The sequence below is a fragment of the Protopterus annectens genome, chromosome 1.part0 (genome assembly GCF_019279795.1).
Source record: "Protopterus annectens isolate FY-2018-M chromosome 1.part0, PAN1.0, whole genome shotgun sequence".
Lineage (NCBI taxonomy): Eukaryota > Metazoa > Chordata > Ceratodontiformes > Protopteridae > Protopterus > Protopterus annectens.
In genome coordinates, this window is record NC_056725.1 from 1,103,806,611 (window position 1) to 1,103,950,789 (window position 144,179).

Below are 144,179 nucleotides of genomic sequence, written 5' to 3' on the forward strand. Positions count from 1 at the left end.
TATGCTTCTGCTGTGCACAGATGTGTGTTCAATGTGTAACACAGGAAACAAATGGTTGCACACACTGACCAGTTCACAGATGGCCCTACAGATGGGGGTCCCTCATGAACAGAGTACTGTCATGTCTGTATTATAACATGCAGAATAGCCATTACCACACACATGTTAAACAGGCAGTAGTCTCAATGCAGCATAGCTACACTTACATACTGTAGTCACGTGTGGCACATCACCCACCTGTCTTTAGATTATTTCCCACTGTGTAAAATGTTTGAGGTACAACCAGATATCATCTGTGATGCCGTGTCAAAGCACCCCATCCAGGTACCACTCACAGCGACTGTCATGGCCAAATAGCAACATGTTTTCCCTAGATAGTGTACTGTGTTATCATGCGGATGGCTATGGGAACACAATCACAGCTGTATCACATGCAATCAGCTAGAGGAGGACTGCAATAGGTGCAGAGGCCATCACCTGTCCATGTCCATCACTTACAATACACATGCTGCTACTGTGCAGGTTTACTCCTTCACATCCTCCAGAGAGTGTGTGGGTGGGACACGCAAAGTATACCAGGGAAGGGCTTGGAGACTTAACTTTAAGCATCATCTGCCACACGCCTAACAGTACAGGGGTCAAACCTCTGACTGACTACTCATTACTATTACATGTGCATGATGTTACTACATGTCCCACAAAGGCGACATGTTGTTGTGCTGTAAGAACATATATGTGTGTAGGTGAGTGACATCTGCAACAGAGATATAGTAGACATACATTAGGTGTGGCACACATGGCTGTCCATGTGAATGGATGCCATTATCACCACAACCACACTCTCTAATGGACACACATTGACACTCTTTGGCAGGGCCACAAATACACAACCTAACTACTTAGTTTGCCACACTGCAGTAATGCACAGGACTACATGTACCACAGGGGATATCTGGAGGTTCTATAGGCTAGGGCATATGAAAGTGCTTGACATCTGTTGGTATGCCAATGAGGGTTATACTGGGAGTGACCGTGGTTGGAAGCATCACAACCCACACACAGACACAAGGTGCCAGTACTGGCATGCATGTATGCATTGCTTCATGGGTGTGTAGTGGTTGGCTGTGCAAGATGGCTGTACAAGGCTGGGTGAGGGGTAATCCTTGGCATTGTGTCACCCAACAATGGTGTGCAGTGCAGGGGTGTAGTGTCTGCAATGTCCCACACAGATAGGTACTGCATGATCTGGCCTGACATCCTGGTTACCAATGTGTATGGCCATAGTTTTGCAATGCATGCCATGTCTGTGTTTGATAGTCCTTCACATGGGCATTGCCTGGGATGTGGATGTCCCACAATGCTGTACAGTGACATGTACAGGTGTACCTGGTTTGGCAGGCACATGTTGTGTACGCAGCCTCTTATCCCTCGATATGCCAATACTGGCCTGGCGTGGCAAAACCTGCTTATAGTGAGCAGGTCGACCCTGCACCTGCATTGATAGTATGATACAGGTATTCCGTGGTGTTAGTGGCATGGGTCTATACAGGGCACATGTGTACAGCATTGTATGGCCTCTGTGGATCACATTTTATGGCACCACATATGTTGCAGGCATCCAGTGTGGAACATAGTGAAGGCACAATGTCTGCATATATGTGCCTATTGTACCGCTGTACAGGGTGCCATGTCCTCTGCAGGCCACTGCATTCACACCATGCCTACTATCTGTCATCAATGTGCATGGTACTAGCAATATAGCGGCATATCCTAGGCAAGTTTGTTTGTGCATGGCACATGGGCGCGGGACATATACCGGGCACTAGTAGGGCTGCATACTTTGTTCACCAGGCCTTTTGCCAGATGTAGGGATATGACTTGCCAACACAGTCCCGTGGCTGACTGACAGCTGTACTCCTCGTGAGGTGGCCAATGTGTCATAAGACGGACACCATATAGGAAAACTACAAATTCCGCATCCAAACATGTCCAGTGGTAAGACACCCACGGCCACCTCTACACAGGCTCTGACAGACAAAAACCCACTTGCCGTGTCCTGTATACAAACCCCTACCTACCATATCACACTGCAGCAATATGCTTTTAGGGCACGTGCTACTGTGAATACTGGGTTGCAGCAAGCCTACAGGTGTATACTTTGGTGGGTGAAAACAGCAGGAATGGCAAAGGTGGTCATGTGATTTGTACAGAGAGTGCATACTCTACAAAGCACTGTACATGTCTCACGCAGGCAGACACACACACACACACACACACACACACACACACACACACACACACTTGGCATGTCTGAGATTAGAACACCGACCTAACTACTTTATTACACTACAGCATTACGCAGTTACAGAATGCGATACCCAGATTACTGGGACACAGCACTCCCAGAGGTGTATTTCTAGGTGGGTGACATCATCAGCCTTGCCAAAGTTGGGTATAAGAATTGTATGGAGTGTGAGCAGTTTAAAAGCATTATTCAGTCCTCAGGCAGATGGGGACAAACACAAACACACACACACACACACACACACACACACACACACACACACACACACACACACACACACACACACTTGGCAAGTCTGGGATTAGAACACTGACATAACTGCTTTATTACACTACAGCATTATTCAGTTACAGAACGTGCTACTGAGATTACTGAGACACAGCACTCCCAGAGGTGTAATTGTAGGTGGGTGACATCATCAGCCTTGCCAAAGGTGGATATAAGAATTGTATGGAGTGTGAGCAGTCTAAAAGCATTATTCAATCCTCAGGCAGATGGGGACAAAAACACACACACACATACTTACACGCCAGTGGTGGGAACGGAACACCTGCCTATCTCCAGATCACTATTACAATATTACATAGTTACAAGTTGTGCCACACAGACTACACATTTCAAGGCTGTCATTATGACCTTCTAGGAATGCGATTATCAACAGGGATGCTGGCAGTTAAGATGTACATACCTGTGAACCTGTGTGTTTAAAGTAGGAATCCATCCTGACCTGGAGTATGCCCATCTGTGGAATGGACGACTGCTATCACTATACAGGGTTACAATGGCCATGCCCATACACAGAGGCACATAACCGACACAAGGTGTCACTGGGCATGCTCACACACTTAGTAGCACAGGGCTGTATGGAATGCACTATGTGTCCATCTATACAAGCTTATACTGGGCATGCTCATACACTTAGTAGCACAGGGCTGTCTGGGATGCACTCTGATTCTAAACATGGAAGGCCACAGTGGCCATGCTATTACAGTTAGACATAAAGAACACATTGTAATGGGCTCTGGTGTTAGTAGTTGTCATTGTTAGCAGAAATGCTGCTCTACATATATCTAACACAGGTCTTTTACACAACGTCTGCTGCTGTCCATCACCTTAGATGTACCATCCTATACCAAGCACAATACCACCACTTGCAGTGATGTCTTGCTAGGAGTGGCAACTGCTTGACCAACACAATGAGCCATTGTCCTGCTGTAAGTGCGAGGTTGTCCAGTGTTTGTCATTCTGGGATTACATGACTGACAGCAGACAGGCCTTTGACACATACCACATGCATCCATGATTCAAGGGAGTGAGGATAATACCCAAGTCGCATCCGCCCATACAGTGCCATTCCAAGGCAAATGTCCTAAACACAGGATAACATCCTGACACCTAGAGGACAACTGCATTGTATGCTTATGCTAATCAGTGCTAGATGTGTAGCGTCCATAATCACAGCTGCTCACTGTAGATCCAACAATGGGGAGTACTAACATCTGTGCAGTGAGGAACACCTGGCTGAAGGCTCTGTAGTGCACAATAGCACTACCACCATATACCTCAGAACCAGACATGTGGGCTATAACACAGGTACGGACCGCTCCAGGTGGTGGTGCCCCCACATACATAGAGGCCACACACATGTACTGACCGGTACCCCCACGAAAGGCATCACAGATGAATCAGGTGCAGGACACAGTCTCAAATGCTGCATTCTAGGATGTAAACCTCAGACACCACTATGCCCTCGGACCACCAACACACATCCATACATGTTGTAGGACATATAAGAGTACACCACCATGTGACCCTTGACCAGTGGTCTGAACCAAGCTCTACATCAACTGTAGAGAGTACCCATGTACTGACACAGTTGCATCATGTGTTATGCAATGCAATGATACCACTGTCTGTAACCAGGTCAGCTGTACACAGACCAGGGGCCTTTGGTTATTTACAGCATTAGCAGATGACTGTTGCTGTACACCAGAACACACCCTCATGTTTGGATATGACATACATGTACCTGCCCTGGATATGTACATGCCACACACATACAACATGCATGTAAATAGCATAGCTGTTGTTGTCCTTTGTGCAGACAGGTGGCTACAGCCATTACACACATGCACATGGAATGTAGGTCCATGGCTGCTGAATGCTAACACTATATAAGGTGTGATATCATTGTTGACAGAGGTAACATTCCCTCTGTACTGGTCACCCATTATACCTATCATATCATACAACAGTCCATGTGTCATGTATGTCATTACACATGTCCACCAATTGCAATGCCTTCAAACATGCCCAAATGACAGGATTGTAAGACCTACACACATGTACGTGTAGTGGTGTGCATTCAGATACCATGTGTGTGTAGTTGCTGATGTATGCAGGTGACGTGTATCTTAGTACATCATGCAGTTGCAATTGAACTTAAACATTGCCAACTGTATATGATGATATGCTGAATGTATGGAAAGATGTACCTCAGGTATGGACAGATGTGTGGAAATAACTAAGTGGTGGGGCATCTTTGCAGATGGATGTTTTCTGAGGACAGCTCACAGGTGTGTCACAAGCGGTCCTACAATAACCCGTGTAACTGGTAAGCAATGGTTCCCTTAATTAAAGGACATAACACACAACATAGACAGCAGTCAGGGTGACAACGAAGGTAAATCACTTGACACCTGTTAAGAGTTAAGACATCCCATGTGCATATATCAGCACTATTGCCAAAGGAAGCATCAGTACACTTTGTAACGTGTGCAATACTGCAGTAAGTCTGTCATACATATCATGAGCTAGGCAGGTGTTTGATTCACAGTACTGGTATGTGTGGTTGCGTGTGTGTCCATACATGTCACGTATGGTTGAGAATACATCTCAACTGTTACTCACACTCCTGTACACTAGTGTAGACATCTGTACAGACTGCAATGTAGAAAGCAGGACATGGGCAGGAGAGTGTATCTCACACATGTGAGGTATCTGTATGTGCATGACATAGGCGTATTCAATAGGGAATGCCACAGTGTGTATGTGTGTGTGTGTGTGTGTGTGTGTGTGTGTGTGTGTGTGTGTGTGTGTGTGTGTGTGTGTAATTATGGCTGTCTGGTCCCTGGAGTGAGGATGTATGTTACCATACTGAGCTGATAAGACCCCTCCCCCCATCCAGGCGATGTAATCTACCATCTGTGTTGATGTCCCCGATCTTAGACCATACTGACTACCTGTACATGTGTATTCTCTGTGGCGCGTCATGTAGGTGCACAGTACTGTAATGATGATTTGCACATAGGCAAGCGTCATCACCTCAACAGTAGCAACTGTGAGTGAGTGTGTGTTACTGTGTCGGTGAATCCGTGAGTGTGTGGGTGTGTTACTGTGTCAGTGAATACATGTGTGTCAATACTTGAGTGCGTGGGTGCAGTTGTGTGTTGGCATCCTGTCATGGGAACGTGTATTACTGATTCCCAATGAGGCATCACACTTCCCAATGGCCTCTACCCTTGTAATCAGCTAGACCGCTCTCTTACCTCACCACTCCATGTAACTGTATATGTGATGTCACCCAGTATGGATGTCATGTCTATAGCCACAGTAGCTTAATACACAGCTATCATGCTCTTGGATCAGTAGACATGTTTGGAATGTGGGACATGCTCACTGTTATGTGGCAGCTACACGGTGCATGCTGGTATATTCATGCATACCTGTGAGTAGTCCACATTGACATATGGGACACTAACTGCAAACACTAACATCTACCAGCACGTGCAATTAGACCTGAAGGAGGAAAGCAGAACATTATGACCAACATGCAGTTACTGTTGTTACATAAGACACATACTGTTAACAGCACGAAATGCATTGTACAGCTGTAGTACATGGTATGTCTGCTGCCTGTCAAAAGTACTCAACAATTGTAAACTGCACTTATCTTCCTAGTCTGTTCACCCTGTGCATCAGACCATATGAGCATGTCCCTGCACCAATGGTGCGGATGTCAGGGATGCGGCACAGGCATCATCATATGCACAGGGTGATAATGTTTGCCAGAGGCCTAGGCTGCACCATTGGATGACATCATGTGTGTGGGTTAGGGCCTTTGATCTTATTGGGCGTGTGTGGATGTTATGCCTGTGTGTGTTGTGGTGCCCTACATATGTTTCCAGTGTTTGTGTGTGTATGTATGCACACTGTTCTGGCATGTGTCTGGCCTACACAGGGGTATTATTGACAGCTGCAGAGTGTACAGGCCAGGTTTTACAGTTCACAGTGTCCGGCCATGGCCATGTGACCTGTACTTGCCAGGGGTTGCATGGGCACTACCACGCAGAGGTGCAGATTGGGTACTGTCTGATGACACTTGTCCACTGGAACCATGTCCCTGTTGGGACTGTCCAGGGCGACGTGCACATGGCCTGCTGTGTTGTGGTGTGGACAGCACAGCACTAGCTGAACTACTGCTGCTACCGCCACTATGGGAGCGGACATGTGAGGTAGTTCATTCACGTAGACCTGAAACAGGTGATGTAACAGGCCTACATCCACGTGCCTGATGACTTACTCCTACCAGATGTTCCAACACAGACAGATCACACTCGCGGCTTGTCATGCCACGATCAAAGACTCCAACAATGTCACCCAACCGTCTATCCAAAGCTTCAGCAATCTGCTGTTGAGCATTTGCCATTGCCTGGATGTTGTTGTTTACAGAATGGACAGCAGCCTTCTGAAGCCTCTGATCTTCTCTGTTGTGCAATTCAGCACGTGCCTGTGCCTCCATTACAGCCTGAAGCATGCATCTGGTGACACCAGCTGCTGCACTCTGTCTTGCAGGGGCATGTTGGCCAGAGGTCCTCCTATGAGAAGCACTGGCCACATGCCTGTGTGGGGCACCACCAGTCAGTTGGCTGACACCATGGTGTGCAGGCACACCTTCCATAGCCCCCACATTTTCCTTTTCCAAGCTACCACATGACAACTGTCCTTCCTCTATGGCCACTGGTGATGGGGTATGTGTAGGCATGGGATCTGTGTGTGGGAATGAGGGGGATATAGGTGGAATGGCCACCAATGGCACAGATTCAGCCCCTGACAACCCTGCCTGTGCCTCAATCATACGTTCATCATCACTGCTAGAGTCTGTGGGGACACTAACATCAGATGGACCACAGGAGGGCAACGCACCTACATCACCTGTGAGGGGCAGACAAGAACTGTACATTACAAGCAATACAATAGACACAGACACACACACACACACACACACACAGACACACACATAGCACACACGCTATGACACCCAACATGCATGTGATATGACAGAAGGGATGCAACACGCATGTAATACAGCAGACGGCATGCAGCACAGACAATAATAGTGGTAGTTATCATACATCCCTGGGTTGCACACAACAGCATGCATGTGTCATAGCAGAAGGCATGCAACTTACACAATCATAGTAGTAAGCATGCATCCCTGTGTTACACCATGTAGATCAGCACAGGTTAACAGTACACCTGCCTGATGTGTGGCATATGACCTTGACAATCACATGTAGTATGACATGTGATCTGCTGACGTGTGCAATGACATGCATACATGTTTAACACAAGGTTGTCCTGTCAAATATACAGTGTGGTAATGGTGTCCCAATGCAGTGTTGTCTGTCTGCCCTACAGATATACTGCACATTTAGCTGATGTGCATGGCCATTGCAAGGAATCATAAGGCGTCTCTATTGCTATACAGTGTGAGTTACAGACACAGTTCATAGCCATGACTGTGTTCAGATACAATGCATATATACTGTGGAATGTGACCCATGTCACTGAGGTGTATACACACTAAACTATGATGTGGAATGTGTGACACAGGTCACTGAAGGGTATACAGGTGACACCCCTGCACATCCGCAAGCATATTGCTGCTGCCTGGCAACTATGGCCAGACTTGGCGAAGACATCAGTACACCATGTCCCACATGACATCTGTGTACCACACACACGAGGTGCAAGTATGACACTGATGCCCGACACCAGCAAGGGGAATGTACTGCATCTGTGGGCTGATGTGGATACTGTACAGGTGACTGCTGTCATGTCATGACACACTCAAGATGTTCAATGCATCCTATGTGGTGGATTGATGTCACGCCTACACAAGATGTGCACAGGCCTGCAGGATGTCTTAGTGTTCCACATCTGCAATATAACCATTACACAAAGGCCATAGATGGACCATGTGTAGCCATTGTATGACAGAGTGTATACACAAGCACATCACGTCTACTGTGTGTGTTGCTTCATGTCTCTGGCCATCCTCCATGGCCATGTGTGTACATGTGTTGGCCAAATTATTGTGACGGGTGTCTATTTCACATGTCTGTGTTGTCCCATATGACATACACCCATAGATGTCATATACTCCACTGACGACAGGGTTATGCAGACAAAAGGTGGTATGTTTGGTATGTGGGATATGTTATTCAGGATAGTTAGGCAGTATTGCAGCCAGGCCACTAGATATCATGGACATGTCAAGATAGCACATCACATTGTGTGACATTCAAAGCAGGGCTATGATCCACACCAGTGAATCCTGTGGGCTGGCCATACTCCAGTTCACTGTGTAGTACTGTTTGTATTCCCCACATGTGTAGTTCTGATCTGTAGTACATGTCCCTACAGTGAACAGCACCTCCACCATTGTATGCACAGCTGTCCACACATCTAGCAATGACAGTTTGTGAGGATTCATGTTGGTGATTCACATAGTTTGCAAGTGTTGCACGTGGGTAGCCATTGTGATGCATTGCAGGTCCGACCTGTATATTGTGACAGGACCATACATTATGTGTACATGTGGTAAATGGCCACATGGCAGACAGATCTGTGCATTATGATGCCTTATAAATAATAACCGTCTCACCTGCAATGGGCTGCTGTTGCAGAGGAGAGCCAGAGGTACCTAAATAGGAGTAACACAGCAGTATGAGCATTATCCATGCCTTTATGATAGCTACAGGGTGCAATGTGCATGTTAACACATACACCAGTACATTAGACTATACTATGGTGTATGCACATGTGTGCATACACATAGTAGCATACTATATTATGTGGCATGTGTGTATACATGCCTTGCATATGATGTTACATTACATATTGTACAATGACACATGCAACTATATGGAATATAGTTGTTATACGTGCAGTAGTGACTTACCAGGCAACTCCAGGCTTGGTGGTTGAGAGGCACCCACCTCCACAATATCGGCTAAAGCTTGTGGATGTTGTTCTGCAGGTGTCCCCAGGTTGGCTGGTAGCTCCTCAGTACATGTGATTGGGGGCTGGGTTGGTGGTCCACCACCTGTTGCACCTTGTTCCCTGGTGATTGCATTCACACGCTGTTTTGCCCATCTAATGAAGTCTGTACAGTATCTGTGCACCTGCTGGTATGTGCGGTTGTGGCCACCCACATTATTGACCCTCCTGTGAAGTTCCATCCACAGGGCATTCCACTGCTCTGCATTCTGTGGCACATGGCTGAACAGGATATCATGATTGTCATGTAGGTATGGGATGAGGGCCTCATCCACCAAGCGGGTACAAGGGGGTAGCCTTGCACATGGCATACCTTGAAGACATAATGATGGAGACAGGTCGCAGTAACTCACAGAGACATACAGAGCTACAGCTGAACATACATGTGTATCACATTTATTACGATTAAATAGTTGTCTTTGCAAATCTACATGACACTGACAGCACTGACATGTTTGTGTCACACACATGTGACACTCAATGGTGAGTGGTTATTATCACCATATATGCGTGTGTGTGTCACCTGATTACATTGCTCATACTCCATGTGGATGCTGTCTTGATGTGGGCATGTCTGTTTGCCTGTACTGGTGTTACTACCTATCAGCACATGGCTGGATGTGTCCACATTAATGCAGTTGACCTTGATGCTGTGTATATGTCATATATAAAGACTTACACTGCCTTAAAGGACATGACCTGTGACCCTGCAGACGTGCTCATGGAAGGTTTTACTTGTATGTGTTCTGCCATATACATCTACACGGCACTGTACAGCAATTCAACATCCTGCCATGTATCACCTGTGTTGCACATGTGATACACATGAGACACTGGCTAGCCAGATGGTATTTGCAGGGATGGATAACAACTATAGCATGTACAGTCAAAGTCAACTAGTAGGCTTTATGCCCTGGGCCATGTATGAATCTAGGATGAAAGGTTACCTGGCTGTAGCTGACAGGCAGGTCTCTGGGGCCAGGTGGAGCAGTGCCACATAACTGATCCACAGGGTTAATGATACATTTACCATGTGGTCATCACACCATGTCTGAGAGGGGGGGGCGAAATGCAGCTTTGCTGGACAGGAATGCATAGTATGGCAGGACTATGTAAAGTGTATGGGACAAGGATCTGTCCAGCATGTGGTGATCCTAGTACTAGGAAGGTGGATGTCCATGAAGTATGTGTTTGAGATCAGGATGTGTACGTGTAGCATGCTGAACATCACTGGGTTGGACATGGATTTATTCAGGGTATGCATCATGCTACATAGTGGAGATGGGGAATGGGAAGGCTGGTGTGGGCCATCTGAACATGGCCAATACCCCTTAAAGGAAATATGTGATCTGATATGGGTCACTTGAGTGTTGTGTATGGCTGGACAATGATCTCTATATTCATGGATGGCACCCTGTCATGATTAGGGTTGCCACATATGACTACCTGACAGGTGTGGTGATGTAGCTATCACGGGAAAGACAACTGCCCAGCTGCATCCCTTACACACAGTGTCCATTATGTTGACCACTGCCTAGGTGGTAGTTCATGGGTACAGGGCTATTAACATAGGGTTGACAATGCAGTATGTAGCTGTCAGATTGTGGCCATATGTCACACACACCTCACCCACAAAGCCTTTTCTGTATGTTGTCCACAACACTCTGAGTCAGCTATTGCTCCTAGGTCATAGTCATTCACATACTTCAATAGGCAGATGCCTCCTGTTAGTCTGTGTGGTATGGACTACAATGAGGGGGAATACAATTAATTAATTAACCCTGTCTTACTGTAGCTGGCACTGGTGTGATGTGCATGTATTATTCAGACACCTTCTGTAGTGTTGGTTCTGCCAGCAGTCCCGTTGCAAAACACTCCTGTGACATAGGAATGCACATCTAGTATACCGAGTGTAGGTGGAACACAGTATGGCTTATGATGTCCTATGACCTGGCAAGGTTATAATATGCAGTGTGAAATCAACCTTACTGTCATCTACATCTGTACTGCTGACATCAAATAATTTGATCAAGGTTCATGGCCTTGCAGACCAGACTCAGCAGGGTAGTAGTGCAGTACTTCACATTATCAGTTGTGTCTCCCCCTTTGTGGGTTGTGATATCTGTTGGTGTGCTCCATTCAGTGTGTACTTAGCCTGACAAGAAGTTATGTTTTACATGATGTGTATGTGGAGAGGAACTTGTTTTGCCATATGTGTATCATACAACCTGGGATGTGGACAGGTCCCATGCAGCCTTAGTGCAGCTTGTACCTGCATAGTTGTGGGTACAGGGGCTCTGTGGTGTACATGGCTATATGATTGTGTACCTGTTGGGGGGTGGACAGTGTGTTTATGTTATCAAAGACCCTATCTGTATTGCTTATTCATGCTCAGCACTTGTTCAGAACTTATAACTACCTACTACTTAAGCTACTAATTACTATAGCACCCAATCTTCCTCATTACCTAGAGGTACACAGGTTTTGTACATACTTTTCTCACTTGCTTAGAGTAAAATAGCTCTTGTACTCACTTTCTTCACTTATCTAGGGGAAATTAGTTTTATATTCAGGCATGTCCAAGGGTCAGCTACCAGTGTTCTCTCCTGTCTATCTGATGAATCTGGACATCTTGAGGTAATGTAGACATTGCCTCATGTACACAGACAACCCTCTCTGCCTACCACCCAACACTACAACCTGTGAGAGATGCAATTATCTAGCCAAACTGGAGGTAATGCTCTATCCAACCAAGCCTGACCCTGACAGTCATGTGGAGAAGGTAAACATTCGCAACGCACTACACTCATCACATAGTCTCACTGAATCTACCCCACCGTTATCTGAAAAAAACTACTTGTGTGCCAACTCATTAGCTCAATGCTTTCTGGAATTCATAAATACCAATGCCTTGGATCAAAATATCCACACACCCACCAGGGGCAACAATATCCTAGACCTAAGCATTACCAATATGAGTGACTGGTGTTCCACACCTGAAGTCAACTCCTCATTGGTCCAATCCGACCATAAGCTGAACACCCTTGATATCCACATACCGCCCCCATTAAGGGAACCACAGTATAATATGTCTACAAAGCCAACTTCATGCTTCTTAAGACAGATGTGGTGAACTTCATGACAGCCATGCAGATGGACAATACTGTTACAACTGCTGAATCCTACACAAATGCACTCTATAAGCACTTACACGAGTGCATGGATTGTGCTATCCCAAACAGAACCAAGACGGTATACTCCTAATTAAGGAAGCCAATCTGGTGGTCCCCTGCCATAAACAAACTGTACAACAGGAGGAAGACACTGTTGCAAAAGAGAGTACAATCCCATGTGTGGAGGAGCTCCCTGGTCAGCCTCAGTAAGAAGGTGAGATCCCTTATAAGATCCTCCAAAGCTAGCTACGGAAACAAAACCACCACTAATTCCAATGACAACCACAAGGCATTCTATAGCTATGTCAAATATCTCAAAGTCAATGCCCAGATCTGCTCTGAGTTACAGCACAAAGGCACGAACTTTACAGAACCAACTGATATTGGCAACCTCCTGGCAGATAGGGTCAGTGCTACCTTTCCCCCTCTCACCCCCTAAAAGGCTCATATCTATACAGGAAGAGTGCAGAGTCCCTGTAATCACAGCTACACAGGTAAAAGCTGCACACTCTAAAGCTAATATCACAGCATCCATGGGACCAGACAACATCCCAGGCTGCATTTTACTTGAACTTCAGAATGTACTGGCTCCCCACCTATGCACCATGTTCAATAATAACCTCGCATTGGGCTTTGTACCCCCTGAATGGCACACAGCAACAGTTATCCCACTCCACAAAGGTGGCGTCACAACGGACCATGGGCCGTATTGCCCTATAGGCCTCACTAGCCTGGTCTGCAAGGCTATGGAGCACATCATCATGGACCTCAGTCACAGAGACATTGGGTACCTCCAAACCTTTGACCCCTCCCAGTTTGACTTTGTTAAGGGCAGACCATGCCTCCTGAACCTGGTAGACTTCTTAGAAACAGTTACAGAGGCATTCGATGAGGGTAAGGAGGTCCACACAGCCTACCTAGATCTCTCAAAGGCTTTCAACACCATTCCCCATTCTGGTATTATCAACATACCCATCCCCCTGAATATTAACCCCTACGTCATGTGATGGTTGAAAAAGTGGCTCATGGACAGAACCCACACAGTGGGAGTTGTATACCCTAGGTCAGACTGTATGCCAGTTACAAGTGGCACCCCCAGGGCTCAGTCCTAGGACCCCTCATGTTCGGTATATGGCTTTGGCTGAAAAGGTATGCAGACGACTGCAAACTAGGGGCCATAATTGTTTCCCCAACTGATACAGACACCCTCAGGAAAGGTTGCACTATGACTGATAACTGGTGTCAATATCATGGCCTCAAGCTGAATGCCAAACAGTGCATAGTCATCCCCTTTGGATATAACTAATTACCCATGGACTATCACATAGGTGCTAGTCCCCTACATACAGAAAAGGTAATAAGGGATCTGGGAACCCCAGTAGATAGCAATCTCTCCTTCGATACCCATAATGACAAGGTGGTTAGAATATCCTTCTACGTGGTCCCCCTAATCTCTAATGGGTTTGCATCCAGAACAAAGGAGGCCATTGTGCCTCTCTACTCATGACTTATTAGACACATTAAAGGATACAACACCCAATTTGGGATGTACCTTACAAGACAACTGCAACAGCTTGGAAGACCACAACAGTACCACACCAAGAGGATTACTGACCTCAAACAGATGACCTATGCAGCCCAACCTAAGAAACTCCAGCTGTACTCGGTTGCATACTGCATACTCACAGGTGATCTCTACTTGACATACAAGGCCCATGTCCAACCCAGTATTGCTGGATATGTTCCACCAAAACAGAAGCCCCTGAGAGCCACATGCTCTAGGGATATACACCTAACCACAATGATGACTGGGACGTGCTGGACGGATAGATTCCTGACACAGAGACTCCCCATGCTTTGGAACATGATTCCTATGTACATCAGGCAAGGCCCTTCACTAGCACTCTTCAAGGGAAACCTTGACGGGTGGATGGGAGACAGACATATACCCCGGGGATCACTGCAGTGACTCTGCTGGACAGAGGCACAGGGAACTAATGGCTCTGCCATTCAGAGGCACAGGGAACTAACCTAAGGGGGTGGCAAAAGCCAACACACTCTAGCTGGGCTTATAAATACCCTTGGGCAGACAGTCTAGTACCTACCTTTGCACTTAGTACATGTCTTATGTGCATGGATAGTTAACTAGCTCTTCCATTTTACTTTGCTATCATGCTGATAAACTGTCGGGTGACTACAAGTCATATGTATCCTGTTATTGTGTATTGTAAATGCCAATAGACATAACTAATGTCTGCCTAACATAACAGTAATGATATGTAACTTGTAATACATATCTGCCTACAATACTGCACATTACACAGTTATTGGCACAATATCCCACAATGCAAATCATAATTGCACAGTGGGCCAACCTTCAACAGGTTATTCGCAGTAATACACCCATACATATGCCTACTGTTACAATATATCAACATATACTATCCCCTGTTATAGCACATACTTGTTGGACCAGCCTTGCCACTGACAGCGGCTGGTGAGGAATATTTGTGTTCAAAGCCCTTATATAGCATCCCTTGTGGTGTATGTGGTGTTTGCCTTGTGACCTACAGCAGTACACACATAAATACTACAAGCATTACTATGCTGAACAATACATCACTACAAGATAACTGTTTCCACTATATGGATTGCGTGCACTTTAAATATTACAGAACAGGTACTACATACACAGACATGCTGAGTGTTCTACATACCTTATTAGTAACCCGAGGTGTCGTTGACTGTTAATTCAATCCTTTTCAGTTTGTGTTCCAATCTTCTTTGTAATGTTCTGCTGGTATATACAGATGATTTGAATGTGTGATAAGCCATCCTTTTCTTGTTAAATATCGATAACATGTGCGATCCTGACCACCAATTGGTGTTCCAAAGTAGTTAATTAGATGCACATCAGCGGTGCAGCTACTCCATTAGCCAATACCATGGCAACAGTGGTGTATAATGGAGTATTCCACTTGGGCGTTGTCCATTTGCCTTACTTTCAAGGAAGACAGCATCATCCTCCACACCACCGTCAGTCTCCAACACATGCTGGTGAATCAAAGCTATGGCAGCCCCTAACATGTACATATTAAAAGTTCCCCGTCTGTATACACCAATGGTGCAGAGTGTCTGGGAATACACAAGTGTGTGTGTGGGGCTTTCACACCTTATACTATTGTGCAATGGATGATGCTGGTGTAATTGGGTGTGTATGTGCAATTCCAGCTGCAGGGTATCTTAATTATTGGTTTTACAGCAGGTACTGCTATTGTGGGGCCTTTGGTGTTGACTTATACTTGGCTGCCATGATTCATCTATTGCCCTTTACTTCACTTTTCAACCCGATTCCCCTCCCATTGTCAGGAATGCATCCAGCTGCCTGCTTTCTTGTTTTGTACTTTCACAACCTAGGATTGTGTTGCGAAATGTGTTATGTACCTGATCTAATGCAAGTTTGCTTTGTTCTGCTGTGACAGTTCTCTTTTCTTTGCAGTATGGCACATCCCCTTTCCTGTTCTGCAGGTAGCTGCTAGCACCCTTGTTAGCTGTTGTCAATGGCCCACTGTGAGTTCCTAGGTGTTAATTACTCATCTGTACTCCAATTACCATGCTGCGGCATTTCCTTATTGTCTTCCCGTATCCTTCCTGTTTCAGCTGTGGTGCGCACCGCGCATAGCCGTTTACTGGGTTTCGTGCACGTTTTCATCCACATTCACATGCACTTTCAGTTACCTTGTGTGCTTTCAGCTGAGCAAAGCTATGGCTACTTCCACACCCCTATCCTGCGGCTCTGCTTAGCAACAGGCAACCCGGATTAGCAATGCTCCAATGTGCTTACAGCTACAGTGGCGCACCCCTCTATTGATGTCATTTTTACCAACAGGCCACACTTCAGTGTTGTACCGCTATCCCGTGTGGTACATCCTTATGCCGGCGGGGAGTTTGCGATTCAGTATTACTTGACTCATTTGCATGGCATTGACTACTAATTCCTAGTTACCTCGCAGAACACTGTCACAGACCCTTAGCAACCCTTGCGCCATGGTTGTGGTGTAGCATGTGTGCCATTGACTATTATGGGGAATTCATGAATTGTGTTACACTGCAGTTTTATGACATCTAAATATATTTTCATTGTGATCCTGTTTGTGCACTGGTGCACTGTGGTTTTACTTTGCGTTAATGTGGCCATGACATTAAATGTTATTTTTTTATGTGTTGTGCATGTTTTTTTTATGCCATTGGCTATATATTTAGCCATTGGCATATATTAGCATTATAATACGTAAATCTGGTCCACTTTCATGTCTCCGGTTTTATGTTTGAAAAAATGTAAACTGTTTTTTTTGGTTAACATTTCTTCATGCTTACTCTACGCCTGCACCACTTCATGAATCGCTATATACCTTCATTTGCATGCTACACTGCTGCTCATGGGGTAATTAGCATACATGTGCTGGGAGCTGCGCAGATCTGGCGTATGCTGGTAGTGCACATTGAAACAGCTTGTACCTGTATCGCTCGGCAGCCATATTTGGCATTAGATCACCGACATTACTCCAGCACCTGCCACAAGCTTCATGAATCCCGGGGTGGATCATCATATTTGCCAGTCATATTACCGCAATGAATATACCCTTGGAACTGAGGGGTGAGAAGCAAACTAGGTGGCTAGTGCATGTAAGATATTACCTTCTATGGTTATCATTAACAAAATAAAAAAGTGCATTGAGGGACAGTTAACACATGCACATATGCCATTTGCATTTCAGCAACTACCATATTTGCGGAGTTGTGCTTCAAGGTGCAGCTGGAACACCAGCCTTATGACAAGCATACCAAACAGGGATAGTACTGTTCCACATATATGGGCATGTTTGGTTAATGGACATTCATACCTTCCACTACCAGTTCTATGGTTGCCATTCATGTAGAGCTCTGGGGCAGGATGCAGGACAACTGGCATATCAATGTACAGGATGACTTCCTCTGATCATCACTGCCCAGCACACAATGTGCATTGTAGGTAGTGGATGGCTATATCTGTCATTTCTATTACTACAAATATCATATAGTAGGATATGTGGGGGGGGGCAGATAGTGGCTTCTGAAGAGGAACACCAGCTACCACTAACCAGGGAGCATGCTGACTTATGAGATACCTGACAGTCATTGCTGCAACATGTATTACTGCAGGTACCATACATAAGAAGAATGCTGAAATGTAATTCTTAATAGTGGATATCACTGCTACATCTATTCCATGGTCTTTGGACATCCTTTTGTGTGACCTTAGATTAGTGGGACAATTCCAGTGTATTTATATGTTGACATATATGTACTGTTGTAGTACTGCTACTATTGGATTACTTATATGACCTGACAGTTGGTGAGGAGCTCTGTTCAGTAACACTTTTGTCATGTTGTGCTTAATTTCATTACTGGAATTAATACAACACGCACATGACTGACAACTGATACTTATATATTATGTCAACATCCTCAGATGTCTCAACTACTATTACAGTTTGCATAGGTCCTGGAATATCCTGTAGTGTGAGCTTAGTTTAATGTGATAATTTCAGTGGATTTATATGTAGTCACATATGTATAGGTGCTCCTATGCCTGGAACACTTATGTGTCTATGTTGGTTGCAGCTGATGAGTAAAAGTATTCAGACATATGTTTAGCACATTGAGATTAATTACACCAGAAGCATTAATACAACATGTACACAATTATGGATTAAAACTTATACATAATATCAACAACCACACATGCTGTTATATGTTGTCAAGCACTGTTTTATTCAGATTGCATAGAATTCTGCTTGAGTGAATTATTGTCATAGCTGGAAGCATTGTTTATACCTGCATTTCATACTCAGTTCTACTTTATTTTCTACAGTTTGTTATATGCTGCTTATTTTTATGTTTCCTATTATTTCCCCATCCAAATCTGATAATGAATGCTTTTACTTTTAGTTACAGTCTTTACTGACGAATAATACTGAGGAGCATATGTTAAGTAGGGTAATATTATCTCACGGAGTATAACGACACTGGCCTCTCATTTGTCTAGCTATATTAATTATTGATGACTCATTAATTCTCTGAGTTTTCTGCGTGTCTGCAGTCTTTTCTGAATCTCACTTAAAATATGTATACTGTGGGCTATATACTGTAAAGCTCGGGGAAGCTATTTTCTGACAGTGCAGCATGCCGAAGGAAAACTTCAGTGCACCTGCAGCGTACGCAGTTTCAGAAGACACATTGAAGGCAATCCGAGTACTTGCCTATTCAGCATAGGTTAATTACAGATTCCATGCACACCCATCTGATTTTGAAACACATCATGTGCACACAATGCAACTTAAGTGTGACAAACTGTTTCCAAACTCCTCAGCATACACTTTACGGACCTCAAGGAATAAAGGCTAATATGGATTTTGCCAAATACTGTAGCACTAAAAACAACAAAAAAATAAATAAAACATAAAAATACAACCTGCAGTTAATGAACAGCAACAGGCTGCAGTGATACAAGCCATAAATGAGGTTGTGGCTGTGCACCCTAGAAGAAAGTCAGCTATAGTCAGAGCAAGGCTGCAACTAAACCAATTGTCAGACCAGCAAATAAGCGACAGTTACAGGATAGACAGACAACATTTGCTGGCTATTTGCATCATGTGTGCCCCATACATGTCTGTACAGACCCTGCAAGGAAACCCCATCCCCCAAGAAATCAAAGGGTGTCTCAGCCTGGGTGTACTTTCATCTGGGACATTCCAGATACACATGGGGCATGCTTTGGGAGTGTCACAGACATGCACACCATTTGCACGCCTACGTCTACTGTAATACCCTGTTTCAGGATATTATGGGGAATTGGCAAGATTAGCAGCAGTCTCAGCTTGGGTCTGTGATTCAATGGCCTCAACCTGTTGAACATCAGATCTCCCATCATTCTCAGAATGACCAGACAATTTTCCCTCCACATCTGAAGCTGCAGCTGCATCAAAATCACTGTAGTCATCTTAGACAGACTCGATCAATATGTCAATGTCCTGTGTGCCAGAGACCATGCTACTATGCTGAGACACATCAGATCCCACACCATGATCACTGGATGGGCTCATGGAGGATGCAGATAGCTGATGTGCTAAAAGAAGAGACAGATAATACAGATCAGGACAATGTGCTTACATCACATGCTGGATAGCGCCAAAGATATGTGACGTATCTGTCTCACTGCAGTGTTACAGATAATAATGACTTTGCATGAGGTCTTCTGTATGTATGTATGTGTAATATAATCTACCTAATATGGAGTATACATTTAGGTTATGTAGCCAACATACATGACATATGTGAGGAATACAAAGAAAACACACACTTAACAATCTCTCATAGGAAGATGGTTCTGTTGAAGAGGAATCAACTTCAACTATTGTAAGTGGAAAAAAACTACATTATTGATCACATCATTGCCACCACTAACCATGTGAACACAGTTAAAACATTCAGAAGGTTTGACATAGGCATACCATTTGTTTGTGCAGTTGATGAGGGTGATGCAGTCTGGCCTAGGAATTGGAAGAAGGACACACTATTAATGGAGAACAATAACAGGAGAAATAGCAATGACATGTAAGAAAGACAGGTAATAGCATACACCTGACAGATGGGTCTATGTCATATTATCGAAGCATCACTTCTGTGAACTTCCATTCATCAACGCAACAATAGCAAACATTCACATCAGCAAATGTTTACACAGGGAATGGAAGTAGTTGGCCAACATCAGGAAATTTGCCCTTTTCCCCAATGTAGTGCAATCTTGGAGTTGTTATATATAGTTGGGGGGCTGTGTGGAGAAGCCCCCCCTTCTGAGTGAGTTTGACATACTGCAGTGTGTGTGAAGGTCAAAAGTTGGCCAACTACTTCCATTCCATGTATAAAAATTTGCTGATATGTGCATTCACTTAAGTGAACGTTCACTGTTTTTGGTTTGATCCTTCAACGATGTGACATAGACCCCAACAGTATACATTCCTGTGCAGTGCCAAAGTCTGCAAAACAGCATCTGTGACAAATGCTAATGTGACATATAAAAAGTAACAACAATACCTGCATACAAAACATTTGTAAAATAATGATAACTTGTCATATGTTTAGAGTTTGCGTATGAGATTAGAACCTCTCAGACTACAAATTTGTTGAATGGAGATCCGAGACAACAGAATCATGCCACAGGAGTCTGCATGCATTTCATATTAAAATATTACACAAACTAACAACTGAACAACATATGGAAAGAGTCGGCAAACCTCAGGATATGAAGGCAGACCATAGACAGTATGGATCTTTTGTATATAAGCCAGCAGTGATAAAACTTTTATTCATTAAGAGGCATGAATGAAGAAATATCCATAACAGCAAAAGAGCATACTATTAACACTTTGTTTAAAAACATCAGTGAAAAAATATCAGTAACACCAACAGAACATATTATTAACACTTAGGTTCACAGGTTCATAGGTAGGTACTAGGCTATTGGTCCTAGGGTCTATATAAGCCTAGCCAAATGGTACCCTGGATTTCGCCACCCAAGAAAATTATTTTCCTGTGCCCCAGTCAAGCAGAGCCACAGAAGTGATCCCCGGGGTGAATTTCCTATCTCCCATCCAATCATCAAGATTTTTCTTGAAGAGTGCTAATGACGAGCTTTGTTTGATATAGATAGGTAGTTTGTTCCAGAGTATAGGAAGTCTCTGGGACAGGAATCTAACCCTCCAGCATGTTCTGTTTATTGTGGTGAGAAGGTTTATATCCCTACAGCGTGTAGCTCGGAGGGATTGGGATTTCTTTAAGTGGAGCATGTCAAACAGCTCTGGGTTGACATAGCTTTGTATGTTAGGAAGAATTCGCCTCTGAGTAGGTGATATTTGACAGAGTAAAGCTGGAGTTTTTTGAGACGGTCTGCGTAGGGCATCTGTTTGAGACCGGTAATCCTCTTTGTGAGATATTTCTGCGGCCTTTCCAGTTGTTGTAGATGTCTTGTGAGGTACATACCAAAAGGGGCGTTGTACTCTATAATGGGTCTAATGTGTGATAAGTAGAGGGGAACAATGACCTCTTTTTTCCTGGATGAGAAACCTTTTGTGAGGACGTGTGCCACATAGAAGGATTTCCTGACTACTGTGGTGATGTGATTATCAAAGGAGAGACTACTGTCCACCTGTGTCCCAAGGTCTCTTATCAAACTTTTGGTGTTAAGTAGACTACCGCCTATGTGGTAGTTCATGGGTACAGAGTTTTTACCAAAAGGGATGACAGTGCACTTTTTGACATTGAGCTTGTGGCCATGGCTTTGACACCAGGCATCTGTCTCAGTGAGGCCCTTTTGTAGGATGTCCAAATCGTTAGGAATTTTGATTATGGCTCCTAGTTTATAGTCATCTGTGAACTTTGTTAGCCAAAGACCTTCTGTGTTAGCCTGTACTTCAGAGAAGTAGATACCAAACAGGAGAGGACCCAGGACTGAACCCTGTGGTACTCCACTTGTCACTGGTCTGAAGTTGGATTTAGAGTCTGCTACTTTCACAGTGTGGGTTCTGTAACTGAGCCAGTTTGCAACCCATCTTGTGACAGAGGGATTTATACCTAGTTTAGTGAGTTTATCTATAATTCCAGAGTGGGGGAATGGTGTTGAAAGCCTTGGCGAGATCTAGATAGGCTGTGTGAACCACCTTACCCTCATCTACGGCTTTGTTGACCACTTCAAAGAAGTCTATCAGGTTTAGAAGACATTATCTGCTTTTTACAAACTCGAGCTGGGTAGGGTCCAGAGTTTGGAGATTACCAATGTCATTGTTTATAAGTTCCATGATGATACGATACATAGCCTTGCAGACCATGCTCATCAGGCTAATGGGGCGGTAGTTCCCGGGGTCTGTGGTGGCTCCCCCTTTGTGGAGTGAGATAACCATTGCTGTGCACCATTCAGTGGGCACAAAGCCTGAGGTGAGGCTATGATTGAACATGGTACTTAGGTGGGGTGCCAGTTCATTATGTACTTCATGTAGAATGCAGCCTGGGATGTTGTCAGGTCCCATGGATGCTGTGTTCCTGGCTTTGGAGAGTGTGTTTTTTACCTGTGCAGCAGTGATTACAGGAACTTTGCATTTTTCCAGTATAGAGATGGGCCCTTTAGGGGGTGAAAGAAGGGTAAAGTTAGCACTGAACCTATCTGCCAGGATGATGGCAATATCAGTTGGTTCTGTATATTTAGTGCTGTAACTCAGAGCAGATCTGAATGTTGCCATTGAGATTCTTGACATAGCTATAGAATGCTTTGTGACTGTCTTTAGAATCAGTTGTGATTTACTTTTTGTAACTAGCTTTGGAGGATTTTATGAGGGATCTCAGCTTCTTACTGAGGCTGACCAGGAAGTTCCTCCAATCATGGGATTTTACTCTTTTTTGCAACAGTTTCTTTCTTCTGTTGTAGAGTTTATTTATGTCAGGGGACCACCAGATTGACTTCCTTTTTTTGGAGGATAGCATCATGGTTCTGTTAGGGATTGCACAATCCTTGCACTCGTGTAAGGGCTTATAAATTGCATTTGTATATGATTCAGCAGTCGTACCTCTATTGTCCATCAGCATGGGTGTCGTGAAGTTTGCCACTTCTGTCTTAAGAAGCGTGAAGTTGGCTGTGAAGAAATGTTTTGTGGTGGTTTCCCTAATGGGGGTTGGGGATGGGAAGTGGAGGTCTAGGGTGATTAGCTTGTGGTCGGATCTGACCAACGAGGAATTGACCTCTGGTGTGGAACACCAGTTGCCCATGTTGATAATGACCAGGTCTAGGATATTGCTGCCCCTGGCGGGGGTGTGAATAAGTTGATCCAACACTTTGGAATTTATGAATTCCAGAAAACGTTGAGCACAAGAGTTGATACATGAGTAGTTTTCCCAGTTAATGGTGGGGTAGTTGAAATCGCCCATTATTATGGTGTTAGGTTGTACCCCAATATTTTCCAGTGTATCAAGAAATAAGGAGTGGGAATCCTGGGGCATGGTCTGGGATCTGTAGCAAGCTACAATTTGGATTATGGTCTTGCCCAGAGTTACTTGCACTTGGATAAACTCGGATGCATTATGCTAAGCAACTAGCCTGGAGTTGTGGATATCCTCAATGAATATGGACACTCCTCCGCCTTTATTGTTTCGGTCCAGGTTAGGTGGCCAAAGGGTGTGGTATGAATTATAACCTGGTAATGCAGGAATGCTCTTTCTAGCCCTGAACCAGGTCTCTGTCACTGCACAGATGTCAATGTTCTCCATTTTAAGGAGTGCCTTGAGTGATTGCATTTTGAGGTTTAGACTTCTAGCATTGAGTAGCATTACCCTCAGATTATGCTTGCTTGTACCTGTTATGGTGGTGAATTTGTCATTTGAACCTTGCCTATAAAAGACAATATAGTGGTGGCAAGAGCCATAGCCAGTATCCGGAATCCCAAGGGCGACAGGTGCAGGCCATCTCTGGCAAAGCATCGTGGTTTGTCGATCATGTCATCCCAGGCAGACAGATACTGGATCCGCTTAGAATGACACCAGAAGCTTAGCCAATTGTTGAAGTCAATCATTTTGTCTTTGTACTGTGGTATCATTCTGGGTGATGACAGGATGCTACTCAGGGCTAGGTTCATACCTGCCTGGGCTACAAAATCAGACCGCTCCTCCGTGTCTCTTTTCATGTAATCCAGGGAGGTACATCTCAAGTCATTCACACCAACATGGACAATGACAGAGTCATATTTGTACTTGTTGTGGAGTGACCTGAGTGCATGCATTATGTGGTGGATCCTGGCGAGTGACAGGCAGCTGACAGTAACTTTCTCCTTGTTTAGCCTGGTGAGTGGAACATCAGTGTGCCTGACTATAGAGTCACCTATGACTAGAGGGTTGGGTACGTTGTTATGCTTTATGGGCTGTGGTTGAGTGGCACACTGAGTTTGTAGACTTTGTGTCATTTGGGTTGTGTTGGGGGCTGGAGGTTGCTTGCGTTTCTGCTTTGGAGGTCTTTGTTGCTTGGGGAGATTTTTATTGAGAGCCTCAGCGAATGTAGGAGTGTGTTTTGTGTTTCTATGTGTGTGTTTTGGTGGTGTAGGTTTTGAGGGACTATGTGATGAGTGTGGTGTGATGTGAGTGTTTACCTTCTCCTCTTGACTGTCTAGTCCAGTCTTGGGTGAAGAGAGCTTTGCTTCCAGTTTAGCTATATAAGTGCATCTCTCACAGGTTGTAGTGTTGGGTTATAAGAGGAGAGGATTGTCTGTGTACATGAGGCAATTGCTGCATTGCCCTAAGATGCCCAGATTCATCAGGTAGACAGGAAAAAACACCAGGAGCTGACCCTTAGACATGCTTAGATGGGTACTTATTTATTAAGTACTAAAAACTGTTTTCCTCTAGACAAGTGAAGAAAGTTGAGTGCTGTAGTAATTTGTAGCTTATTTAGTGCTTACAATAAGTTCTTAACAAGTGCTGAGCTCAAAGAAACAGATTTGAGTGCTGAAACTAAAAAATTGGCTTGTTCTAAGAAACAAAATTAAACTAGAAGGCTTCCCTCCAACACAGAAAGGCTTGGGGGCTCAGAAACTTACAAACAGTCCAGGATACAGCAAATCTGTATCTGGATTAGACGACTTTCAGGAAAGACAGGAAACAAGCTTAGAAACATTTTTTTTTGTAAAGTGGAAAGGGGAAAGGAGGAGCAGAAACTAAGTGGGTTGGCCTTCTCAAATGAAGAAATATCTGTAACATCAAAAGAACATAATGCATACAGATAGTGTCAGAATCCACAGGTTTCTGTAGTTATACCTGCACAGAGTAGAAAACACTACCTTCACAGAGTAAAAAATACTAGTATAAACAGATGATCCATAAATCTATCTTTATGCACTGTTCAAATTTGTATTGTAAATCTGTCTATACGACTGCATATGGCAATGAAATCGATTAATGAAAATAGCAACATCTGTATGCATAAAGGTCAATCAAACATCAGTCCAGTAACTTACAATTGGAGTGGCACAGAGGAGCATTGTCGGAGGTTTTTTGAGGTGCAGAGACAGCCGGTGGATCCTTACATGAAGCATGACTATCCTACGTATACCTGAGCATAGAAGTTAGAGATATACCCGTGTCCCATATATCCCATATATATAAAATAAATGGTTTTCATAACCACTTAGTAGTTATTGCAACAATTATCTCATCGGGATAATTAACTGGACATGGTTACTACTGTCCAAGTGTGAGTTTGATTCCCATGCCATTAATTTCTTTAATAATGTTTATAATACACATCATCAGAGGCACTCTATCAGCTTCTGGAAAGTGACTCAGTAAGGGGCACAAAGAAACTATACCAGGTTGCAAGGCAAAGACAGAAAGATAAAGAAGATAGTCAGACACCCTTCATAAGGGATTCCAGCAACAACATGCTTACCAGCCCACAGGACATCAAAGGCAGATGGAAGGAGTATTTCCAACAGCTTCTGAATGAAGAACACCCCACAGAAGCGGTACTGCCCCAGAAACAGCCTACAATGAGAGTAGAAGAGGAGCCCAGCTTAGAAGAAGTAAGAGCAGCACTAAGGAAAATGAAGTCAGGGGAAAGCAGCAGGCTCAGATGAGGTTACAGCAGATATGATAAAGATGCTGGGTGAGCTAGGGGAGAAATGGCTCCTGAGGGTACTAACTGCAGTGTGGAGAGAAAGGCATATTCCAGATGACTGGAGAATAAGCATACTCATGCCAGTGTACAAGAACAAAGGGGACATCCACAACTGTGGACAGTACAGAGGCATCAAACTCCTACCACACTGCATGAATGTTCTGGAGAGGGTGATTGATAAACGGATACGCAGAATAGTAGAATGTAAGATGGGAAATGAACAGTTCGGATTCAGATCAGGATGCAGCACAATTGACCCGATGTTTGCATTGAGACAGATACTTGAGAAGACACTAGAGAAGAGGAGAGAGTCAAACTGGGCTTTCCTAGACTTGGATAAAGCATATGACAAGGTCCCAAGAAAGCTGATCTGGGCAGTACTGCGGTGGTTTGAAGTCCCAGAAACATTGGGAGAATTAGTACAGGCTATGCACAACATATAGAAATGCACAGTGATTTGTAAATTTACATAGGGGGTGACACACGTTCATTATGAGGAGGTACCTTATAAATGCCTGCCCCTCATTGTTCTATTTTTAAACAGGACATCATTAGTCTTTTGTGAAAACTCGTATATTCTTAGAAACACCCACCCAGGTCATTAGCATTGTAAAAAAAATCTATGCATATAGAAACCTACAGATTGTATTGTCTGCATGTAATGATTCATTTGAGTAGCATCCAATTGTCACTAGGATATAACTGTGTTTTAACAAAAACACCAAATGTGCTGTAGGCAGATACAATACTAGTGTTGAAGTGGGAAAAGCATGCCACACCACACAGTCTGCAAATGACACAGCAATCACCCACCCATTCTGTGAAGAGATATGCTATGCACAAACGATCAATCAATAGAAAACAGAACCACAAATAAACCAAAACATACATTAAAACTACAGTAAGAGCACTAAAAAGTCTATGCAAAACAACCACCTCCACCTATCTGTGACAAATATACCAATTCAACTGTTATTTAGGTTGTGGAGTACTTTTCAAAAACTATGTGCTGAAAATATGGCTTAATGCTACTTGACATTTCAGTATTTCTGGATTTAAATCACAGTTTTAAGCATTACTATAGTGTAATAATTGTGCTTACCTTACAGATGCATGATGGGTAAATAATATACATGTTAATGTGAAAAATATAGGCCTGTAAGAATGATCAGATGCATTTTATTTCATAAAACAGAAAAAATAACATACCTCTCTCCTTCTGCTGCCAGTCAAGCCTGTGCATCCACTCGATGCACAGATCATGATTCCTGGTCCTGCTTCTATTGCATGAAAAATGAAAAAAGAAACAATGGATAATGTATTCCTAAAATAACACTGATATATATTTCTCAGAACAGCTTCTAGAAAATGTTTTTCTGAAGATCATTAGATAATCACCATACACATTTTTCAAAGTTACATACAGGTTTTAATATAATATTAGATTCAAAATACAGATTAGAGGATACTAATTTCAAAACTGTAACTGTGATGTACATCCAGACTCTAACCTTGACAGTGAATAGCTAATCCATCTTGACTACAGGTGTGTGTTATGAATGCAGTGAAAACACTTGGTTTTATGACATCACCTAGATGGAGGATGGTCTACTAATATGGAATTACTATTGGCTTAGGATTTCAGAGAATGAACATATACTGGTCATATAGGTAAAGAGTTTGCAAAAATTAATTCATGTTAGCACTGTGGTCAGAAACAGTAACAGCAATGGAAAACATTCATTCTTCAGACAGTGGAACAGTGTCCTGTATCACAGAGCTTCTGTTAACAGAACCATACAAGTTGCTGTACATGAAGGACACAGTAAGGTATGTGTGAGGACCATGATATTCCTTGGCAAAATGCACATCACCAAGGAAATACATTATCTTCCCTGTTCTGCATTTCAACTGTAAGTCTGCCCATTCCACCCCCCCCCACAAATGAAAAGGATGATGTTGTTCTTGAATTGAATGTAATAATTAAAGATAAAACAGAACTTGATAGCACTTTTAAAAATAAGAACCACAAAAAAATTCTCCTCTAACACACCAAGGCAAGGCTCCAGGGACATGATGTATCATTCTTTTTAATAGTATTTCAAGAACTTCATTAGAAAATTTAAAAGATTGAAAACACTCAAAATATATCATCTGTCCAGAGCCTTGCCTTGGGGCTTTGGAGTAGAATTTCTTTTTTGTGGTTCTTGGTTTTCTTCAGTTCTACACCACATTTTTGGATTGTTGGAGTCACTTAAAAATAATATCAAATTGCCAAAAGCATTTGTCAAACAAATAAGTCTGTAGGAAGCTTTACTATCCGTGCACTTAAGCTGATGCTATTAAATGACCATTATGGATTATTAATACATTCATAGGAATTTGACAAATAACTGAGTTATTCACAACTATCCACAAAATAAACATTAATATCAATAAATAAAATATGCTTCTCTAAAGAAATGCTATGGATGAAGTAAACAAAGAGAACAATTTCTGATATGTTTCACCTATGAGGATCGGAACCCACAGCATGCTAAAATGTATGCTGCTGGTTTCCTTGAAGGCCAAGTTAACAGGCAGCATGTTTTTTTTTTTTTTTTTTGTTAAACAAACAGATACTGGTTTACTAATCTTGCATTTAAAGAGCTGATATTAACAGAGCATTATGGATTATTGGCATAGTCATTAGAATTTAAAACTAACTCAGTTATTCAGAACCATGCACAAAATAACCATTAATATTAATAAGTCGAATATGCTTCTCTACATAACTGCTATGTAAGACGTAAACCATAAGAACAATTTCAAATATGTTTCCCCCATGTGAATTGGAACCCACAGCATGCCAAAATGTAAGCATTTTGGCTAGTTTCCTCACTGCATATTGCTGCAGCATGCCAAGTTAACAAACAACAGGTGTTTCTGTTTAACAGACAGGTACTGCTGGTGTTTATTTAAATTCCTGCAAATAATGGATTAATATGGAACTTCAGACACTTATTGGACATTTTATTTAAAAAAATAAAGGCTATCAACACATAACTGAAAACATTATGTATAAGCATTCAAACAAGCATTCCTTTTGGCTTAAATAAACATGACTTTTTACTTTATTACGAGGAATGCATGAAAAAAAAGTTATGTATGCATTTTTTCAGACATATAATGCTGCAGTAGGTGATATTGTGATACTATAATGGAAAACTATGAAATGTGCAGTCATCAGCAGCCTAGGTGCTATAGGTGCCAGTGGCACACGAAGACAGTGGATGCATGAAATTAGGTCGTTATATGTTATAAAATATATGAACATCTACAAAGTTCATAATTATGTGTATTATCATCATCATCATCATCCCCTTTTTCCCATTTACATGGGGTTGGGGTATCGTATTAACTGTCGCCAACTCTCTCGATTCAGTGCCACTCTCCTGCCTTCTTCAACACTTATGCCTGATTGTCGCAGATCTTCTTTCACACAATCCATCCACCTCTTTGCTGATACGATTGTAAATCAGCTACTCATTAATATCAAGCCTTTTCATATCAGATGATGTCTGTGGGATACATAGCTGTCTCTCCAGCATGTTTTGTTTAAGCCATAGACAACACTGTGGTCCTATGACTTTGCATTTCTGGTACTATTTGACCTACGAATATGTAGGAGATTCATAACTGGGATGTTTGTGGATGCCTTGTACTCCAATCATACTGTCACCCCTCAGAAATGTATGTATGATTGAGTAGAGGAAAATGTGTTTAAGATCCTCTATGTAAGGCAAGTTTCTTATGGCTTGTATTCTTTGCTTATGTATACCCTGAGGTAGTTATAGTTTCTGCATATGCCAGGGCAGGTACATACTAAAGGGAGCATTGTATTCTATGATTGTTTATTTAAGGACAAACTACAGTATATTAATGACCTCTTTGGACCTGGATGCCATGCCCTTATTTATAACTTCTACAATACCAAAAGATTTCCTCACCACTGTGGCCACATGGTGGTCGAAGGTACAGTTACTGTCTACAAGCATATATAGATTCATGACCACTGGCTTGACTGTTATGGTCATGTTATCGACATGTTAATTATTCATTCATCCATCCAAAGGGTACAATTATGCAATTCTTACAATTGATTTTAAGAGCATTGCTTTGACACCATTTGTTAGTAATAAATAGGCACTCTTGAAGAATGCTTGTGTCTGCATGGGATTCAATGTTAACCTCCAGCTTGCAAGTATCTGCAATGTTAGTCAGCCATACACCTTTACTGTTTGTTTGCATGTCAGAGAAATAGAGGCCAAAAAGTATTGGCCCCTGTAGTGTGCCATGGGAAACACTGTTAGTGACTGAGGTCTTGGTGAATGTGACCTCACTTGTTTTGACCTTTTGGGTTTTATTAGTGAGTCATTTGCCTAAAAAGCAGGTGATGAAAGGGTTCATATTTAACTTACTGAGCTTGGCTATAATGCCTGAGTTGGGCAATATATCAAAATGCTTGGTCAGATCGAGGTAAGCTGCTTGCACAGTCTTTGCCATATGCTTTCTTTTTTGACACTATCAGTGAAGCCCACCACATTTATTAAGCATGACCTTCCTTTAATAAAGCCTAACTGTGATAGGGCCAGCACTTGCATGTTATCTATATACTTACTTACCATATCCATGATGAATCTTTACAATGGGTTACATATGAGGCATGTGTTTTTCCTGATCAGTGTTTTGAAATCCTTTGTGCAGGATAGTAACTGTAGCCATCTTCCATTATTCGGGCACAAAACCTGACTGTAGGCTACAGCTGAAAATTGATTCATGCAGATGAGAGATGTCATGTTTCATGCTATGCAATAAGCCTCCCTGGATGTTATTGCGGCCCATTGATGCAGAGTATTTTGGCTTGCAAAGGGCATTGCAGAGATGTTCACTAGTGATGGTTGTGTGGAATGTGGTAAACAGTTTCTCTTTTTGGATATCAGGTGGTGACTGGTGGAATAAATTTCAACTTAATCTCACGTTTACATTCACATACAGACATAAGTGTTCAGGGAACACGTGCAAAGGGAAAAGAAAAGGAATGATGACCTACTTCCTTAAAATCACACAAACAGTTTACTGAGGTAGACTGCATTATTAAACAGTGCCGGTCACCATAATACTGTTATATTGGCATTTACAAGGTATTTTTTTTTCAAAGTTCATTTATGTTGGTGTAGCATGAGGCAGTGTCAGGCATGCTTCCATTTAAACATCAGGATATGCTGCATGTGCTTGATTTGCTTATGGTTGCTATGCTTCATGTTGGCCAGTATTCAAATGTTCAGATGATGTCCTGATTTACAGAAGTAAGCTGTGTTATGTGGTTTACTATCAAAATTTCAGACAACATTCAGTCAAACTGGGATAGCCAAAAGGCAATTTTCCAGTTGACGGAAGGCCAAACTGAAAATGGTCAACTACATAACAGCTAATGCTACTGTGCATTCGCTGTTGAGAGGTCAACATTCTGCTTGGAGATTGAAGTACAGTGGGGATCAAGAAATGTACTCATTTACTCACTCCAGTGCAATCTCAGAGTTTGTATATATAATGAGCAGGGAGTGTTGGGGGTGCAGCCCCCCACATGAGGGGTGCAGGGGGGCTTGCCCCACTGCAATACATTAGTAGGAAATGGCTTGTAGGCAGGGTATACAGGGTAAAGTTAAATACTTTGAATGACAATGTGTTGACATTACCAGTTTTGTTCCTTTGCCTGAATGATGTTTTTATTTTTGTTGTTAGTTTTCGCAGATGTGATATTCTACAGAATGCGTTTTGCACATATGATACTAAATTGTGATATACATACCATTGTACTTGTTTATACTGCTTACAATGGGAATGGATACATTCTCTCTGACATGTTCTGTTAGTGTTATTTTGATAAGTATAGATACAGTGACATAGGGAAGGTGTTATGTGCATTAGAAGCCATTCACTAACAGCAAATGTGCAAATATGGTGATTATAATTGTGCTACTTGCTAATGTTTGCACCATTTAAAACTGAGCTGTGTTTTAAATAAGAAGTTTAATGCATGCTACTACACCTTCACACTCATATTTGTATTTGCATAACTCACCAGTGGATGGTATGTTGATTAAGTATTTTATATTGCAGACATACACGTCATTTTCATGTTTTTTAAACACCTTTACTGAATTATCACTTGTGACACAGGCAAATTTACATGTATATAGAAGTAATCAAACTGTATTAGCATGTTCACATTTACAAACGTTATATTTCACATATATTGGTATATATCACATAGCCTAAGCAACATTACATACATTATTCAATTCATGTTCTTTTTTTTTTTAAACAAGAAACATCTTTATTAAACCATCACGTATCACTGGTGGACCCCTGCCATAAACAAGCTATACAATAGAAGGAGGAAACTAGTACATTAAAGAGTAAAATCCCAAGAAGGAAAGACATCCCTGATCAGTATCAGCAAGAAACTACATTCCCTCATAAAATCATCCAAGGCTGAAGTGATTCCAAGATGGCCGCCGACTAGTCTAGTCCTTACTCTCTGAGCTCCTCACAGCTATTTAACTTTTGTTTTTTTTTTACAACTTTACATCAACCTTTTTCCTCAAATCTTTATACTAAAAGATTTTATAAATCTTTTTCTACGCATTTGGATTATTTTTTCTTCTGGAATTATTATCCTGGGATTTATTTTACCTCAGAACATTCTTGGTCTCTCTGCTGCTGGGACTCCTACTGCTCCAGTCTGTTCCTGGTTCCTGGTATCCTGTTAACTGCATTCCATTTCTGGGCATGGCTACAAAATCTGACTCCATGGAGACTCAGCCTACAAAGGCCAAATATACTTCAATGCTCTCTCCTGAAAAAGATTCAGGTTCAAAAGACTGAAATCATCTAGACAACCTACAGAAACTTTTAATGTAAGTAATAAAGATTTAAATGGCTCAAATTTCCTTTTAGAAGAACTAAAAATAGCATTAAAACCAATCCAAAGTGCTATACAAAACTTTTCAGAACAGTTTGCAGACTTTAGTAAATCTTTAAAGCAAATAAACAATAGTATTGTTACTATTGAAAATAAAATCTTAGCTTTGGAGGTTAAAACAGACTTATTGGAAAGTGACTTTAAATCTAGAGATAAAACTGTTTCAGATTTACAAGCTAAAATATTGGATCTGGAAGCCAGGAGTCAAAGAAATAACATCATTATTCGTGGTTTACCTGAATCTTATGACAATAAAAACTTGTTATCTGTGACTAAAAATATCTTTGAAACACTGTTAAATTGTGAAGCGTCTTCAAAATCTATAATTGTAGAGAGAGCACACAGAGCACTGCATACAAAGCAAGATTCTTCCACACCAAGGTTAATTTATACTAAGTTACTAAACTTTCAAGACACTTTCCAGATCCTAGAAACTGCTAAAACAAAGAAACAATTCATATGGAAGTCTCACAAACTATCATTTTCCCAATATATTCCTGCACAGATCAAATTAAATAGACAAAAACTAGCCCCCTATTGTGCTGACTTGATAAAAAGAGGGATTAGATTTCGAATGGCATATCCTAATACCTTGTCTTTCACAGCTAATGACAAAAGATTTGTATGTTCAGATCCTAAAGATGCAAAAGACATTTTTCTTAAAACATTTAAAAAGCTTCCTGACACTGTATCTTAATATTCTACTGTTAAAGAACTACAATAAGGTTTGATCTTTTCTTTTCTTTTCTTTAATCTGACAGTATTTGTGTTACATGATTTGTAATTCTGGTGTGACATAATTATATTACCTTAAGAACTTGTCATGTAATTTACACATGATGGGTTTGGTGTGACAGTGTGCAGTGACAGGATATATGCTTGTTAGATTTGTGTGGATTAATAGAAGCATTTAAATTCCTGTATTTACTTTTTTCTCTTTCTCTCACATATACTTGCTGTGTAAATAGATAATATGTTAATTTTACTACAAGCTTTGGAGTTACAGCCTTCTGTGTAAGCTAAATGATTTTTGGAGGGAAAAACATTCCATCTCAACATTCTAGCAAGAAAATCTTCCCCTCAGAGTTCCAGCTGATGCTCTGCATGAACATGCGCACACTACAGTCTCTCTGAGATGGATGGTGATGTCATCATTTGTAAGGAAAGAAGGACAGTTTCAAATACACAAGTCTGCTTGTTTTCAACAAATATTCAATAGCACTAACTTTTTAATAGATCTGGCTATTATTTAAAGTGTTTTCTCTTCATAAATGAAGGTTGCTTTTTAAATTTAAACAGATTCATGTCACATAATTTATTCAATGACTTTTAGTGTGTCTGCATGACTTCAAAGCAAGCTGCTACTTTCATGAAGCAGAGTGAAAATGTTTCTGAAACAAATGAACATGTTAGTTTTATATATTAAAATTCTAAAGGATGTGTAAAGAAATGAACATATTTTCCTATTCTGAATATTTTTTCATACAATATTTTATATTATACTGAAGTGTTTAATTTGACAAATGTTACAAAGTATACATGTTCATATGAAAGTTTCATGTTCTTTCTATTCTCTGCTCTCTCTCTTCTCAGAGGCTGGATGTGATATTTATGATTAGTAGTTTATGTTTAAGAAAGCCTTTACTTATTTGAAAGGTTTGAAATAACTATCTTTAATATGATTAGCTGAATCTACATGTATATATTTAAGCCCTTAGATTTACTGCATTTAGCTTGCTTGTTTCTGTTTTAATTAGATGTTCAAAATGTTTACTTTAAAAGCCTTGTCTTTTCATGCTGTTTTGCTATGTTACATCTATAGCTTAGAAGAATATTATGGCTACATAACCTAACAGAGTCATTAGTAAAATATTCAAAAAGTAGATTTAAAATTATATGTATGCACATTGTTGTACATTCAGTCCAATATATATGATGCTGTTTAAGTTACTATTTAATAATATAATTATACTTTATTCATATATATTAACTAGTGTTAAAACCTTACAGCTTATAATATTTCATTTTGAATAGTTCCTGTACTATTATTATCTAGTTAATAGATGCATCTCCAGACTGAATTGTTTTTCATTTTGAGATATGGTTGCTTGGTAGTTGTTTCTTGCTTTATTTGAACTATAACTAAATACTCATTCTACAGGTATTAGTGCTTTTATCATACTAATGGTCATGTTGATTAATGAAATTATCACTAAAGTACTAAAGAAGGTTCAGTAGATAGTGCATGACTATTATCTTTAGTTCAGTAATGCTATGCTTATTTACTTATATTATAATGTTACCAGTTGGTTTTGTTATACTTATATATGTTATCTTACATATCTTTCAGTTTTAATTGTATTACTTCTTATGATAGAGTGTTCTAGTTAAGCAGAGTGTGATTTATTTATTATTTACTTGTTTCTCTTTCTCTTGAAATACTTGAGGAAATACATTTAATCACTATAAATTTCAATTTAAGGATAGGAGCTTTAGATTAGTATTAGAAGTAGGGATTAAGCATGTTGGACGTCTTGAAATTAGTTAATTTTGTATATATTTTTAGTAGTATTACTCGGACTTTATGTTATGTTAGGCTTCCTTTGAGTAATTTGTATTCTAACTTGAGGTTATTATTATCTATAATTACAATGTTTTTCATGTTCTTCTGCTCTTCCTTTATCACAGTGGGATTGGTGGGTAGGCACTAGGGTTAGGATAAAGATTATTATTATACATTTCATGGTTCTTAAAAACCTTTTTCTTTTTATTTCAACAAATGTTATTTGATGACTTGCTTGAATACTTAAAGACTGTTTTTCTTTTATTTTCTTCTTCTTCTTTTTAATGTTGTGTTGGATTTGCACCTTGAGTTCACTTTTATAGCATCAATAATGATTCTACTTGTAGAATATGCCTGTTGACATAATTTTAGATTCTTGGAATGTTAGAGGCATTCAAGATAAAGCGAAAAGTCACTATTATTTCATATGATCTTTAAATCACAGGCTAACATTTGTTTTATTCAAGAGACCCATATTTCACGTATTGATTGGAATAAAGAGTTAAAAAAATGGATCAAAAGATTATAGCTTCAGGTGACTCATCTAACTCCAGAGGTGTAGCTATAATCATTAAACAAAAATTCATTGGGAATATTATTGATGAGAAATTTGATGATGAGGGAGGTGGTGCTTATTTACCGCTTCTATTGCTGGTTTGGACAAACCCTTATTAATTTTAAATCTATATGGCCCATGTAATTCACAACATTTGTTCATTTTAAAATTTACAATATTCTTGCATCCTATAAGGATCATCATATTATAGTGGGTGGTGACTGGAATGCAGTTATAAACCCTGTAATTGATCGTTCCGCTCCACTGTCACCTATAATCTTCAATCTACTCTGGCTATAAATGATTTGATGACAGAATATAATTTAATAGATCCCTCCAAGACTGTTAAAATATAAACAAGAATGATATATATACTTATTATTCTAAGTGCTATCATTCGTGGTCCAGATTAGACTTCTTTCTAATTTCAGATTATATTTCAAAATATATTGTGGACTTTACTACAGAACCCAGATTCTTTTCGGATCACTCAAGAATTTCACTAAAATTGAACATAAAACCCAATATCAAAAATAAAACTATGTTTAATAAGTGGACCTTAAATAATAACTTATTGTCAAATGAAGATATTTGCAAACAAGCTTCAGAAATCCTAAATGAAATGGTGAATAGTCTTGAATCATCAGACATTCCTTATGACATACAATGGGTTGCATGTAAAGCAAGATTAAGAGGTTTATTTATTAGTAAAACTGCTTTTTTCAAAAAACAATACTTTAAGAAAGAGGAATTCTTAAAATCAAGAATTTCTTAGTTGGAAAATCATCTTAGTCTGAACTATGATGCTACTTTAGAAAAACAAATTTTTGATTGTCAGAAAGATTTAATTCTGCTTCACCAAAATAACCTCTCCTTAGCTGAACAAAAGCTACTTGCTTCATATTCAGAGTGGGCCCAGGTTCCATCTAAATTGTTAGCGAGAATTATTAAAGTTAACTTCAGAAATCCAAATATTACATCTTTATCTTATAATAACAGATTATATAATACTGATGAAGAGATTATTCAACTTTTCACCTCTCTTTACACTGAGTTATATTCAGGTTCTTCTAATTCTGTTAAAGATAATCACTCAAAACTCTTTTTAGACTCTTTGCAGTTCCCTAAACTTAATGATAATCAGCAAAACTACTTTCTACCCTATATCGGTACAAGAAATCTCGGATTCAATAGATAATCTTAAATTGGGTAAATCTCCGGGACCTGATGGTTTTACTCCAGAATTTTTCAAAACTTTCAAATTGGTAGTTCTTCCCTTTCTATTTAAAGTTTACAATCATATAAGAGTTAATGATATCTCAGATATTCATTGGAACACATCCAAAACCATTCTAATTCTAAAAATAATAAAGATAAATCTGACCCAGTAAATTATAGACCCATTTCTTTAATTAACGTGGATATTAAGATTCTGTCATCTATTCTGGCTAACAGATTGAAACGGATTTTACCCTCAATTATCTCGTCAGATCAATCAGGTTTTATGTCTCAGAGACATGCTTGGGATAATACTCTATCTTTAGAGACTATACTTCATCTCATTAAGAAAAATCCAAACCCTATATATGCTTTGATTATAGATGCATCAAATGCCTTTGACAGAGTATGTTGGAACTTTCTATTTCAAACTATGTTATGTTTTAATATTCCCTTATTCTTTATAAATTTTTTAAAAGTTTTATACAAGAATATGTTTACTAGACTATACATTAAGGGTCAATTTTCTGCTCCGATAAAGATCACTAAAGGAACAAGACAGGGTTGTCCATTGTCCCCTTTTCTTTTCAACATTTACTTAGAACCTTTGCTATTGTTTATTGCTCAAAATACTTTTCATAACATCCCTAGAATTCTTAATACTAATATTCATTTCTCTGCTTTTGCGGATGATTTAGTAATCTACTTTCAAACTCCATTATCTGATTACAGAAAATAATGAATTCTATTGATTATTTTTCTTTGGTTTCCAACTATCTTTTAAATTCTACAAAAACTCATATTTTTCCCTTAAATCATTTAGCACACAAATCTTTTTGTTTCCAGACGATCATTTTCAGTTTACTTATAATATAAAATATTTAGGAATCAATTTAGAACACAATAATAAATCTTCCTTTCAAAATAATATTAATAAATTATGGAACTCTATATTGTCTGATATGGACAGATGGAAGCATCTAAACCTTTCATTTCTTTCAAGGGTGGCCATTATTAAAATGAATATTCTGCCTAAATTTCTTTACCAATTCTCATCATCTGATCAGATAATTTCAAAAAATGTTTTTGAGTCTGTAAATAAAGCTTTGGCAAAATTCATATGGTTCTCTAAATCTGTTAGAATTTCCTGTTCTAGATTGGCATTTTCGAAGGACAAGGGAGGTTTGGGTTTACCTAATCTTTCTCTCTATTATTTGATTGTCTCATCCAATAAACTTCTTACTATCTCTAAATTCAATAACACTTCTTATCCAAATCACTCTTTATGGATAAAATTATGGTATAATTATGTCATTTCTAATAATTTAAATCCTGAAGCTATTCCCTTTATCTCTCTGGATAGTTTATTTATTAAAAATATATCTACAGTATTTAAACAAAAGATTAGAGATTTCCAAACCTTACTCAAAATGTGTAAACTAGAAAAGATCTCGCACCATGTTCAGCCAATTCATCTAAACCCAAATATATTATTGGACAATAAACTTTTGAACTTAACAAACTATCCTTTAATTAAAAATCTAAAAGTAGGAGATGTTTTGAAATATCTTGACTTGCCTTTATCTGACTGGCGTAAGTTATTGAAAGTAAACTGGAATTACTCACCAATTCTTACACAACTAAGAGCAATAATTAAAACAAATTTGTATCTCTGGTCCCCATAGACTCACAATTGAAAAACCTTAACACAATTATCAAAATACTTTCATCATCTGATAAAATGCTCTCAAACTCATATAAATTAATTAATTCTTTAATGATGGACCACAACTGTCTTTTATCTAATGTTTGGTTGAATTATAATTCCCAATTGTCAGAATCTCAGAAAGTCCTGGCTATTAGACACACTAAGGAATTTATCCCTTTTAAAAAATTAGCATACACACAATTAATGATTAATAATGATGCCTACTTTACCCCAATCAAATTAAACAAATTTAACCCAAATAAGTCCCCTTCGTGTTCATGCTGTTCTCATCCCCAAGCAGACCTCCTTCATATTATATGGTATTGTCATTTTTCTCACAGATTGTGGACATCTTTGAAAGTCAGACTGCAGAAAATGGGATATCAAAAATCCACGTTGACGTGGGAATTTGCTATTCTACATATTCCATTGATTCATCTTTCAAAAGTTGATATTCATGTTATCATTTTTATTTGCTCATTACTAAAACTTTATATAATACAAAATTGGATTGATCGTTCTAAATTAAAATGGGTTACTTTCCAGAAAATGGCTTTTAAATTTATTGATGCTCAAAGATACTTAGGTGGAAGTCCAAAAAAAAAGCTATTAGAAAGGTTGTGTTAGAAAAGGTTCTAAACATATTAAATAGTTAATGTTAAATATTTTTTTTTTTTTTTTTCTCTCAGGTTGCCTAACTTGTATATAGTGTACATATGGTGTATGTTTTATTTCTAAATAACTTATCAAAATCTCATGAAGGTTGTTATCACTAGATGAATTGTTATAGGTTCATTTATGCCTTCTTGTTATGTATAATCTTTTAATTGTCTTGCTATTCATATAATTAATAAAAAAATTTTTGAGAAAAGAAATAAAATCATCCAAGGCTAGCTTCGAAAGAAAAATTGCCATGGACTCCAAAGATAACCACAAGGCATTCTTTAGCTATGTCAAGAATCTAAGTGGCAATTCTCAGATCTGCTCGGAGTTAGTGCAGAATGGCACAAAATTCACTGAACCTACCGATATAGCCAACATCCTGGCAGACAGGTTCAGTGTAAACTTCACCCCCCTCTCACCCCCAGAAGGGCCCATAACTATACCAGAAGAATGTAGGTCCCCTGAAATCACAGACACTCAGGTCAAAACAGCCCTCTCCAAAGCCAAAAACACAGCATCAGTGGGACCAGATGGTGTCCCAGGCTGCGTCCTACACAAGCTCAATGATTAACTAACCCCTCACCTAAACACACTGTTTAAATTCAGCCTCTCCACAGGCTACATGCCCACAGAGTAGCACACAGCAATGGTTATTCCGCTCCACAAAGGTGGAGCCACAACAGACTCCGGGAACTATCACCCTATAAGCCTGACTAGCTTGGTCTGCAAAGCTATGGAGCATATCATCATGGATCTCATTAACAGAGACATTGGAAACCTCCAAACACTGGACCCAACCCAGTTCGGCTTTGTTAAGGGCAGATCATGCCTCCTAAACCTGGTGGACTTCTTTGAGACAGTTACCAAGGCTATAGACGAGGGAAAGGTGGCCCACATAGCCTACCTAGACCTCGCAAAGGCTTCAACACTATTCCCCACTCAGGTATTATAGACAAGCTCACCAGCCTGAACATAAACCCCTACATCATGAGATGGGTTGCCAACTGGCTCACAGACAGAACCCACATGGTAAGACTTGCAGGAGCTAGGTCTGACTCTAAACCGGTTACAAATGGCATTCCCCAGGGCTCAGTCCTAGGACCCCTCCTCTTCAGCATATACTTCTCAGAGGTACAGGCAAGCACAGGAGGACTATGGCTAACCAAGTTCACAGACGACTGCAAACTAGGGGCTATCATTGACTCTCTGGCTGACACAGACATCCTCCAAAAGGGTCTCACTAAGACAGATACCTGGTGTCAAAACCATGGTCTCAAGCTAAATGCCAAAAAGTGCATAGTCATCCCCTTTGGAAAAAACAAAGCACCCACAAACTACCACATAGGTGGTTGCCCCCTAAATATGGGAGACGTAATAAGGGATCTGGGGACCCAAGTAGATAGTAACGTCTCCTTTGATAATCACATTGCCAAAGTGGTTAGAGAATCCTTCTATGTGGCCCACCTAATCACAAAAAAATTTGCATCCAGATTGAAAGAGGTCATTGGGCCCCTCTATGCATCACTAAACAGACCCATCATAGAGTACAATGCCCCATTTGGGATGTACCTTACGAGACACCTGCAACAACTGGAAAGACCACAGAAGTTCCTCACCAAGAGGATCACTGGCCTCAAGCAGATGCCTTATGCAGCTCGACTGAAGAAACTCCAGCTGTACTTAGTTGCATACCGCCTACTCAGAGGTGATCTCTGCCTGACATAAAAGGCCATGTCCAACCCAGAATTGATGGACATGCTCAACCTAAAGAAAACCATATTCCCTTGAGCCACACATTCCAGGGATCTAAACCTCACCACAGCAATAAATAGACATGCTGGAGGGATAGATTCCTGTCCCAGGGACTTCCCATGCTCTGGAACAAGATTTCAATCTACATTAGGCAGAGCTCCTCGCTAACCCTCTTCAAGAGAAACCTTGATGAGTGGATGGGAAAGTTTACCCCAGGGATCACTTCAATGGCTCTGCTGGACAGAGGCACAGGGAACTAATCTAAAGGGGTGGCGAAAGCCAACACATTCCGGATAGGCTTATAAATGCCTCTGGGCAGATAGCCTAGTACCTACCTATGAACCTATGACATAGGCAATCATGCATTTATATAAATGAAAGCAAAACACACAGACACAATCCTAGTTGCAAGCATTTTACATCACAACCCATACTAACACAGTCCCAGTTGCAAACATTATACATTCCATATAATCTAACCAAGCATTTTCAGTCAGACATTACATAGCTCATTTAAGGCTTGCTTTCTTTTAAACCTCATTCCTCCCATGTATGTATTGTTCCCACAATTCCCACACTTTCCTATGTAGTTTGCTCCAACCCATTTCTAAAGATTTCAGTTTCAATTATTTTATCTCTGTTACTATATTCACTACAAGTATAGTTGGTTTAGATTTTCATTTCCATTTTTTAGTAATTGCTTTTTTTGGCAGCCACCATAGGTTCATAGGTAGCTACTAGGCTATTGGCCCAAGGGCCTAAGTAAGCCTAGCCAACAAGGTTCCCTGGCTTATGCCACCCAAAAAAGTTATTTTTCTGTGCCCCTGTCAAGCAGAGCCACAGAAGTGATCCACAGGATGTATTTCCTATTTCCCATCCACTCATCAAGATTTTTTTTGAAGAGTGCTAATGAGGAACTTTACTTGACAGATGGGAAGCTTGTTCCAGATTATGGGAAGTCCCTGGGACAGGAATCTATCCCCTCCAGCATGTCCTGTTTATTGTGGTAATAAGGTTTAGGTCCCTAGAGCATGTAGCTCGGAGGGATTGGGATTTCTTTAGGTGTAGCATGCCCAACATCTCTGGGTTTGACATAGCTTTATATGTTAGGCAGAGATCACCTCGGAGTAGATGATATGCTATGGAGTAAAGCTGGAGTTTTTTGAGACGGTCAGTGTAGGGCATCTGTTTGAGGCCAGTAATTCTCTTTGTGAGGTACTTCTGTGGCCTTTTCTGCTGCTGCAGATGTCTTGTGAGGTACATTGCAAAAGGGGCGTTTTACTCTATAATGGGTCTAATGAGCAGGAGCGACCTTAGGTCAGCTGGTGTCCTAGGCAAAAGGGCACCACGGCACCCCCCCCCAAATCACTCAGGTGCCCCTATCTTGGTCTACCTACACCAAATAAATACTGGAAAAGCTTCCCTAGTTGGCCTATGCCTAAGGTCGGCTATGCTTATGAGTGTCGAGTAGAGGGGAACAATTACCTCTTTTTTCCTGGATGAGAACCCTTTTGTGAAGGGGTGTGCCATGCAGAAGGATTTCCTGACTACTGTGGCAATGTGATTATCAAAGGAGAGATTACTGTCCACCTGGCTCCCAAGGTCTCTTATCACACATTCGGCGTTAAGTAGACTGCCGCCTATGTGGTAGTTCATGGGTACAGAGTTTTTACCAAAGGGGATGACAATGCACTTTTTGGCATTGAGCTTGAGGCCATGGCTCTGACACATGCATCTGTCACAGTGAGGCCCTTCTGTAGGATGTCCACTTCATTTGGGGATTCAACTATGGTTCCTAGTTTGCAGTCATCTGCGAACTTCAATAGCCAAAGGCCTTCTGTGTTAGCCTGTACTTCAGAGAAGTAGATACCAAACAGGGGAGATCCCTGGACTGAACCCTGTGGTACTCCACTTGTCACTGATTTGAAGTCAGATTTGGAGTCTGCAACTTTTACAGTGTAGGTTCTGTCAGTGAGCCAGTTGGCAACCCGTCTTGTGACGTAGGAATTTATACCTAGTTTAGTGAGTTTAGCTATAATTCCAGAATGCAGGATGGTGTTGAAACCCTTGGCTAGGTCAAGATAGGCTGTGCGAACCACCTTACCCTTGTCTACAGCTTTGGTGACTGCCTCAAAGAAGTTGATCAGGCTCAGGAGGTATGATCTGCTTTTTGCAAACCCAAACTGGGTGAGGTCCAGAGTTTTGAGGTTACCAATGTCTTTGTTTATGAGTTCTATGATGATACATTCCATAGTCTTACAAACCAGGCTCATCAGGCTAATAGGGCGATAGTTGCGAGATCAGTGGTGGCTCCCCCTTTATGGAGTGAGATAACTGTTGCTGTGTGCCATTCATTGGACACAAAGCCTGATGTGAGGCAATGATTGAACATGTTGCTTAGGTGGGGAGCCAGTTCGTTCTGAAGTCCATGTAAAACGCAGCCTGAGATGTTGTCCAGTCGCATGGATGCTGTGTTTTTGGCTTCGGATAGTGCAGCTTTTACCTGCATAGTTGTGATTACAGGGACTCTGCATTCTTTCTTTATAGATATGGGCCCTTTATGGGGTGAGAGGAGGGTAAAGTTAGCACTGAACCTATCTGACAGGATGTTGGCAATATCAGTTGGTTCTGTAATTTTCGTGCCATTGTGCTGTAACTCAGAGCAGATCTGGGTGTTGTTATTGAGATTCTTGACATAGCTATAGAATGCTTTGTGGTTGTCCCTAGAATCAATGATGATTTTGTTTTCATAGCTAGCTTTGGAGGATCTTATAAGGGATCTCAGCTTCTTACTGAGGCTGATCAGGGAGCTCCTCCACTCATGGGATTTTACTCTCTTTTGCAACAGTTTCTTCCTTCTGTTGTACAGTTTGATTATAGCAGGGGACCACCAGATTGGCTTCCTTTTTTTGGAGGATAGCGTCTTGGTTCTGTTTGGGATAGCACAATCTATGCACTCATGTTAGTGCTTATAGAGTGCATTTGTGTAGGATTCAACAGTCGTAACTGTATTGTCCATCTGCATGGGTGTCATGAAGTTCGCCACTTCTGTCTTAAGAAGCCTGAAGTTGGCTTTGGAGAAATTTTTTACCGTAGTTTCCTTAATGGGTGGTGGGGGCGGGATGTGGATATCTAGGGTGATTTGCTTATGGTCGGATCTGACCAATGAGGAGTTGACTTCAGGTGTGAAACACCGGTCACTCATGTTGGTAATGACAAGGTCTAGGATATTGTTGCCCCTGGTGGGGGTGTGGATAAGTCGATCCAGGGCATTGGAATGTATGAATTCCAGGAAGTGTTGAGCAAAGGAGTTGGTACATGAGTAGTTTTCTCAGTTAATGGTGGAGTGGTTGAAATCGCCCATTATTAGGGTGTTTGGTTGAACCATAATATTTTCCAGTATATCAAGAAAAGAGAAGTGTGAATCCTGGGGCATGGTAGGGGATCTGTAGCAAGCTACAATTTAGATTGCAGTTTTGCCCAGAGTTACTTGCACTTGGATAACCTCAGATGCATTATGCTAAGCAACTAACCTGGAGGTGTGGATATCCTTAATGAATATGGACACACCTCTGCCTTTGGTGTTCATAGGTTCATAGGTTCATACTAGGCTATCTGCCCTAGGGCATTTATAAGCCTAGCCAGAATGTGTTTGGCTTTCGCCACCCATTTTAAATTTATTTTGCTATGCCCTTTTTCGAGGTTAGTATACTGTGCCTCTGTCTAACAGTGACACAGAAGTGATACCCGGGGTAAACCTATGAGCTCCCATCCACTCATCAAGATTCCTCTTGAAGAGAGTCAATGAGGGACTCTGCCTAACCTGGACTGGGATTTTATTCCAGAGTGAAGGGAGCCTCTGGGTTATGAATCTGTCCCTCCAGCATGTCCTATTTATTTCAGTGCTGAGGTTCAAGTCTCTCGAGCGCGTAGCTCGATGGGATTTGGATTTTCTGAGGTGCAGCATGTCCATTAATTCCGGGTTGGACATGGCTTTACACGTCAGGCACAGATTGCCTCTGAACAGGCGGTATGCCACTGAGTAGAGCTGGAGTTTCTTTAACCCGGCAGCATATGGCATCTGTTTGAGCCCTTTGATCCTCTTGGTGAGGTACTTTTGGGGTCTTTCCAGTTGCTGCAGGTGTCTGGTAAGGTACATCCCAAAAGGGGCATTGTATTCAATTATGGGCCTGATGAGGGATGAGTAAAGAGGCACGATGACCTCCCCTGATCTAGATGTGAATCCCTTCATGATTAGGTGGGCTATATAAAATGTTTTTCTAACCACTTTGGCCACGTGGTTGTCAAATGAGTGATTGCTATCAACTTGGGTTCCCAGGTCCCTAATTACTTCTTCTGTACTTAATGGATTACCACCTATGTGGTAATTTGTGGGCACTTTGTTTTTGCCAAAGGGGATGACTATACACTTTTTGGCATTTAGCTTGAGGCCATGGCTCTGGCACCAGTTGTCTGTTTCTATGAGGCCCTTTTGGAGGATGCTTGTGTCGGCTGGAGAGTCGATTATGGCGCCCAGTTTGCAGTCATCTGTGAACTTGGTCAGCCACAGTCCTTGCGTGTTGGCCTGTACCTCCAAGAAATATATACCGAACAAGAGAGGTTCCAGGACTGAGCCTTGTGGGACACCACTTGTAACTGGTTTGGAGTCTGACATGGCTCCAGCAATTCTAACCATGTGGTTTCTGTCCTTGAGCCAGTTTGCAATCCATCTAGTGACATAGGGGTTTATATTTAAGCTGGTGAGCTTATCTATAATGCCCAAGTGGGGTATTGTATCGAAGGCTTTTGCGAGGTCCAGGTAGGCTGTGTGGACCACCTTCCCCTCGTCAATGGCCTTGGTGCCTGTTTCAAAGAAATCAACTAGGTTTAAGAGGCAGGATCTGCCCTTAACAAAGCTGAACTGGGTAGGATCCAGTGTTTGTAGGTCCCCAATATCTTTATTTATGAGGTCCATGATGATCCTTTCCATAGCTTTGCAGACCAAGCTAGTCAGGCTTATGGGGTGATAGTTTCCAGGATCTGTTGAGGCACCACCTTTATGGAGAGGGACCACTGTTGCTGTACGCCACTCTTTGGGCACATATCCTGTAGTAAGGCTGAGATTGAACAGTAGTTTTATGTTTGGGTTTAGCTCTTCTTGGAGTTCATGTAGGATGCAGCCCGGGACACCATCTGGTCCCATTGATGCTGTGTTTTTTGCTTTGGAGAGGGTGGCTCTTACCTGAGCATCTGAGATGTCAGGGGGGCAGCACTCTGCTGGGATAGATATTTGCCCTTTTGGTGGGGAGGGGGGGGGGTTTGCTCTGAACCTGTCAGCTAGGACGTTGGCAATGTCTGTGGGTTCGGTGTATTTTTTGTCATTTTGGACTAATTCTGAGCATGTCTGGGAATTACCACCCAGGTTCCTAACATAACTAAAGACAGCCTTGTGATTATCCTTAGTGTCCTGTGCAATTTTTCTCTCAAAGCTGGCCTTTGACAATTTTATGTGTGCCCATAGTTTTTTGCTAATACTGATCAGTGATGCCTTCCCTTTTTGGGATTTTGCTCTATCATTTAATAGCTTCCTCCTTCTATTGTATAGTTTGTTTATGGCTGGGGTCCACCAGACAGGACGTCTGCCTTTGGAGGATTGGGTCTTGGTTTTATTTGGGATCGCATGATCCATGCATTCCTGAAGGTGTTCATAGAATGTGTTTATAAAGGATTCTGTGGTCTGGGCCGTATTTTCCACAGGCCCGGGGGCTTTGAAGGATTCCACCTTGGTTTTGAGGAGTGTGAAATTTGCTTTAGAGAAGTTTTCACTGTGGTTTTCTGGGCAGGGGGTGGGGTCGGGATGTGAATATCCAGTGAGATTAGTTTATGGTCTGATCTTACCAGTGAGGGATACACTTCTGGTCTGGAGCATAGAGTCCCCATGTTGGTGATGATCAGGTCCAGTATGTTTTCCCCTCTTGTGGGAGTGGTAACAAGTTGTTCCATAGCATTTGAGTTTATAAATTCTAGGAACCTTTCCAGTCCAGTTCTGGTCCAGTTTAGGTGGCCAAAACGTGTGGTATGAGTTATAGCCTGGTAATGCAGGGGTGCTCTCTGGAGCCTTGAACCAGGTCTCAGTCACTGCACATATATCGATGTTCTCCATTTTAAGGAGTGCCTCGAGGGAGTACATTTTGAAATTTAGACTTCTAGCATTGAGGTTGCATTACCCTCAGTTTTTGCTTGCCTGTTCCTGTTATGGTGGTGAATTTGTCATTTGAACCTTGCCTAAAAAGGCACTATGGGGCGGCAAGAGCCTTAGCCAGTATCCGGAATCCCAGTGGAGACAAGTGCAGGCCATCTCTGGCAAAGCATTGTGGTCTGTTGACCATGTTGTCCCAGGCAGACAGATACTGGATCCCCTTAGAATGACACCAGAAACTTAGCTTAGCCAATTGTTGAAATCAATCATTTTGCCCTTGTACTGCGGTATCATTCTGGGTGATGGCAGGATGCTACTCAGGGCTAGGGTCATACCTGCCTGGGCAACAAGATCAGAGAGTTCTTCCATGTCTCCTTTCATGTAGTCCAGGGAGGTACATCTCAGATCATTCACACCAACATCGACAATGACAGAGTCATATTTGTACTTGTTGTGGAGTGACCTGAGTGCGTGGGTTATGTGGCGGATTTTGGCACCTGACAGGCAGCTGACAGTAACCTTCTCCTTGTTTAGCCTGGTGAGTGGGACATTAGTGTGCCTGACTATAGAGTCACCTATGGCTAGTGTGTTGGGTACGTTGTTTTGCCTTGTAGACTGTGGTTGAGTGGCACACTGATTCTGCAGGCTATGTGTCATTCGTGTTATGTTGGGAGGGTGGAAGTTGCTTGCATTTCTGCATTGGAGGTCTCTGTTGCTTGAGCAGATTATTACTGAGAGCCTCTGCGAATGTTTTTGTGTTTCTATGTGTGGATTTTGATGGTGCATGTTTAGTGGGACTACGTGATGAGTGTGGTGTGGTGCAAGTGTTTACCTTCTCCTCTTGACTGTCAAGTTCAGTCTTGGTTGGAGAGAGCTATACCTCCAGTTTGGCTAGATAAGTGCAGCTCTCACAGGTTGTAGTGTTGGATGGTAGGAGGAGAGGGTTGTCTGTGTACATGAGGCAATTGCTACATTGCCCCAGGATGCCCAGATTTATCAGATAGACAGGAGAGGACACTGGGAGCTGATCCTTGGACATGCCTGAATAAAAAACTATTTTCCTTTAGACAAGTGAGGAAAGTGAGTACAAGAGCTGTTTTTCTCTAAGAAAGTAAGGAAGGTAAGTACAAAAACTGTTTTCCTCTAGGTAATGAGGAAGGTTGAGTGCTATAGTAATTTGTAGGTTATTTAGTGCTTACAACAAGTTCTGAACAAGTGCTGAGCACGAATAAGCAAATTCAAGTGCTAAAACTAGGAATCTGTATCTGAACTAGAGTAGTTACAGGAAGAAAACAAGTGCAAATACAGGCTTTTAAATCAGAAGGTTGATTAAGAGGACACAGCAAGGCCTTAGCATCTCAGGCAATTCTGATTTTGTATCATAGCTCAGAAAAATCTTCTCCCTTGTCACACCAATCTACCCTTCAAGCATTTCTGACAGTGCATCCCACACGGAATCCTTAAAGTCTGCCAACTCACCACACTCCCAGAAAATATGTTTCTAATTACTTCTTTCTTCCCTGTCACATCTCCAACATTTGCAGTCTACCTGTGGAAAAATTCTCTGGACTCTTCTTGGCATATAAAAATATCTGTGCAGACATTTCGAAGAGTTATAGTTATCATGCAATATTTTATATGCTCTACTAATTATTCCTTTTTAATGGCAGCTTCTGTTCTAGATTCTACTAAAAACGGTACCAGTGCTGGTATTTTGTTTAGGAACCCCCATTTCTTTTTCTTTGCCTGTACTCTGATATCAGTCCTTGATAGGGAAGACAATCTCTAACTTGCAGTCCAAATACATTCTTGTCCTCTTCCCATTCTATTACCTTTCCCTCTGAAGTTATTTGCTCCCAATACCTTCATTCCTTTGCTGGTTTTCTTTAATATAATTCAGCCCCTCTTGTCTATTGTCTGTATCCCTAATTGCAGTCATCCCTATTGGCAGAATCTCCTTTCTCCAATGCCGTGTTGGTTTAGTCCTTAGGATACTTTCTGCTACTTTATAGATATAATATTCTGTATGATTATAGTTATTCTCTTTAAAAGCCTGTATCCAAAATCCCAGTCTCTCCTTGTTTCTTGAGTTTCCCTACTGTTTCAACATCATCCTTTTCCACTTTGAATTACAGTTTTCTGCTTGTGCTATGTATAGGAGCCTTAACTGTGTAACTTTGAAATTCCCCTTCAAATCTGGTAATCTCGATCCTCCCTTTTCTACTGGACGAATCAGATTATCTCAGCTGACTCTTGCTGTCTTCCCCTCCCAGATAAAGTCCTTCAGCTGTTTATTAATTGCTATCCACATTTATTTTCTCCTCTGGTTGATAAAAATATACCTGACTTGTATGTAAGACTAACAGGACTAAAAATTATTTTAACTGCTTGTATTTTACTGTCCATATCTATATAACAAAGCTTCCATTTACTCAGTTTTGTTTTTATTATATTTTGTTTAGTCTCTTCCCACATATCCTTAATTACCACACCAGAATAATTTTTAATCCATACTCCTAAATACTTCATTTTATCATGTCCCCATAAACATGAATATTGCTGAACAACTTCATATGTGAGTACATAATTTTCCACTGTTGCCTTTGTTTTAGCTTCATTCATTTTGTATTCCAAAAAGATCTGATGCTGTCTCAGAAAATTCCACAATACTGTAATGTCTCGTTCTGGTTTTGTCAGGTATAAAATAATATCATCTGTAAATACAACCAACTTTTCTTGACTACCATACCAATTATATCCTTGAATTTCTGAGTCCTTTATTTTCTTTGCCAATGGTTCTAAATATAATGCAAATAACAAAGGGGAAAGAGGACACCCCTGCCTGGTTCCTCTGCTCAAGCAGAAATTATCAGAGAGGAACCCACCCACTTTAATTTTTGCCTCTGATCCCCCAAATATCCTCTTAAGTAACCTTATAATTATTTTTTGGAAATGCAAATGCTTCCATTGCCCTGGTCATAAAGTCCCAGCTTACTTTGTCAAATGTTTTCTCTGCATCAAGACCCACCAACAACAATAGTATTTTCTTACATTGATCCATATCTATCAATTTTGGCATTACTTTTGCATTCTTTTAGCCATTATATAGACATGAATGCTATAATCATGGTTTAGCATTGAAATGGGCTGGTATGAAGCTGGATCTGATGGATCTTTACCCTCTTTAGGATTTACAGTTACCACTGTTTTCTTCTAGGATGTTGGTAAGACATAATTTTCATGTTAAGTTCTGCTGTGATCTTCATGGGACTGTTCTAAGTGATGCACATTTGCTTTTCATTTCTGTTATGTTTTGCAGTTCATCTTCACAGAGCAAGAAACCCGTGAATGTTCGCCTGCCAGATGGCAAAAATCACAAGCCAGGCTAGTGCCAGAGTCCTCAGATGATGGCAGTGATGATGATGATGATGATGATGATGATGATGATGATGATGATGATGATGATGAAAAGGAATTTGGACCTTCACCTGCCCAAGCCATCATGCCTGCTGCACCATTGAGATGATGCCAGGACCAGAACAGAAACAGTTATCAGGAGAAGATCCTGGAGGTTGTCACAGATGTGTTCCAAACACAGAGGAGGGGAAATGAAAGAGACATTTTTCCAGGATATGGCCTGGGATATGCACAGCTCATTCAAGGATATAGCCTGGGAGACCATTCATTAGGCTCATCCCCATCTGCCTGGTCCCTTTAGTCCATAAGTATTGTTTGTGTACTCCAATTGTTTTATGCTGCCAACATGCTGATTGCCATATAACTGACTGGCTGGCATGCTTATGTGTTATTCTAATTTGACATTTAATTATGTTTCAGTGTGTGCATGACACACATTAACACATTACCCTTTCCATCCACATTCAGCTGCCCATGTTTTATGACAGTTAACCTGCAGCTAGTGCTGCAAAAATTAGACTGTAACCATGTGTTTTACTGATCACAAATGGCAGACAACAAATGCTGTCCATAGTCTAGCCCTAGCATTGTTGTATGGTTTGGAATTGTGTGCTTGCCATATCATGTTTTCCTTATGAAACCATTCTTCTTGGTGATGTTAACATTGATTGGGCCAAACTTTCTACCTGTTCTCCTAGTCTTAGTCTCAACCTTCATGGCTTCCATGTACTTATATCCTCCCCTACCCGTACTACCAAAAACCCCACCTCTGGGCCTACCCTGGATTAGATTATCACCTCAGATCCCAACCTCTATCACAATCCTTGCACACTTCCTAACTCCCTTAGCGACCACTTCTCAACATCTATCCATAAATTCCTCAAACATACTCCTAAAGACCACCTCTATAGAGATTGTCATAAACTCAACCAGTTCAGCCCAGATACTTTTTATTCCATCATGTCTAATGTAAAATGATTCTTCCTTCAACACCTCTCTCTCAATGAGGCTGTAACATCTTTTAATAAAATATTCCTAGACATACTTAACTCCATGCCTCCTATCAGAAAAATCAGAATAAAATCAAACTTAGCCCACTGCCTCATAAAACATACCCCCTCCTTAATACATAAAAGAGACAGTATCTAGAAAGCTTGGGTCAAAAATAAGTCCACTATTCTATTTCAAAGATATAAGGAGCTCAGAAACCTGTCCACAAAAGTTAACGATGACAAGAAAAACTTCTTCTCCAAGTAAAATAACTCACAAATATCCTAAAAAAATTGGAGTTCTATTAATCATCTCCTTTATCCTGGCAATCCACCAGCTCCCAACCCCTTCCCACAGAATACTACTACTGAAACTGCCACTCTCCTTAACAACTATTTCATTGACATAATCCAAAAACTCACACAAAATAGTAATTCCTCCAGTTCCCCTCCTTTATTCCCCAACATAACTCCTCTCAATACACAAAATAGTAATACTTCTAGTACACCCCCAACCCCTAACATGACACGCTTCTGTACTTTCTCTTTCAAATCTGTCCCCACCTCCTTCATCAAATCCCTCCTTACCAAACTCAAACTTTGCTCCCCCTCTACCGACAAATGGCCTGCCTTCTTTCTTCTCATTGCTGCAGAATACATTGCCTACCCCATTTCCATACTCATAAATCACTCTATTGCCAAAGCCTGTGTTCCTGATATATGGAAATCCTTCTACACTATTCCTCTTCATAAGGGTGGAAACTCTACTGAGCCATCGAATTATAGACCCATCGCCATCCTGTCTCCCATTTACAAAATTCTGGAAAAGTGTATTCATACCCAGCTACTCAAACGCCTGCTAGACAATAACCTGCTTACATTTACTCAGTGTTGATTTAGACCCCAACACAGCGCTTCCACTACATCTTCTTTCCTTCACCCATACAGTAGCAGAGGCCTGAGACAAAAACATGTTAGCCTCCTGTTTATTCCTTGATTTCTCTAAAGCTTTCGACACTGTCTCTCACTCTAAACTTTTAGCTAAACTTTCCAACCTCCAGCTCTCTAATTCCTCCCTAAACTGGTTCTCAGGTTACCTTACCAACAGACAACAATCAGTTCACTGGCGAACTGTCTTTGCCTCCTTCCAACCTGTCAACACTGGTGTACCACAAGGATATATCTTAGGACCCTTTTGTTCAATATTTTCACTAATAATCTACATTCAGCCCATAACCTCTCAACTCTCCTTCAATATGCTGATGATTCTACTCTTACAACAACCACACAAAGCATCCATGATCTGTCATCTCTAACTCAGAACTCCTTTTCTTCAGTTGAAACATGGCTCTCTGACAATCAATTTGTACTTAATCCTAAAAAAACTAAACTCCTTCTCTTCCTTCCTAAAACAATGGCACATAACAAATCCTCCTTTTCATCTCCTTCTACAATGCCATCATTAAACCCGAACCCCATACCAAACTACTAGGCATCATTATCAATGAGGAATTAAAATTTGACATACACACCCAACATTGCATAAAGAAAACACACAAGAAACTTGCTCTACGCTACCATAATCAGAAATTCCTTAAACCTTCCTCCAAAATATCCCTAGCACAGACTCTTCCATTACCTTGTCTTATGTATGCAGCCCCTGTTCCAACAAATAGTCAAACTACTCTACTCTCCAAACTTGAGCAAACATACAATAAAATCGCCAGATTTGCCACTAGCCTCCCTTATAATTCCTATCCCTGTCTCACCCTCAAAACACTCCAATGGCCTGAATTCTCTAACCAACTATTACTTCAGAAACCACTTATTACCCATACCGTCCTAAACAACCCCTCTTCCTGCCCCTCCATCTCTAACCTTGTATCTTATTATAAACCCTGTCATCACCTTCGCACTACCAACAAACTCTTCCTTGATATCTACAAACCTAGCAAGAATATTGGTAAATCCCTCTGTAAGTACTCTGTAGCCCATGCCTGGAACACACTTCCCCTTAATATAAGACAGATCACCCAAAAATACCTGTTTAAACATGGCCCTGCCTATGTCTAACCCCCACATGACAACTCTATCTTTTTCTTCTTCTCTCACTCGTCTAATCTTTTATCTCCCCTTCTCTTTTCTTTTCTCCTGTTCTCTCTGTCTTGTAATTCTATATCATCTTATTTTTAGATTTTTATTCACAATATAGCCCAATATTTAAATCTTTATAATTTGTATCAGCACCATGTCTCTTTCTGTTCAAATACTTTAATTGTACCACATATTCTGCACCAATTATGTAATCCTATTTTTACTTCTATTTGTATCTCATCTACAATACCTAATGATGTTAACTGTTACTAATGTTACTCTTGTTATGTCTTATGTATAACTGTTCAATTTTTTTTCTTATGCTTATAAACTTAACAATGATTGTGAACTTTTGGAGCTTTTCTCCTCGGGTCTCCACTGAAAATAGGCCTTTGGCTCAGTTGGACTAACCTGGATAACAAATGTCAAATAAGTAAAGTAAATGAAAAAAATGTATGAGCCACAGAAGAACATGTAATTTCCCATGTAATTTGCATGACATGTGCCATGCTGTTGCACTAGCATGATGTGATGTTCTGTGCCATATATTGGCAATGCTGATGCCATATAGGTCATATACAGGTATGTAATAACTATGAGCAGTCCTACTTTCTGACTGGATCAAACACAAATGTAGCATTAATATATACACATTTTTTACAGATAATTTATTCTGTAGCAGTATATTATGCCATGTTTGCTGTATCTTACATTTCCAAGTCCATTACTTATTCACATAAGTTCACACTTTTCACAAATAGCTTTGCACATTAACTGATTGTAGATGCCAGTGCACAAAGTCGGATCTATAGCGACACAATTGTACCTTTGACATGTGAGCATTTACTGCCTTACTGCTGATGTGCTATAATGATGCTCACAGGAGTGTGCTCTGCTCAATAATGAACATGATGCATGACACACACCCGGGGTTGTTTATTCAACATTGGCATGACAGTATATGTGTATGTGTTGGAAATTCTTAGCTTGCTTACCTAACCATATTGATTTTACATGATTGCACATTACTGTGTATGTGTTATTTATACATGGCCATTTCTGTTGGCATCTGAAAGCATTCTGCTCATGCGACATACATTTGTCATTTGCTTAAATGTATTTTTGGTTGGATTCTATAGCACCCTGTGTGCTGTACACATGCATTTGCAATGCGTCAACTTACCTTGTACTACCTTTCTTTGATGTGAGCCCAGGTTGGTCATCTCCTTATCCATAATTGTCTCTAAGTTTATTGTTGAAGATATGCATTACAAAGGACATGGAGCTTTAAAGAAAATGTATTTTGTTAGTACATGAATTACAAAAATATCTGTAGTTGTCTGTAATGTTCCTGAACCGATTTCTTAAAATATATATTATGAATGTAATGCAGCTTAGATCAGGATAGCTGGCATTTTCTTCCTCTCTCCCTTTTTTTAATAATAACAAGACCCAGTTATATCCCATAGTTGTCCTTAACCTTACTGGACAGATTGTGTTATATATATGTATGCAAGACTACCAGGATGCTTGAATTGTGATAATCTTTCTGTAATTGGATCGGCCCGAAAATAAGAAAAAAAGTTGGAAATAGGTGGTTAAACCCAAATCAGCATTTTGCCATGATAGTCAATAGCATGCATAAGACAACAATACCAGGGAATAGTGGTTGCTAAGGGGGAAGGCTCAGTGTGAGTGTGGTAACTATGAATTAGCATTCTGTTTTATGCAAATGAGAGGAATGATACTGAATCACAGAATTCCTCTCAGTGTTAGCTTGCACACAACCGTGCAGGTGCAGCAACTCCATGGTATAAGTATAAAAGGCAAATGACCACATAAGGAAGGAGTGTCATGCATGCTGTAAGCTTATTGGAGCTGTGGCCCATGTTTGGTCTTAGCTAAGCACAGCTAAGGAAGGGGGTGTATCTGAGGCTACCTAGCAGTGTTTACATTACCTAAATGGGTGTGCATGCCACGCACCGGATTTTAAACAAAAACAAAAAAAAAACACAGGAAATAGCAGCTCTGTTCACATCTGAGCACTGGGTATGTGTGGTGCACCTCGGGCCTTAAATGGGAAGGCAATGGGAAGGGAAAATAGCAGTAGGAAGGCAATCAAGGAGAACTAGCATAGCTGGCAGGTGAAATGTATCAGAGTCAGCCAATTACACAGGCAGCAGCCCAGCCCAGCACACTACTATAAGCTATGCAAACACCTTTAACTCTGTTTTTTCCCACAAACTCTACACCACCTATATACACAGACAGGGAAATTTTACGGACAAAACTAACAAAATGTTAGCGGCTGCTGTTGCTCTCATACATCAATATGTGGAAGAGACTGAAGGTGGTGAGGATGTGAATGCTAATGACCAGCCCACAGTGAGGAGAAGGAGAAGAGTGTACAGACCCAGGGTAACCTACCAGGGGCTACATGAGCTGAAGATACTGGAAAGCTACAGGGTGGACAGGGACATCTACAGCAAATTGTTGAGCTGTGCTAGCCACGTCTCAAACACAGAACCAACAGAGGGGAAGCCATCCCAGTGGATACCAAGTTATATGTAGGCTTAAGAATACTAGCCACAGGTACTTTCCAAAGGACAACTAGGGATATCATGTCAGCACATGCCAGTGAGCACATTTATTGGGTCTATATTACAAAATCAAAAACCCGTATTATCGAACATCACAACACCAACAAATATAGCCCGAACCGCAAATACGCCGAACCCCCTAAACTGCAAATTTTCAAATCTCGAACCGTCATAGACAGCCAACACCACCGCGCCCTACATACTACATACCCAAACATAATAAATAAAATACATACATACACTAACCAAACCCCACTTCTAACCCTACACTAAACCTTACATACATTACTATCTATGCACTTACCTTAACCCGCACCCTAACCCTAAGGTCCGTAACTATCGCACACTTGCCCTACAGACATATACCCAAACAAAACAAATAATCCACACACATACAGTTAACAAAACCCTACTTCTCCCCCTACACTTAACCTTACATACATTACCTATCTATGCACTTACCTTAACCCGCATCCTAACCCTAAGGTCTGTAACTATCGCACACTTACCTTACAGAGCTATACCACAGACGGACCAACCATGACACTTCGACATTTCATGTTTCACGGTTTTGAATGTTCGCCGTTATGATAGTTCATGCTATGTGTGTTAGTCTTGTGGTGTTCACTGAAACGGGATTTCGATCTCGTAATATAGACCCCATATATTTCCTCAGCACCTGTGAGATGTTGACCAGCAATACGTGTCTCTTCCACCAAATAGCAGAATATCCTGAGGTAGTGGGTGCTATAAAGTGCATGCACATACACATCAAAGCACCACCCAGCAAGCGGTGTAGGGTCTACATAAACCACAAAGGCTTCCCCTCCATCAACTGCCAGGACATGTGCTATGCCCAGGGCATTATCTTGAATGCGTGTACTGGCAGCCCTAAAAGCTATCACAAATCCCATATCTGGCATATGACACAGCTGTACCAGACATTTGCCACTGGGGACATCCCATATGGCCACCTAGTGGGGGGTGCTGGTTATGCACTTGAGCATGGCTGATGACACCCATCAGAAATGCACACACACCCAAACAAAAACTCTATAATGAGGCAAACTCACAAATCAAAATCATAATAGGGCATGTGTTTGGGATGCTCAAGTCAAGGTTTTGCTGCCTGGACATATCCGGTGGAGCCTTGCAGTACTCTCCAGCTACATGTACACAAATGTTCATTGTATGTGCCATGTTACACAATATGATCCTGCGGATACAGCTGCAGCAGGAACAGCATAGGGCAAGGCCACACAGTCCACCACCATTGCCAAGGCCATCACAGGCACAGAGAGAGTCAGAGGAAGAACAACCTGAGCCTGTCCATGCAGGCAGAAGGAGGCATGCCCTGCATGCCCAGGCTTTGGCAAAGATGCAATGCACAGTACATCCACTGACATGGTAGGGACCCAGGGAATGACACCTCTCTCTGACTTGCACATACAGTAAAAGGGATGCCAAGCATGGCACTACCTGTGCTTTACTATGTATAGTGAGTGTACTATGTGCATCCGACATAGTCAGCCCTCCAGCACCATCCATAATTCTGGCACAGCCACAAGGTAAGTCACTCTTCCTATCAATTGTTGAATGGATTAGTATGTTCTGCTAGTTCTATCTATGGCATGGATGTGAACAGCCAAGGGAATTGGATGGCTGAATTTTGATGCCAGCAGATAGTGGACACCTATATGGGCAGCATGAACTCCATAACAAATGCTGGTGTCAACAAATTAGGCAGTACTAGACAAGGTGACAAATCTCACTGCAGTACATGTGGTGGCCCAAATGTGTGTCCATAGGACACACACATGCATGTCAGTGAAGCTCACATACCCAGCACCAGCCTCAGCCAGCAGGACAGGTGTAGATGACCATAAAGAAAGGTTGTGCTAAGGCCTGCAATTAGTGGCAATGGAGAACAGCCCCCCTCCAATCTTACACAGACAGACTACAACAAGTCAGGCAGTTGTATGTTAGTTCTGCAGGGTAAGAAGTCTGAAACTGAAATGTAGGTCAATAAAGCCTAAGATCAATACTCTACTGATATGCCTGTAGTCTGAATGATACATCAGAATACAAAATGAAGTGGAAGCCAACAGAGTAACTGAAATAGCAGTACAGTCACAGCAAATGTTTAAAATCACCAGGTGCCCCCCCCAATCCTATGTAGAAATGCAGTAACATGTGCATGTGGGTTTAATAACAGTGGAGCACAGATTACCTGAGCTGGCCCAATTTATAGGATAGATAGTGTACAATATACAGGAGTCCATGTGTTAGGCTGTTGTGTGTTCAATATTGTCTGGAAGTACTCAGCATGTAGGCATGGAGGGTTGTGTCTCAGTGGCCTATATCCAGTACTGTTGATGACAGGGCAATGTTTTAACAACTGCAGTGCTAACCACAATGCATCTCAGCAATACCCACGTCAGCGGTCATCCATACTCACTGTCTACCTGTCAATATATGTCACTGTCTGAAAAATGGACATGCCATGAATGTGGGCCCAGACATACACACAGTACACAGGTGGAAGTACCCTAGACAGAGTACATAAAATGTAACTGTCAACTGCAAACAACTCTGGAATTGTACATACAGGTTAGCAGCACATTAGTTGTCTGTGTAGTATGGAATACTGATGTAGTCTGGCCAATCAGTGGCAGACCACAAAAGGCACAGTTATAAAGTAATGAGAGACTGCCTATGTCCTCACATAAAGCAGTATAAGGGAAATATCCCAGGTATATCTGTGAGTCAGCTGCAAGAAGCTTCCATATCACACATGCACTCAGCTCACCCCACCATCAGCCACGGGTTTATTACAGGTCATATCCCTGAATGAGTACAGTATGACCCCCACTTCTGTATGGGAATACCCACAGAATGCAGCAGGCTAAAGAGGTGTTCCATGCAGGTGTGTCACTAACTGTAAGCAATACCCTGCCAGCATCCAGACCAATGGACTAATATGGACAGCAACTATTGCCATTAACACCTTGCACACTTACTCTGTCACCCCTGGGGAATCCAGTGGCTTGCAGCCTGGGAATATAGGAGTGACAAAATGCACTGGCCTGCTACAGATGGCCTGTATCACTTCCAAATGGCCTACAGTCCTCTGTCAAAGTCCTGTGCTTCACCCATACTGCCAATGTATGGTATCTCATGGGGTCCTAGCTAACATCATAACACAGTCAACAGAACACAAATGCAAGGCCATGTTAACAAATCCCAGTAGCATGCCCACCATGTCTTACTGCATGAATTGTGGAACAACCCCTAAATATCGCGGGGATGAAGGGAGAACTATAGGGATACTTCTCAGATATCGCTTGCATAATGTTAGGAAGAGGATAGAATAACAGAGTGGGGGTGTGTAGAAGCATGGACATCATGGAGTATGTGAAGTCTAAAACTGTGATGTGTGCCCATACTACCCTTGCCTGCAAACCCAGTAATGGGTGGCTAGAAACCTGCTTATAAACCACAATGTGAAGCAGAATTGACCAGATATATGAGCCCTGCCTCTGAGTAACCTGGCTGAATCTATACAGCTGAGAGGTATGGCCACAGCAGGATATGGCCATTCTGTTACATTGATATATGTATAAGCAGGGGATCCTCAGCCACCACAGTACCAAGGTTCTGGACCATTTAGACAGACCCATCAGCAAGTGTCTGCAGCTACCCCTCCAGAATGGTATGAGTGTGCAAGAATACGTAGGCTGCAGACCACAATACTGGACACAGCTTCATTCATCTTTTATTTCCCAGGAAATAACTGTGAGCAAATAAGTATGTCTGTCAGTAATTGATGAAATAATACATCACAGTGTAAAACAGTACATATGTCTGAATATCTCTGCTAACACCAACTGGGTAATACAAGCAGCACAGACACAATAGTTACAGTATCCCACTATCTGTCACCCATTGTGACTCCATATTGTCAACCTATCTACAGATATCCTGCAGCAACAAGTTGCTAGCTGTAGGTGTAGAACACCAAATCCTGGACTGGAGTACAACCTGCCTGGAATGGATCACACACTCAATACAGAAGGTCATGCTGGGCATGCTCCTACATTTAGAGAAATGAAGCCCATGTCTGACAACACAGTGGACTATACATATCTGTCAGTCACAGATGTCTGTGCACACACACCACATTGGACACCATTCATGCTTTGCACACACATTGTATAGGAATACTCACACATATCCAAGGCCAACACACTATAATATGTCAAACATACACACACAGAGATGTGGGGAAGAGAGAGACAGACAGTGAGATTTCCATCATGAGGCCTGTCCCACCCACCACACATCCAACTGGCCAATAACACATGATGTGCTGATGTCAATCACTGTAGACATTGCTTTTGGTAGCCCTCAGCCCTATAGTGCCTGTGATGGTTGTGATAACTGTGTAACACGCTAGTACAAATCAGTATTCATCTAGCATTTGTATTTCCAGTCCTGTCAAATGTAAAGTTGTGTGTGACTGAGTGTATATGTTTGTGTTTCCAGAGGAATGGTTTATGGCCCATTCACACACACTACACTTCCCATTGCCCATGTTAGCACTCTTCCTGATGTCAGTCACCTTGGAATAACCCTCTGGCCAAGTCTCAGCCCTATGAGCTGCATGGCACTTGTGATACATGTATAATACTGTAGTGTAGAAAATTAGTCAGGTAGGAGTTATAATCCCAGCCATAGCAACTATGATACTGTGTGTGTGTGTGTGTGTGTGTGTGTGTGTGTGTGTGTGTGTGTGTGTGTGTGTGTGTGTGTGTGTGTGTGTGTGTGTGTGTGTGTGTGTGTGTGTGTGTGTGTGTGTGGAGATGAATGATTTTGAGGCCATTCACTACTCCTTCCATTATCCTACTTTAGCATGCCTGCTGATGTCAGTCATCTTGAAATAACCCTTTGGACAATTGCCAGCCCCATAAGCTCCATTGCTCTTGTGATAACTGCGTAATATTAAAGTGTAATATGCTAGTTAGGTAGGTGCTCTAATCTCAGAGAGGGTAACTTGAAATAACCCTTTGGACAAATGCTAAGCCCATAAGCTCCGTGGCGCTTGTGATAACTGCTTAATGCTATAGTGCAGCATACTAGTCAGGAAGGAGTTCTAATCCCACACATGGTAACTGTAAAACTTGTGTGTGTGTGTGTGTGTGTGTGTGTGTGTGTGTGTGTGTGTGTGTGTGTGTGTGTGTGTGTGTGAGTGTGTGTGGAGATGAATGATTTTGAGGCCATTCACTACTCCTCCCATTATCCTACTTTAGCATGCCTGCTGATGTCAGTCATCTTGAAATAACCCTTTGGGCAATTGCCAGCCCCATAAGCTCCATTGCTCTTGTGATAACTGCGTAATAGTAAAGTGTAATATGCTAGTTAGGTAGGTGCTCTAATCCCAGAGAGGGTAACTTGAAATAACCCTTTGGACAAATGCTAAGCCCATAAGCTCCATGGCGCTTGTGATAACTGCTTAATGCTATAGTGCAGCATACTAGTCAGGAAGGAGTTCTAATCCCACACATGGTAACTGTAAAACTTGTGGTGTGTGTGTGTGTGTGTGTGTGTGTGTGTGTGTGTGTGTGTGTGTGTGTGTGTGTGTGTGTGTGTGTGGAGATGAATGATTTTGAGGCCATTCACTACTCCTCCCATTATCCTACTTTAGCATGCCTGCTGATGTCAGTCATCTTGAAATAACCCTTTGGACAATTGCCAGCCCCATAAGCTCCATTGCTCTTGTGATAACCGTGTAATATTAAAGTGTAATATGCTAGTTAGGTAGGTGCTCTAATCCCAGAGAGAGTAACTGTGAAACTGTTTGTGTTTGTGTGAGAGAGTGTGTGTGTGTCTTTGAGGATACCTGATTTTATGGACATTCACACTTACTACTCTCCCCTTACCCCTCCTTTAGCACTGCTGCTGATGTTAGTCACCTTCAGAGATACCTTGACAGAGGTCATTCACACTCACTACACCTCCCATTGCCCTACTTTAGCATGCCTGTTGATGTAATTCACCTTGAAATAACCCTCTGACCATGTTTCAATTCTATAAGCTCTGTGGTGCTTGACATAGCTGTGTAATACTGTAGTGTAGCAAACTAGTTAGGTAGGAGTTCTAATCCTGAACTTGCCAAGTGTGATAATGTGTGTGTTCATGCGAAAGAGAGTGTGTTTGTGACTTTCTTGACAGCTGATTTTGTGGACATTCACACTTTCTACACTTCCCTTACCCCTCCTTTAGCACTGCTGCTGATGTCACTCACCTTCAAAGATATCTTTGGAGAGTTCTTCACCATGTAAGCTCTGTGGCGTATGCAATAAGTGTGTAACACTGTAATAACAATACATAGTCAGATAGGGGTTTGAAACTCAGTACTGGTAAGCATGTTTGTGTGTCCGCAGTATCCTGTTGGGGTGATTGTATAATGACAGGATCCATTGCAGTGTGGGTTTTGTTACATCATTATATATGTCCCAATGTCCACATTACAAGGCCAACAGCTTTCAAACACTGTAGAGGTTGTTATAGACAATCCTCAGCCATAAATGTGTAAAGTCATGTGCAATTACTATGTGACAGTATGGATTAGTAAACAATATAGGCAACTGTTATAACACCCAGATACCACTCTCCACCCACAGATCATACACAAAACCCTTGGCTCTTACTCCCTTCCTTTCTTACTTTACCTCTGTCTCTCTCTCTCTCTCTCTCTCTCTCTCTCTCTCTCCCCCTCTCTGGTGGATGTGGAAAAGTACATTTGTTTTGAATAGGCAGCAGCTTAGGTAATGCTCATGATCAGCTGATGGCCTGTGCATGAATTGGAGTCCCCCAATTGCTAACTTTATGTGTAACAGCTGTGGTATCATTCCTATAGCCAATTGCATGGAAACATACTCCTATAACTAAGCACTTCATGTGGGTGTTGGCCCTTTTCCTTCACTGTGAGCAGGACCTCATGTGGGTGTCTGACAAAAAGCCTCACAGAGGGTAGTTGGAAATATCTCTTATAACGTACACTGTGGAGTCAAGCCAACAAACAGGAGGGGGATGTTCCAGACATGGGGACAGAATGTAAGTATTGCTGTTCTACATTTGAAGTAATTTTGGTTTAACAAGGTTTGTGTAGATATGGCTGTTCTACATGATTTAAAGTCTGGCATGACAGTGTTATGTGGTTGAGAAAACTCTCACCTGTAGGGCTATCTGCAGACTGGCCAGAGTTTGGAGTCTTAGATGTGGTGTGTTATGCACACATTTCCTATCTTTAGAAATGCAGTAGCATACTCTGATGACTGCAGTCAGTACATGGTGACATCCATGTGAGTTACTGATTTCATATCCCTCAAAAGTGATATGTCACAACAAACCCTGTTACACCAGGAATTTCCTTAGTTTATCACAGCAATATGTCAATATTGGCCCTGTGTTTTTGCCTCTGTCCCCCAAGTCTGTCACCCTTTGTCCATATTTCATGCAGTAAGAGGTGCATATGTGCAGTATATCATTATTTACTGACATCATACCTGATAACAAACCAATGATTTATCAGACTGCTAGACATGTTATTTATAGTAGGCCTTACATTTGAGGACAACACCTGGACATTCTGTTCTAGTCTATACAGTAGTGAGGTCTGTGTACTTATGGTGATTACTGACAGAGTGTCAGTATTGTGTAACAGTGTATTGGAATATGTTACTTGGCCTGTATACATACTGTGGTAGATGTCAGTGTACTTGGTCCTGTTCTATCTGATTTGCATGCTGATCCAGTTTCTGGTATCCTATCAGCATATATGGTTGTAGGAACAGATTGAGACATGTCCCATATCACAGTCAGTCATCAGACTACACTGTGAATTGGGGCAGTATATGTAGGGTTAGTGTGTGAGTGGCAAATATGAGGACAGTTTTGTTCACACAGTCCATATACTGTACTATTAATTAGGGTTACCATAATGTGACTGTGACTGTGTTGAGAATGGTTGTGGGTATGGTTGTGGGTATGCACTTTCACACTGGTGTCTCTTACTCCATGCTGTTACATGCCTGTAGTGCCTGCTATATTTGCAAGGACTTGTGTATTCCCCATAGGAAACTTGGGTCAGTGTTGTGGCAGTCTGCCTGTAGTTTACACATTGCTTTGTGACATGCCTAGCACCTTAGTGTATTTACCTTGTGTGATGTTATGTCCAGATATTTGTCAGATGTACTGTTGCCTGGCCACCATATGTGTTGTGTATTTCTGAAAAAGCAGTGGGATGCTGTGAAGATGTATGTCACTAACTAGTGGGGAGTATGTGGGCTTGGGACCTCTGCTCCTCCAGTTAATATGTATTAGGACAGACAGGAGGGTGTGAATGCATCAAATGTGTGAACTTATCTATTCCAGTATTTATGAGATATCCCCATTTTCATGGCTGTAAACTTCCCCTTTGTCAGGCTTGGTCCACACATCTTGCACTAAGGAGTTCTGTGTATACCTCTGGATTGACCAGATTGTGTCAGACTGTCCATGTTTATAGGTCATATTTCTGCTGTATTCCACAGGATCATTACTGTGATTTGTGTGGTATTTGATGATTTTTTGATGTCTGTCAGTAACTGATGGCATACATGTCAGTATCAGAAGTGACTTCCTACACATGTCTGTTGACACAACCCCTGTTACTGTAGCAACATTCTACATTTATACCTGCAATACTTACATTGCATTCCCTTGCACAAAGACATTGTGACTTACGGTGCTGAGGTATGACGCCACTACATCTTATGGGCATATGTTTTTTATATATATATATATATATATATATATATATATATATATATATATATATATATATATATGTGTGTGTGTGTGTGTGTATGTGTGTGTATGTACATGTATAGCCATATATATATATATATATATATATATATATATATATATATATGTATGTATATATATACTTATGTGTGCACAAGTGTTGTATATACCTTCCCAGATGTATCGCACCATAGTTATCTGATATGTGTATATTTAGATATAAAAACTTGACTAATTCTACACTATTTTCACATACAAGTACTAAACAATTGTAGTAGTCAAAGCAATTGTTCACTACTATTCAGTATGTGTACTGAATGATATATCTGAAAAAATAATAGATGTCTTCACAGCCCCAATAGCTTAGTGGCTATAGTGTATGGGGTCCTGGGTTCAAGACCTGTAAGGGCTATTTACTTTGTTGCTAGGCAGAACAAGGACTGTTGGATACAGAGTGGTTAAGGCAGTTTTGAACAGCTTTAAGTGGGTTTGCACAGGTTTGCACAACAGTAAGCAGTGCTAACATATGGTTAAATGAATAGGTGCTTACACAATGTCAGCTTCGCTAACCAATGTGAAAATCTGCCTAGCATTTACATTTAAGCAATGCTTACACCTGCTAAGCATAGCTGAGCCCTGTTAACCGGTGATCACATTCCAGTCTGATAAAATAGCAGGGTAATGACATATTTAATAAGTGTATTTAATCCCATGTACATAACATGCTTCTATGTGCTGTCATTACAGTAGCAAGAGGTGTGAGTATACTTTATGGGACACCTGAGTATACATGGCTAGTACTACAATCTTTTCTCTTTGTATGTGTTTTATACATGGGTAGTATCCCAGGTTATATGCAGTCACACTTGCATGTATTGTATCATTACGTTACTACTTTTAACAGTGTTTTTTCCAACTAAGAGTAAATTGCTGATTGTAGTACTGGAATCATACACCCCTGCATGCAAAGCTGGACTCTGAGTACTGACTATCGTGTTCTTAGTGTGTGAGCTGTATGTTAAGTATCCCCTATTGGATATTGATCTGATATGTGCCTATTAACTGTAGACTACTATGTGTTTAGGACATGTCATTGAAGGCTGCTGTCATGTAGTAATGGTATACCTATCAGTGTCAGACGTCTGTCTGTCAAACATTCACCCTAATGCATAACCTGTTGGCTAGCTGAGTTCTATTTGTCCTCTGTACAGATGTGCAGATGTCAGGTACCCATCTTGGCTGCTTACAGGCAATCTATAAGTGACTGACACTGACATGTCTGCCCAGCTGTGTTATGAATGCCACAGCTAAGAAACCCACCCTGTATGCCCCACATGCCATGGATACCTCAACCAGACAACCACAGTCAAGAGAATATGCTTGGGTACAGGTCTATAACCCAGACACTGGCCATGTTATATAATATATGTTGCATACATGTCAATTGGAGCACCTCACTGGCCCACTGCAAGAGAAAACAAGATGATTGGATGTTGAATTTAACTGTCACCCTGTGGATCACTCAAGTGGCATCAGTTGATAGATGACCTGCTGACAAATGTCAAGTGGCATGATACCAGTGTACCCACATGCCCTACACCTCTCATCTCTCCATGGACATTAGCCTGGTACACACCTAGAAACACCTGCACCCATGGACTCCAGTACTGACAAATGTGTCAGTGTGCATTACTGAGATTAACAATGTCTGTGTATTTGTAAACTTGCAGTTGACAATACCCTGATGGGCATCTCGCCCAGCACACCGTCCATTGCCATACTTAGAAATGGCTGTTGCTGTAATTGATGTTAAATGTACCTTGTTACACTCTTCACCCTATGGGCTATCTGGAGCTTGTAGTACCAGCATAAGACTGTTCTACAAATGGGTAAATAGACGTGGGTTACCCTCTGAGTCCTGGCATGTGTGTGTATGTGTGTCAGTCTACATATTTGTAGGACAGCATTCTGAGGCCACATTCTCCAAATACAATAAACCTTGCCATACATTATAAGGGATAGCGATGTTGCTGACATTAGGAGAGTCATGCCAAACCCTCACCCTACTATCTCGCTGGCATGTGCAATAAATGCATATCCCTGTAGTAGCACTGATTAGATAGAGAAGGGGGTTGTATTGCAGTCCTGGTCAATGTGTGATTGTGGGTATGTCAGAGCATTATCATGGGTTTCAATGAGTACAATATCCAATGTGGAGTGTGGGTGCTGGGTATACTGTCTTTACACCATGGTACCCCCAGTACATGTCCCAAGGTCCACTGTATGAGGACTGCTGTCTCCATCAACCATACAGGTAACTGATTATACTATCCAGCCCAATAATGCATGTGTTGTGTGCAAATTCTCTGTAACAGAATGGACTCACAGACAAGGTAGTTAGCACTTCTAATCCCAGGTCTGTCAGATGTGTCTATGACTGTATGTGTTTGTCAATGTATATATATGACAGTATGTCATACTATATATTGCTCATTAACACCCAGTACATCCCCATTACCTTACTGTACAAGGCCTGGCAATGTTCTTCACTTATCAGGAAACTCGGGACACACCTCACCCTAAAAGCTCTGTGTGTGTCAATGAAAGCCAAACACTATAGTAGCAATAAGTACCTAGGTAGGGGTTCTACTCTCAGTGTTGCCAAGTAAGTGTTTGTGTATGTGAAGGGATCTACTTTGGTTTGCAGAAAATATATGTCCCAGGAGATCATGATCATTTGTCTGAGAACTAACTGGCTAAAGGTAACATTTCAAAGCAATCATCTTGTGGAAATACATTCAAGCAAAACTAGTAGTGGATGTGAACATGCACTCTTCCCCACTTTACAGCTGTGCAGTGATACAGGAATTGGTATATATATATATATATATATATATATATATATATATATATATATATATATATACATATATATATACATGGGTGTGGTTGCTGTGGCCACAGCCACTCACATTCGGGTTATTGTTGTGGGTATCCCCCACTTAGTGTGCTGTTATACTTTACAGTTTATGTTGACAGGTTAAGTAGTTGTTAATCACACTATGTGTGGTTCTACGCCACCCCACACCCTCCAAAGTGGGAGGCTGTGCCACCCACACCAGCACACCTATGTTTATCAACTCCAGGATTGCACTACATTGGGGAAGAGGACATATACCCTGCCTGTACCATTGTCAATGACATTAAACTGGCAAACTGATTATTTCCTGATGTGATGTTTTGGCAATTTGGTCTGGGTGAATTACATAGGCCAAAATGAGTTCACTGCAAAATGAAGTACATCCATGTGAACAGTATTCTCTGATTATTGCATCAACTCCAATGCCTGTGTGTGTATGTGTGTGTGTGTGTGTGTGTGTGTGTGTGTGTGTGTGTGTGTGTGTGTGTGTGTGTGTTATTCATGGACATTTGGTGTGTGCCACACAGTACACTTACAGTTGTCCACTGTAGAAGAGCTGCTGACATCAGCCACCATGCTCTCACCTGTATACACCACTCAGACCCATCAGCCATGTGGCACATCCAGTAACTGTTATACAGACCTGTTACCTGTGTTCAGCTGTACCTTGGATATGACTCAGTCAATGTGTCACCGCAGTGCTACACCCCTTGTAGGACAGGACAGCAGACCAACATCCTGCTGATACATAGACACCTGCAGCACAAACACAATACATTATGGAGACCACAATCAGTCAGTGTTAATATCAGCTATAATGCATCATGGCCAGGCAGTTATACACCCTGTCATGTAAGCATTAATCATTCCAGCTGAAAACATGTTCAACCTCATTACATTGCTAAACCTTAGGACATTCACCCTGTGCATCAGAACCATATCAGCATGTCCATGCATCAATGGTATGGATAACAGGGATGTGGCACAGGTATCGTCATATGCACAGGGTGTTTTGGCAGGTTTACCAGAGGCCTAGGCTGAGCCATTTGCTTGACATCATGTGTGCTGGTTAGGGGTTTCTTTATTAAATAGGCTGTGCAGATGTGGAATGTGTATGTATGGAGGCACCCCAGCTGTGTTGGAGAAGTGTGTGTATGTATGCACACATGACTGCCATGTGGCTGCCCTTTCCAGGGGTGTGTTGGACAGCTGCAGACTGTGCATGGCAGGGTGTACAGTTCACTGTCTATGGCCATGGACACAGGAACTGTGCCTGTCTACTAGGAAGAAGCCCAGATATGTTACTCTCCCCTGATGATGACAATTGCCCACTGGATCCACATCCCTGTTGGGACTGGCCAGAACCACGTGCACATGGCCTGCTGCATTGTGGTTTGGGAAGCACCCCCCTGCAGTACTGTTGCTGGTACTGCCACTATGAGAGCAGACGTGAGTTGTTGCACGTCCATGTAGACCTCCACCTGTTGGTGTTGCTGACCTATGTCCAGGTGGTCACTGCCCTACTCCCACCACATGCTCTACCATAGACACCACATGGTCGAGGATTCCCATCATCTCACCAAACAGATTATCCAGGACTTCTGCAAAATAACGGTGGGCACCTGCAAGATCATGGATGTTGTCAAGTACAGCAGAATGAGTAGTCTTCTGGAGCTCCGACAAAGTATATCCTGCACGCAAGGAGTTGCACGGCTGCAAGTCAAATGAATAACAAAAGAGAACGCCAGCAACAAAAATCGGACTGTGAAAAGTAGTTTATTGATGCATTAATAAGCTACCAAAACACCAAGTAGGTCCCACATACCGGTTTCGGCCCAGGTTCAAACCCGGCCTTCTTCAGTGTATACCAACAGAACCCATGCAGAAAAAATTGGTGTTTATATACAACATACAATTCAATGATTGGTTGCATAAATCAATCAATCAAACTCATTAATATTAAACATAATGATATATCTGGTATTGCAATAATGAATGCAAAAAACATATACATGAAAACAAAAACTAAAAAATGTGTGATGACATATCATGTGTAGAGAATTTTATGTTAAATCCATGTTTGTTATATTTATTATTGTATACTATAAGTGTTCATTTAATCCTGGATTTAACAGAGCACCAAGTTTGGTGATCCACTTCTTTTCCTTTAGGTCAAGTTTAGTGTGCCAACCCCCTTTGTTACTTTTATCACCAATAATTTTATCAATTATGGTGAAACGAAATTGAGCTTTATTGTGTATCAGTGTGTGTTTGAATAATGCATTAGATGTTTTTTTACATCTAATGTCACTCATATGTTCTGATATCCGTAGCCTAACTGGTCGTGAAGTTTGCCCAACATCACCCAAAATGGTACCACCACATATGGCAGAAATACCAACACCTTTATCAACATCATTAAAGGAAACTGGAATATACTGGAATCAGATGTTAAAACCAAATCCATTGTTCCAAACACATGTTTGTTTTCATTTCGAAAAGGTAAAAACTTAGCGGGATACTTTAATCATTACAAACACCATTTTGAATCTTCTTTATCTAATTTATATCAAACGACCATTTTGGGTGATAAACTCATTGGCTGTTTTCCTTGTGGTCATTGTGTTAACTGTAAATTTATAACAAAAACAAAAGAGTTTACCAGTAGAAACAGTCATAATGTGTTCGACATAAAATTTTTTGCCAATTGTAACACGGATTGGGCCATTTATATGGCACATTGTAACTGTCATTCATTTTATGTTGGGCAAACTTCACGACCAGTTAGGCTACGGATATCAGAACATATGAGTGACATTAGATGTAAAAAAACATCTAATGCATTATTCAAACACACACTGATACACAATAAAGCTCAATTTCGTTTCACCATAATTGATAAAATTATTGGTGATAGAAGTAACAAAGGGGGTTGGCACACTAAACTTGACCTAAAGGAAAAGAAGTGGATCACCAAACTTGGTGCTCTGTTAAATCCAGGATTAAATGAACACTTATAGTATACAATAATAAATATAACAAACATGGATTTAACATAAAATTCTCTACACATGATATGTCATCACACATTTTTTAGTTTTTGTTTTCATGTATATGTTTTTTGCATTCATTATTGCAATACCAGATATATCATTATATTTAATATTAATGAGTTTGATTGATTGATTTATACAACCAATCATTGAATTGTATGTTGTATATAAACACCAAATTTTTCTGCATGGGTTCTGTTGGTATACACTGAAGAAGGCCGGGTTTGAACCTGGGCCGAAACCGGTATGTGGGACCTACTTGGTGTTTTGGTAGTTTATTAATGCATCAATAAACTACTTTTCACAGTCCGATTTTTGTTGCTGGCGTTCTCTTTTGTTAGTCTTCTGGAGCCTCAGACTCTGTCTGGTGTAACATTGATAAGTGCCTGTGCCTCCATGATGGTGCAAAACATGCATCTGGTGACACCTGCTGTGGCACTAATGCCAGGGGTATGATGGCCATCAGCCCTCCTATGAGCACCCCTGTATGTCTTCCTGTGTGGTACCTCGCCGGTCATCCGGTTATGGCTGCTGTGTACAGACACACTTGCCATAGTCCTCACACTGTCCTGTCCCATGCCACCACCTACCAACTGTCCCTCATCTATGGCCACTGGTGATGGGGTATGTATGGGCATTGAGACTGTGTGTGGGGATGGGGTGGATAAAAGTATAATGTCAGCCGATAGCACAGCTTCAGCCCCTGACAACACTGCTTGTGCCTCACCATGCATATCATCATTGATAGAGTCTGTATGGACATTAACATCAGTTTGTCTGCAGGAGCGACCCTGACCCACCTCGCCAACTGTGAGGGGCAAACAAAAAAATGTAAATTAAGACCTGTACATCATGGTTTACCTCTACATACACTAACACACACACACACACACACACACACACACACACACACACACACACACACACACACACACACACACACAAACTTACAGGTGAGGTAGCACAAAGATATTACACAGACCTCTCATTACCCAACGGTCAACATGCATGACATATGGCACTCAGCAGCATGCACTGCAGCCATACTCAATCCTTGTTACCAACATTATACATCTCTGTGATGCCTGAGTTGTGTTAGTAGGTGATGTCCCTTCCCCTGGAACACACTGCACCAATGTACACAGTATTGCTGTGCATCTCTACAGCACACTGGTATGTACTGTGCACCACACCTCACAAGTGTACACACCATTGCTGAATGTGTATATGTGTGCAGTTATGTTTGCTCTGTTGCTCACAGCCTGTATGTGTTTGTCTGGCACATACCTGGGATGATATGAAGACTGATGTCAATAGTTAATGCCTGGCATCTGATTTGCAGATCTCATCATCAGCAGTGCATGTATGAGCAATACAGTCTGATTACACTGACAACCTTCAAAGCTTAATGGGGATATGAGGAGTGTACACACCCTTGTTGATATGCCAGCCTCTTCCATGGTATGCAATGGGGCTGTAATACTGCATATGTTAACATTACACACACATGATATGTGACATATGCAATCCAATGCAGTATCAAACAAATGTGTTAGTCATGCAGATGCTGAATGAGATGCATACAACATGTGGGTTGCATAAGTGTACACACCCTTAACACAATGGTTTGTTTCAGCACCTTTTAAGTGAACTACAGCAGTCACTATTCCTGGAAGGGGTATACTAGCATGGCTCACTTTCACTTGCCATTATTTGGTCACTCTGCCCTACAAATGTCCCCCAACTCTGCCGGATTGCAAGGTCAGCTCATTTGCATAGAACTTGGAGGTCACACAGTGCCTTCACTATTGCTGTGGAGTCAGAGTTATGTCTGGCACAATTCATGACCTTGACTATGTTCAGATACAGCCATTCTTAGTGAGCTTTGGATGCATGTTTTAGTTCACTGTTATGTTTCAGGATGACACCCTTCCCCATCCTCAGCCTTATTGCAAATGCTTGACAACTATGGGCCACACATGAGTGTTATTTTGCAGTGCTCCAAATTCTGAATGCCATGTCTACCGGCCTAGTTCCTGCTAATGAACAGCAAACCTAAAGGTGTACACTGGCACCACCAAGGTAAGCATGGGGATGGTGGCTCTGAGGTGGAGTGAGGTATTGCTTGTGCACCACATGTATCTTTATGAATACTGTCTGTAGGTTTCAGCCTTGGTCTCATGACAATATTACACATTGCAACACATGCCTTTGGGAGACTTGATGTTATGCATATGCTACCTGTAGAGACCCCTGGATGATGTTGCCTGTGGAACAACTCTTTCATCTGATTACACTAACTGATAGGCCACACTTATGCAGATTCCAGGTGATTGTCAACACAGGTACTGCACAGGCAGTACTTGCTAGACATTCCTGTAAGTCCCTCAGTGTTGCTGCATGTTTCTGGGCAGCCTCCATGACTGGTTTGCAACATGTGTTTTCATCTGTTTTGGATGGGCATCTGTTCATTTTCTACATTAATGTTGTCCCATACTTCATATACATATACATGACTGTCTGGACTGTTTGACATGGTATATGGAATGGTGAGGTAAGGCTACCTTTTCCTCTACTGAGTACTACCTTTCCGACATGGAATCCATTCATGGTTTGTAGATGTGTGCAAGCCAAGGCTGTCTCTGTTGCAGGTGAGTGGGCAAATGTCATAGACATACTTCTTGGACAGCAGACCATTACTTGGTGTGACATTGAGGCCCTGTACTTGATGGAAGGTCTGTACTCAAGAGGAGTGAATGCTGTCAGTACCTCACAAGTTGCTTCCACAATATGTTATTTGGAGTGTGTGCACACATATGCTTCCAGTTGATGTTAAGGTATGTCTTCCCCATATTTGTTGCCCTAACATAGGTTTCCATATTACACATTCATTGCTCATGTTAGGATCACATTACATGTTGTAAAAGGTGTGGAATGTGGCATTGTGATTTGCCGCTGTTTAGATCACAAACAGTTGCCATTGTAATAGTGGTGTATACACTGTTGTAGAGATTGTATAAGGGTAATATTTCAGACTTGTCCCTACTGTAGGCCATTTGTCCCACCATTATGTTCATTTCTGTCCACACATCTTGCACCGACAGGTTGTTAGGTATACTGCAGAACTCTTACATACCCTTCAGATATGCCACCATGGTGACCACTGTGATGCAGTGCAGTTAACAGCACCAATAAGTGTTCAGCATGATTATGGGTAGGTGTGTTACAGGTGTGCATGGCAAATAGCATGGCCATAACATGGCCAGTGTATCGGCAAACCTAAACAAAGCAACTCCATACTCACCAGCTACAGGCTGCTGCCCCAGTTGTATACCAGAGGGACCTAAATAGTTGTGTGAGAGACGTAATGCCAGTAGCCTCACCTGTGGCATTGGTACAGGGTGGAATCAGCATTTCAGTACATCAACAGTAGAAACCCACAATAGTAGAGATTATGCACATCTGTTCATTACTACACTGCAGCAACAGACTATCTTATCTGACATAGGCATGTTGATACTATACAGATGATTATGGATTAGCAACAGTGGTCTTCTAATGTGTCATAGGGTCTTACCTGCATTCTCCTCATCCATTGTGTGGGTGGCACCCACCTCCACAATGCTGTCTTCTGCTTTCTGGCTTGGCTGGATGCTGGGTGCCCCAAGGCTGGCGAGGAGCTCCTCAGCATGTGTCAGTGGTGGCTGGATGGCATGGCCCCCACCTCTGGCTATCTGGTCCCTCCTAACTGCAGTGGCACGCTGACAGGCATGGTGAATAAGATCCATGCAGTGATGCCACACCTGCTCATAATTGCAGTTGTGCAGGCTGACATCATTTACCCTGTGGATGAGCTAATTCCACAGATCAATCCTTTCCTGCAGATCCTGAGCCCTGCCGCCGAAGCAGAAGACATGATGGACTATGAGGAACTTGATTATAGCATCATTTTTTACAGGGGTGTGTATGTGGGCAGGCATTCCTGGGACATTGTACCTTGAAAACATAAACAGGAAAAAAGTTCAGGGGACCTCATACAGTTGTCCACGTGCACATCAACAGTGGGTATTACTTGCAAATAATCCAGACTATACCATAAAACTGTAAGCTATCATGACTTGTACATCTTGCATTACACATCTGGCCCTGACCTGTCCAGTTCCCCCAATGTTGGACACTTAATGGCATAATCCACTACACACCATTCATTTCTGTGTAGAGGGATGGCAGTAGCCATCTTCCATGTGGATGGCGGCATGAGTGTGTTTGACTGTAGTGTGTGATGGGACTGTGATCACATGCCTGTGTTAATGTAGGAGGCAAACTGTGATGATCTCATGCCCCATGGAGACTTGCTGTTATTGCCTTCAGTCGGCATTATGTCCATGCTCACCATTGATGTGGGCAGGAGTGTGAGTGATGTGCATATTCCCTGTACTACTGTTGTGGACATGTTCCCATCTATCCTGTCTGATGCAGATTGCCTGTATCCATGGCATGTGTGTATGAGGTGTGCTTTACCCCCAGTACCGGTTGACTTGTGTTACTGGATCTGAGACTGCATACATATGTGTAGACATGGTTGCAACTGGCCTTGGTGGTTTGCATATGTCTGATTTCTAGTCATAATCTGCCTTACAGGAGGTCACCTGTGAACCTACATGCTTGCTCAGATACAGGTACACTTACTTCCAAGTTATGGTGTGCACCTATGTGTCCCTGTACAGCCACTATAGCAACCTATTATGTGCTTTGTGCCTTGGTGGTGTCCACCAAGGGGGATTACTCTATTGTTGGTGGAGGATGGTTGTACGGGTAAGGTACTGCTGATTCCATATAGCTACAGTGGATATGATGTGTACACACCTCTGTTACAATGCATGGTACTTGTGCAATTGGAACATGACCCCACAAAAGCACATGTCAACACAATCCCCACCTGTGATGTGTCCTATATTCTACTTAGTTTAATAGGGAAAATTAACAACCTGTCCTGTGGAATTGTATAGGTTCATAGATGTGTACTAGACGAATGGTCCTCGAGCCTTTACAAGCCTAGCCCATTAGATTATCAATGCAAACCCACTGGCGTGATCCCTGTGGTGAATTTTCTATTTCCCATCCACTCATCAAGATTTCTCTTGAAGAGGGCCAGTGAGGTGCTCTGCTTGACATGTATGGGAAGTCTATTCCATAGCATGGGCAGTCGCTGGGTTATGAGCCTGTCTTTCCAGCATATGGGAAGTAATACTCAGTACCGTAAGCCAGCTGAATGTGTGTGCACACCCTAAGACTGGTATGCTGTGTAAAAACCTGCTGAGACAATTACAGCATCCAGTTGTCTTGGTTTGTACTCACACATCATATCATATCTTCACTTGGCAAGTTTCTTTTTAAATAGAATTTTACAGGTTATGAGTCACATTTGAGGTGGGAAATGTTTTCACATGACTTTCTGTGGTCTCATTGGCATGCAGCACACAGACCTGGCATTCCAACAGGGGTGTGTACACTTTGATATCCAGTGTATATGGGTGTTGATATAGTTGTTAGTGGCAGACATGGACAATGGGTCATAACACAGTTGTACACTTCTCTGATTACTATGTGATAAGCATGCCTACTGTAGTACCCATAGCAGTGTGATGGCGATGTAACAATCAGTAGCATTACACATTTTATTTTGTTGTATGCAGTGACAGTGCAGGCATTGTATCTTTACCTTTCGTGTATGGAAGACATCCTTCCTGTTTGTGGGCAGTGGTGTTACAGACAGCAGGTAGCTATACCTCTTACAATGGGGCTTGTGCACACAAGCCAACTACATGTTTGTATAAGGTTCCAGACCTAGGGACAGTGTGTGAGTATTGCTGTTATATGCATTGAATACTACTAGCTTTACAGGGTTTGTGTGTACATGCTAGTTTTGCATGGAATGCAGTCATAGTTCTCAACTGTGGGACTATCCACATGATGGCCAGAGGATTTGCTGTTATGTTTTGTCTGTTCCCTACACAGGTCTTGTCCCTGACATATCAGTGGCATTTTCTCCGTTGATTGCTATCAGTACATGGCAACATACATCTGTATTTCTGACTTCATATTCCTAAGTAAGGGTATGTTGCAACTAATCCTGTAACACCAGCAACATTCACAGTGTATAACAGCAATATTTCAAATATGGCCCTGTGTTTCAGCCTCTATCCTCCACCTATATACCAGGCTTTGTCCAGATGTCATGCAGTAGTAGGTTGATAGTTAATGGCCTATCATTATTTAGTGCTGACATTCCTGCTATCATTCCAGTGATGTTATGGACTCCCACACAAATTGTGGAGTAGAGTCTATATATATGAGGGCAATAGCTGGACAAACCATGTGTGAAACTGTACAGTCTGGAGGTCAGTGTATGGAGAACACTGGTATATGCCCTTGTAAGACATTTTATGGGGGAGGGGTATTAAATGTTTTTAACCTAGCCTGTTACAACATGTGAGGGATATCAGTAATGAGAAACATTAAGGTATATGGCTGTACATTTTCGTACGTTTCTCCATGGGAACAGTGGTGGGCTAGAGCTTACTGTCTTGCACACAGTTCTGTTTGTCAGTGTGATAGTGACATTTTAAGTTAAGCATTTTTATGTAACAGATACATTTACATTATGACAACTGATACTTTTCCCCCTAGGGGGCTGAGTACAGAGTGTAATTGGAGGCTGTTGAACTTCATCTGTAATTAAGTGTTGATTGATTCTTATCTACAAGGCAAGTGTGTTTTTCACTGTTGTACTACTTGAAGGCTTTAGCCTAGACAGCAAAGTATGTTATGTTTTGCAGATTGCTGCATCATATGTTTTCTTTGAGAGTAGGATTAATGAGTTATTATGTATTTCAAACACCTAAATGCTATAACAAATTGCAGAAACAACTAAAATAGTACACAAATAAACATTATATTTATGCAAACTGAGTATGGTGTCATGTCCTTTGCACTGTGTGTAGGTAAATGTTTCATGCAATAATTCTCATTTGTAGAAAAGAATGAGACACTGGCCATTTGAAAAGGTGGCAACTGTAGAAATAATAGCTGTCTGATATGCTGTGCACCCTCTATATATACTCTCTTTATATATAAGTATATATATTTATATATGTATATATATATATATATATATATATATATATATATATATATATATATGTATGTATGTATATATGTGTGTGTGTGTGTGTGTGTGTGTAAATATGTGTGTGTATATGTATCATTAGAATGTTTAGTTCTTCCACATTGTACATTCCCTATGATAGACTGACTGTTCTGCATGACATTGGCATACAAGAAACATACTAAAAACTTGGTAAAAAAACGACAGCTGGACAATGTGCATAAAACCTCACCGCCTTTATTGAATTGAATAAACCACAATACTGTGAAGTGCTTTTTGTTTAGTCCAGTGACTAAACTTCATCAGACAAATTACAATACTTCTATTCCCGCTTAAGTACTATACTAACTGTGTGTTTATTGATTACCTAATTGAGTAATCATCACCAATTAGTTCATAACAAATTGTTTTAGACATAATCACCCTAATGAAGATAAAAAACAAGCAGTACACCAAAGGCAGAAGAAGGTAAAAACTCCAAACCACAGTATTCACTTCAAGGTTTATTCGAGAAGGATCCCAAAAGTTAGCGCTTTCACGTTGGTTCACAACGCTTCATCAGACTTCAATAAAAAACTTGCCATTTCTCCATATTTAAATAGTGCTTACAATTAAGCAATCAGATGGTATTCCAATTAAGTATTTAAAGACATACAAACATTCATATGCAATAATGCATTTCTTAAAAATTTTTTATATATATATATATATATATATATATATATAATATATATATATATATATATATATATATATATATATATATATATATACATAAAAACCCAACGACATCCATAGGTTATATAACATCTGCATAAAAATAACCTATGATTGACATAGTGAAACTTTAAAAGAGAATTTTTTTGATAGAGGTTACAATAATAAAGAGATAGATGAAGCATTGGGTTTTTGCAAGACACATAGGAATGGCAAAGGAACCCCGTTCTTTCAAAGACATAATAATTATAACATTGGTAAGAAGAGTCAGATTGGAGATATAGTCACTGAGAGAGCTAATAACAAGAAATCTAAGAGGAATTGGTTGGTCATACCATGTACGAATAGAAATACACAGATAAAAAAGATCATTGAAAATAATTGGAAGATATTACAAGTAGATGAAAAGATCAAAGATTTATTAGACCCACGACCATATTTAACATATAGAAATATGAAGTCACTGAAACGGTTATTATGCTATGAGGATGCTAGGACAACGAAAATGCACTCACAGAGAATAGGGACTTTTGCGTGTAGGTCCTGCAATCAGTGCCTATATATTTCAAAAGAGAACAGATTTAAACATCCTACTACGGGTCGTGAATATAAACTATTTTTTATGCAGACTGTAGGTCTCGTGATCTGGTCTACTTAGCACAATGTCAACTATGTAACAGTTTCTATGTTGGTATGACAAATAGAACTTTGAGAGAACGAATTAGAGAACACATATATGCCATTAATAAAAAGAACATGAATAATGCCTTTCGAAACACACTGTAGAAAATGGTCTTAAACATGTTTTTAAGTTCAAGGTGTTACAATTAGTGAACAAAACATCCAGGCTAGGCAATATTAAAAACTACACGGAGGAATTGGAAAACAAATGGATCATTAGACTACAGGCACATATAGGATATGGTTTAAATGATAAGATGTCACTTAAACCGCACTTGGCAGCTAGACCATATAGTCATTAATTATGGTCCACTGCTATTATACAGGCGCCATTATACAGGAGCTATTTGCACACAGATTTGATATTTTAGAATGTGTCTTAGGAGTTATATACATGTACACATATCTTTTCTAGTTTTTAGTCCTTTTATATGCATATATATATTTTTTTCATATATTTTCTTCATACATATATATGGCTTTTAGGGTTTTATGTCAATCATACGTTATTTTTATGCAGATGTTATATAACCTATGGATGTCGTTGATTATATATATATATATATATATATATATATATATATATATATATATAATTTTTTTTAAGAAATGCATTAATGCATATGAATGTTTGTATGTCTTTAAATACTTAATTGGAATACCATCTGATTGCTTAATTGTAAGCACTATTTAAATATGGGGAAATGGCAAGTTTTTTATTCAAGTCTGATGAAGCGTTGTGAACCAACGTGAAAGCGCCAACTTTTGGGATCCTCCTCGAATAAACCTTGAAGTGAATACTGTGGTTAGGAGTTTTTACCTTTTTCTGCCTTTGGTGTACTGCTTGTTTTTTATCTTCATTGTGGACTGGTTTACTAGTGAGTACTTTACTTAGTGGTGGATATATATATACATATAATCACCCTAATATAAAACATTAACTAGCATAAAGCTGTGTAAATATATCTAAAACATATCTAAAAAATGTGTTTACATATATATGAACATATAAGAAATAATAAACAAGTGTATGTGTGTTCTATTCACATATGTATGTAAAAACAACCTAGACAAACTTTTACCCTCACTACCATAAGTACTTATAATATCAAGTTAATAGTTTAAAACCTATGAAAATTGATAACCTTTGGCAAATAAACATACAGATAGTTAAAATATGTATACATGTTTAATACACATCTATGTATGTATGTGTATACCTTTACACAACTTCTACCCTCACTACGATAGGTTCATAGGTTCATAGGTTGGTACTAGGCTATCAGCCCTAGGGCCTATACCAGCCTAGCCATAACAATTCCCTGGCTATTTCTTCCCTCACTATTTACTTCCCTGGACCCCTGTCTAGCAGGGTGACTGACATGATCCCTAGGGTGAATTTCCTTTCTCCCATTCAATCATCAAGGTTCCTTTTGAAGAGGGCCAAAGAGGCACTCTGCTTGACATGTATGGGCAATCTATTCCAGAGTCTGGGGAGTCTCTGGGTCAGGAACCTATTCCTCCAGCATGTTTTGTTTATTGTGATGACAAAGTTTAGATCCCTGGAGCGTGTGGCTCTGAGGGATTGGGATTTCTTTAAGTGTAGCATGTCCAACAGCTCTGGGTTTGACATGGCCTTGTATGTTAAGCAGAGATCGCCTCTGAGTAGATGATATGTGACAGAGTATAGCTGGAGATTTTTAAGGCGGTCAGCATATGGTATCTGCTTTAGGCCTGTGATTCTTTTAGTGAGTTATTTCTGTGGCCTTTCCAGTTGTTGCAGATGTCTTGAGAGGTACATACCAAATGGGGCATTGTATTCTATAATGGGTCTAATGAGGGATGAGTACAGTGGGACAATGACCTCCTTTTTTTTTGGATGAAAAGCCCTTAATGATGAGGTGTGCCACATAGAAGGATTTCCTGACTGTTGTGGCAATGTGGTTATCGAAGGTGAGACCACTGTCCACCTGTGTCCCTAAGTGTCTTATCACATTTTCGGTGTTTAGTGTACTGCCACCTATATGGTAATTCATGGATACATGTTTTTTCCCAAAGGGGATAACAATACATTTCTTGGCAATGAGCTTGAGCCCATGGCTCTGGCACCAAGCATCTGTTTCTGCAAGGCCCTTTTGTAGAGTATCCACATCATTTGGGGATTCAATAATGGCTACCAGTTTGCAGTCATCTGCGAACTTTGTTAGCCAGAGTCCCTTAGTGTTGGCCTGCACTTCAGAGAAGTAGATGCCAAACAAGAGCAGTCCCAGGACTGAACCCTGAGGTACTCCACTTGTCACTTGCCTGGAGCTGGATTTGGAGTCGGCTACTTTTACAGTGTGGGTTCTATCAGTAAGCCAGTTAGCAACCCATTGGGTGATGTAGGGATTAATGCCCAGCTTAGTAAGTTTATCTATGATTCCAGAGTGGGGGATGGTGTCAAAGGCCTTGGCACGGTCTAGATAGGCTGTGTGGACCACCTTACCCTTGTCCATGGCTCTGGAGACAGATTAGAAGAAGTCAATCAGATTCAGGAGACAAGATCGGACCTTCATGAACCCAAACTGGGTGGGGTCCAGTGTTTGAAGGTTGCCAATGTCTTTGTTTATAAGTTCCATGATAATACACTCCATGGCCTTGCAGATAAGGCTCGTCAGACTGATGGGACGGTAGTTTCTGGTATCCAAGGTGGATCCCCCCTTGTGGAGTGGGATAACTGTAGATCTGCACCACTCAGTGGGCATGAAACTTGAGGTGAGGCTATGATTAAACATCACACTTAGGTGAGGTGCCAGTTCATATTGTAGTTCATGTAGTACACAGCCCAGGATGTCATCTGGTCCCATGGATGCTGTATTCTTAGCTTTGGATAGTGCATCTTTTACCTGTGTCGCCGTTATTACCGGAATTTTGCAATTTTCCGGTATTGAGATGGGCCATTTAGGGAGTGAGAGGGGGGGGTGAAGTTGGCACTGAATCGATCTGCCAGGATATTGGCAATATCCTTGGGATCAGTATATTTAATGCCATTCTGTTTTAGCTCAGAGCAGATCTGAGCATTGCCATTTAGATTCTTGACATAGTTATAGAATGCCTTGTAGTTGTCTTTGGAATCTTTGGCAATTTTATTTTCATAACTAGCTTTGGAGGATTTTATGAGGGATCTCAGTTTCTTACTGAGGCTGGTAAAGGAGTTTTTTGCATCCTGGGATTTTCCTCTTTTCTGCAACAGTTTCTTCCTTTTGTTGTAAAGTTTGTTTATGGCAGGGGACCACCAGATTGACTTCCCTTTTTTGGATGAGAGCATCTTGGTTGTATTTGGGATGGCACGATTCATGCATGAGTGGATGTGCTCGTACAGTGCTTTAGTGTAGGATTCAGCAGTTGAACTTTCAATTCCCATCTGCATGGGTGTCATGAAGTTTGTCACTTCTGACTTGTGTAGCATGAAGTTGGCTTTGGAGAAGTTTTTTATGGAGGTTTCCTTACTGGGGGGTGGGGGTGGGATATGGATGTTAAGGGTGATTAGCTTATGGTCAGACCTGACTAATGCAGGGGTGACCATAGGTTTGGAGCATTGATTTCCCATGTTGGTAATGACCGGGTCTAGGATATTGGAGACCCTGGTGGGACTATGGATTAGCTGATCCAGGGTGTTGGAATTTATGAATTCCAAGAACCGTTGGGCAAAGGTGTTGGTACACGAGTAGTTTTCTCAGTTAATGGCAGGGTAGTTAAAATTACCCAGTATTATGGTGTTTGGTTCTATCTTAATATTTTCCAGTATGTTTAGAAAGGTGTAGTGAGAATATTTGGGGTATGGTGGGGGATCTGTAGCAGGCTACAATTTGAATTGCAGTCTTACCTAGTGTTAGTTGCACCTGGAGAATTTCAGACGCATTGTGTTGGGCAACTAGCCTGGTGGTGTGAATATCCTTGGTGAATATTGACACTCCTCCACCTTTAGTGCTTCGGTCCTGGTTTGGTGGCCGAAAAGTGTGGTAAGAGTTGTAGCCTGGTATTGCAGGGGTGCTCTCTGGAGCCTTGAACCAGGTCTCAGTTACTGCACAGATATTGATGTTCTCCATTTGTAGGAGTGCCTCGAGAGAGTGCATTTTGAGGTTTAGACTTCTAGCATTGAGCAGCATTATCTTCAGATTTTGCATGCTTGTACCCATTACGGTGGTGGTTTTGTCCTTTGAACTTTGCCTAAAAAGAGCACTATAGGGGTGGCAAGAGCCTTAGCCAGTTCCCTGAATCCCAGGAGCGACAGGTGCAGACCATCTCTGGCTAAGCATCGTGGTCTATCGATCATGTCGTCCTAGGCAGACAAATACGGGATCCCCTTCGAATGACACCAGAAGCTTAGCCAATTGTTGAAGTCAATCATTTTGTCCTTATATTGTGGTATCATTCTAGGTGAAGGCAGGATGCTACTCAGGGCTAGGGTCATACCTGCCTGGGCCACATGATCCGAGAGCTCTTCCATATCTCTTTTCATGTAGTCCAGGGAGGTACGTCTCACTTCATTCACACAAACATCTACAATGACAGAGTCATATTTGTACTTGTTGTGGAGTTAAGGGCCTCTGCATATGTGGATTTAGTGTTGCTATATGTGGGTGTTGGTGGTGTGGGTTTAGAAGGGCTATGTGTTGCTTGAGGTATAGTGTGGGTGTTAACCTTCTCCTCTTGACTGTCTAGCACGATCTTGGGTGGAGAGAGCTTTGCTTCCATTTTGACTATGTAAGTGCATCTCTCACAGGTTGTAGTGTTGGGTGGTAGAAGGAGAGGGTTGTCTGTGTACACGAGGCAACTGCTGCATTGCCCCAGTATGCCCAGATTCATCAGGAACTTATAAATTCAGGTTACTAGTCAAATAATAGTAATAAAAACACTTAAACATAAATACATTGTCACATAGTGAACAACTAGCTCTTGACCAGGTTGACAAAGAGTTCACGCACCTGTCTGTTTGACAAATGTGTAACGATGTAATACTAGGGAAATATGCAAAAAATGTTTTAACCATAGAAAATTAATTATATATATGTCAAAAAATATAAAAATGTATTAAAAAGTCTTTTAAAAATGTTTTAAAAGTGTTTTAAAAGGTGTTTTGAAAAATATTTTATAAGGGTTCAATAGGGAAAACTTGAGGGCCTTTACAAACTCTTATCTCAAAAGGCTTTTAAGTTTCAAAACACATGATATTGAACAACGATCATTCAGTCCTGGGTATGAGTAAGAGTTAAGTCTGAGTTGCCACATTAGCTCTAGTTTTTCTATTAATAAACTAGTAGGTCCCCCTCGGTTATCAAATTTTATACAGTCAATAATTTGAAATTTAAAGAAGTGTTCCCTATATTCAGCTATATGTCTTGCCAACGCACTATCTAATTTGTTCTTACTTATAATATAATTGTGTTCATATACCCTCTTATAAATTTACAATCGGTCTTACCAATTTAAAATGCTGGACACATTTGACACTGTGCTAAGTAAATTATTGATTTCGAGTTACAGTTGAACTTGTCCTTTGTACAAAATGTTTTACCTCTGACAGTGAAATTCAGTCCTGTGTCAGTGTGTCTACACTGATTGCAAGCGTCACATTTGTAGGTTCCAGGGTTTCGCTTTAGGCTGTTGGTTCTTCTTTCCATCATATTTTTCAAGTTCTGCCCTTTCCTAAAGATAATAAAAGGGCGATCGCCCACCTTACCTTGCATCTCTTTGTCAGCCCTAAGTAGTTCCCAATTTTTAAATAATATTCATCTTATTTCCTGGACATCAGTGTTGAAGCAGGTAATTATAAGAGAATTTCCTGTCTGGTTTACTAATTTTGAAACTATATTCAACAGAGTTTCCTTGTTCACAATCCAGGTTATCACTATATAGTAAATGTGCTTGCTCTGAATTGTTGACTAAGTTGCCACTATTGTTGGTCCTGTTCCTCAATATTGGATTGTAGTATCCTTGATTCTGTTTTGTCTTAATCTCAAAAATTAACTCAGTGACTAATTGGTTTGGATAACATCTTTGTAGGAACATCTGTCTGAGATTGTTACATTCGTCCTCAAAGTCGTCCCATTCAGTGACCATCCTTGCTGCATGTACCAACTGTCCCTTGACCACAGACTTCTTCTGGTGAAATGGGTGACAGCTAGTATAGTGCAGGAAGGAATCTGAGTAAGTTTTTTTTCCAAAAATACAGGCCCTGTATGTGTTACTTAACCGGTCTTTACTCAATTCAATGTCTAAGTATGATGTATTTTCTGTATGGAAATGGCTAGTAAACCTTAAAAAAGATGTAGGTTTGTTAAATTTATCAACTACTCTAGTGGCCAAGTCTTCATCTCCCTTGATAATCATGAAAATATCATCCAAAAAATGGGTGTAAAAATAAAGGTTTTTGTAAATAAATCCTTCCTTCAGAATGATATTCTTTCCCCAGTGAGCTAAAACTAAGTTAGCAAAACTGCCACCACAGGGGGACCCCATGGCCACTCCTGTTTTCTGTAAAACGTATTCATTGTTAAATATAAAGTAGTTGTTGGATAAAATAATTCCTAATAACAGTTCTATAAGTCTTATCTCATCATCTGGTGCCCACCCCTCAAGCTCATAAGTTCAATAACCCATTCGATGCCTATCTAACGTGGGATGACTGTGTAAAAATCACCGACATCGACAGTTAAAAAATTGTATTCATTCATGTAGTCAAGTTCGTTGATGTTAGCAAAGAATGACCATGAGTCTTTGCAAATTTGGGTCTCCTTTTGGACATAGTTTTTTAAAATAGAATCAACTAGTTTAGCACATGAGTAAGTAATTGATTGTCTTGCATCTACTAATGCTCGCATGGGTGGGTTATTCAAATTCTTATGAATTTTGGGCACACCAAAAATTACTGGTGTGCTAGGAGATAGTATTGACAAGATGTTATAGGTATTAATATCAATCATTGAGTCTATAAACAAGTTGTTAAGGTATGTCTGTATGATGTTATATGCTATATTGACTTTGTTCAAACAAACTTTAATGTAGGCTTCACTATTAAGTACATTAGTCATTTTTTCTTTATACTGTTCTACATCCATTACAACCAGTCTGCCTCCTTTATCTGGTTTCATTAGGTGGACTAGTTGCAATGTAAAGTTAGTTCTTCCTTTTCTGTCCTGTTAAAATTCATGTTGATCTTTCTTTTAAATGTGTCACTAGAATGGGCTCTAAAGTCCATTTCACAAATCTTTTCAAACAACGTAATTACTGGATGGACAGGGGGGTTGTATGTAATTGCAATATGCAACAATTCCCTGAATATTATTAAAAATTGGAAACTACTTAGGGCTGACAAAGAGATACAAGGTAAGGTGGGTGATCACCCTTTTATTATCTTTAGGAAAGGACAGAACTTGAAAAATATGATGGAAAAAGTACCAACAGCCTAAAGCAAAACCCTGGAACCTACAAATGTGAGGTTTGCAATCAGTGCAGACACACTGACACAGGGTTGAAGTTCACTGTCAGAGGTAAAACATTTTATACAAAGGACAAGTTCAACTGTAACTCGAAATCAATAATTTACTTAGCACAGTGTCAAACATGTCCAGCATTTTACATCGGTAAGACCGATCGTAAATTTAAAGAGAGAGTATTTGAACACAATTATTATGTAAGTAAGAACAAACTAGATAGTGCGTTGGCGAGACATATAGCGGAATATGGGGAACACTACTTTAAATTTTGAGTTATTGACTGTATAAAATTTAATAACTGAGGGTGAGCTACTAGTTTATTACTAAAGAAACTAGAGCTAATGTGGCAACTCATACCCAGAACTGAACGATCATTGTTCAATATCATGTGTTTTGAAACTTAAAAGCCTTTTGAGATAAGAGTTTGTCATGGTCCTCGAGTTTGTCCTAATGAACCCTTATAAAATGTTTTTCAAAACACCCTTTAAAGCACTTTTAAAACATTTTTAAAAGACTTTTTTAATAAATTTTAATATTTTTGATATATATATATATATATATATATATATATATATATATATATATATATATGTGTGTGTGTGTGTGTGTGTTTTTACTTTCTATGGTTAAAATATTTTTTGCATATTTTCCTAGTATTACATGGTTACGCATTTGTCAAACAGACAGGTGCGTGAACTTTTCGTCTACATGGTCAAGAGTTAGTTGTTCACTATGTGACAATGTATTTATATTTAAGTGTTTTTATTACTATTATTTGACTATTAACCTGAATTTATAAGTTCCTATCATAGTGAGGGTAGATGTTGTGTAAAGGTATACACATACATACATAGATGTATATTAAACATATATACATATTTTAACTATCTATATGTTTATTTGCCAAGGGTTATCTATTTTCATAGGTTTAAAACTATTAACCTGATATTATAAGTACTTATGGTAGTGAGGGTAAAAGTTTGTCTAGGTTGTTTTTACATACATATGTGAATAGAACACACATACACTTGTTTATTATTTCTTATATGTTCATATATATGTACACACATTTTTAAGATAGGTTTTAGATATATTTACACATATTTATGCTATTTAATGTTTTATATTAGGGTGATTATGTCTAAAACAATTTGTTATGAACTAATTGGTGAAAGATTACTCAATTAGTTAATCAATTAACACACAGTATAATACTTAAGCAGGCATAGAAGTATTGTAATTTGTCTGATGAAGTTTAGTCACTGGACTAAACAAAAAGCGTTTCACAGTATTGTGGTTTATTCGATTCAATAAAGGCGGTGAGGTTTTATGTGCATTGTCCAGCTGTCATTTGTTCTGCATGATATGTCAGAGAAATCATCCCACCATTTTGTAGTTGAGATGGCTTACTGGTAATTTGTTGTGGCTATCATGTGCAGGGTCCAGAGTTCAAGTCCTGCAAGTGTTGGTTATTTTATTGCAAGACAGATCAGTTCAGCTGTGAAAGAAAGGATAATGACAATAATTACAAGAGATCCCTATTTTGGGCCCCTTCACCCACAAATGCAATGCCTTTGCTCAGATGTTTTGCAAGTGAGAGGTTCAGAGTGTGGATCCAATGTCTGACTGCAATACATATATATATTTATATAGACATACACATATATATATATATATATATATATATATATATATACACATACATACATATGTATATGTATATATATATATATATATATATATATATATATATATATATATATATATATATATATATATATATATATATATATATATATATATATATATATATATGGTTTACTATTGAAATGTCGAATGGCACTATGTCGACTGTACTATAGTCGAACATGGAAGTTCAAAAATAGTAATGTCGACGTCAAAAAAAACAATCTAGGAATGGTTTTAATATGGGTCGAGGTAGGTGTTCAGTATTATTCAGAACTACAAACATCTCCCCTACCTCGACCCATGTTTAAACACAGTCCTAGATTGTTTTTTTGTCGTCGACATCACTATTTTCGAACTTCCGTGTTCGACAATAGTACAGTCGATGTAGTGCAGTTCGACATTTCAATAGTAAACCATATATATATATATATATATATATATATATATATTCCCTATTGTTAAATGACTGTACTGCATGATATGTCTGAGAAAACATCACATTTGTTTACAGCTCAAATGGCTTAGTGGCAACTTGCTGTGCCTCTGGTGTGTAGGGTCTTGTGTTTGAGACTTGTTAGAGCTGATTATTTTGTTGCTGGGAAGAAGAAGGGCTGTTGGATACATAGTTATTAAGGCACTTTTAAGCAGTTGTAAGCTGGTTTGCATGGTGGTTAGCAATGCTATCTTCCAGTTAAATAGGCTTACAGACAGCCTTAAAAGGGCTTAATCTGTGTAGGCATTGCTTAGCGCCACGCAAACAGGCTTAAACCTGCTTACTACTGCTTAAATGTGCTTACTCCCGCTTACCCCCACGCTAATTTCTTTAAAAGAAAAGAAAAAAAGGGGTGATAGGAAAGTGGTGAAAATGCAGGCACAAAGAGGGAAAGACAATAGGGATAGCAGCTAGGGATGTGCAGGATGAGTGTAGGGAAGGTCCATAGCTGTCTATTTATTCTACTGCAACAGTTGTGCATATATACTGAATTTGGAGTTTTTTGGACACTCAAACTCCTGAGAGAGGGGTGAGGACAAGAATAATGTGTTGTGAAGCCAATTAGACCAGATTACATGTGTCTTGTGGACATGTGTGCATAATGGACAGCTATGTATGAGGTGAATTTTTTTTTTTAGGAACAGATTGCTCTTTTTTTTAAGATGAGAGTGTGATGTTGGGGAAGGATAGTAGGTATATTTGGGGAAGTAGGTTGGGTAGGAAGACAGACAAGACAGCATACAGGGACAGTATATGACACACATGTGGAGTAAACACCTTGGATGGGGAGAGATGTTTGGTAATTGGAAGCCCATGAGCCCCCAAATGAAAACAGTGGTAGTGAGGTCCCCACCCATGGGCAGTCACCACTGCTCCTTCACAGCCCTGAAGGTGGCTGTGCTGGAGGCTAAGCAGGAGGGGCAGGATGACCCTCTAAATACACCACATGGCCCTTAAGCTAGCGTAGTAGAGCTCCAAACTCCATTTGGAGCTTCTACGCACAAATCCCTGGACCTGACTTTGGGTGACAGGATCCTGTCCGTGCCCACTCCTGTGGGGAACAAATTCCATCCCCTGAGGCAGTTCCCCCTGAAGGTGGTGCAGGACCAGCAGACGAGGAGGTCCTGGGGTGGGTCCCAGATGTGCTTTTGCTGGTGCCACTGTCAGATGAGGTGGGAGAGGTGGGTCCCCTGGGACCAGCCTTCCAAAACGTCCTATGGTGTTGCAGTTTTAGAACATATATGGGTTAGTAATAGTCAACACAATCCAGAATTAGTTATAACAGCATGCATAGATATTCCCATTAACCCAAAACACCAAATTTGGAACAGTTGCATAGCAAACAGAACATATGTATATATAGAACCACAGTGGCCATTACAACGGCATGCAGGTTACATTGATAGCAACAGGCCACCGATGATAGTATTTCAACTTGGAATATTAATAGAAACACATTTCAATATTTTTTGAACAATAGGATATATGTCCCAACAGCAGGCTTGGTGTAAACATACCCATTGATTTGTGGGTTTAGATTATTGTTGCAGATATGGTGGGGGGGAGAGAGATGTCAATTAACAACTTATATATCCTTGCAGTACTCACAACTTTAATGACCATTGCTCTAATCATTACTCTACAGGTATTATTACAATACCCTATGGCCTTGGTTTGGCAAGTGGTAAGTTTGTACACAATGTATACTTCAACCGTCTTATAGCTAAATACTACATCTCTTACCTGTTAGACCTGTGGGGGGAATGTTTGTTAACATTACCTGACTGTTTCTACACATATTCCTAGATTCCTAGTTAATATTATGCACATACCTCTCAATCTCTTAATGCACACACTCTGGACAAAGCTTGACAACGTGGGGCTACAAATAGGGACATATTTTGAATATTGCTCTTATAAACTTGAAAAGTTGCTAGGGTAACAGAATTTGTTTTAATATACATTTTCTGAAGGATTTGAGGTCTGAAAATCAAATGTATGTCATTATTTAGTGACTACAATTCTGAGATCATCCCAGTGATTTGCCAGCGTGAAAGAGGAACACGCCAAAAATATGAGCCAAGTATCTGGACATTCTGAGAAAATCTGTACAGTTGAGAGGTATGATTATGCGTACAGCTTACTACCACTCCCAGGATTTGAACCATGGCTGTCTCTACTAAAAATACAACAATTTAAGTTTCATTAGAACATGCTATTTGGATATTGCTGTCTATTCCTTTGTTTTTTTCTGTCTAAGTCTCTTTTGGCTGTACAATCTGACCTTGTACTTACAACAGTCTTATACAGACATTCCTAGGCATTTTTTTATGTAGCACAGTGTGGGTAACAGTGGTTAACACAACATTAATATTCAGAGAATGCAACACTAAATGCCATACAATACCAGAGTAAACACAAGTCCGGAATTTAAAACTTTTTTTTTCCAGGCAGTTGCAATTTTATTTAAATATGACCTGCATGGGACTATTTCTGTCATATTGTCTGGTTTATTCAGTACAACCCATACACAGTTTTTGTACTGCCAGGTGACTTTCTACTACTTTATATTTATTTGGTATGACTACAATAACCAGGATTGTTACTTACCACACTCACGATGCAGCCTTTGCAACCTACTAGCATGGGCTTCCTGATTCATAGCCCCCTCAGCTGCAGCTCTAAGGGAAGTAGAGAAATATTTAGGCATAATAAACCAAAAGTGCAAAAAGGTGTCACAAAAAACAAATAAAAATAAAACACCAACCACTGACCGAAAAAAAAGAAATAGAAATAAAATATGTTAGTGCAACTCAGCTTTAATCTTCACTTTCATCCAAAGGACTTCTTCAGAACAGAATTCTGTTCTGAAGAAGTCCTTTGGATGAAAGCAGAGATTAAAGATGAGTTACGCTAACATTGTATTTTATTTTTATTTCTTTTTTCTGTCAGTGATTGGTGTTTTATTTTTAAATATTTAGGCATACCTATCCATCACATACACAGGCTAGACATTAGCTCATAGGTTCATAGGTAGGTTCAAGGGCCTAAGTAAGCCTAGCCAACAAGGTTCCCTGGCTTACATCACCTAAGAAAGTTAATTTCCTCTGCCCCTGTCTAGCAAAGCCACAGAAGTGATCTCTGGGTGTATTTCCTATTTCCCATCCACTCATCAAGATTTTTCTTGAAGAGTGCTAATGAGGAACTTTGCTTGACATAGATGGGTAGCTTGTTCCAGAGTATAGGAAATCTCTGAGACAGGAATCTATCCCTCCAGCATGTCCTGTTTATTGTGGTGACAAGGTTTAGGTCCCTAGAGCATGTAGCTCGAAGGGATTGGGATTTCTTTAGGTGTAGCATGTCCAACAGCTTAACATAGCTTTATATGTTAGGCAGAGATCTCCTTGGAGTAGGCGATATGCTACAGAGTAAAGCTGGAGTTTTTTGAGACTGTCAGTGTACAGCATCTGTTTGAGGCCAGTAATCTTCTTTGTGAGGTACTTTTGTGGCCTGTTCAGCTAGTGCAGGTGTCTTGTAAGGTACATTCTAAAAGGGGCATTGTACTCTATAATGGTCTAATGAGTGCCGAGTAGAGGGGAACAATGACCTCTTTTTTCCTGGATGAGAACCCTTTTGTGATGAGCTGTGCCACATAGAAGGATTTCCTGACTACTATTACAATGTGATTATCAAAAGAGAAACTACTGTCCACCTGGGTCTCAAGGTCTCTTATCACACATACAACATTAAGTAGACTGCTGTTTATGTGGTAGTTCATGGGTACAGAGTTTTTACCAAAGGGGATGACAGTGCACTTTTTGACATTGAGCTTGACGTCATGCCTCTGACATCAGGCATCTGTCTCAGTGATGCCCTTCTGTAGGATGTTCATATCATTTGGAGACTCAACTATGGCTCCTAGTTTGCAGTCATCCGCAAACTTTGTTAGCCAGAGTAAACAGTTATTGGTATGACACTGCTGGGACATAACCCCTCTGCCTTGCGTTTTGGACCCACTCATCCAAGAGCTCCCTCTTCCTCTGCTTCAAGTTGGTATAGTGGTGCTGGACCTATTCACCAGTCTGAGGTATACCAGTGGCACTGGTGAGATCACGGGCGAGATAGTCCCAGGCTTCCGCTTTATATTGGGAGCTCTGGTACTGGCCCTGTAGCAGTCTCTCATCATGGTTTTGTATTAGGACTCCTACCATGACCTTGGACTCCAGTATGCCCCAGTGCTGTGCACGAAAGTTCATACACTCACCAGCTCATGCCATACAGCCTATAGTGGGAAGTTGCAACCAGTTATGAGCTGTATTCCTGCCTGTGGGGTTTATATATGACCAATTTCCCACCCTTTGCCATGATTTGATGTTTTTGAATATGCTGAGCTAAGCTATGGGCAAGCCTGCTTAGCTAAGGTTGCCAGTGCTTAGAGGGGCAGGTTCAGCATTGCTTACCAATGGGCAAATCCACTTAGCTGGGCTATTCATTGCTTAGTATTCATATGTACACAGTGCTTACACCCAGTCAGCAAAGTTGTGCAATGCTTAGCATTGCTTATTTTTTATTTTATAAACTATCTGCTGTATGTGATTGATTCATCATTCATTACATATTATACATTTGTTTACTGTCCCTGACACCCCGATGTGCTTTTATTACATTTATTCATGTGTGACTATACTGTATGGGGCACTTGAGTTTATATGGGGGTTTCACATCTTTATTAAACTGACACCCTAAAGAGCCCATCTCTATAACGGAAGAATGCAAAGTTCCTGTAATCATGGCTGCACAGGTAAAAACCACACTCTCCAAAGCCAAGAACACAGCATCCATGTGACCAGACAGCATCCCAGGCTGTGTTGTACATGAACTACAGAACGAACTGGCACCCCACCTAAGTACCATGTTCAATCATAGCCTCACCTCAGGCTTTGTGCCTGCTGAATGGCGCACAGCGATGTTTATCCCACTCCACAAGAGGGGAGCCACCACGGACCCTGGGAACTACCGCCCCATTAGCCAGATGAGCCTAGTCTGTAAGGCCATGGAACGTATTATTGTGGAACTTATAAACAAAGACATTGGTAATCTCCAAACTCTGGACCCCACCTAGGTTGGGTGTGTAAAAGGTAGATCATGTCTCCTAAACCTGATAGACTTCTTTGAAGCAGTCACCAAAGCCGTTGACAAGGGTAAGGTGGTTCACACAGCATATCTAGATCTTGCCAAGGCTTTTGACACCATCCCCCACTCTGGAATTATAGATAAACTCACTAAACTAGGTATAAATCCCTATGTCACAAGATGGGTTGCCAACTGGCTCACTGGCAGAACCCACACTGTGAAAGTAGCAGACTCCAAATCCGATTTCAGACCAGTGACAAGTGGACTACCACAGGGTTCATTCCTGGGTCCTCTTCTGTTTGGTATCTACTTCTCTGAAGTACAGGCTAACACAGAATGTCTTTGGCTAATGAAGTTCACAGATGACTGCAAACTAGGAGCCATAATCGAAACTCCTAACGATGTGGACATCTACAAAAAGGCCTCACTGAGACAGATGCCTGGTGTCAAAGCCATGGCCTCAAGCTCAATTCCAAAAAGTGCATTGTCATCCCCTTTGGTAAAAATTCTGTACCCATGAACTACAACATAGGCGGTGGTATACTTAACACCGAAAGTGTGATAAGAGACCTTGGGACACAGGTGGACAGTAGTTTCTCCTTTGATAATCACATCACCACAGTAGTCAGGAAATCCCTCTACATGGCACACCTCATCAGAAAAGGTTTTTCATCCGGAAAAAAAGAGGTCATTGTTCCCCTCTACTCATCACTCATTAGACCCATTATAGAGTACAACACCCCTTTTGGTATGTACCTCACAAGACATCTACAACAACTGGAAAGGCCACAGAAATACCTCACAAAGAGGACTACCAGCCTCAAACAGATGCCCTATGCAGACCGTCTCAGAAAACTCCAGCTTTACTCCGTCACATATCGCCTACTCAGAGGTGATCTCTGCCTAACATACAATGCTATGTCAAACCCAGAGCTGTTGGACATGCTCCACTTAAAGAAATCCCAATCCCTCCAAGCTACATGCTCTAGGGACCTAAACCTTAACACCACAATAAACAAAACATGCTGGAGAGATAGATTCCTGCCCCAGAGACTTCCCATACTCTAGAATAAACTACCTATCTATATCAAACAAAGCTCCTCATTAGCACTCTACAAGAAAAATCTTGATGATTGGATGGGAAATAGGAAATTCACCCCGGGCATCACCCCTGTGGCTCTGCTCGACAGTGGCACAGGAAAATAATTTTCTTGGGTGGCAAAAGCCAGAGCACTTTTTTGGCTGGGCTTGTATAGGCCCCAGGGCCGATAGCCTAGTACCTACCTATGAACCTATGACACCTCACATCTGGACCTACTACATTACTCTGGTTAACAAATATTTGTTATTTAGTAGCTAATTATAAAAAAAAATGTTTATGTACTGGTTTCACATGTAAAATGCAGATTGGTTGCAGTGGGGTTTGAACTAGGAATGGCTGCCTGCAAAGTTTACACTCTGCTTAGGTTGAATTTCTCTTGCTATTTAACTTCTTGTGCTGTTTAAGTTGGACTAAGCATAGCTAAGCAACAGGCACTCCCACACAGCTCCGCTTAAACTTTATTGCATGTTTAAAAAAACATTATTTGCTGTGTTTTTTTATTTGTACCCTTTAGAATATCCATGCTAATGCTGAACCTGTTATTCTATCAACTTTCTGCTTTGTGGGATGATTGTCCCTTTTGGTTTTGTCCACATTCCTTACTCTGATGGGTTGGGAGGTGTGCGCTATGTGGTTATGCTAAATGTGTTATTCTAACAACTTTTGTCTATTTAGGGGTGATTGTCCCATATGGCTTCGATCAGATTTGTTATCCTGACTGGTTGGGAGTATTCCGAGCATTCTCACTCATTTTAAATTGCTGAAAGGCAATTCTGGAGTGCAGAGAGTGTGTATATTGTGAGAGGTCTACTCTCAGACACACCCCCAGCGCTCGTACATGGAACCATGTACGTTTTACAGCACGGCAGTGTGTCTTCATACATATGCATGGCGTGCTGCTGTGCTGAACAGGAACGGTCCCTGCCCTGCAGGAATAACTTATTCCTGCATTGCTGCTTGCTGAATCTTGGGGAATATATGAAGGAGATGTCTTTATAAATTCAGTTCAAAACTGTTAGGACATTCACTGAGCCTGCAGATAAAGTAATTTCTTATGTCTAATTGGAAGTGTTGCTAAGTGTATTTGAGTCCAGAATATGAGCTAATACTTTCCATTACAGGTGAGCTTCATGTCTAAATGTAATATCTTGATGATGTTTATGTTGCATTTATACCACGAAGGCAGAATATTATTCATGTATCCCCTTAACATATGACATGTTAACTAACTCAAGCTATTGTCTAACTATCTCTCTAAGTAAATATATTCTTTTTTATTTTACATTTTTATAACTTTATTTGTATATTGATCAAGTATACTCTAGTTTTACTGCGGGTGATATATCATTGCTTCTATAGTCACAGGCATTATAACCCTAATGCTGGCCATTTCCCCAACACTGCCACTACACTAGACACACTTGGACACATAAATCCACACGAACAAAACTACAGCTACCCCCTTGCCTAACTCTAACCATAAAATATACACACTTGGACACAAACATTCAAATGTATCCCTGATCCTAACCCTAACTTAAAAAAAACACTCACACGATGTTCTTATCCACTTTGAACTCCACTCACCTGTCTTGATGAAACATACCATTGTCATTTTGACTGTATGGCTATCCATAATTTAGACATAAAACACCACCCCTAGCATTTGTAGGATGGATCTCTCTCTACATATAGATAGATATATAGATAGATAGATAGATAGATAGATAGATAGATAGATAGATAGATAGATAGATAGACAGATAGATAGAGAGATATATGCAAACATATACAAAGATGCCACATGACATATACAGAACAAATTACAGCTGTGCACTGATGGGATGAAGGCAGTGATGAACACTTTTTTGTCATGAAATGCTTATATTGAATATTAATTCCTAGTATTTTTCTTGTGCAAACAGATAAGTAATTATTGGCACTGCAGTACGCAGTGTGTTGCAGTTCATATTCCTGTATACATTCTGCACCAGACTTATTGAAAGATGTGTTAATTGATAACCTGGTTCATAATGCATCATAAGTTAAAAATATTTGAGAATGGAACAAACCAGTGTGTCACATAACAGTTTATCTGTAGCTAAAGGCCATTTAAAAAGCATATTTGATAAAGTAAATAAAAATGCCATGAAAGGAAGAAATTTTACAATTTCACAATTCATTATAGTTGTTATTAGATAAGGTACCTCTCTGAACCTTGTTTTTAACTGAAAACATGTCCATACAAATTCTCTATGTGTAGAATTTTCCTTACTGTTTTAAGGATTTACTTTTATTTTTCAATTATACAGCTGTGTTCATACATTCTTCACTGATCAGCATTAATAAAAAACTATTTCAGCCTTCCACCTGAAGAAATAATATGTGGTGAATAAAATGCTTTTCTGATCTCTTGGGAAATGTGCTGGTGTACAGATTTTGCTATTTGTCCTTAGCATAACATTGAAATTACTAGTAAGGTTGAGATATGATGGATTAACACCAGACAGCATGTTTTTATTCATTAATACGGCATCATAAAATGATTGCCAAAAGAAGTCTTGCATATATACCCTGCAAACCCCTTGCAGGCAAAATAAATATAGTTATTAGAGTAGGTAAGGACCTGGAAAATTAATGCTGTGGGGAGGATACTGTTCCAGTGATTTATACCACTAAGTAAATACATGTATTATACAGTAGGAGTCCAGGATCTTGGAATATAATTTCAATTTCCATATTGACTGAAAAGCTGCTTTCCATTTGCTGTGTGTTGCCATGAGCAAAAATGGATTTTACAATTTTTTTTTAAGTAGCAGAACCTCCAATGCACTCTTAGTATGTTGATATTAAAGCCATACACATGGAACATGCTTCAGCTCAGCTGAATGTGATTGCTCATAAGCAGCTGAGGAAATATTTTACCTTTATAAAAAATCATCTGTATTTCTTTCATATGCAAGTAATACATAAGGATTTAACAACAAATAATGGTCATTATACAACGACCCTCCATTAATATTCAAAAACGTGCATGCTGATTGGTCAGCATGCACATTGTAAATCAGATTTATAGTTATGGAAAAAGGTCTGGTCGCCCGGACTTTTTCCATTACTATAACTTTTTTTTACAGCAACGGAGAACACAAAATCTCCTTTGCTTCACACTGTCTCGCTATGTTAAACGAGTTTAACATAGCGAGACAGTTTGCAAAAAGCAACGGAGATCTTGCTTTCTCTGTTGCTTTTTTTTTTCAAAACTGTCTTGCTTTGTTAAATGGGTTTAACATAGCGAGACAGCTTTAAAAAAAAGCAACGGAGATTCTCCGTTGTTTTTTTTAAAGCTGTCTCGCTATGTTAAACTCATTTAACATAGCAAAATAGTTTGTAAAAAGCAACAGAGATCTTGCTTTCTCCATTGCTTTTACCCACAGCTCTGATGTACTGCGTAGGCATACGCATGCGCAGTACATCAGAACTGCTGCAGAATACCAGACAGCTGCAGAAGGGCAGTAAGGAGGCATTATACAATGCCATTATTTAAGAAAAGTATTTTTTTTTTTCTTAAATAATGTCATTGTATAATAGCAATAACCCACTTCTGGGTGTGGGTAATGCTGGATTTACCCACGGTTGGCTTTGTTCGGCCACTCGGGCTTCGCCCTTGTGACCAAACCACACCAACCATGAGTAAATCCAGCATTACCCACACCCATGCATGGGTTATTGCTATAGTAAACAGTGTGGATGTTTAAATCTGATTTACAAAGGAATTCCTATGCATGTAAGAAACAACAGAATTTGTTAACTCAGTCTATATATATATATATATATATATATATATATATATATATATATATATATATATATATATATATATATATATATGTATATATATATATATATATATATATATATATATATATATATATATATATATATATATATATATATATATATATATATATATATATATTTATTTATTTCGTTTTGCTGACTGGCTAAGTCCACCTACTACTGACCTGTTTTCAAGTGTAAATCATGATAAGCATTTACTGCATTTTTTTCTGTCTGTTTGCAAAAAAAACAAAAAAAACAAAAAAATATTTCTCCTTTCCTAAACTTTCCTAGCTAATTGTTCCAGTGATCAGATTCTGCTGATCCCTGGGCTTTGTATTTGGTTTCTGTGTTCCTCCATTTTCTTGTGTGGCCAGAGGTAGTTTCTTTACTCACCAGTGGGAGTGGGGAGTACTGAGCTGCTTGTTTGTCCTCAGAGGAGTGGTTAGAAGCAGCAACTAGTAATTCGTCGGCCATTTTGGGTCATTTCCTGTTTTTCCAGCCCCTGCTATAAAGCACGCTTTGGCAGGCTTTTCTGGCATTAGAGAACTAGGCATAGCTCCTCGTGGTCCCCTGCAGAGTTCCTAAGCCAGCAGAGAACAGAAAAAGCAACTTTCTTGATCATAAGTATTTTTTAAACTTTTTAGTTTGCATTTTTCGATCTTTTGAGCTTTTCGACTACTGTCTGTGCCTATATTACTGTTTTATTACCTTATTTTCCTGTTTTTGTGAGCTTATATTGTTGATTGCACTTGTGGGCTAAAGTATTGCTTAAAAGTAACAAACAGGCTAATACACTCAAGTGTACCAGCCTTTGATAGCAATTTAGTCGAAAACAAAGCATTTAATGCATTTTCTTCTGTCTGTTTGCAAAAAAAAAAACAAAAAAAACAAAAAAATATTTCTCCTTTCCTAAACTTTCCTAGCTAGTTGTTCCAGTGATCAGATTTTGCTGATCCCTGGGCTTTGTATTTGGTTTCTGTGTTCCTCCATTTTCTTGTGTGGCCAGAGGTAGTTTCTTTACTCACCAGTGGGAGTGGGGAGTACTGAGCTGCTTGTTTGTCCTCAGAGGAGTGGTTAGAAGCAGCAACTAGTAATTCGTCGGCCATTATGGGTCATTTCCTGTTTTTTCCAGCCCCCTGCTATAAAGCACGCTTTGGCAGGCTTTTCTGGCATTAGAGAACTAGGCATAGCTCCTCGTGGTCCCCTGCAGAGTTCCTAAGCCAGCAGAGAGCAGAAAAAGCAACTTTCTTGATCATAAGTATTTTTTAAACTTTTTAGTTTGCATTTTTCGATCTTTTGAGCTTTTCGACTACTGTTTGTGCCTATATTACTGTTTTATTACCTTATTTTCCTGTTTTTGTGAGCTTATATTGTTGATTGTACTTGTGGGCTAAAGTATTGCTTAAAAGTAACAAACAGGAAAATACACTCAAGTGTACCAGCCTTTGATAGCAATTTAGTCGAAAACAAAGCATTTACTGCATTTTTTGCTGTCTGTTTGCAAAAAAAAACAAAAAAATATTTCTCCTTTCCTAAACTTTCCTAGCTAGTTGTTCCAGTGATCAGATTCTGCTGATCCCTGGGCTTTGTATTTGGTTTCTGTGTTCCTCCATTTTCTTGTGTGGCCAGAGGTAGTTTCTTTACTCACCAGTGGGAGTGGGGAGTACTGAGCTGCTTGTTTGTCCTCAGAGGAGTGGTTAGAAGCAGCAACTAGTAATTTGTTGGCCATTTTGGGTCATTTCCTGTTTTTCCAGCCCCCTGCTATAAAGCACGCTTTGGCAAGCTTTTCTGGCATTAGAGAACTAGGCATAGCTCCTCGTGGTCCCCTACAGAGTTTCTAAGCCAACAGAGAGCAGAAAAAGCAACTTTCTTGATCATAAGTATTTTTTAAACTTTTTAGTTTGCATTTTTCGATCTTTTGAGCTTTTCGACTACTGTTTGTGCCTATATTACTGTTTTATTACCTTATTTTCCTGTTTTTGTGAGCTTATATTGTTGATTGCACTTGTGGGCTAAAGTATTGCTTAAAAGTAACAAACAGGCTAATACACTCAAGTGTACCAGCCTTTGATATCAATTTAGTCGAAAACAAAGCATTTACTGCATTTTTTTCTGTCTGTTTGCAAAAAAACAAAAAAAACAAAAAAATATTTCTCCTTTCCTAAACTTTCCTAGCTAGTTGTTCCAGTGATCAGATTCTGCTGATCCCTGGGCTTTGTATTTGGTTTCTGTGTTCCTCCATTTTCTTGTGTGGCCAGAGGTAGTTTCTTTACTCACCAGTGGGAGTGGGGAGTACTGAGCTGCTTGTTTGTCCTCAGAGGAGTGGTTAGAAGCAGCAACTAGTAATTCGTCGGCCATTTTGGGTCATTTCCTGTTTTTTCCAGCCCCTGCTATAAAGCACACTTTGGCAGGCTTTTCTGGCATTAGAGAACTAGGCATAGCTCCTCGTGGTCCCCTGCAGAGTTCCTAAGCCAGCAGAGAGCAGAAAAAGCAACTTTCTTGATAATAAGTATTTTTTAAACTTTTTAGTTTGCATTTTTCGATCTTTTGAGCTTTTCGACTACTGTTTGTGCCTATATTACTGTTTTATTACCTTATTTTCCTGTTTTTGTGAGCTTATATTGTTGATTGCACTTGTGGGCTAAAGTATTGCTTAAAAGTAACAAACAGGCTAATACACTCAAGTGTACCAGCCTTTGATAGCAATTTAGTCGAAAACAAAGCATTTACTGCATTTTTCTGTCTGTTTGCAAAAAAAAAAAAAAAAAACAAAAAAATATTTCTTCTTTCCTAAACTTTCCTAGCTAGTTGTTCCAGTGATCAGATTCTGCTGATCCCTGGGCTTTGTATTTGGTTTCTGTGTTCCTCCATTTTCTTGTGTGGCCAGAGGTAGTTTCTTTACTCACCAGTGGGAGTGGGGAGTACTGAGCTGCTTGTTTGTCCTCAGAGGAGTGGTTAGAAGCAGCAACTAGTAATTCGTCGGCCATTTTGGGTCATTTCTTGTTTTTTCCAGCCCCCTGCTATAAAGCACGCTTTGGCAGGCTTTTCTGGCATTAGAGAGCTAGGCATAGCTCCTCGTGGTCCCCTGCAGAGTTCCTAAGCCAGCAGAGAGCAGAAAAAGCAACTTTCTTGATCATAAGTATTTTTAAACTTTTTAGTTTGCATTTTTCGATCTTTTGAGCTTTTCGACTACTGTTTGTGCCTATATTACTGTTTTATTACCTTATTTTCCTGTTTTTGTGAGCTTATATTGTTGATTGCACTTGTGGGCTAAAGTATTGCTTAAAAGTAACAAACAGGCTAATACACTCAAGTGTACCAGCTTTTGATAGCAATTTAGTCGAAAACAAAGCATTTACTGCATTTTTTTCTGTCTGTTTGCAAAAAAACAAAAAAAACAAAAAATATTTCTCCTTTCCTAAACTTTCCTAGCTAGTTGTTCCAGTGATCAGATTCTGCTGATCCCTGGGCTTTGTATTTGGTTTCTGTGTTCCTCCATTTTCTTGTGTGGCCAGAGGTAGTTTCTTTACTCACCAGTGGGAGTGGGGAGTACTGAGCTGCTTGTTTGTCCTCAGAGGAGTGGTTAGAAGCAGCAACTAGTAATTCATCGGCCATTTTGGGTCATTTCCTGTTTTTTCCAGCCCCCTGCTATAAAGCACGCGTTAGCGTGCTTTAGCCTGAGCTGCTACCGTTTCAAACTAGGGCAGTGCCGGTTAATCAGATTTAAACTATTAGGGCTACCTAAAGTCCACTCTTCAAATTTTCCCTTAAAACTACCTTCCTCAAAGTATACTACTGTCCTATTTAGTGTATCCTACAACTATAAATTATCTCTACTTGACTCCCAAGTAGACTATTCTCTATCTGTATAGCGAAGCACTTGCTCCTACAGTACTTATCACCTCGATACAGCACTCTTGTTATAGAAAGTACCCCAAAAAAGCAAACCCCATTTCTCGGTCACCCACATCCCCAGAACCTTTTCTTAAGTTTTTCTGTCTATTCCTTCTAGCATGTCGAGGGATCAGTTGCTAATGTCCTCTCCTGCTCAGCTGGTGAACCTGGGAATATTGAGGCAATGTTACAATTGCCTCATGTACACAGACAACCCTCTCCTCCTCCCACAAAACACAAATACATGCGAGAGATGCAACTATACGGCCAAACTGGAGGCTGAGCTCTCTCAACATAGGACTGGCATGACCAGACAGGAGGAGAAGGTAACCACACACACTATAGACCCAGTCTCACATAATACCATCACAACCTCAAATCATACACATAAACACACAAAGACATACTCGGAGGCTCTGATCAAAAATCTACCAAAACAGCAGAGGCCACCAAAGCAAACACCCAAACAACTACCACCTCAGAACACAACACCTGCAACACATAGACCACACAGTCAGAGTGTCAAGCAGTCACAGCCCTTAAGGCCAAACACAATGCCAGACACACTAGTCATTGGTGACTCCATAGTCAGACACACTGATGTCCCGCTCACCAGACTGAGTAAGGAGAAGGTCACAGTAAGCTGTCTGTCGGGTGCTAGAATCCGCCACATAACGCATGCACTCAGGTCTCTCAACAGCAGGTACAAGTACGACTCAATCATTGTCCATGCTGGTGTTAACGACCTGAGACGTACCTCCTTGGACTACATGAAAAGAGACATAGAGGAGCTCTCTGATTATGTAGCCCAAGCAGGTATGACCCTGACCTTGAGCAGTATCCTACCTTCACCAAGAATGATGCCACAATACAGAGATAAGATGATCAGCTTTAACAATTGGCTTAAACTCTGGTGTCATTCAAAGGGGATCCAATGTCTGTCTGCCTGGGATGACATGCTGGACAAGCCACGCTGCTTTGCAAGGGACGGCTTGCACTTGTCACCCCTGGGATTCCAGATTTTGGCAAAGGCTCTTCCCACCCCCATAGTGCCTTTTTTAGGCAAGGCTCAAATTCTAAACCTACCACCCTAGAACAAAACAAAAAAACTAAGGGTAATGCTGCTCAATGCCAGAAGTCTCAACCTCAAGATGCACGCACTCGAGGCCCTTCTCAGTATGGAGAACATCGATGTCTGTGCTGTGACAGAAACCTGGTTCAAGGCTCCTGAGAGCACCCCAGCACTATCAGGTTTTACCTCATATCATGCGTTCCGGCCCCAAAACCTGGACAATACCAAGAAAGGAGGAGGGTATCCATATTCATCAAGGACACCCACACCTCAAGATTGGTGGCATCGCACGATGCATCGGAAACCATCCAGGTGCAATTAACCATAGGCAAGACTGCTCTGCAATTTGTAGCATGTTACAGGCCACCCTCGCAAACTCAGGAACCTCATATGGCCTTCCTGAAAACCCTGGAGGGGATAAATGTATCTCCGAACACCATCATACTAGGTGACTTCAACTACCCTAATATAGACTGGGAACACTACTCAAGCCCAAACACTCTAGCCCAAAAGTTCCTGGAATTCATAAACTCAAATGCCATGGAACAACTAGTCACCATCCCCACAAAAGGAGAAAACATACTTGATCTCATCATCATGAACATGGGAGCACAATGTTCAACACCGGAAGTATACCCCTCACTGGTGAGATATGATCACAAACTAATCTCGCTGGAGGTCCTCATCCCGCCCCCACCCGAAATGAAAAAGACCACAGTAAAGAACTTCTCGAAAGCCGACTTCACACTTCTAAAGACTAGTGTGGTCTCCTTTAAGGCCCCTGAGCCGGCGGTTAACATTACTCAAACCGCTGAATCACTTACAAATGCCTTCTACCAGCACCTGCAGGGCTGCATGGATCAGGCAATCCCAAGCAAAACAAAGACTCTTTGTACCAAAGGCAAGCGTCCAGTCTGGTGGACCCCAGCCATAAACAAACTCTACAACAAAAGGAGAAAGCTACTACAAGATAGAGCAAAATCCTTAAAAGGTAAGACACCGCTGATCACTATAAGTAAAAGCTAAGAGCTCTCATAAAATCATCCAAAGCTAATTTTGAGAAAAAATAGCTAAGGACTCTAAAGACAACCATAAGGCATTCTTTAGCTATGTCAGAAACCTAGGAGGAAACTCCCAGATATGCTCAGAATTAGTTCAAAATGATGTGAAGATTACTGATCCTACAGACATTGCCAACATACTGGCTGAAAGGTTCAGTGCAAACTTCTCCCCCCCCCTAAAGGAGAGATATCTATACCAAATGATTGTAGCCCCCCAAACATCTCTAACTCCCAGGTGAGAATTGCTCTCTCCAAGGCAAAGAACACAGCATCCATGGGACCTGATGGTGTCCCCGGCTGTGTGCTCCATGAACTCAACAAGGAATTAAACCAACAGTTAGGACAGCTGTTTAATCTTAGTCTCACCTCCGGATACGTACCCAGGGAGTGGCGCACAGCGACTGTGGTCCCACTCCACAAAGGCGGTGCCTCCACCGACCCTGGAAATTACCGTCCCATTAGCTTGACAAGCCTTATCTGCAAAGCCATGGAGAGGATCATAATGGATCTCATAAATAAACACAAAGGGAACTTGCAGACTTTGGATCCAACCCAGTTTGGCTTTGTCAAAGGCAGATCATGCCTTCTAAACTTGGTTGACTTTTTCAAAACAGTCACCAAGGCCATTGACAAGGGAAAGGCAGTCCATACAGCCTACCTAGACCTGGCGAAGGCTTTGATACAATACCTCACTCGGGTATCATTGAAAAACTCATCAACTTAAATGTAAACCCATACATTACAAGATGGGTTGCAAACTGGCTGAGTGACAGAACCCACAGGGTCAGAGTTGCTGGCGCCATGTCAGACTCAAAGCCTGTCACAAGTGGTGTCCCACAGGGCTCAGTCCTGGGCCCACTCTTGTTTGGCATCTACTTTTCTGAAGTACAAGCAAACACAGGAGGGTTATGGCTGACAAAGTTTGCAGATGACTGCAAACTGGCCGTAGTTGAAAACACATCCGACACAGATATCCTTCAGAAGGGTCTCACAGAAACGGATAACTGGTGCCAGAGCCATGGCCTAAAGTTAAATGCCAAGAAATGCATAGTCATACCCTTCGGGAAAAATAAGGTTACCCTAGCTACCATATAGGTGGCAATCCCTGAACACAGAAGAAGTTATTAGGGACCTGGGAACCCAGGTTGACAGTAGCCTTTCATTTGACACTCATATTGCTAAAGTAGTTAGGAAGACCTTCTGCATTGCCCACCTTATCATGAAGGGATTCACATCTAGATCAAGGGAAGTCATAGTCTCCCTATACTCATCACTCATCAGACCAATGATCGAGTACAATGCCCCATTCGGAATGTATCTGACCCGACACTTGCAGCAGCTGAAGAGGCCACAAAAGTTCCTCACCAAAAGGATAAAGGGTCTCAAAAATCTGTCTTATGCTGCCCGACTGAAAGAACTCCAGTTATATTCAGTTGCTTACCGCTTGCTCAGAGGTGACCTATGCCTGACATACAAGGCCATGTCAAACCCAGATTTGATGAACATGCTTCATCTCAAAAATCTAGATCCCTCAGAGCCACAAGGGCGGAGACTTAAACCTCGACACGGTTATTAATAGGACGTGCTGGAGGGATAGATTCATCACCCAAAGACTCCCTATGCTGTGGAACAAAATCCCGGTTTATGTGAGGCAGAGCACCTCGCTGGCCTTGTTCAAGAGGAATCTTGACCAATGGATGGGAGATCGCAGATACACCCCAGGGGTTACCTCAGTGTCACTGCTCGACAGAGGCACAGCAAAATAATGGGCATAGTTTCTCCAAACTAAAGGGGTGGCGTAAGCCACAAAACTATGGGCTAGGCTTATAAATGCCCTCGGGCAGATAGCCTAGTATGAACCTATGAACCTATGAACCTATAACATTACACAGAAAGGGCGGTCTTTGCTGTGGTACCAGGCAAATTCTCCTACTCTTATATATTATACCAACTGTTTCAGAGAAAGAAAGAAACAAAAAAGAAAGAAGCTTTATAAACAAATAAGATGTCTATAGAGATATGGATGGGGATAATCAAATTATTTATTTATTTTTTTTATCAGATGTGCTTAAAGCAAGTAACAAAGTAGGTACTAAACCATACAGAGTCTTTCTAAGTGTTATGATGTAAGATATCATTTTTGATGGAAAATATTAAAATGATTTTGTACTCTGGATAAGTAGAAGAAAACTGCTTTACCAATACGTGACATGAACTCTTTAATATCTTCCTAAGCTATCACAGACACAGGTAATTGGTCCTAATTTTAAAATCTCATCTAAAAGATAACAACCATGGAGTACAGCACACCACTAATGCTGTACTTCTGAGCACTGGAAAATGAATCCAATCGCCTTGTTTGGGAATAGAACCTTGTGGTCTACCTGATGTCAGTTGCATGAGGACAATGTGCTAAACCACTGTATAGTCCTATGTTACAGCAACACCTCATATTGCTAATTTATTTTATTGAAATCAGGGCATCTTTTTATGTCATCCTGCAGTTAATGTATCTTATATATAAGGTTATAAGAAAATATAAAGTATTTGGGTTATATGTTCCAAATAGATAGGGACATGCTTCTTTCAAAACTTATAAGATTTTTATAAACATATCATAGTTCTATTTGTGGACATGGTTATAACTAAGTGTGAACATCCTACTAATCAAAAGTAGGACTGGTAATATTGCTAACGTTTTTCGAGTTCAACCTAATCTAAATTTTCTCTTCCATGGTTTTCACATAGGAGGATAGAGTCAGATCATCGCATGACAGTATTAGGCAAAATAGCATGATGAGTGGCAGTGTGTAGGGTGCTTCTGATTCAGTGACACAAGTAGCACTGTTGTGTAAGAATGTGAAATTGTGCAACTATCTTCATATAATGAACCTGTCCTGGTTAACTTCTTTGAGAAGGTTACTGAGGCAATGGATGAGGGCAAACCATCACACACCTCATATCATGCAAAGGTATTTGACACCATTCTACACTCTGGTATCATAGATAAACTATGCCAGCTAAATGTTAATCGCTATGGAAAATTGGCTCACAAGTAAAACCTAGGACTTTAGGTAGGGCTTCTTTACCTCCTTTAAATGACCTGTCACTAGCACTGTATCCCAAGGTTCAGTCCTTGGGATACTCCTCTTTGGCACTTGGAAGTCAAAGCTACTACGAAGACTTTATGGCTGACCAAATTTGCAAATTACTGTAAACTTGGTATGATCATAAACTCCCCAGAGGACACCAAGATCCTCCAAGAGAGCCTTTCCCACATCAATATCTGGTTTCAAAAGCATGGACTAAAACTAAATGCCAAGAAATATCTAACTGTATTCTTTGGCAAGCAAGAAGTCCATTGTAACTATAGTAATGACCTCTGCAGGGCTTAGGAGCACTGTACCACAGCCATGGACGCAATTGTGGTTTTATGGATTTGGCAACTTACATAGACAATAAACTGTCCTTCATCATCATGCATCTACTACTTTAAGAAAGTCCTTTTTTTACTGCAAAACGTATTACTAAGGTATAATGACTAGGTCAAGGGAAGTCATCATCTTCTTCTTTTGGCTGTTCCCATTCAGGGGTCGCCACAGCAGATCATCTGTTTCTATTTCTTTCTGTCCACTGCATCTTGCTCTGTTACACCAGCCCCTGCATGTCCTGTCTCACCATATCCATAAACCTTATCTTAGGCCTTCCACTTTTCCGCTTACCTGGCAACTCCATTCTTAGCATCCTTCTTCCAATACCCAGCATCCCTCTTCAAGACATGTCCAAACCAATGCAATCTTGCCTCTCTGGCTTTGTCTCCAAACCGACCAACCTGAGATGACCCTCTCATATACTAATCCTGTCCATCCTCATCACACTCAGTGCAAATCTTAACATCTTTAACTCTTCCACCTCCAGCTCTGACTCCTGTCTTTTTGTCAATGCCATTGTCTCTAACCCATAAAATATAGCTGGATTCACTACCGTCTTATAGACCTCCCCTTTCACTCTTACTGGTGCCCATCTTTCACAAATAACTCCTGATACTCTTCTTCACCAACTCCACCCTACCTCTCCTCTCTTCTTCACATCTTTTCCACACTCACCATTACTCTGAACTGTCAATCCCAAATATTTAAACTCTTCCACCTTTGCAAACTACTCCCTGAATCCTCACCATTCCTCTATCCTCCCTCCAATTCACACACATATATTCTGTCTTAGTCCTGCTGACCTTCATTTCTCCCCTCTCTAGAGCATATCTCCACCTCTCCAGGGTCTCTTTGATCTGTTCTCTACTCTTACTACAGATCACAATGTCATCTGCAAACATCACAGTCAACGGGGACTCCTGCCTGATCTTGTCTGTCAACCTGTCCATCACCATTGCAAATAAGACAGGGTCAGTGCTGATCCTTGATGTAATCTCACCTCCGCCTTGAATGCATCCTTCACTCCTACTACAGACCTCACCACTGTCACACTACCCTTGTACATATCCTGTACCACACTTACATTCTTCTCTGCCACTCCCAACTTACTCATACAATACCATAACTCCTCTCTAGACACCCTGTCATATGTTTTCTCTAAGTCCACAAAGACACAATGCAACTCCTTCTGACCTTCTCTATAATTCTCCATCAACACCCTCAGAGCAGACATCACATCTGTAATGCTCTTTCCCAGCATGAAACCATACTCCTGCTCATTAATCATCACCTTTCATCTTAATCGAGCTTCCACTACTCTTTCCCATAACTTCATGCTGAGACTGAAAAATTGTATTCCTCTGTAGTTACTACAACTCTGCACATCACCCTTTTTCTTACAAATTGGTGCCAAAACACTTCTTCTCCACTCCTAAGGCATACTCTCACTTTCCAACATTTCATTAAACAATCTAGTTAAAACTTTAGTGCCATCTTCCCTAAACACCTCCATGCTTCCACAGGTATGTCATCTGGACCAATAGCCTTTCCATTCTTCATCCTTTTCATAGCTTTCCTTACTTCCTCCTTGCTAATCTGTTGCACTTCCTGATTCACAATCCTCACATCATCCTACCTTCTCTCTTTCTCATTATTTTCATTCCTCAACCCCTCAAAGTACTCTTTCCATCTGCTCAACATGCTCTCCTCGCTTGTGAGGAGATTTCCCTTGTTATCCTTTATCACCCTTACCTGCTGCTCATCTTTCCCAGCTTGGTCCCTTTGTCAACCAATCAGTACAGATTATTTTCTCCCTCTTTCATACAACTCTCCATACACCTTATCCTTAGCCTTCACCACCTCTCTGTTAACCATACTCCTCATCTTCTTATACTCCCGTCTACGTTCTTCATCTCTCTGACAATCCCACTTTTTTTCACCAACCTGTTTCTCTGTATACTCTTCTGTAATCCTCATTCCACCACCAGGTCTCCATGTCCTCCTTCCTCTGTCCAGATGTCACATCAAGCAGCTTTCTAGCTGTCTCCCTTACTAGTTCTGCTGTTGTGACCCAGCTATTCAACAACTCTTCACTGCCAACCAGTAACTGTCTTAAATGTTTCCGAACTCCATCTTACAATCATCCTTTTCCAACTTCCATCATTTGATCCTTGGCACTGCCCTCACTCTCCTCCTTTTCTTCTTGATCACCAGTGTCATCCTACAGACCACCATCCTATGCTGCCTAACTACACTTTCCCCGGTCACCACTTTACAGTCTCTAATCTCCTTCAGACTTGCCCTTCTGCATAGGATATAATCCACCTGGTTGCATCTTCTTGCACTCTTGTATGCCACCCTATGCTCCTCCCTATTCTTAAAATACATATTCACCACAGCCGTGTCCATTTTTTTTTTTAAATCCACTACCATTTGACCTTCTGCATTCCTCTCTTTAGCGCCATACCTACCCATCACTTCCTCATCCCCTCTGTTCCCTTCACCAACATGCCCACTGAAATGTGCTGCAATCACAACTGTCTCACCCTTAGGCACACACACCAGCACTTCATACAACTCACTCCAAAATGTTTCTTTCTCATCCATCGCACACCCAGCTTGCAGAGCATATGCACTAACAACATTCATCATCACACCATCAATTTACAACTTCATAAACATTACACTGTCTGACACTCTTTTCACCTCCAAAACACTCTTGGCATACAGTTCTTTCAGGATAACCCCTATTCTGTATCTCCTCCCATCCACACCATGATAGAACAATTTGAACCAGCCTCCAATGCACCTGGCTTTACTCCCCTTCCATGTGGTCTCTTGCAAGCACAATATACCAACTTTCCTTCTCTCCATCATGTTTACTAGGTCTCTCCCTATACCAGTCATATTGCCAACATTCAAAGTTCCTACCCTCACTACCACACTTGTAAACATCCTCCTCTCTTCCTGCCTTTGGGCATGCCTTTCCCCTCTTTGTGATCATTCTGCTTTATTTTGCACTCATACACCCAGTTATTGAGTATAATGCCCCTTTGGTATGTACCTGTCCAAACAGCTGACACAACATGAACACTCACAGCAATTTACTATTGAAAGAATCAAGGTCCTAAATCATAAAAACTATACAAACCATCTCAAAGCCTTGTCACTCTTCTCAGTGTCAAGCAGGCTACTGAGAGGTCATCTCTGCCTTGCATACATACTCGGTGTCTAAAGGTCCTCATGGTTTTATAGCCTAATAAGTCTCTATTAACCTACAAACCAGTAATGGAATGGAAATGAGCACAACAAAAAAATTCTTACAGTTATTCTGTGTGTCCCCTTATTCCATCAGATGTGCCCACCTTCTCTATAAAACACTGGGGATATTTACAGCAGAGCTCCATTACAACCTGACTTGTGTTCCCCATACCCTATTAACAGACATCTGTGAAGCAACCCTTTCTTACAACAACAAAAGAATATTACATGAATCACGCATTCTGTCCATTTGCTCTTGTGTTGTGTACCTTCAGCACAGCAGCTGCAGAATGACCCTTTCCTCTGCAGACTGATAGTAATATCCAAACCTTGTGTTCTGCATGCCATTTTTGCAAAATTAGATAAAACAATGAGTACTGCAATGGCTGCAGATGTTTTTTTTTTTTACCCCATGTGCAAAAATGGGAAAAAAGGTTGTGGATGCATGCATGTATTGGTGGATGGATGGATTTTGCAAGTTAATTATACTGAAGAGTTAATTTAAGTTAAATGTATCTCAATCTCACATTTAAGCTTGTAATATCAATCCTATAATAAGCAACGAGGCCCATACCTACCTATGCACATTCAGTGAAGATGGTAAAGTGCTCTATGCATACACAAGCAGGCCAGTGACCTCAAAACAGCTTAGGAACACTGTGCCACAGCCATGGACACAAATGTGGTTTATACAAAGCTTACAGTGTTACATCATTCCAATCCCTCCTAACCTTCCTGACAGATTGATTGGAAATGTGCTAGGCCTCACTAACCTACTCCCCACAAATGCATATCATGTGGTACCCACTAATGCATTGATATAATCTACTATTTTCATCTAGACAGCAACCTGTGAAGATATTATGCCTTCTAAAGATGATGAGTGTGGGAGGGCTTCTGCATGCATCCTACCTGGGTATTACTGGAGGCACCTGCTGGGGGACTCCCATGAAGGCATCAGTTCAAAGCGAATACCTCACACTGTCATATCAGAATGGCAAGTGATGACTCTGCCGTGCCAGAGATACCAAGTCAGACTGCTCAGATGAGAGTGTACCTATATGACATTGATGTCCTTGCTGGATATTTGTTAAATACCTGTTTCATTGTCCATGTTGGAATAACTTCTAATTATTTTAACCCGTATAAGCAACTTTGCTTTGCATTATATGTCATATACCTTGGCAATGCAGATTGAACTGTTCTATCACACATTCTGCCAAAAGGGCTTCCCACCAGTAGTATGGTGATGAGCTGAGGGTGAATGTGCCACCACCATTCCAGGTGTCATCATGTATTTTGTACGGGTTTTATATGTTCTTTGGATTGCTCTCCCTCATCCCAGCATGTCCTATACTTCCAGTACCTTCCCATTTCTTGCACAAAACCATTAGGATGTTTACTGTGCAGCCATTAGTTGGGCTATCAGCTGTGTGCATCACAGCACATTGCTGCAAGTGTGAATGTAGATTGTTGTGAACATGCTACATACATGCTAATAGGCTTATCATTTCATGTGACCACCATCATGCTATCTCAGCTATTATGTTACCAATTGAATTTTCACCGATGTATTCCTTATTTATCCCAATCCTCTTGTGTAATATCACTTCTACTGCATAGGTAATCAACTTTAGACCACACAAAGGTACTTTGTCAATGCTATTTGACCCTTATATGGCCACATAGGTGATATTTCTGATTCCATCTCATAAGAAGCTTGCAGATGCCAGGATTCTATTAGCAACTGTTGGAAAGGTATTATTAACAGCATATCTGAATGAAAAGATACAGTTCTTTTTTTCATACTCAAAAATGGCATCACTGACAGGATATGCATGCAAAGTTACGCTTACATAGTTTGATGTGTTGAAGAACTTATTGTATGAATCAAAACACAGGTTGAATCTAGAAATAAAAAGGCTAAGTTGGCTCAAGTACTTTGTTTTAAAAATTAGGAGGTCTTTAAATATTTGTAATTTTTATTATACCTTGTTTCACCTCTTAACTGCTGTTTCCCCTGGGCTTGTGGACTTGATCCTGTAAATGAGTGTACATACTTATAATATTATGTTAGGACCTGATATCTCCTTTGTCAAATGTCTCCCAGTTTCTTCTGTGCAACTCAGACTGTGCCAAAATGTATATTTGAAAGATGGCCAGTTTGCTTCTATATTTTAAGTGAGAATAGCTCTTGTAAATTCATACATCTCAACTGTCCAGAATTTTGAAGAACATCTGGATTTCTGACTCATATTCTTGGACTGTTCCTAATAACATTTGTGGTTTTCTGATAAGTCTTTGGGGACTGATGTTGTAAATAATGATAGACATTTGAGTTTCAGAGTTCATATTAAATAATAATAATTATGTTTGCTAACCAGGACCCACTGGGCACACAGTCCCTATTCAGGGGCAACCAGAGACAATGTCTGGTGAGTGAGCCAACTTGCTTAAGGTCATAAAGTAAGCAAATAAAGGCTGAGGGAATCAAACCCAGGACTACAGAAATTACATCTTACAAATGTTAATTCCTCACTAACTGCCAGGTTCTTCAAGAAATACATACAAATAAAAAATATGTTATTCAACCAACTTTCTAAGTTTTTAAGAACAACATTTAAAATATGTTTCTGATTTTGGGCCACTGTTTCCCCATTATTTTTAGCTTTGTCTAAAATTTTTGTTCTAGGTTGAGATGTGTGATATATAGATTATATTTGTTCTTACTATTTGACAACAAGTTTAAGTAGAAATATGTAGCACAACTGGACATAATAGGGAAACATTCCACCTCTCAAGATACTAAGGTACTGAGGGCATACAGGTTGTTTAAAATATGCTGGTGGAAAAAAATTGTTTTTCCAGATACAGCTAAAATATAATTTACAGTCTTTTTGCAAAGGGAAGCTCATGCTGAGTTAAAAGTTCATAACATCGCTGCAGTTCAGACTACAAGGGAGAAATATAATTTGTTGCATGTGAAATGGGTCTTGGGTAAACTGCGTATAGATTTGCTTCAGTTATTTCCTTAAGTGGTACTTTATAAATGGGTACCAATATATTTATGGGGATAACTAACTCAAGTTTTGCCTAAGTTTATTGTCCTCACTAACCTGACAATGTTTTCAACATGGGTAACCTGGGCACCTTTTAGTTGTATATGTTTTATGATCAGAGATTTTGTCAAAATATGGAAGGAGATTGAATAAGCAAGGGCTTGACTTCAGAAGGTTTGACAAGAGAATGGTTTAGGTTTCAAGAACTGGATATTTAGTAATCACTTCCCCTCTTATTGTGGCTACTGAATTATTTTTATTTTCCCTGTTTATACTAGACTTTAGTTGCTATAAAGAATAATAATAAGAATGAATAGCATTCTACTCTCTGTGCAATAGCTAGATGGATCTGATTACCTTTCAAAATGTTGCGCTAACCATTATTGCAAGTATTTGAACTAAGGGCCGGATTCATGAAGGCTTGCACAGAGTCTAAGAGTAGAGTAAGACTCCAGCAAGCCAACATGTCCGCCCAGCGATCCAGGAACAGCCGGTAGGGGCGTGCAATGGAGTTCTCCAAACTAGTCCTACACGGACAGGGCTGGGATATGCAAATTACCTCAATTGCAGGTGAAAGCTATGCAAATGAGGTAAATTTGTGATCCAGGAAACCCGAACCTGTCCGAGTAGGAGTAGTGTTATTTGCAGAAATGTACTCAGTTGATAACTGAGTACGGTTCTGCAAATAGCAAAACGGAGCCATGAAAGCTGTAAAAAAGGCATGCATTCTCAGGAGGAAGCATGCCAATGGCCAAAAATATGGCCATTGACAATGGGAAGTGATGCAAATAAAAAAAAAATAACTTTTTTTTATCCCAATCTCCGGGGTTTAACCGTAACGCAGCGGCGCGCAAATGTGCTGTGCCCTAAATATCAGAAAATAAATAATTAAGATCCACAAATGTGGATTTCAGAGGGAAAATGAATCTACAATGCAAGGGAATGGCAGGCTGAAGACAACATGGTCACCGAGTAGAGGTTGCTAAGGGGGGAAGCTCAGTCTAAGAGATGTAACTAAGCATTAGTAGGCAATCCTATGCAAATGAGAGTTATGATAGTGAATCGCAAGTTTACATAGCAAATGAGCACAGTCAGTGGAGTGTAGGAGTAGGATAAGGGGAGTAACAGAGTAGGAGATAGGTGACATCATGAGGGGGGCATGTATGAAAGGAGTGCAGCTCATTGGAGCAGAGTGACATGTGTCAGGTTACATTTACATAATAGTGAAAGAGGTGTGTCAACAGGTAGGCCAGGTAAAGTCACGAAATCAAAGGTGCATGCCGTGGATAACATGTCTTGCTGAGCGTGCATGCATGTGTGTGCGCACCAGTAAACCCGAGTAAGACTGCGTGCGTTTGTGTAAGTGTGTGTGCGCGCATGTAGGCTTGAGTAAGCATATATAAGGCTGTGTAAACATTTGTAAGGGCGTTTGCCCCTGTGTGCATGCATTTTAACAAGAATAAGCACAATTTAGTCAGTGTAAGCATGTGCGCATGCGTGTGAGCTGGTGTGCGCGGCTTTGCGCTTGTTTGCACAGCACTGCCCCCTGAGGAAACAGAAAGGGAAAAGGAAGCACAACAAATAGTATGAAGTTAACCAGGGAGTACTAGCAGAGCTAGCAGGTGAAAACAATCAGATTCAGGCAATTACACAGGCAGTACACTAGCCCAGCCTAGCATTTAAAACTCAGCAAAAAACATTCCAGTATGTTTTTCTCAGACACACTGCAACACTGCAGTAAGTTAATAGAAGTGAAAATTGAAAAAGCTTTACTGAGACAAAGAAATGTTAGGGGCTGCCATTGCTGTCATAAGGTGACATATGCAACATGCTGAGGGTGGTAACAATGCAAATGCTGCCAGACAACCCACAGTGAGGAGACGGAGAAGAGTGTACAGGCCCAGGGTAACCTATCAGGGGCTACATGAGCTGGAGATAGTGGAGCGCTATAGAGTGGACAGAGGCCTCATGCAGCAAATTGTTGAGCTGTGCAGGCCATGCCTCACACACAGAACCAACAGAGGGGAACCCATCCCAGTGGAAACCAAGGCATGTGTTGGCCTAAGAATATTAGCAACTGGTACCTTCCAGAGACCAACTGGCGATATGACAGGGATTTCACAGACATCAGCATCTAGGATACTGCACCAGTTCCTGAATGCCATGGCAGCACATGTCAGTGATCATGTATATTACCTCAATTCCCGTGAGGTATTGGCCAGCAATATGCGTCTCTTCCAGCAAATAGCGGAATACCCTGAGGTAGTGGGTGTAATAGACTGCACGCACATTTGCATCAAAGCACCAGCTGGTGAGCGGGGTAGGGTCTACTACATCTGCAAGGGTTACCCCTCCATCAACTGCCAGGTTGTGTGTGATGCCCAGGGCATAATAATGAATGTGTGTGCTGGCTGCCCTGGAAGCTACCATGACTCCCATATTTGGCATCTGACACAGCTGTACCAGACATTTGCCAATGGGGACATCCATCATGGTCACCTAGTGGGGGATGCTGGATATGCACTCAAGCCGTGGCTGATGACACCCATCAGAAATGCACACACACCTGAACAGGAATGCCATAATGAGGCACACACACAAACACGAAATGTAATCGAGCGTGTGTTTGGGCTGCTCAAGTCATGGTTCCGGTGCCTGGACACATCTGGTGGAGCCTTGCAGTACTCACCAACTACATGTACCCAAATAGTCATGGTATGTGCTATGCTACACAATATGATCCTGTGAAAACACCTGCAGCAGGAGCAGCATAGGGCCGGGCACAACAGCCCCCCACCATTGCCAAGGCCATCGCAGGCAGATCGTGACTCGGAGGAGGAACAACCTGAGCCTGCCCCAGTAGGCAGAAGGAGGCATGCCCAGTATGCTTTGGCCTTGGCAAAGAGGCAACGCATAGCATATACACTGGCTCAGTAGGAACCCTGGAAATGATACTGCTCTCCGACTCGCACATATAGTAAAAGCGATGCCTAACTTGACACTACCTGTTAACAAACATGTATAGGGAGTGTAAAATGTGCATCCGACATAGGCAGCCCGGCAGCACCACCTGACGCATGATTGCTATGTGTTAAGCAATATAAAGCACTGCTAAACACCTCTCACCACTATTTAGTATATGTAAACAAAATTGTACACACTAAGTAGCACAACTACAGGCAATGTTCAGCAATATTGTGCACTTTCCAGCAATGTTGTGCAAGTCTGGTCAAATGTGGGTATAGTACATCAAAAGCAGGTTAACAAGTCCATATTTGCTTCACTTTTCTTGAAGAAGTCTGTTCTGGCATGTATGAAAATATGAAGCAGTGACAGTCCTCGAACCCAGGATACAGTGCACTATAGTCAGAGTACAGAACCACTAAACCATGACAGTATGTCAATGGTCAGCTTGTATGAAAGAATAAGAAAGCAACAAACTCTCAGAGAGAAGGGACGGCCAAGGCGACATAAACTAAAATGAAAATTTCCAAAATGCAAGATTTTTCAGTGGATCCCATATTTATTAATAGGTAAGCTCTTTCACAAGAAATTGCTTCCTCAGACCTTTCACAAACACTAAAGTACAAGGTCCATATATACTTAATTAAAAGTTCAAACTCTCCAATCACAAGCAAATAACAATGAATGACAAAACATCATCTGAAATATATCTTTAAAAAGACAGTGCAACTACTCTAACCACTATCATTCAAGTCTACAAACAACAGTATTATATGCTAAAAATATATATATATATATATATATATATATATATATATATATATATATATATATAAAATGACAAATGATTTTATCTCAAAAATGCATATATAAAAAACACACAAAAGACTCAAAATGTCTATACAAAACATATTTAAAAACATGAGTCACTTAGGTACCCTCCTTTTCTTAAGCAAGGGCTTGATAGTAGCACGTTCATTGAGACCCCTACCCCTATCAGCTCTTAGGATGATCATCCAGTTGTTCTCCTTATACTCAGTGTTATTACGAATATCACCTTCTCTTACTGTGGGCATGACAACATCAATAACTCTGAATCTAAACATGTGTCCTTCACCACAATTAATAACATGCTTGGATAAAGCATTATGTTCAGCACCTCTACGTATGCAATAAACATGTTTCCTCATACGTTCTCTTAGTGATCTATTCGTCTTTCCCACATAAAAGGATGCGCACAATGTACACTCTGCTAAATAGACTACATTTGTTGTCCTACAATTGGCATTAACCTTAACCACAAACTTTCTCTCTAGATCAGGGTGATCGAAGAAGTCAGAGCTATTAATAAGCCCACAGAAATTACACTTACCACATGGCTGCGTGATACCAACCTCAACTAAATTACTGGACCTATCATTGCCATTGCATAATAACCTCTTCAGATTTTTTGTGTTCCTATACAACATGCTTAATTCAAAAGAATTTAACTCATAGGAAGAGATATTCACAACCAACGATGTTACATTTTCCCCCATATTTTCTTTAATGTTTGAGCTTGTTGATATTCCCCTGATAGCTTTCTAAATGTTGGTCTGATTTGGATTCACTCAGAGGCTCAGTAGGAACCCTGGAAATGATACTGCTCTCCGACTCGCACATATAGTAAAAGCGATGCCTAACTTGACACTACCTGTTAACAAACATGTTTTTCCAGATACAGCTAAAATATAATTTACAGTCTTTTTGCAAAGGGAAGCTCATGCTGAGTTAAAAGTTCATAACATCGCTGCAGTTCAGACTACAAGGGAGAAATATAATTTGTTGCATGTGAAATGGGTCTTGGGTAAACTGCGTATAGATTTGCTTCAGTTATTTCCTTAAGTGGTACTTTATAAATGGGTACCAATATATTTATGGGGATAACTAACTCAAGTTTTGCCTAAGTTTATTGTCCTCACTAACCTGACAATGTTTTCAACATGGGTAACCTGGGCACCTTTTAGTTGTATATGTTTTATGATCAGAGATTTTGTCAAAATATGGAAGGAGATTGAATAAGCAAGGGCTTGACTTCAGAAGGTTTGACAAGAGAATGGTTTAGGTTTCAAGAACTGGATATTTAGTAATCACTTCCCTCTTATTGTGGCTACTGAATTATTTTTATTTTCCCTGTTTATACTAGACTTTAGTTGCTATAAAGAATAATAATAAGAATGAATAGCATTCTACTCTCTGTGCAATAGCTAGATGGATCTGATTACCTTTCAAAATGTTGCGCTAACCATTATTGCAAGTATTTGAACTAAGGGCCGGATTCATGAAGGCTTGCACAGAGTCTAAGAGTAGAGTAAGACTCCAGCAAGCCAACATGTCCGCCCAGCGATCCAGGAACAGCCGGTAGGGGCGTGCAATGGAGTTCTCCAAACTAGTCCTACACGGACAGGGCTGGGATATGCAAATTACCTCAATTGCAGGTGAAAGCTATGCAAATGAGGTAAATTTGTGATCCAGGAAACCCGAACCTGTCCGAGTAGGAGTAGTGTTATTTGCAGAAATGTACTCAGTTGATAACTGAGTACGGTTCTGCAAATAGCAAAACGGAGCCATGAAAGCTGTAAAAAAGGCATGCATTCTCAGGAGGAAGCATGCCAATGGCCAAAAATATGGCCATTGACAATGGGAAGTGATGCAAATAAAAAAAAAAATAACTTTTTTTTATCCCAATCTCCGGGGTTTAACCGTAACGCAGCGGCGCGCAAATGTGCTGTGCCCTAAATATCAGAAAATAAATAATTAAGATCCACAAATGTGGATTTCAGAGGGAAAATGAATCTACAATGCAAGGGAATGGCAGGCTGAAGACAACATGGTCACCGAGTAGAGGTTGCTAAGGGGGGAAGCTCAGTCTAAGAGATGTAACTAAGCATTAGTAGGCAATCCTATGCAAATGAGAGTTATGATAGTGAATCGCAAGTTTACATAGCAAATGAGCACAGTCAGTGGAGTGTAGGAGTAGGATAAGGGGAGTAACAGAGTAGGAGATAGGTGACATCACGAGGGGGGCATGTATGAAAGGAGTGCAGCTCATTGGAGCAGAGTGACATGTGTCAGGTTACATTTACATAATAGTGAAAGAGGTGTGTCAACAGGTAGGCCAGGTAAAGTCACGAAATCAAAGGTGCATGCCGTGGATAACATGTCTTGCTGAGCGTGCATGCATGTGTGTGCGCACCAGTAAACCCGAGTAAGACTGCGTGCGTTTGTGTAAGTGTGTGTGCGCGCATGTAGGCTTGAGTAAGCATATATAAGGCTGTGTAAACATTTGTAAGGGCGTTTGCCCCTGTGTGCATGCATTTTAACAAGAATAAGCACAATTTAGTCAGTGTAAGCATGTGCGCATGCGTGTGAGCTGGTGTGTGCGTGTTTGCGCTTGTTTGCACAGCACTGCCCCCTGAGGAAACAGAAAGGGAAAAGGAAGCACAACAAATAGTATGAAGTTAACCAGGGAGTACTAGCAGAGCTAGCAGGTGAAAACAATCAGATTCAGGCAATTACACAGGCAGTACACTAGCCCAGCCTAGCATTTAAAACTCAGCAAAAAACATTCCAGTATGTTTTTCTCAGACACACTGCAACACTGCAGTAAGTTAATAGAAGTGAAAATTGAAAAAGCTTTACTGAGACAAAGAAATGTTAGGGGCTGCCATTGCTGTCATAAGGTGACATATGCAACATGCTGAGGGTGGTAACAATGCAAATGCTGCCAGACAACCCACAGTGAGGAGACGGAGAAGAGTGTACAGGCCCAGGGTAACCTACCAGGGGCTACATGAGCTGGAGATAGTGGAGCGCTATAGAGTGGACAGAGGCCTCATGCAGCAAATTGTTGAGCTGTGCAGGCCATGCCTCACACACAGAACCAACAGAGGGGAACCCATCCCAGTGGAAACCAAGGCATGTGTTGGCCTAAGAATATTAGCAACTGGTACCTTCCGGAGACCAACTGGCGATATGACAGGGATTTCACAGACATCAGCATCTAGGATACTGCACCAGTTCCTGAATGCCATGGCAGCACATGTCGGTGATCATGTATATTACCTCAATTCCCGTGAGGTATTGGCCAGCAATATGCGTCTCTTCCAGCAAATAGCGGAATACCCTGAGGTAGTGGGTGTAATAGACTGCACGCACATTTGCATCAAAGCACCAGCTGGTGAGCGGGGTAGGGTCTACTACATCTGCAAGGGTTACCCCTCCATCAACTGCCAGGTTGTGTGTGATGCCCAGGGCATAATAATGAATGTGTGTGCTGGCTGCCCTGGAAGCTACCATGACTCCCATATTTGGCATCTGACACAGCTGTACCAGACATTTGCCAATGGGGACATCCATCATGGTCACCTAGTGGGGATGCTGGATATGCACTCAAGCCGTGGCTGATGACACCCATCAGAAATGCACACACACCTGAACAGGAATGCCATAATGAGGCACACACACAAACACGAAATGTAATCGAGCGTGTGTTTGGGCTGCTCAAGTCATGGTTCCGGTGCCTGGACACATCTGGTGGAGCCTTGCAGTACTCACCAACTACATGTACCCAAATAGTCATGGTATGTGCTATGCTACACAATATGATCCTGTGAAAACACCTGCAGCAGGAGCAGCATAGGGCCGGGCACAACAGCCCCCCACCATTGTCAAGGCCATCGCAGGCAGATCGTGACTCGGAGGAGGAACAACCTGAGCCTGCCCCAGTAGGCAGAAGGAGGCATGCCCAGTATGCTTTGGCCTTGGCAAAGAGGCAACGCATAGCATATACACTGGCTCAGTAGGAACCCTGGAAATGATACTGCTCGCTGACTCGCACATATAGTAAAAGCGATGCCTAACTTGACACTACCTGTTAACACACATGTATAGGGAGTGTAAAATGTGCATCCGACATAGGCAGCCCTGCAGCACCACCTGACGCATGATTGCTATGTGTTAAGCAATATAAAGCACTGCTAAACACCTCTCACCACTATTTAGTATATGTAAACAAAATTGCACACACTAAGTAGCACAACTACAGGCAATGTTCAGCAATATTGTGCACTTTCCAGCAATGTTGTGCAAGTCTGGTCAAATGTGGGTATAGTACATCAAAAGCAGGTTAACAAGTCCATATTTGCTTCACTTTTCTTGAAGAAGTCTGTTCTGGCATGTATGAAAATATGAAGCAGTGACAGTCCTCGAACCCAGGATACAGTGCACTATAGTCAGAGTACAGAACCACTAAACCATGACAGTATGTCAATGGTCAGCTTGTATGAAAGAATAAGAAAGCAACAAACTCTCAGAGAAGGGACGGCCAAGGCGACATAAACTAAAATGAAAATTTCCAAAATGCAAGATTTTTCAGTGGATCCCATATTTATTAATAGGTAAGCTCTTTCACAAGAAATTGCTTCCTCAGACCTTTCACAAACACTAAAGTACAACGTCCATATATACTTAATTAAAAATTCAAACTCTCCAATAACAAGCAAATAACAGTGAATGACAAAACATCATCTGAAATATATCTTTAAAAAGACAGTGCAACTACTCTAACCACTATCATTCAAGTCTACAAACAACAGTATTATATGCTAAAAATATATATATATATATATATATATATATATATATATATATATATATATATATATATATATATATATATAATGACAAATGATTTTATCTCAAAAATGCATATATAAAAAACACACAAAAGACTCAAAATGTCTATACAAAACATATTTAAAAACATGAGTCACTTAGGTACCCTCCTTTTCTTAAGCAAGGGCTTGATAGTAGCACGTTCATTGAGACCCCTACCCCTATCAGCTCTTAGGATGATCATCCGGTTGTTCTCCTTATACTCAGTGTTATTACGAATATCACCTTCTCTTACTGTGGGCATGACAACATCAATAACTCTGAATCTAAACATGTGTCCTTCACCACAATTAATAACATGCTTGGATAAAGCATTATGTTCAGCACCTCTACGTATGCAATAAACATGTTTCCTCATACGTTCTCTTAGTGATCTATTCGTCTTTCCCACATAAAAGGATGCGCACAATGTACACTCTGCTAAATAGACTACATTTGTTGTCCTACAATTGGCATTAACCTTAACCACAAACTTTCTCTCTAGATCAGGGTGATCGAAGAAGTCAGAGCTATTAATAAGCCCACAGAAATTACACTTACCACATGGCTGCGTGATACCAACCTCAACTAAATTACTGGACCTATCATTGCCATTGCATAATAACCTCTTCAGATTTTTTGTGTTCCTATACAACATGCTTAATTCAAAAGAATTTAACTCATAGGAAGAGATATTCACAACCAACGATGTTACATTTTCCCCCATATTTTCTTTAATGTTTGAGCTTGTTGATATTCCCCTGATAGCTTTCTAAATGTTGGTCTGATTTGGATTCACTCAGAGGGGGTGTAGCAGCACCATATTATGGTCCAAGAGTAGTTGAAGGTGGTTTGTGTAAACCCAAAATGTTACATAAGCAGGCTAAAGTACCCCTGTACTTTACAAGGGATCATCAAGCACTCAGGGAGATTTGTAAACTACACTGGCCTATCTTACAGGTAGATCCAGAGATTGATAATATCATTGGTGATCATCCTTCTTTCCGTTATAGGAACACAAAAAATCTGAAGAGGTTATTATGCAATGGCAATGATAGGTCCAGTAATTTAGTTGAGGTTGGTATCACGCAGCCATGTTTTGTATAGACATTTTTGAGTCTTTTGTGTGTTTTTTATATATGCATTTTTAAGATAAAATCATTTGTCATTACATATATATATATATTTTTAGCATATAATACTGTTGTTTGTAGGCTTGAATGATAGTGGTTAGAGTAGTTGCACTGTCTTTTTAAAGATATATTTCAGATGATGTTTTGTCATTCATTGTTATTTGCTTGTGATTGGAGAGTTTGAATTTTTAATTAAGTATATATGGACCTTGTACTTTAGTGTTTGTGAAAGGTCTGAGGAAGCAATTTCTTGTGAAAGCGCTTACATATTAATAAACACGGGCTCCACTGAAAAATCTTGCATTTTGGAAGTTTTCATTTTAGTTTTTGTCGCCTTGGCCGTCCCTTCTCTCGGAGAGTTTGTTGTTTTTTTATTGTTTATTGTTTTTGGTGAGTGAAGGGACGTTTACCATGTGGGTTATCGTTTGGCTATGCATTGTTGTATGAAAGAATGTTGATAAATCAATGCAAAGTATCTCATGGAAACCTTGCAAGCATAGCATAATCCCTGTTGAGTTAAGACACATAGGTGAGGCCTGCAGTCATAATATAACCTGATATTCAACACACATATAGTATAAATGTTAAAACTGGTAATGTTCACACACATCAACAAATGTAGTGGACCTCAGACAGCAACATACTGCAAGGTCACACTGGGCATGCTCACACACTTGGAACTATGAGACAAATGTCAGGCAACAAAACACTGAAAGTCTGAACTGAGCATGTTCACACACACTTAGGGCAAGTTTGAGTACAGCAGTGGGCCACACATATCTCTCAGTTGCATGTGTCAATCCAGGAACCTTGCACTATTCACCAATCCACCATGTGCACACAGTGATATGACAACAGACACAATATAATATAGTGAAATCCTGTCACTATCAAATATGTAATGCAGAATCCTAGGTTGTTCATAGGAAGTGGTAAAGCAAAGAAGAAACAAAACCTGCAATCAGTACCATCACTGAACAATGTGCATCCCGAACATTAGCATAGGTTCAGAGGTTGACACTAGGCTATCTGCCCTAGGGTATGTAGAACCCTAGCCACAGTGTGTTTGTACTCTGCAACCATGCTAGATCAGTAGAGTGTGCCTGTTAATAGTAAGTCAAACAAGATATCTCACATATGTTAATTTAATTCTGCCTCTGTCTATCAAGGGCTAAACATACGATCACCCATCCACCTGTGAAGATGTCACCTGTAGGTGGTCAGCGTGGGTCTGTGCATATGCGGGACTGTGATCACATTCCTGAGTGAGTGGAGCCTCTGTGATGGTAATATGCCCCTACAGCATGTCCTATTAACATCATTGCTCATGTACCTGTGCCTGGAGCATGTAGCTGTAAGGGACTTTTATATCCTCATGTGGAGCCTGTCCATCAATGCTTTGATGGACATGGCTTCAAATAAAAGGCACAGACTGCATTCAAGTAGGCAGTAAGCAACTGGGGAGAGCTGGGGTCACCATAGCCAAACTGTGCATACCATCTGTGTGAGTCCCTAGATCCACTTGGTTATGTAAATCTGTGTACATTCCGGTTGCTGCAGGTGTTGGGTAAGGTACATCCGAAATGGGGCATTGTATCCAAGCATGTGCCTAATGACTATAGGGTCACAATGACCCCACCTCATCTGGATGTAAAACTGTATGGGATAAGGTTGGCTAAATAGAAGGTGTGTCCAATAACATTGGCAACGTGAATGTCAAGGGCGAGAGTACTAAGTATTCATGTCCCCAGATCACACACACTGTACGTGATGTATCATCACCTATGTGGTAATGTGTGTGCACAATGTTACTACCAAAGGTGATGACTATGCATCTAAAGGAAGGTAGCTGTAGGCCATGGCTCTGGCACCAGTTATCCATCTCTGTGAGACCCTCTCTGAGGATGCTTGTGCCAGCTGTGGAGTCGATTATGCCACACAGTTTGCAGTCATCTGCAAACATGGTCAGCCATATTCCTCCTGTGTTAGCCAGTATGTATCAGACATATATACAGAACAAGAGAGGTCCCAGGACTGAGCCCTGTGGAATGCCACGTGCAACTGGTGTATAGTCAGACATGGCACCTGCAATACTGACTATGTGTGTGCTATCCATGATCCAGTTAGCAATCCATCTTGTGACATATGTGTTGATATTGAATCTGGTGATCTAATGTATAAAGGCCACGTGCGATATTGTGTAGAACTGGTGTGCAAGCTCCAGGTAGGCAGTGTGGACGACCCTGTGTACATCTATGGACCTGTTAACTGTTTAAAGACATCAAACAGCTGCAAGAGGCAAGATATGCCCACAACAAAACAAAATTGTGTAGGATCCAGTGTCTGTAGGCTCACAATGTGTATGTGTATGTGTTCCATGATGATACACTCCATAGCATAGCAGACCAGGATAGTTAGGCATATATTGGGATAATGTTCAGGGTCCCTTGTGGCACCAGCACTGTGGAGCGGGTGCACCGTAGCTGTATGCCATTCCATGGGTACACATCCTGTAGTAACTGTGATATTGAACAGTGACATAATGTGAGTGTGAAGATTGTCATGAATCTCATGTATGCCACAGTCCGGGACACCATCTGGTCCCACTGATGCTGTGTTGTCTGCTATGGAGAGGGCAGCACACACATATTCATCTGTGATGTCACGGAGGCTACACCCTGTTGTGATGGACATATGCACTGCAGAGGGGATGCTGGGGAAACATTCCCACTGAACCTGTTGTCCAGGATGTTCGCAATGTCAGTGGGTTCACTGGATCATTTGTAATTATGCAGTAACTCACAACATATCTGTGAGTTCCCACCCAGGTCCCTGACATAACTAAATAAGGCCTTGTGATTGTCCATAGTGTCTGTTGCAAGTGTCTGTTAGAAGTGGGCCTTAGATGAATCAACAAGTTATCATAGCTATACCATGGTACTGATCATAGATGTCTTCCTGATTGTGATTGTGCTCCATAATGTAGTAGCCTCCTCCTGTCCCTGTATATCTCAGTAATGGCCGTGCTCCACTAGACAGGTCCCCTGCCATTGGAGGAGTGAGTCTTGTAGTTATCTGGGATAGCATGACCCATGCATTCCAGTAGTTATCCATAGAATGGGCTTGTAAAGTAAGAAGTGGTCTGAGTCGTAATTAACACTGTCCCAGGGTCATTGAGGGATACCACCTCAGTTTGTACAAGTGTGACATTCACTCATGTGAAGTACGTCACTGAGATCACATAGGATGTGTGTGTGTATGGGATATGTATGTGTAGTGAGATGAATGTATGTTCCGACCTTAACAATGATGGGTATACCTGTGTTGTGGAACATAGAGTTCCCATATGGGTGATGATCAGGTCCCACATGTTTTAACCCCCTGTGTGTGTGTTGACCAGGTCTGCCATAGCATTTCAGTGTAACAATCCTAGCAACTGTTGTGCAAGGGTGTCAGTGCTTGAGTAGTATACCCAGTCAATGTTTGTGTATATGAAGTCACACAATATAATGGTGTTTGGTGAGACCTTCACATTCCCCAGTGTTCCCAGGAATAATGAGTGTTGTATCCAAGTTAGAGAGTGTGGTCTGTAACAGTCTACAAACTGAAATGCAGTGTTGCACACTCTCAGTTGCACATGTTCGTTCCCCAATGCTTTGTGCACTGCTACCAACCTGGAGGTGTGTGCATGAATGATGTATATGAATACCCCCCCCTATTGTTGTTGTCCGGTCCGAGTGTTGTGTCTGAAAACCATGGAATGACGTACAACCTGTTAATGATGCTGTACTCTTGTGAGCCTGAACCAGGTGTTTGTTACTGCACATATATCTACAGATTCCATACTGATGTGAGTCCTGAGTGCATGCATTCTGAGGGTTAGACATTAGTTGTTGAGCACCATCACTCTCCATTTCCTGTACCCTGTAACGTCTATGGCTGTGGATTATGTCTTCTGACCCTTGCTTCAAACAGCCACTATGTGTGTGTCAAGAGCATAAGGCAGTCTGTGAAAGCCTAGGGGTGACAGGTGCATGGCATCCATAGCGAATGTACGTGGCATGTTGAGCATGTAATCCCAGGCTGACAGACACTGGATCCCCTGTGAATGACAACAATATGTTAGGCAACTGTTAAAAGTGATCATTTCATCTGTATACTGTGACATAGTACTTGTTGAGGGTAAGATGCTACACACGGTCAGGGTCCTACTGGCCTGGGCTACATGATCAGAGAGCTCCTCTATGTCTCTTGTCACATAGTCCAGGGAGGAACATCTGAGGGTTTACACACCAGCATGGTCAATGATGGAGCCATATTTGTACTTGCAGTGGACTGACAACAGTGCATGTGTCATGTGGCATATCCTGGCACCTGACACACAGCACAAAGTGACCTTCACCTTGGTCAGCCTGGCGAGTGGGATGTCAGTGTGACCAACAATTACAGTCACCTAATACAAGTGTATGAGGTGTGTTGTGTAGGCCTAAGGGCAGTGACTGTGTGGCACAATGACTTTGTGAACTATGTGATATGTGTGTATGGTTGTGTGTTAGCAGTTGTTTGTGTGTCTGCTTTGAATGTCTCTGCTGCTTAGGCAGAGTATATTTAGATGCTCCAAGTATGTCTTTGTGTGTCAATGTATATGGTTTGCTGTTGTCATACGTCCATGTGCGACTGTATTTGTGGTGTGTGTGGTTACCTTCACCACCCAATAGACTGTGCCTGTCATGGCTTGGAAGAGCTCAGCCTCCTGTCTGTCTATACAGGTGCACATCTCACATATATCTGAGTGTGTTGGTAGGATGACAGTGTTCCTTGAGTACATAAGGCAGTTGTAGCAATGTGTCAAAATTCCAATATGCACCAGCTGGACTGGAGAGTACACACGAAACTGACCTTTGGACATGCCAGGATATAATGATGACGCACACTGTCGACTGATCACAAATGACCAGTAGTGTGTCAAGTGTTTAAAAGAGTATAACATGGGTTTAGTGTTCAAGTTTGTTGTTGCTGTGGAAAGATAATCTGCAAAGGAGTACAGACAGAAACATTACACCTCCTACAGCTATGTCAGAAATATCGATGTACACTCATATATGTCCTGAGTCAGGGTCAACTGTACTTGACTGACAATGTCGACATCCTGTCAGACAGGCCCATACATACATATACCCACCTCACAGTGACAAAAGGCCCTAACATCATACCAGGAGATATCACATGTAGAATGTGAAAACTGGTCCTCCCAATGCAAAATGAATCCCATCACGTGGATAACATTGATTTCCCATATGTGTCATAAGTAAACAACAGGACAAACAGACACTGCAGCCGAACAGTCTGTTGAGACTCACACTCACTACAGGAACTTACACCGTTGAATGTATTACAGCAACATGCAGCACACCCCACAAGTGTTGGTGCACAACACACCATGGGAACTATAGTCCTATAAGCCTACAAAGTCAGAAATGCTAGTCCATGGAGTCCATCATGATTGCAGTCAGGAACAGAGATATTGTAAACCGACAAAAACACAACCCAAACATCTGTGGTATGTTAATGAGCACATCATGTTCCCCAAACCTGCTAGATATCTTGCAAGGCAGCCACCCAGGACATACATCACTGACAGGAGCAACACAGGTCCCACATAGACTTTGAATAGCCCTTTACCAACATCACAGACACATGTTGTATCCACAAAAACTACAATCCCTGCATGAATATGTATTGTCATATGAAGGAATGTTAATTTGTCCACAGATAGATCACACAAGCTATGAATTGTGTATTCCTGTTCAAGATGTTCACACCTACTGACCCACAAGGTTCATTCCTGGGATTGCATAACACTAACTGCACACACATTACCATGTCCAGTCTGATGATGTCAGCAATACAAATATAGCATGTGAATCGAAACCACACAGTAAAGCATATAGCACGTCGTGTTAATGCGTATCTCACTAATTTCATAACATAGGTAGGTAGGGGTTTGAATCCTGCAATTGCTGAGTATGTGTCTGTTTGTATGTATGTGCATGTGTGTGATCGCCTCTGAGAGGAGTGTCCTTTTTGGAGACTGTGGAAACACATTAGGAGTGGTGAATACCTCTTTGCTAAGTGTGATGATGTCAGCATCCTACAAATAGAGCTTTGGAAATAAATGCTACCAGTAAAGCAAATAGCGCGTCGTATTTATGGGTATCTCACTAGTGTCGTAACATAGTTAAGTAGGGATTTGAATCCTGCAAATGCTGCATATGTGTGTGATTGTCTTTGAGAGAAGTGGCCTTTTTGGAGTCTGTGGAAACACATTAAGAGTGGTGAATACCTCTTTGCTAAGTATGATGATGTCAGCATCCTACAAATAGAGCTTTGGAAATAAATGCTCCTAGTCAAGCGCGTTGTGTTAATGCATATTTCACTAGTGTCATAACATAGTTAGGTAAGGGTTGGAATCCTGCAAAAGCTGAGTGTAAATGTGTATGTGTGTGATTGTCTTTGAGAGGAGTGGCCTTTTTGGAGACTGTGGAAACACATTAGGAGTGGTGAACTCTTTGCCAAGTGTGATGATGTCAGCATCCTAAAAATAGAGCTTTGGAAATGAATGCACCCAGTAAAGCAAATAGCGCGTCGTATTAATGCGTATCTCACTAGTGTCCTAACATAGTTAGGTAGGGATTTGAATCCTGCAAATGCTAAGTGTGAATGTGCATGTGTGCCATTGCCTTTGAGAGGAGTGGCCTATTTGGAGATTGTGGAAACACATTAGGAGTAGTGAATACCTCTTTGCTAAGTGTGATGATGTCAATATCCCACAAATACAGTAGCGGAGAGTAAAGCATATAGCGCATTGTGTTAATGTGTATTTTACTAGCATCATGACATAGTTAGGTAGTGGTTTGAATCCTACAAATGCTGAGTATGATTGTGTGTGTGTGTAATCCTATGAGAAGAGTGGCCTTTTTTGAGAATGTGAAAACACATTGAGAGAGGTGAATACCCCTTTTGCTGGTTTGATGAAGTCAGTATCCCACAAAAATAGCAGTGGAAATGAAAACACCCAGTAAAGCATATGGCGCATAGTGGTAATGCATATGTGTCTAGTACCATGACATAGGTAGGTAGGGTTTTGAATCGTGCAATTGTTGAGTGTGTGTGTGTGTGTGTGTGTGTGTGTGTGTGTGTGTGTGTGTGTGTGTGTGTGTGAGTGTCACTGTTGAGCAAAGTGTTGTGTGTTTTGCTACTACTACTACTGTATGACATATCAGTAAAACAACAGTATGTGCATTGCACACTGCTGGTATCTGTGTGGCAAATACACATATGTACATGTGACCTAAACTGGTAACTATGTGGACAACACATATATGAACATGTGACCTCATTCACGTCATAGGTGTGAAGCCTGCTGTCAACACAACTACATCTGTCACCATTGACATTTTTTGCTGCTGCTTCTTGGACCGTAGCTCACATATGAATGTATGTATGTGACAGGTCCAGCCACTGTAGTGAGCTGTGCCCTAGGTCATCTGTGTCACACACACGCATGACAGTTGTTATACAATAGTGTGAGTGTGGGTGTATACCTGTGGCATATGGCAGACATGCCCAAACACAACACAGTCTGTCAATAATGGCCATTCATGGTAGGTATACAACAAACCTGTGTATATGCATACAGACACCTTATTACTTATGTGATGCACTGAGGGCCATCAGCATAGCCGTGGGGATGTGGATATCAAAGGACAGATTAAATCACATGTGGCTGTCTGTACACATCGGTACCCCTGCTACAAGTTGTGTGCTACTACCAATGTGGTACAATCAGGATACTATGTGTAGCAAATGTGGATGAGTATGCTGTTGTTGGATCATAGCTTCACAACATGTGTTTGTCAACAGGTATGTGTCTGTATGATACCCTCATGGAAGATAGGTGTCCAATCCAGGGAATGCTTTGTAGGCCACTGTATGCATCACCAGATGTGGATGTACATATCCCTAGTGTGTCTGCATGTATCTAGGATGGACACATGGCAAACAGGAGTGGTCACGGGATTGGGTGGTGGTCATTACCACTGGTAACTGGTATAGTACAAAACCAGAATGATTCTAATGCTACTGTGTATCCCACAGCTGTGTGCCAGTTGACAAGACATCATGTAACGATTTGTCAAAATCAGGCTGTTGTGGTTATGTACACTACCAGAATGCTAACCAATGACTGATATCAACAGTATCACCCACAGCATAGTGTCATACCCTGTCATACACACATGTGTACCCAAGTTGTGACATATGTGTAGTGACATGAATATTGGACACCAGTAGGAAATGTGAAGTATTAACACTGTGTAGTACAGGGCATGTCCCCCTTTACATGTGCCCACCATACACATACACGCAAACAGTGCACCTCCACCAAGTTCACAAATATACACATTGTAATCTGTACATCACACATCATAGATGTTACATCCACTCAACAACACATTCTGCCAGTACCACACACATCGGCCAACTGTCACATGTGTGGAAAATCCATGTTTGGTATTAACACTGGTGTATACAAAACAATATTGATAATCACTGCAGGGATGCATCATGCCTGCTCAGATACACCAACAAGGATATCATTATCCTTTACTGTTCACAACATGCTAACATTGCTACACTGCTAGTAGGTCACCCTGTGCATCAGCACTGTGTTTTCCTGTTCCTGCATCAATGTCACAGATGACAGAAGGTGGCACAGTGTCATCATATGCACAGGGTGTGTGTTTGTTTTCCAGAGCCCGACAATGACCCAGCCAATCAACATATGTGTGTGTGTGTGTGTGTGTGTGTGTGTGTGTGTGTGTGTGTGTGTGTGTGTGTGTGTGGGACAACAGTACAGTATGGATCAGTGTTGATGTGATGTGTGTGTGCATGTTGGTAGTATGTGTGTGTGTGTCTGCATGCACACAGTACCCCCTTGTGGCTTCCAAATATGGGAGTTTGTGGAACAGCCACAGACTGTACCTGCCAGGCTGTACAGATCACTGTCTCCGGCCATGGACATAATACCTGTGCCTGCCAGGGGTGACACAGACTGTATTGGGTACGAAGCCAGACTGAGTACTATTGTCAGAGGCAGAGTGATGTTGACTGGACCCATCTCCCTGCTGGGAATGGCCAGAGCCACATGCACGTGGTCATCTTGGACGGTCTACCGACAGCCCAGCCACAACATTGGTGTCACTACGGGAGTGGCTGGCACTTGGTTGTCATCCTCGTCAGCTGCCAGCTGAGGATGTTGCTGGCATATGTCCACGTCGATGTCCTAGTCATCCTGCACTGTCCTGGCACATGGACATAACATTGCAGAGGACATCTAGTGTCACCCCCCAACGTCTATCAATGACATCGGTGTAATTGCGGATGGCACCGGCAAGGCCTTGGATACTGTCATTAATCACAGTGTTATGAGCCCTCTGCACCCTTAGTCCCTGCCTGGTTTACCGTTCCATACGTGCCTATGCTTGCATCACAGCCTGCCTGGAACATACCTGAGGTTGTGAGACCTGTGTGGGCATGGCTGCCAGGAGCATTACACCCAGCGATGCTCCCACAAGAACCCATGGACATATGCCTATGTGGTACCATTCCATGTGTCTAGCCATGGCTGCCGTGTGGGGTTGCATGTGCCATGGATACCACACTTTCCTGGTCAATGCCTACCATATGCTGTTCCTCACCTAAGGCCATTGGTGTCGAGGGATGTAATGGCAGTACGTATGTGCACATAGATGGGGTGGAAAGCTGTGTACTGTTGATTGGTGGACCAGCGACAGACCCTGTCAAACATGCCTGTGCCACTACACATGTATCATCATTGTCACCATTAGTGGCAGTGGCTTCAGGTACCCTGCTGCACCCATCCAACATTATCTCAGCACCTGTGAGAGGGAGACAGGAAGCACACTTTACCATCTGTACAGGATGTTCGCACACATGCACACATGTACACATGAACACATGCACACATGAATGCATGCACACATGCACACGTGAACACATGCACACATGAACACATGAACACATGAACAAATGCACACATGAGCACATGAACACATAAACACATGCACACATGAACACATGAACACATGCACACATGAACACATGCACACATGAACACATGAACACATGAACACATGCACACTAATACACTACACATTAAAGTTGAGACACACACACCAACAGCAATATGGAAGATAGTCATTAGTGGTTGATGGTGGAGTACAGTATCACCATACAAGGAGTCCTCTCACACGTGTCAGCATGCAGGATGTGTGTTGCTCGATAGCATGTAGTTTGAGTGTAGAGAGTCCTTGTAGTTAACAGTATACATGTCTTTGATGCATGTGTGTTGTTCACTGATTGCCCTCACCCTGGTAGACAATGTGTACATGGACACAACATTGCACTGCAAGTCTGAAACACTTTCCAATGTCATGTACACCATCACTCATAGGTATACAAACCATGTCCGGATGCATACAACTGTCAGGTGTCTAACGATGAATGCTATATGTAGTACTGCAGGTACTGTAACTGGATGTAGTGTAGTACCATGGGCCATCATCAGGCAGCATCATGTGGTCACTCAAGGACACTGATGCATATCACACTGGCAACTATCTTGCTGTACCTGACCTGCCCACTTAGGCTATATTAAACAGTTCACAGATAGTTGTTGCATGGGCATGTCAGGTGTTTAGTAGGGAACATTGCCTAGCATGACTGTGTTTTGTGTTGAAGCATGTCACAGTGCCCTATGATAGGGCTCTACCCCCAGGTATAGTATGTGTGCTGTGTTAATCACATATGGGATACTGGAGTAAGACCTTGCAGCAGGTGTCTACATATGCCATGTGTATCATATTAACACATACTGCATATGACAAAGTGGTGTGTGTTGTGTGCATGTGTATTGACGATGCCTATACAATGTTCACTACAGTGTACCCCACTTGTTTGTGATGCTCTGTGTGTTGCATGTGTATGAGTCAGCTACTCATGTCATTGTGAAGTGCATAGTCACACAGAGAACATGCAGAGCATGCACTATGTGTAGGTGTTTGACATGTGTATATGACCTACAACTCTCCTATGACATGCAGATGTCATATGCTAAATTGACTGCAGCCCATTCACCAGCATGGGTCTCCTGTCTTGCTATCACACCAGAGGGACCTGCAAGGATATGAGACAGTATGTCAATGTCAACAACTATGGCATTGTTGCTGTGAGTCTGCAATTCTACAGTAGTACATGGGGTGACAGTCACAGGCATACAGATAATGTCCTGCATTATCAGTGTTTCATGACACCAGGCACCACATATTCTGCATACACAGTACACATCTGATTAATGCATATTACAACACTTTGGATGACAGTGGTTTACGGATATGCCATGTTACCTGCACGCTCGTTGTCGCTGTGCTGGATGACTCCGGCCTCCATGATGACACAGGTTTGTTGTAATGGTTGGCCAGGAGCCACCATGCTGAGGAGCAGCTCTTCCACTCTGGTGAGGGGTGGGTGTGTGGCAGCACCACCACCTGTGGCAAGCTGTTGCCTGTGGACATCGGAGGCAGGCTGCCGGACATGTCTGATTAAATCACTGCAGTGATGGCGTACCTGCTCATAGGTCCAGTTATGCATGCCTACATCATTCACCCAATGGACAACATCATGCCACAGTGCAGTGCGACCATGCAGGTCCTGGCAGGATCTTGAAAACAGTAGATTGTAATGTTGGATGAGTGCATCTCTGATGGCATCCTCCTCCTCAGGGGTATATGATGGCTTTTGGTTATGTGCCATAACACTGGAAGACAATTAAACAGTAATTGTGAAAAAGACATGTTGCACACTCAACAGGCTAATGTACAGACATCATTGAAATGCCATATATAGCAACCTACTGGCTTTCAGCAGATACACACTTTTAATAACACATATGACTGCTAAGACCACAACTGCCTGATAGTGCCTGGCACATGCTAAATACAAAACCATGTTCTGCACAGCCACAATGTGAAACCAGTATGTAGGACAATACAACAGTACATGGCACATTGTATGTGACACAATGCAACACCTAGCCACAGGAGGTGTATATGAAGCTAATGCATACAGACATTTGTCATCCATTTAAATCTATGTACAGTACAGTTACGGTACTAGCAGTACACCACACTACTTGTTGATAGCAAACCCCTCAGTAACATATGTGCACATTCACCACTATAGGTGGCATACTGCTGTACTACAATACACATGTTGCTGGATACGCACCTATACCCTGTGACATACATACCACCGAGGACATGTTACAGGCATACCCACACACACACACACACATCAGACATACCTACAAGACACAACGGTATGGCAACCCAGATTACACTTACCTGTGTACCATACATTACTGTGTGTCAGCACATAAATAACCTCATGCCTGATGTATGTGATGTGTATGGACTACAGGTAACAAACAAAAGTATGTTACCAAGCCATGTGAATATAAACCACACTGTGCAGTTGAGGCATACAGCTTCAGGTACTACTACAGCCCATATGTGACTTGTATTCACTAGTGTTAACAATCAATAAGCATACATGTACTGCTTCAGCCTACAAAGGCACACTCCATTCAACAACATGGGACTACATCACAGCGTATGCCATAGTGATCTTCAGCCCTGACAATAGCATACGGACATTTGGATGGGATTAGAGCTACAACACTACATACCATGGTATACACAGACTCCCAATAGGCTATCACACATATATACATCATTGATACATTCACATACACATTTTCCATCACACACAGTCAACCTCACATAGCATGTGTTGCAAGAGGTACATGCATGTGTGTATCATGTCCTAGGTAGCTGATAGGCTGTTATCCATAGGGCCTATGGAAGCATAGACATATGGTACCCTGCACTACGACACACATGTAATGTAGGTTCCTGTGCCCCTGTCATGCAGAGCCACAGGGGTGATTACCGGATTGTGTTTCCTATCTCACATGCAATCATGTTAGCGCTTTAGTGTAATGTTATACATACACTTCTTCAGACAAGTTATTGTAGGCTACATCCTGGGTATGAATATTCACTTGAAATTACACAATTATTTAAACAAGTTAAATCAAATTAAATAATTAGTCAACTGATTACTTTCAGCCCTAATTAAAACCAATAACATTTTAATATTACTGTTTTATAAAAACCAAGTACAATACTACAATAAATTTGCTACAATGAAATTACATTGCCATTAAAAACATCATGTTGATCATAATTCGTTCTTTTCATAAATATTATAAATTCAATAAAGCTTATAAAAAACATTTTAAACATTTTAAGCATTTTAAGCTATACCAACTTTATAAACTCAGCGAGTCACCAAACTAACTTTGGTTTAGAAAGTTTATATTTGTGTGTGTTTGTATCCATATGTGTTTCCCTAGACAAACACATAAATAAATATACCTACACACTAAACATACCTTTTTAAAGTGCACTTACATTGTGTAATCGTGTGTCTAGTGTAACTCATTTTCCCTATCTCTTGAATATGCTAATATTTCCTATTATTTAAAATTATTTACAATAAACATCACCTTGCAAGGGCTTTTTGTTTTAATAAACATTTGATTGAACATGTCTCATTAATCCCAGGATAAGCATACGCATTTGTTTTGAGTTGCCACAGCAACTCACATTCTTCTAGTTTTAAGTGCCATGGTCCACCCCTGGGGTTAATTTTTATTTTCTGTACCACATTAAACAAAAAACTATGGTTACTGTTTTCCAAAATATGTTTTGCCAGGGCATTAGACATTATCCCCCTAGAAATTGCATACGTATGTTCATAAATACGTTGTTTCAAATGTCGTTCGGTTTTTCCGAAATAGAACGCAGAACATACTGTACAGGTGGCAAGATATACTACTCCTTGGCTAAGACAGTTACATTTCTCATTAATGTAGTATTTTACTCCACGGACAGAAAAAGTAGATCCAGTTTTTATGTATTTACAATAGCCACAGTGGCCACACTTAAACATGCCTTTGTTAACCATGTATGTTCTAAAGGGGGCCTCAAACAGTGTTTTCAAGGATGGTGCTTTTCGAAATACTACTAAAGGTTTCTGTCCTACATTGACACTAGGATTTAATCCTTGTATTAACAACTCCCAATTGTTGTTTAGAATGCGTCTGGATTCTACAGTTAACTCATTGTATTGGGTCAGGAAACTAATATTGAAATTTGTTTGTTCATCTTGAGTGTTTTTAGAAGTGTCTACTGCAGTAGTTTCTTCTGTAATTTCTGGTACACTGTTATTATCATGCGTCTTTAAAATAGGTCCTAAAGACCCAATGCGTCTCTTCCTTGTGACTTCACAAATAACAGAATTAACTAACTTGCGAGGATATCCTCTATTTAAAAACATAGTAGCCAAAAAATCACATTCTTCTTCAAAAAAACTCTCTTCAGAACACATTCGAGACGCACGTACTACCTGGCTCTTAACCACCCCTTTCTTCTGGAAGAAGGGGTGAGAGCTAGTAAAATGTAAAAACAAGTTGCTGTAATGAGGTTTCCTATAAATGGTAGTAGTGAGTTTCATCTTCTCAGTGTCCTTCTTAATCCTAATGTCTAAAAAATCAATTAATGATTCGTCAAAATGATAAGTAAACTGCAAAAATGGAACAAAGGAGTTCATCTCTTCAATTAATCTAATGGCATTAACTTTATTTGCTTTTATTACCATCAATATGTCGTCTTGGTATCGCGTATACCAGACGACCATATCCTTGAAAAGTTGATGTGGAAATAAATAGGTGTGCTCCCAAAATGCCATAACTGAGTTTGCAAATGCACCCCCACAAGGGGAGCCCATTGCTACACCTGTTAACTGGAGGTACAGTTGCTTTTTAAACATAAAGAAATTATTATTCAATACCAATTCGAGTAAACAAATAATTAAATCTATATCAACACCTGGAAGTTGTTTACTTAGTAAAAAGTCCCTAACCCATTCTGCACCTATTTCTTGTGGAATTGCTGTATATAGGTCCTTGACATCAGCTGTCAAGAACGCTAAACCAACATCAAATGGAATACTGTTTAAATTTTCAAGGACATGCCAAGAGTCCTTGCAAATTTGGGATTCAGTTCTAAGAGCCTCCTTTAACTTGTTATCCACCCACTTAGCACAAGGGTAGGTAATAGATTGACGCCCATCAATGATGGGCCTAAACGGGGGGTTTTGAATATCTTTATGTAACTTTGGTACCCCGAAGATGACTGGAATCATAGGAGCTGGCATGGTTAAATACTGAAATAAATCCGTGTTAATGCTGCCTTCAATAAATAAATCGCTCAAGGAATCTTTTATTTTTTGATAGGATTGATTTAATTCATTCCTCGAGACTTGCGTGTAGTTGTTAGTTGACAGCATTTCATTTATCTGTGCTTCATAGTCATCTTCGTACATGAGCACCGCCCCCCCACCTTTATCAGGTTTCATTACCCGTATATTGTGTGCTCTTACTAAGTCAATCAAGTTATACATCCCTACATCTCGATGTTTGTTTTGCAAAAACTCTTTATTTAGGGCTCCTAGATGAACCTCAGTTACTCTTTCAAATAATAACAAATTATTATCCAGTGGAGGATTGTATGTGCTCGCCACTCGTTCTGTAGTGAACACATTATTGTTTTCACCTAGCAAAATTTTTAAATTAAGTTTACGTGTGTACAGTTTAAGATCACAGAGAACCCTAGCCAAGTCCGGTTTCTGGGGAAGTGAGAAATTGAAGCCTTTTGCTAATAACTCAACAAGTTCATAAGGAATATCAAATGAAGTGTAATTATACACTCTAAAGTCATTACTGTCACTTAAGGTAATAACAGGAAATCTGTTTTGTAAAGCTCCTGTTACCTCTTGCGTCGATTGAATGTTTTCTTGTTGTTGTTCTGGGTCTTCCTCGACCAATTCGTGTTCTTCCGCCTGTTGTTGGGAGCTACGCATTGAAAACCCTGCTGGTTACTATATTCCGTACTGCCGTTATTACCTTCATGTTGTTTGTGTTGATTTTGATTTTGAATACGTTCACTCCGCCTATTCTGATTAGCTCCAGAGACGTTAGAAGGCGGTAATTCATTGGTTAATTCGGCACCACTTGTTGAATTTGGATGTGCATTGTCATTGGCTTCCTCAATATCATTCACTAGCAGAGGGTGAAAATCATTACGGACCCTATTGAAAGGCGGGTCTGGGTACGCATTACCATCAGTGTACGCTGCTTTGTCCCTATTAATTTTCCATTTTTTGGTTTCGCTAATTTTATTAAGAAGTAAGTCAATGCTGGTGAATATCCTTCCATAGTCATACTGGTACCGGTTAAAGTCAGAGTTTGCCTTAATTTCTTGTTCCAAAGTCTCTAAACGTTGTCCAAGCACTGACATTTGCTCCGTGTATTCTTTTATTAATAAATCAAGAAAATTAAGCCCTTGTTGGTTAAAGAATATAATAAGGACTTTGTGGAAGTCTGAATGTTTTGTAACCCCCGAAGGGTACTTCCACTGCCTAAGTCCTTTTGGAACGATTTTTAAGTCAATGCATTCTCTAAAATATAAAATTTCTAATTGCAGTTTTTTATATTTAGACAAGCAACTGTCAAATTGTTTTAAAGATAGAACAATATCATTAGAGATTTCTTGCTGATTATCCTGAACATTGCCGTTTCTATCATTTTGAGTTTTAAATACATTAGTTGGTGTGTTCATAAAATCATGAAGAACTGGCGGTGTATTATTAGACACATGCACCGCACTTTGGTTATTAACAGCTATAGTTGTTACTGATGGCATTCCTCCATTGGGTGCTAAGGTAGTTTGCCTTACTTGTTGTGCTGGCGGAATAGTACCTGTGAGCTGCAGAGTGCCTCTAGATTCCGGCGGAGAGCCGTCTCTGTATTCTGCTACCAAACCATTTGGAACTGGACTGAAGCTCACTCGTGGTTTAGGTCTAACCACCGGGGTACATTCATTGCAACGGCTGTTGAATTGCTTCGCCAGATTGTCGACTCGCTGGGTTAGTTGTTGGATAAGGGCTGTCAGGTTACCAATCGGATCCACATCTCGGCTTGTAACTCCACTTGAATCAGGGTTGGGAGAATACAAAGACTGCGACTGTTGGGAATCACCACTTTCAGCCATGAAAATAGAAAAAAACTTCAAAAGTTAAACGAACCAAGGAAACAAAAAGATGAGTCCAACAGAACACAGGAGCCGGTGTAAAATCCAAATTCTCTTTACTATAAACTTGTTAGCGCTTTCGTGTAATGTTATACATACACTTCTTCAGACAAGTTATTGTAGGCTACATCCTGGGTATAAATATTCACTTGAAATTACACAATTATTTAATCAAGTTAAATCAAATTAAATAATTAGTCAACTGATTACTTTCAGCCCTAATTAAAACCAATAACATTTTAATATTACTGTTTTATAAAAACCAAGTACAATACTACAATAAATTTGCTACAATGAAATTACATTGCCATTAAAAACATCATGTTGATCATAATTCGTTCTTTTCATAAATATTATAAATTCAATAAAGCTTATAAAAAAACATTTTAAACATTTTAAGCTATACCAACTTTATAAACTCAGCGAGTCACCAAACTAACTTTGGTTTAGAAAGTTTATATTTGTGTGTGTTTGTATCCATATGTGTTTCCCTAGACAAACACATAAATAAATATACCTACACATTAAACATACCTTTTTAAAGTGCACTTACATTGTGTAATCGTGTGTCTAGTGTAACTCATTTTCCCTATCTCTTGAATATGCTAATATTTCCTATTATTTAAAATTATTTACAATAAACATCACCTTGCAAGGGCTTTTTGTTTTAATAAACATTTGATTGAACATGTCTCATTAATCCCAGGGTAAGCATACCATTTGTTTTGAGTTGCCACAGCAACTCACATTCTTCTAGTTTTAAGTGCCATGGTC